We start from the raw sequence: 102,593 nt of genomic DNA on the forward strand, positions 1-102,593 counted from the left end.
CGGTGGTCAGTTTATAAGGAGGCCTTTGCCCAGAAGTGGGACACATGACACAGGCTGCATAAAAAAAAAAAAAAAGATTAAGCTCAATAGGCGGCCTTATCGCTAAAAGGTGAATTAGAAGAAGAAAGAAAAAAACTTTATTTGACACTGACAGCAATACTGATAAAGTGAACTAGGTTCATAAATTATATTTATACATAAATCATTTTCTGTCATCGTCAAAAAGGTGTTCACTCAGCTAATGCAGTCCTATAATTAAATAAATAAAATGATGTCTTGGAATAAATGAGTTTTAGATCAAACTTATTTCACTACGGACCCCTAACCGCAAGGAGTCCAGTCAGTCATCGCATCACAAAGGAGGTTTGTTAAAAATAAATACAAATTCAATAGCTCAAGCAAATAGGTCGCATTATGGCCGCATCACTCATAACCTCATTCTGGGGAGGAAGTATTAGGTGACATTCTTTAAAAAGTTACGATAAGTATGCGTTGTTATTTAAAAAGTTAAAGGCGCTTCAATAGTGTAGAGTGCGACAAACTTATCTGTTCCGGTGAGAACGAACTTAATTGATCCATATCTCATAACTTACCAATGAATTATATATTCATATAGATTAGATGGGTTTATTAAAACCACAAGGGTGAATTACCACTATAGGCAAACGTAAAATCTTACAGAATCAAGAAATATTAGACATTTACGTGAGTTCTCACCGGAACAGATAAGTTTGTGCACAGGCTTTAGTCTCTGTGCGTTTAAAAGAAAGAAGCAAAGTTATTCAAAATTCGAATTAGACATAATTAAAAACATGAACTAGGCACACGAGCTGTTGTGATTTTAATGAGAAGAGTACATAAATATGCATAAATAGTAAGAAAGTATAGAAAATTATATTATTATAAGTAAAAGATTGATGCCCTATCATATATTACACACTTCTTGATAGAAAATATGAACAGCGCCGCAACAAAAATAATTTAATTTTACCGCTTAGCCGAATGAAACTCTACTCTTCAAGTGTATACATTTCTTCAGTAAAAGTATATTATAAATTACCCGAAACATTGAAAAGCAATAATAATACAAAAAATTTCATTTACAAACTAAAAAAATTACTACTACAGAAATCTTACTATTCTATTAACGAGTATTTGGACGATGATGAATTATGATATTAACTAAATTGTGAAGATTTGCTGTAAATTTTATGTATGTAAGTATTTCACGCTATTTACCAATGCAAATTAGAGTGACATTTACGAATAGAATGAATTTAATAAGAGTAAATTAATTAAAATAATAATAATATTAATAAGATAAAATTATTTAATCTAACTAAATTTATTTATGCAAATGCTAAGTCCTCCTCCTTCCTTCTCTTAATAGAAAATTGCTGTGCCCTCCCGGGTCCATAATGATCGCTTGTTTATTATTTTGACACCTTATGTAACACTAATTATGGAATGCAATAAAGATTTGAATTTGAATTTGAATTTGAATTATTAGGAACTAGCTGTTCCCGCGAGCTTCGCTTCGCCTTAAAAAGTTTTCCCGTGGGAATTCCGGGATAAAAAGTAGCCTATGTTCTTTCTCAGGGTCTAGACCCTATGTATACCAAATTTCATTCAAATCCGTTCAGTAGTTTTGGCGTGAAAGAGTAACAGACAGACAGACAGACAGACAGACAGACAGACACAGTTACTTTCGCATTTATAATATTAGTTAGGATAGGCCCTAGTCTCTACATATACCTACCTATTTAAACCAATTCTTTGCTAATTTATTAACCAAAGTGACGCGTGGCTTCTATGTTTTATTAACTTTGATACCTATCTTCATAAACGTTACTATCTGGATATATTATACATACATAAACTGGCGACAAAGCTTGTATAAACCATTTCTACGAGTATAATAATATAATAATAATAAAATCTAAATAAGGCTTACATTACAATAGGTCAAAATCCTACAAATCCCGCTAGCATAAGCGGAATCCACATGCCACCTTTTTTTCATTATCTTTTTTTATCCTCAGTCCATTTTAAACCAGGCGCGTATTCTTAGACCAATAAATATGTCATCGAGATCTATAACCAGCCTATTCTGACCCTTTGTCTAACCCTTTGCAATGACAAATTCAAATGGAAGTTTTATAACGGCATAGGTCAGATGTTTTTGGTCGATATATCGATCGAGAATTCCCAGGAATACAGAGAAGGTTGCCTGCTCTGGAATTAAATAATTGGTAATAGGTACATGGCGTTGCTTGTAGATTGTTTTGTCGGGATCCCGGGTTTGATTCCTGACTGGAGTGGATATTTGTTTGGACAGGACTTGGGTCTTGCCTGTACTTATCGTATTAGTTACCACCCCCGGTAAAACAGTTAGATATTAGCAAGGAACATAATACTCTCTACAGAGTCGTAGGTGAAATGTAGGTGAGATCAAGAACGTTTTAATCGAAAGATACACAAAAATGATAATTATGATTAATCCATAATCCTTATCAATAATCCTCATGTAGTTGGTTGAATATGTAATATAACTAGTTGCAAAAAGTTGACATACTCCCTTTCGATTTCATATAAGTACAGTATGTTGCAATAGTGGTAGGTATTCTTAGCCGAAGGGGGTGACTCAGGGGGTCAATCTGAACACCTTTTGTTCAACGACCTTTTGAAATTAGCAAAAATGTATGGTTTCTCCATAGAAACTTTGTACGTCACGTGACATTTTCAGTATATCAAAAAACTGTAAATTGACAGTTATTTCTATGAATTTGGGGGTATTACTACTAACAGTAATATTAAAAATCGTAAAATATAAGGGACACAAATAAAAGCCAGCCATAACCGGGCGAAATAGAAACTTCTACCGCAACCCAAAGAATACATTAGAGTCCAGTCGGGCAGAACAAAAAAACATAAACAATCTATGTGGCAAATCGTTTGACGTGCGCAATTTATAGCTCAACTAACATTATTTATTAACTCGTCCGGTCCGCTGACAGAAACCGCCCCGTGTGACTCGACACTATAACTGCGCGCGCACACTGACTAGCTTGCGAACGCGTCGCGCCGCGCGCCCGCCCGCTCCACACTAGGCGATAATTCCAAACCAATGACCCACATAATTGATTTCTCGCTCACTGGATATTTTATTCAAATCGTCGATAACTCTTGATGGATGCGGACTCTAATTGTGTTTAATGCACACAGCCGCAGCTTAGCATTGAATTGTAGTAAGAAATCTAGACTTTAGTTATTGACTGGAATTCTTGTTCTGGTTTTGTAGCCGTTGGAGTTTCGACTTTCGAAATGGCGCCACTGTCTACGTGAAATCGAGTGTAGAGGCAGTTTGTTGGTGGTTTCCGAGATTTGTCGCCACTTGGTTGGTGCCAATAAAAGCGGGCTTTTGTCATTGTAATCTTGTTGTGAATGGTTCCGTCTGGCAATTAATCTGAGATTTTACTAACTCTGTGTAACTAACCTGTTATTTAAACTAATCTGGAAGTAACACAATTGTACTATTTTATTTCCTAATCTCTAGTTGTTATTCTGATTCGTGCATTCTATTCTAGTAAGGAATTTAGGTAGTTTGAGGATGTAAATTTTTGTTTTGAGAATCTATCTTTCTAATTCAGTTTCATCTGTTAGCACAATTTATGTTTAGACTATTAAGCTTCGGTTTTGAAAAACAGTAGAGCTAAACTAAGGGTTTTCAACCGTGGTGCATTGTTCAGTCAGATTAGCGTCAGTTGTTGTCTGTCCATAATGCGCCGAACATATACAGGTAGTCAAACTAAACAACGTTTGATCTACGGTTTTTGAAAGAGGTTTAATGATTATCGTCCACCTTTCGCCATCATACGCAACAGATGCATCACATTAAGTATTCTTGTCTATAAATTCACACAAGTGCGTCCACTTCATCGGCATTGCCGACGCCGTTTCTCCACACATTTATGACAAACCTTTTGGGCCGATACGCACATTACTGTCTAGTCTAATAATTGTCTCTTCCATCCAAAGGTTGTCTGGTAGAGATTGCTTTGAGCAATAAGACCGCCTTTTTGTACTATTTTATATATGTAAGTTTTGAAATTGTAATGTTATCTTTAATGGTGCAAAATGAAGAGTATTCTATTCTATTATATTCTACTGCCGCTACCATCGAATGCTGAATATAAAACGACACAGAATACCGCCCCATCCTACGACGCATGTCTGGTTAATTGTGAGCTATTTCCCGTACAAAACTATTTTATTTATAATAAAATGTAGGCGTGAACCTGCCTAGTGAGGTTTTGCTACTGCTCGCTGACTGATGTATTGAATGGCCACTCCTGATGGTAAGGTGTTAATCAAATAACGCGTTTATTCACAGGTTGACTGGTAGAAATTGCTTTTTAGCAATAAGTCCGCCTTTGTGCGCAAATTATTAGCTATGTTTTTAAATGTTTCCATGTAAAAATTCATTTTTGTGTACAATAAAGTGTAAATAAATAAATAAGTGTTGCTAATATTCGAGGGAGAGTTATCTAAAACTTCATTTCATTTCCGCTGGAAACGAAAAAAAAAAGTTTTTAAATTATAAGTAATTTATTTAGGATCTAGGTAGGTATTGGGTATTAGAAGGCAGGTACAAAAAATGCATAACGAACAGATTATCAGTTTTAGAATATACTTGACAGTCGATTCTTTTGATTATTTTTTGTAAGAATTTGATCAACTGACAAGTATGTATTTTAACTGTAGCTAAGAAGTTGTGATTTTTTAAATTAGCGTACCTAACACATTTTTATGGCGAATTGAGTTCTTGATTTAACCAATGAAAACCCGCCGCCATATTGCATACACAATCGGATCTATTAAAAACAAATAAAACTGCTCTGTGATGCACCGCGCCATAAACATGTCACATTCGCTATCTGTGACCATAAACCGTTTGACAGATAGCTACCGGCGCCATATTGTTACGAAGTGTCAAAGTCACACTTTTTTTTATTTAAAATAGGATTCTGCTGGTATTTACCTATAGAGCAAAATGCAGGTAAAATCCTACAATGACAAGCCGTAGAAATTATGTGTTTTTTATTTTATGCATATTTTATCTTCTGTAGACCACAACACAATCACAACACCCTGACCAAACTTAAAATACCTACAACTTTTTTTTTAAATATTGTACCCACTGAATATGAATTTATCTTGTTTTAACACTTATGTTGGTACTTACTGTGTTGAAAAGTGTTTCATAAATAAATTATAAAGATACTTCAGTATGTAAGTATAATCTTATCGAAAGTAAGTATCAAGGAAACACCCTATACATAAGTATTTTAATAAATGAATACCTAGTTTATATTCCATTCATTCTTGTATACTTTTATTCTATACATGGGTATCGCACAGCTTGATAATATAATATAGGTATGTATTATTTCCATAAAAAAATATAATGATTAAAAACCTACTAATTATACAGAACCCAAATTCTATTATAAAACAAATATTAGGTAGGTATGTTAAGTTTTTTTCCGAATCTGACCCTACTTATCACATCATTGTTTAAAAAAAAGCACCATTTGTATACAAACTAATTGAGTAGGCCCATCAATGGGACACTTTTTTTTTGCTCGACCTTTTTTGATGTAACTGACAATACCTGGCTGCTAACAGAATGTAACCTCCTTTTTTAAAGAAGAAAAAGTTAAGCGTTCCAGTTGTTATTAGTCTTAGCTTTCGATTGTTCAATGAAATAAATCGTTCACGTAGTAAAATAGGGGCCACAACTCAAAATAAAGTATTATTAGTGAGTATTTGTAATGCTAGTTCTAAAATTTGTTGGCCGAGGTTGGCCGGAAGAAATAGCTTTTTGACAATAAGCCCTGAAATAATTTTTTTGTAATTATTATGTGCCCACTCCCTATCTTAAAGCTAACTGATCTCTATTTTTTATATTTTATTCTCACCACTTGTTTATAGTTATTTAATAATATCTGTATCAACAAATTTAATTAAGTGGTTTGGTAAAAATAAAATCAATTTTATTACAGTCATAAAATTTTATTTTACAACTCGCGACTCAAGCCTCAATTAAACAAGGCAAATCAAAAGGACTATATTATTTGAACGACTAAGACCTATTTAAGATCTAGGGCTTACGATCTATAAAACCTAGACTTGCACATTTTAATTGGAAATGGTACTTTTAATGGCATGACAAGATGTTTAGTGTTCATTAAAATACCTTTTTAGGGTTCCGTAGCCAAAATGGCAAAAACGGAACCCTTATAGTTTCGTCATGTCCGTCTGTCCGTCTGTCCGTCTGTCCGTCTGTCACAGCCGATTTACTCGGAAACTATAATTACTACAGTGATGAAATTTGATGGGAATATGTGTTGTATGAACCGCTACAAAAATATGACACTAAATAGTAAAAAAAAGAATTGGGGGTGGGGCCCCCCATACATGTAACTGAGGGATGAAATTTTTTTTTTCGATGTACGGTGGCCTGCGCCTAAAAGTATACAGGCGGGGTTTTTAAAATAGCGATCCCTGATGATGAAGGGACCAGCTACATCTGTTATAAATCCGGGGACGTGTTGTGTGTGATGTGTGTAGCAGTGGTGTTTATGTGGATGTGCTTGAGCAGCATGTGAGCTTGAGATCGCTATTTTAAAAACTCCGCCTGTATACTTTTAGGGGCAGGCCACCGTACATACCCGTGTGGGGTATCAATGGAAAGGTCTTTTAAAATGATATAAAGTTTTCTAAAAAACATTTTTCTTAAAGTGAACGGTTTTTGAGATATCAGCTCTCAAAGTCGTAAAAAGTATGTCCCCCCCCCTCTATTTTTATAACTACGGGGTATAAAATTCTAAAAAAAATAGAGGTGATGCATGCTAATTAATTCTTTCAACGATTTTTGGTTTGATCAAAGTATCTCTTATAGTTTTTGAGATAGGTTGATTTAACTGTAATTTTGCTGCTACGGAACCCTTTGTGCGCGAGCCCGACTCGCACTTGGCCGGTTTTTGAAAAGGGGTTTAAACAGCTAAGTGCCAATTTCTCCATAGTGGGTTAGAGCATAACCAGGTATTAGTGGTTGACTTTTGACACATCTGAGAAGAATTTTACATGGAGATGACGTATAATTGATTAACCAATCCCTGTTGGTTAGTTAACCGACTATGGAGAAATTGGGACTAAATCTAATGGTAAGTATTTATTCTGTAAATGTGGGACGCTCTTGGGTCCACTGAGTGATGTTTGGATGAGAAGATAAATGTGATGGATTTTAAAGTATTTGATTCTTCTTTGAAGAGGCCAGAGAGTTGCTAATTATGATGATGAAAAATTAATTACTTTAAATTTAAAAATCGACATCTTATAAATAAATAATGAGACAGATTCTCACCTAACAGACAATACCCAAAATAGTAATAACTTTATTAGTAACAGCTAATAAATTACCTAAATAAGAAGCTTGCTAGATTGCACGTTAGCCTTCAGAGTCTATTAGACACGTCAATTAATTAACATTACAAATATATTACAAAGCTATACAGTATAAAATCAAAATAAATTGAGAGAATACAATGGAAATATATAAATAAATAATTGTAAGATTTGTAAGCAATAAAGTATTATGAGAACAAAATGTAAAGTCAACACAAACTTAAAGATACACTTGCAGTACCAATGTGATCCTTATGGTACAGGAATTAAGAACGCTACTAAGACATATCTAAATTAAAAGAAGTTATAGTCAATATAAATAAACGACATTCCCACATAGTACTTTTACATTATTATATGTAAGCATAATACAAAGGATAATATAAAAGGATACATTATTGATAATAGTGGATTATGTTATTGATTATAAATCACTACTCTACTGGCTTATGTACCTACCTAGCTATATATAATTAATATTTATTTTATACACACATGCACAGGTACAATAACAAGAAGGTACATAACAATTTATAATGTACGGTTTATTAAGGCTAGGGAGGGCTTATAGCTTAAACGCGTGATTTTTTCCAGTCAACCCTGAATATGATTAGACATCTTTAGCTCTCCCATGCTCTACTAAGTACATACCTACCTTTATTACTTTATTAATGTATAATAGGCAGAGGTAACCTCCTGCCCGTTGGACTGACGAGTTTAGGCGGGTGGCGGGTAGTGGTTGGATGAGGAAGGCCGAGGACCGAGTGTTGTGGCGCTCCTTGGGAGAGGCGAATGTCCAGCAGTGGATGATTGGCTGATGATGATAATGAGGCAGAGGTAAAGCTCGTATTAGTCTAGTCGTATTCTAAAGAAAATAATAGTTGTTGTGGAGTGGCTGGAAGAGGAAGGCCGGGGACTGAGTGTTGTGGGACCTCGCTTCTTGGGAGAGGGCTATGCCTAGCAATGGATACATACCGGCTGAGGGTATAGATAGATAGAATATTAATTATTTGTACACACATAAACAAAACTCACATCCTAACTAATATTATAAATATGCAAAAGTAACTGTGTCTGTCTGTCTGTTACTCTTTCACGCCAAAACGACTGAACGGATTTAAATGAAATTAGGTATACATATGGTCTAGAGTAGTTTCGACCCTGAAAAAGAACATAGGCTACTTTTTATCCCGGAATTCCCACTGGGAAAACTATTTAAGGCGAAGCGAAGCTCGCCGGAACAGCTAGTAACTTATATATTCAAAAATGGCGATCTTATTGCTTAATACGATTTTTAAGAAGTATGTGTGTGTTACTATGTTTGTGTGTGTAATTACTCGAGTAAAGGACTACAAATAAATGAGTACACAATATGATTGTAGTGCGGACGTGTTTTGATCATCGGACAATTCATAGTACGGTCGTTACCTGGACTCACTATTAGTGTAGCGTGTCGGAATAAGGTTCTTATTTGGATAAGGCTTTATTTATTTTTATTTTATTCATACTTTATTGCATAATTTACTATAGTAATAATGTACAATTAGGTGGACTTAATGCTAAAAACATTTTCTGCCAGTCAACCTGCAGGAGGTACAAGATCAAAAAGTAAAGGCTTTGATGTGAATTTTTAAAGGTATTTAAAATCTTTTATTTGAAATATGGACCTGACAACAGGTTCACTGTGCTACTGTTATTTAATATTATATCTTTAAAAATATGATGTATATTGTGTTATCTGTGTGAAAAGGCTGTGTAAACGATTAACGATTAACGACCTTAAACATAATTTCGCGATCAATGAAAAAGTTCCAATTCAGTTCCATAGCATAAAATTACTACTAAACCGAAAAGGCTAGCCTAATGACGACGTCTGTAATGTTAGGTACACCCACTTCAAATATATCGGAGGGTTATAAAAAGGTACAAAAGTAAATCTTATGTAATGTAAAATAACTCTTTTATCCACCAACCAAGGTTGGACGGAAGAAATAGCTATTTGACACTAAGCCCTGAAATAAATGTATACTGTGTTTTGTGTGCAATACAGTGTTCTTAAATAAATGAAAACCTTCAGTCGTTTGGGAGCTATGCTGCCACAAACAGATACACGCATGCACAGATACACAGACACGATAAACTTATAACAGCCCTCTTTTTCCGTCGGCGGTTAGAAACGGTAAATAGGTTATACGGGGTTTTTGGTACCGACCCGGCTTACCAATCACCCTGTATATCCAATGATTCTCAATTCCGTGGCGAGCTCTGACAAACAGACACACACACTAATGGGACAGTAATGAGCGGAGCCGCGGGCGAAACATTACTTACACACGCTTATTATGTCAACTCCACGTTGAGAGGGAATATTGTGATAGGAATAGGTGAATAGGGATTGGTGAGAACCGAGTAGATATAAATAAATATAAATTAATATGTGGGGACATCTCACACACGGCCATCCGACCCCAAGCTAGGCAGAACCTGTGTTATGGGTGTCGGACAGCTGATATATCTACACAAATACATAGATAGATAGATACTAAATATAAATATCAACACCCAAGACCCGAGTACAAATATCTGTCTTTAAACAAATATCTGCCCCAGCCGGGAATCGAACCCCATCGAACTACGCGATTCGACCGTCTATTAGATATCTATCGATAGATAGATACGTCTATTATCCAGATATGTAATACAATATAATATAACTTTATTGAAAAACACACAACTTCAAAAAATTAGGTTACAAAATAATAGTAAGCGTAGTATTAGTTGTATCGTTAAAAGCGAACAGCGGACGACCGAATGGCGTAGTGGTTAGTGACCTGACTACTGAGCCGAAGGTCCCGGGTCGATTCCCGGCTGGGGCAGATATTTGTTTAAACACAGATATTTGTTCTGGGGTCTTGGATGTGCCCGTAAAATGGAAATAGGCCCGCCCCCTATTACATTGGGACTAACAGAATATTCTGGCGAAAATTGGGTGCAGCAATGCACCTCTGCCTACCCCGCAAGGGAGTACATTAGTACAAGGCGTGAGTGTGTGTATGCTAAAAGCGAATATAAGCGAAAAATTATGGAGGAAGTACGAGCTAGCTCTCTAGTTTTGGTCACCGGCACTATAATAGGAAGGTTTAAAGCTTTTGTGAGCTTCACTGGCCTAGACTAGTAGGTACTTATTCTTTTTTTTCTCTATGTAAGCTATAGCTTCCTAGCGCCATCTTCATCTATATCTGGAATTTCTATATTGAGTCGTTAGATATCCCCTAACTGACATAACAGTTCGATACGATTTCGTAACATATGAGTTTACCCGAGTATATCGGGTAGACTTTACAGTTGTAGCTAAGAGGGTTACTCTATCTTTACAAAAAAAACTCGTAACGACAGCTCTCACGCAATCAGTAGGTTTTATCAAAGAGATGTCGCCAGCGTGTTAGGAACCCTCCCACAGGGACCAGGCTTAGAAGGTCTGTTCTACATATAGTTTTAGTTATGTACATAGGTTTAGTTTGTATAATATATAGGTAGTTTAGTTTGTAACATTCTTTATTATTAGGCTTAAGTTACTATCTCATAATAATATATTGTAATATTTCCTCTAATTTAAATAAAGTTACTTAAGAGATAGAGTCGTGTTTAGCACAGGAACAAAGTTTTTCGTAAAATAGAGTGACCCCATACTGTACAGGCGGCGTCTGGTTACATAGACACAGCCTCTTTAGTAGCGAGTACGGATAGCAAAACTGTTCAATAAACGAATATATTTTTATTTCCGTCGCAGAAATAACAACAGTCACAAAAAAATACCAATTACTTCGTAGTTTAATTTCCGGATGGCTTATAGATTCCTAAACGTTCGTATCTAAGATAGAATCCTAAATAAATAAATACGTTTATATTATATTTACATACACCTCAAGCATAAAACATCAATTTATGTTATTTGTTTTAAACCGGACCAAAGTATTTAGTTCGAAGTGAGTAAATAATAATAATATATTATTTTACCATGTTAGTCCAAAATGGTTTTCCCAGTGATTTTTTTATCGAAAACTTCCTTAATCTAAAATTTTCTTCATGAAATACATATTTCATAAAAATGTGGTTCAGACGTTAAATACTGAAATACTCATTTATTCATAAATAAATAATTATTAACATGTCCAACAGAGATAAAATACAACAGTCATAACAATACAATACAATACAATCCTCTTTATTTCCACCAAAATAACAGAATCAATACAAAATAAAACTTAAAAATAACAACAGTACAAAAAGGCGGCCTTATTGCTTATAGCAATCTCTACCAGACAACCTTTGGATGGAAGAGACATAACTTTTGTAAGTTCTAAACTTTGCCTACTTTTTTTGCTATCACTACTCCGCCCGATATTAGGGAAAGCTACGGCCTGCGGCTGAAACCGAATCCACAGCTTCTTTGCTAACTGTACCTCGGCTCTGAATAAATGCATGAATCAATTCTAACAACGGAGACTTAGTTCACTAATTGTGATTAGAATTCGTGTAGTAACTGAAAAGAATGTTGGTAGTGAAAGACATAAGAAAGTTTATTATCCTCCTTAAAAGACAGTTGCAAACTGTCATTTTCCATTTAGACCTCAAACATACTCCACGTTTTCGAGAGTCCGATCAGAAAACGCTTATACAAATCCTAACTAATATTATAAATGCGAAAGTAACTGTGTTTGTCTGTCTGTCTGTCTGTTACTCTTTCACGCCAAAACTACTGAACGGATTTGAATGAAATTTGGTATACATATGGTCTAGACACTGAGAAAGAACATAGGCTACTTTTTATCCCGGAATTCCCACGGGAAAACTTTGGCGAAGCGAAGCTCGCGGGAACAGCTAGTTTAATAATAATTAAATTCATTTATTCAAGTAACAAGACTCAGATATTGTTAGTAGACACGATAAGTTAACTTAATGCATTTAGTAATTGATTTTCGGAGGGAAACGCTTTTATTACAATACTCCTTTTTATTACTCTTTGCTAAATTTTCTGGACAGTATGAACTTATTCTCTATAAAATAAATTTATCTTCTCAGTGACTGAGCCCTAAAACTAACAAAAAATCATTATTGTAAATTTTCGTAACATCTGAATTCTAGAGATGAGCCATTGTTATTAGTATACACTTCAACGATTCAATAACATTTTATAATTATATTACAGTGGTGCTAAAATATTAACGTAGTTTCTTGCAACATTTCGTCAGTTGTATGTTTTCCATACAAAAGAATTCAACGGGCGTCCTACCCTTTCAAATAAAATATGTTTCTTTATTATGTACTTTTGTAAATAGTATTTTCAAAATTTTAAAAGGCTGTATTACTTAATACCTTACTCCGGGTTATTTGAGGGCATTTACACCTTCAGGGCATTTTATAATTAAAACATCGATATGGTTTTAACTTCGTTGTTTCGACATATTTATTACAAAAGTCATGTCTTTTATTTAAATTAATAAGTTTGAAAAGTTCATCTGTCGAGTTGTTTTTTTTTTTTACTTTTCGTAAGTTAGCAATTTCTGGTTAAGGTTATTGTCATTTTACTAGGTAATTTAATGAGTAAGTACTCAGGTATAAATAAAATGATTCTGACGAAAATAATTAATTTAATACGGGGGACACATATGTTTATTTACTATTCAATATAATAAATCCTCATTTGCTAATTATTTTCAATAAGTTTGGTTACATAATTTATATAATTTACAATTACAAACTAAACTACCTATATATTATACAAACTAAACCTATGTACATAACTAAAACTAATACTAATCTAACCTGTACCTAGTATCATATCCGTCGGAAGTCCTTATAGCATTACACAAGCACTCATTATAAATAAACTCGAATTGTCTAAAGTGATACCCTCTTGCATTTTTCAATATAAAATCCCCAACACAAATAGATAAGTGTTATAAGTTTATCGTGTCTGTGTGTTTGTTTGTTTGCATCAACTAGACTAAATGAGTTGTAGTTGAGTTAAAAAATACTGTTTTCCCGTCAGTCGCACACACACATGTTTCTTTTTCTCAAAACCAGTTTTAAAATTACATTTTAGTAAACAATAATCAAGTGCGTACTTTCATTTCTCTGTTTCTACTGTTTTTAAATGACTGGAAATATTTGCTAAAGAGCAAGCCTGTAGAGTATGGACAAATATAGAGATATAAATCCTTGAAAATAGAATACTCTTTATTTTGCACCATGACAGTATTTTTTACAATATAACAACTAAAAAAAAAAGAAATTGTGGTAGATTTATTACTCTGGTTTATTATATGTACTCTATAACTCTATTATTTCGTTATTCCTCGTTATAAGTATCAACAAATAATTGTATAATTTTACGTTATTTTTACGATATTAATAAAAATATTCTTTTTCACAGATACTTAAATCAGCACAAACGGTTTTCTATGCAACTTCTTAAACGAAACTACAAACCTAGACACAAATTTATCCTATGCTTGGCACTGTCAAATACCTTTTGCAACTGTAATACTATTACCCCTTACATCATAGGACACAAATACATACATTGCAAGCCTCTTGTAATCCATGCCGAGAAATAAGTGCAAAAAATCATCACCTAATAATTGCGATTTTCATGCGTTTGTAAATAGAAATAGAATTTTTGAGACTGAAAACCACTACATTTTTAACTACACTATAGCACCTGTCTTAACAAAAAATCTGTCCAATGCTGCAATACTTGATATTATAGACATGTAGCGAGGCTGCATGCCTGCAGATACGAGTTTAACGGCCACATGTGTGGACCAACGAACATTGGAAGGTTCTGTAGGTTTATTTATTTTCTATAAAAATATTGTTAAAAATCATGTCCTTATGGCTAACATAAAACATGTTATAAGAAACTATTAGGTAGGAATCATTTAATCAAACTGTAAATATATATGTACACAAAACAATCTAAATAACTTATTCTAAACTTAAGAAAGACTCTTATGACTATAGGTACCTAGCCTAACTATAAACAAAAAAAAACTATGTGTCTTCGCTCCGGAACGCATCCGCCGCAAAGGTCCCTAAGGTAGGTATATTATTTTTTGAGATTTTACGTTTGTTTTTTATTCGTCAAAATTATAATAATATGTATATTATATTCAAATCATTTATTGTAATAAGCCTTTGTGTTTTTTTCACAAAATGAACTATTCACAAAATTAACTCTATCAATGAGTCATTGTGGCGAATAAGGAAAAAAAAAATAAGTTGGTATGCATTCTATAATAATATGTCCATCATCCATTCATTGATTCACTTTCGTTGTCCATAAAATGTATCACATTCATACGGGAACCGGGAAAAAATAAGATTTCAAAATAAGAACATTGGACAATCGACATGAACAAAACATTACTGGCCAGTTGCTTGCGCGTGGCCGGTCTACATAACAATTTGAAATTGGAAGGCAGTGGATGCTGGGAGGTGGTTCGGAACGGACGCTGCGACCCGACCTCGACTTTTACCCGCGAAAATCGAGTTCGTAATTTGAAAATTTCGTTTTCATGTTGGTACGAGATTGTTTTTTCTGTGCAGTTGTGAAGTTTAGTGGCCAGTGATTAGAGTTCAAGTGAATAAAGAAAAGAGGATTTAAAATATTCTTGCAAATATTTTTTTATAATTAATGATGTGTGCATAATTAATTAATAGAGGTATGCTTAATTTTGTAATTAGTTCAGAAGACCAAATTGTGCAGGTTGCAACCCTTTCTTACTGCTAACATGTGCCAGAGAATTTTATAGTGTTTCTTTCGGTATATTAAACATTGGCAAGCAAAGCTCGGGGAAATAGCTTTATACCCTTTTGTAATGTAGGTAGGTATGTATAAAACGAATTTTAAATATATATATATATATTTTAAATAAAATCTGTAAGAGAAAAAAACCGCAAGAAATGGAACTTATCATTTAAAAACATGCAACCACGTTAATTGAATCTTAATGAGTCTTAAACAAATAAAATAACTCATACGAGCAGTTGTCTAACGACCGCTATGAATATATTAACGTAAAACATTTAATTTATTAAAAAAACTGGTTTAAACAGATTTATTTTTGGAAGTGTTTTGCCGCATGTGATTCTTATTGCATCTTTTAATTGCTTCGTATTTGTTTTGAGAATTAGGAAATTGCGAATAAATAATCAATTTAATTATTTAAAAATACATATATTTTTCTTTATTAATGTATATTTTTTTTATTATTAGGCTTAAGTTATTATATTATATAGTATTTCATTAATTTACTTACTTTATAAATAAACGGTTGGGTATTTGTTAAAACAAATAGTAATTATAATACCTAACTGTATAAATACATATAAGGTTTTAATTCACTTTAACACAGGTAGGCAGAAACTATAATACTCCTTACATAATCTAACAAAAGAGGGATATCTCAGCTTCTTAAACAAGAATCGTCACGCCCATCTAACAAAATTATAGGTATAAAGTTTCTTTCATTGATGGATCCCTCTGCTAATATTTAGTCCAACATAATAATTATAATGTAGAGCGGAAATACCTTATAAGTAAAATCTATCTCATCCTAACTAATCCTAATCCTAACTAATATTATAAATGCGAAAGTAACTGTGTCTGTCTGTCTGTCTGTCTGTCTGTCTGTCTGTCTGTTACTCTTTCACGCCAAAACTACTGAACGGATTTGAATGAAATTTGGTATATATACGGTCTAGACCCTGGGAAAGAACATAGGCTACTTTTTATCCCGGAATTCCCACGGGAAAACTTTTTAAGGCGAAGCGAAGCGCGCGGGAACAGCTATTTACAATAATTTCAACGACAGTAAAATTGTAAAGATTAGAGGATTGGTTGTGGTCAACAAACCTATCATTCTTATCATCATGCCATACATAAATTCAAAAAAGTTTTTTTTTGCATGTCTTGTTCTCCTTCTATATTATTATTAACTTTTGAAGATGAATGAAGTTCGCAGGAAAAGCTGTGAAAGCACGTAAATTTTAAATAGAAAAAAATATGTACTTTTAAAAATTTTATTTGAAGTTCTAATGACCTAAGCATTACAATTTTAATTTGATTAACCATACACACTTCAACATCTAATAATAAGTCATAGGTATCTAATATTATAGTCCTCCCAATATAACTCCACTTTTGCTAAAATATTGAAGCACCTACCTACTTAGCTCTACAACTTACTTCAAAGGGGCAGTTAGATATAATGCTTAAGCACTTGACCATTTTGAAATATAATTTTAATAATCTTTTTCTTGAAAATGAACTAAACAAGTCTGGTAATTCTTAACTCTACAACACAAGGTAACCATCACATAATCAGACTAAGTTATTTCTAGCGCATTCTTTAGTTCTACGCTAGTTTTTGCTTCTCTTCAAATTACACCACTTATGTAGCTTATTCACAACTTTATATTAATAAACAACACACACACACACGTACTCACGCCTTGTACTAATGTACTCCCTTGCGGGGTAGGCAGAGGTGGATTGCTGCACCCACTTTTCGCCAGAGTGTATGTTAGTCCCAATGTAATAGGGGGCGGGCCTATTGCCATTTTACGGGCACATCCAAGACCCGAGAACAAATATCTGTGTTTAAACAAATATCTGCCCCAGCCGGGAATCGAACCCGGGACCATCGGCTCAGTAGTCAGGGTCACTAACCACTACGCCATTCGGTCATCATATTAATAAACACAACATAATAATTTAGTACTTACATTAGTTTTGCAGCGTTGCTTTGCTTGGGTTTCAAATTAACAGATATCCAAGATGCATACTAGGTATTATGTGTGAGTTACATATGTTATTACATAATTATTTGAATGTATTATTGTTAGGGATACACCAAAAAGCCTCGTTGAGTAACATGTTACCAGTCCTGACACTCTGGGCAGTCAGCGACTGACGCTAATCTGACAGGCCAATTCTTTCTTGGTGACAAACACTAAAATAAATAAATAAATATGTGGGGACATCTCACACACGGCCATCCGACCCCAAGCTAGGCAGAACCTGTGTTATGGGTGTCGGACAGCTGATATATCTACACAAATACATAGATAGATAGATACTAAATATAAATATCAACACCCAAGACCCGAGTACAAATATCTGTCTTTAAACAAATATCTGCCCCAGCCGGGAACCAAACCCGGGACCTTCGGCATAGCAGTCAGGGCCACTAACCACTACGCCATTCGACCGTCAACGACACTAGCGCCAGAATAGTGTTAACTATACGTCAGTAACGGACTGCCAGGGTGTGTTGGACGTACTATATGTGTAAGGAACAGTTGACAAATCCTTACTATATCCTAACTAATATTATAAATGCGAAAGTAACTGTGTCTGTCTGTCTGTCTGTTACTCTTTCACGCCAAAACTACTGAACGGATTTGAATGAAATTTGGTATACATACGGTCTAGACACTGGGAAAGAACATAGGCTACTTTTTATCCCGGAATTCCTACGGGAAAAGTTTTTAAGGCGAAGCGAAGCGCGCGGGAACAGCTAGTACTACATATATGGCTAAGGGTTGGCTGGAAGAAATTGCTTTTTGGCAATAAGCCCGCCTTTGTGTACTTACAACTGTCTGTGTTCACTTTTTTCAGTGTTTGTTTTTGTTTACAATAAAAAGTAAATAAAATAAATAGCTCGGAAAGAGTATAGTGACTCCACTTCCACTGTAAAGGAGTATTCGTAAAAATCAGTCTTGTGCACCGGTAGCTGGCAAATATTTATATTTATTGATAGACAAAACAGTGCTATATACAAAGCAATACAATAATGACAGGGTTACAGCTTAGTTCTAGTATTATGTACGCATAAGGCAACGCTAACGTGTACTTTTTGAAGTAATGCCAATAATTAACCTATTTTTACAGCCGTGTCTATCTGATTCCTACGTCTATGGCCGCTAAGCGAAACCTCTTTACTCCTAATTGGCTATAAAACCGTTTTGGGTGCCCGCGTAATAGTGCCCAAAAATGTGCATCGTAAAAATGTATTCAATTATATTCTTGTTATTCTGATTGTGACATCGACATCCATCACCGGAGGCGAATAGGAGCAAAAGTAACAATGGAAAGGAAAATAGGGTTGTTATAAGTTTAACGTTTATCTGTCTGCGACAGTGTAGCTCCCAAACGGCTAAACTAATTTTCATTTAGTTTTTTTTTGTATCATAGATAATGTCACCCGGATTCAAGAACAGTCTGGGTGACAATCTTCTATCAAAATCGGCTTAGCTGTTCAAAAGTTACGCGATTTTTAGTGTTGGTTTTTAACGTTTACTAGTTAGTATAATGCAAGTCATGAATATGAACAAAAATTGCGGCATAACATTGTCAATAGACTGACAAAGCAAACTTTGCAATGGTTAAAATATAAGAGATAATGTTGTTATTAGCGTTGTTAGATCTTACAGCTCGTGAGACAAATACAGTAGTTTTTGATTTTGACTGAGAGAAACAATCATAACTCGCGAATAATAAAAACGTTCTATACACAAAATACCAACACAGAATGAACCCTATGATTTCAAAAAAAAAATTAAAACTTTTAACATAATATTTACGTTTTAAGTATGTAATATTCGTATGTGAAATTGAGAATGAGAGCGGTGGTAGCTCAGTCGGGTAAGCGCCCGCTCATGCCAGAGATGCGGGTTCGAATCCCGGCGCTGGCATGTACCAATGAGTTCTTTTAACTTAAATACAATGTATACCATCGCTGTTACGGTGAAGGAAAACATCGTGAGGAAACCTGCATATCTAGATCTAGCACATCTAAATATGTGAACCCACCAACCCGCAGTGGACCAGCGTGGTGGGGAAATGGTCCAAGCTTAGGAAGGCAGTTTAGACCTTGGGGTTATGCACAACGGTTCCATTCGAGAGAGCCAAGTGCAGGTACTTACACCCCTACAGAGAATAGAATAGAATAGAATAGAATAGAGGTGCCTAAAATAGAAATTCATACCCTGTTTTTTCCCCCTTACCCACCCTCGGGGGTGGAATAAAATTCTGAAAAAATGGGACCACCCCTGAGCTCAAACCAATACAACAAAAAAATAATTTTCAAGATCGGTCCATAAATTAAGGAGTAATCGGTGAACATACATAAAAAAACATACATACAGACGAATTGAGAACCTCCTCCTTTTTTCGAAGTCGGTTAAAAACAGAACAAATAGTCATTGACGGGATCATAAAATCAATCATTTCAAATTATCATTTAATAGTTATTTGTCGGAAAATCACAATGGCCTCAAGACATTTTCTGTAGCTTATTATAAGTTATTATTTATGATTCACGGATCCAGCTAGGTAAAACGTATAATTAGGAATACCGGTATGAGTAACGAAAAGTTCTGCGAATGCCTTATTTCCTGGTAGGGAAAATACGTTTTTAAATCTTATTTACGGCTGCAAATTCGAAATCTATCATAAGGTAGAAACTGATAAAAAATATCGATGGGTTTGGAGAATACGAGTTCTACAGACTTCCTTTGGAGATATCAGAGACCTAAGTCCAGCATTAGTTGTCTACGGGCTTCGTTTCGCCTTTATATAGTCTAAACATTATATACAGAAGTCATTTAAATCCACTCCTTATTAAAACATATTTTATTACAATTTACAGTTCACACTTAGCACTGTAAGCTGTTTGTAAAATGATACTCTATGACGCACATAGATAAATGTCTCTTCTGTGCTGATTTATAATCTTTGCAACATCAGGGTCTACTTATACGGGACTGTACTTGTGTAATCGTAAATAGGAACCTAACAAATTCATCATCATCATCATCATCAGCCTATAGCAGTCCACTGCTGGACGTAGGCCTCTCCCAAAGCACAAACAAACACGAACAAATTAATTTATTTTATTTCCAGAAGGGAATTTTTCCTTAAATAACAATTACCTATATGAAATCCTTAATGCTAAGATACATTTCTTAATCTGACTGGTCAAGTCTTTGACCACGGTGTCAAAACCTAGTCTAAGCTCTAGTATTTGTCACCAACACCATAAGATGAAAATAATGTTTAGAAGAATAATATTATTTTAACACCAGATCACTTCCCAAAGAATATAAAACTCTCAGTTTAACCCCCAAATATTGCAAAAACAAATGATTTACAAATGACTTCGAAAAACCGGAGTTTAGACTCTTTGTGTCAGTCAAAAAGAGTTTTAGCAACTCTAAATTTCTGATACCAACATCAATACATGTAAAATTAAGATACTTGCCTATATAGGGTGTTGCAAAAAGAAAACTCAACAGGGGTTTCCATACTAAAGTGAACAGGACTGAAAACCATCACACTTTTTACCTTTAAATTGCGCTATTTTTTTTAGTTTTTCTGTTGAATTTTGTCCGCCTTCTTTGATTGTTTTGGCCATATCTTGGTGATACCTAAATCGATTTGATATTGAAATATCTCATTTAAAAGCTTATAAGTTGACAATGTTTTTAAGCAGAAGTGCACAAAAAATTGTTATATGAAATTCTTTTTTAATTTAACTTATTTGTTTTTAGGTTTTGAATAATTTTAAAAAGGGTTTATCTATTTTAAGGTATTGTGTCTAATTTAAGTCGAATAATGCACATTTGATTATTTTAATAAGTTTATTAAGATGTTACTAATTTAAAACAAACAAAAAAAGTATTGAAATATGGCTAGTTTTTTTTAATTTCGGTTTTAAACATGAAATTTAGGCAAAAATTCAAATAATCTTTAAATATTAAATATCTTAGAAATGGTTAAGTTTCGGATAATGCATTATAGGGTATAATCGACTGGAAATGCCTTCCTCTATTACCTCCTGAAAGGATCAGGTCTACTTACCAATAAGCCTGTATGCTTGTTCTAGACCATATTTACCTTAGTTATTGTGCACAAATGACTGTAGTGATCGCGATCAACGCACTGAGGAAACAGCATTAGGCCTCCAGGGTCACTCTAGCAAGAAAAAAATTAAAGAAAGCTGTCATACGAAGGGTATTGTTTAATAATAATATGTTGGGACATCTCACACACGGCCATCTGACCCCAAGCGAGGCAGAGCCTGTTATATGGGTATAGGACAGCTGACATAATATCTACACAGATACATAATATATAATTATATCATACTGATCCTACTCCTACTAATATTATAAATGCGAAAGTTTGTGAGTATGTATGTGTGTATGTTTGTTACTTCTTCACATCAAAACGGATGAACCGATTTTAATGAAATTTGGTATGGAATTAGCTGTCACCCTGGATTAACACCTAGGCTAGGCGTTTTATCGCAAAATTCGCTTTTAAGGCCAAATGAAGCTCGCGGGAACCGCTAGTGTTATTTAAACGCCCATGAACCGAATACAAAATATCTGTCAAAAATTGGACGCTTACATTTGGAGAATGACCCTCCAGTAATAGTGCTGGATCGAAGCTACTTCTGCCTTTGATTATCTATTGTTGGCAGCAGCCGTTTAGCGAAACTGACTATATTTATCACTATGACTCTTTACAAGACTGACTCTTCGACTTATCTATGCATGATGGAGGTTTAACCCTTTTACCCTATGGGAATATTGATCTTACTTTGATTTTAACTTTTAATACTTCTACAGGGTGTTGGAAAAAATATACTAAGCGGAAACCTACGTGTGCAGCATGCTGTATCTAAGCCGAAAAATGAAATCAGAATGTCAAACTTCGCAAAAATAAAAACTCCATAATGACCAAAGTTTCTATGGAAAATGTTTTTTTTTTTCGATTTACTGATTTCATTTTCGGGCTTAGGCCCGGGTCTCCTATTTACGCCGTAGATCGAGTCAAGCGTCACGCCGGTAGGCCTCGTCACAATGCTCATTATGTCTACGCGCCAACGTCGGCGTGTGAGGGAGACCGCATCAGTACATTTCTATAGTGAGCATCGTGACGCGGCCTACGGCGTGACGCTGGACGCTACCTGCGGCGTAAATAGGAGACCCGGGCCTTAGATATAACATGCTGCACATGTTGGTTTCAGCTTAGTATACCCTTTTTGCAACACGCTGTATACTACATTTAAGCTAATGTCGACCTTAAATATAGTAGACACAGAGGTATGGGTAAATGTTTTTTTATCTTGCAGACCAACGATATTTTAATACGAACAATATGAAGTGTCAGTGCAAAAAAAACGTCTCGACAAATAACACCCCACTTCTAAACACGGAGCTCTTATTTGGGTTAGAAGATTTGTGTCTGTATTCATTGGTACAATGGTTGTCATACGGTTGAACTTAAAACGGTTTGAAAGTGAACAAAATACGGATAGTTTTATGCTTTGTTTTTGTATGTGACACACCATCTTCTTCATACATCGTTAATCTAAGTTACGGACAGTCGCCGCAGAACTGTCTACGATACGTTTACAACTTTAACAACTTGTAAAGTGATTGTCAATCAATACCAATACTAGAAAATACGGTCCGGAGTTGTCAACAATTGGCGCTGGCTGTAAAATACTGTTTGACTTTATTCTATTCTATTCTATTCTCTGTGGGGGTGTAAGTACCTGCACCTGGCTCTTTCGAGTAGAACCTTTGTGCATATCCCCAAGGTCTAAACTGCCTTCCTAAGCTTGGACCATTTCCCACCACGCTGGTCCACTGCGGGTTGGTGGGTTCACATATCTAGATGTGCTAAATCTAGATATGCAGGTTTCCTCACGCTGACCGTAAGAGCGATGGTATACATTGTACTTAAGTTAAAGGAACTCATTGGTACATGTCAGCACCGGGATTCGAACCGCATCTCTTGCTTGAGAAGCGGGCGCTTACCCGACTGAGCTACCACCGCTCTTTACTGTTTAACTCACGTGATGTACCTTAGCACAGCACATTTGACGAGCAAATGCTATGTGTGAGAGGTCCCCACATAATTACTATAAAATTTTCTGTAAGTTTTAAACCTAAGAACGTCAATCTAAGCAGAACTTGAGTATGGAATTCTGAGCCGTGATTGGCTGAACTGAAGCTTCAGAACTTCGAAGCTTCTTCACTTAAGATTTGCTCAAGTGAGAAACGGGGTTTTATTGAAATATACATATTATATTCATAAACCTTAACATTAAAGAATTTTTTTTTATATTTACACCCAAAACGCCAGAATAAACCTGCCGTAAAACGGCAGGTTGTATTTATTTATTGGGTAAAATGTTATTCACCTCTGCTTCCAGAACTACTAAATCACACCTCTAGTTCATAAATCAGTCATATCGTTAACATGGACTTAGACATGGTCTAAATACATTCCCAATTTTTACGGTTGTATTTTGGTACTACGCAATATTCTAAGTGATATTATTATGTGAACCAATGAATATGATTGGTGGATATCAAACGTAACAACGTAGCATAGAATATTTATCTGGTGGATAGACATGCTAAATCTTTCGCGAGGCCCACCTCAGAGGTTTAAAGCAGAAAATGGTTCTGTGTAAGATATATGGCTTTTCTTTCAGTACATAACTTACCATTGCAATAGTAAATTTTACAACACCAAGTGTAGAATTTCCCAATAAATCTACGTATAAAAACCCGGTCCATCTAAGATCTTGTTGTAGCGAACATTTTTATTGTGTCAGTTGAATAGTATTGTAAATTCACTATCGACAGGTTTTGACTAATAAATCTTATCTGCGTGGTAAGTGCGAGTTTTTACTCCGTTCGAGTAGTAGCGAGAAAGGTCCACCTATCGGTACATCATCATCATCATCACGACCCATCACGTCCCTACTGCTGGGGCACGGGTCTCCTTCCAATGAAGGAAGGGTTTTAGGGCTAGTCTGCATCGTACATATCGAAGCAAACGGATTGTCATAAAATGTATGGAGAAACGGCGTCGGCAATGTCGATGAAGTGGATCCCGCATCCTTCAGTGTCGGTGGATGCACATTGTGTAAGAATGTATAATGTATACTGCTTATGTGTGTGTGTGTGTGTATGTGTGTGGTATACTTTCCCAATTATCTGATTGGCAGACGGTCTATAGACTTATTCAATTAGCGGCTTTGCAGCGAAAATAATAGCATTTCAATTACCTCAACCAATTGTTTCATTGAAGCGATGGGATGACCTTTTAAAGAAAGAAATAACAGGTCGTTTTACACATACAACCTTTTTTCGTGAATATATCGTATACAAAAAAACATGTGGAACGTTTTTTTTTATTTGCTTAGGTATATGTATAAATTTTAAGAAAAGTATCAAGCATAATAATAATAATATAAGTTAGTAGAACCTACCAGTGCTTACCTATTTAATTCCCATAAAGTTTTTGTTATCAAAATCGTTAAATCCTGTCCATACATAAATTAAACAAATAGATCTTTAATTAATTACTATTTTATAGTTATGGGTGTTACTCGTTTGCTAGATGTTAAGGCACCGTTCTGTAGAATAAACTATTTTGAAACTTTTCACTACTATTCAGTTCTTTTACAATAATTCATTAAAAGTTATATTTTATATTGTACAAAACTCCCTTTCTAACCCTTAATGAGGCTAGGTAAATATGGATACCTCATTGTTTAAAACCTTTACCCATTGAGTTAAGGGCTAAAAAATTAAAGTAACCCAACCCTATTAAGGGCTAAGCCCATCTGTCCAGCGGAGGGCGTCCCAGCTACGCTGTTCATGGTCTCCACTTAAGAACTTGTTTAACCTATTGACATACATCGGTTCCTCGGCATAAAATTCCAGTCCACTGAAAACATCGAATACGCTTCAAAGCCAAAGTCAAATGTTTTTATTAATCGTATAAATATAAACATTTCTGATGAACGTCAATTTTTACAAACTAGTCTCCGATCGGATAAGGAGGGGCTCTTTCTGTCTTACGAGAAGAAAGGAGGCAAGAAACTCCTAAGCCATCTTTTCAAAAAAAGACTTAAACTAGTTGGTATAGCTTCCCCTTAACAGAGTCCAGTAATAATTGTATGCATCATTTAAATTAATATCTAACAAATATTTACTCTGTGTCATCCCGCCGATGCGCTAATGAACAATTAATGGCGTTTTATTGATTGGGTTTCGAAATATGATGTTGAATGTTGTTTAATGTGGACGATAGGTATTTTAGTAACCGTTAGGAGTTAGGGCTACACACATTCTATAGACCAAACATGCTCAGTGCTCACTTTGCTATAGAAACAATTGCCAACACTAAAATTTGTTTGGGCCAACAATTATTATTCTTTCAAATAGTTTCAGGTCTTTTACAGGTTTGGTAGTCAGTCGGAAACTAGAAAAGTTTACGATTTCTCGCATATAAAGTAAAAATCGGAAACCATCATGATCTATGCAGATGATAGGAGAAAACGTAAATGTTTTTGTTTTCATAAATTGCAAAACCCGCGCTAGAGGCACTGAATCTGACTTGTTAGGACAATACTCTAAATAGTTTATTGCATTTTTCTTCTACATTAATTTAGGGCTAAGTACCATTTAAAGAAAAAACTACCGTCTTTTACGCATTGCAAAGTTAAAAACATGACTCCTATATCAATCAAACATAGTTAAAAATCAAGAATAATTAAGTATAAGTATTTATAATTAATTTAAAATACATACCAATTAAAACAGGTGTGTGAAATGACTACGTATAAATCTGTGTGTTTTCTTGAAATAAGTGGTTGTAGGTATATTTTTTCAATCACCCTTGGTCTAGCCACCATAAATTGGATTTGTCGTGCATTCATTCTAAATCTTGTTCTGTGCTAACCTGTTCTGAATAGCTACTGGATTCAATTCAGATCGACAGCAATACTCAAGTCTATGAATGGCTAGTCTAAATTCTATGCTATATGATATACCTAAATGTCTGATCTAGGGCGGTAGTCATGCCCTACCACGTTCCACGCTTTACAATGCGTGTTGCGTGAATACGTGTTCAAACGTTGTTAGAAAGTATCTCCGTCCGTTTTTTTTTAAACACGCACCATAATTTTTTTATTTATTTATTTACTAATATTGTACAACATCACAGAAGACTAATACGCTATACAAATTAAACTATTGCAGTGACACAGCTCCAAATTAATGCTAAACGGAAAAGCTAGATTAATGACACTGTCTGCATTATTCACAGAACAACGCGGCCACGGGTGTAGTATTGAAGTACATATTAACAGCACATCGGAATATTTTAAACTAAAAAGCGTACATGAACATTGTGTTAAAATTTTAAATTAAATAGTAAAAAAATAGATTATTTAGTGTCGGTATTTTGTAAGTAGATCATTTTCATGGCTATCGAGTGTTACGAGACTCTTCTATGTATAAAATAAATGTATTTCAAGTATAATTTCTTTCTATGTGTATCTAACGTGCGACAAAGTATCTGAATCGGGCATATGATCCGCGGAGTAAAGGGGATCTTAATCGTAGTCCGCACATCGCTAACTGATTCAGTGTCCTCTGCGCGCGGAAGTCACATCGATTTACTATGTCAAGTCTAGATTGAGATATGTCCGATTGAATTTCATCATCATGCACCTGCTCAAAGCACAGGTTTATCCCAATTTCAGGCATTTGGCTGTCATTTATTTTATATAATTTTGTAGAAACCTGAAGAATCTGTCAAATAGTTGTGTAATCACTATTTGTAGCCCAAACAAATAAATCATTCATTCATCGTCATAAACAGCCAAGAATGTAGTCCACTGCTGGACATAGGCCTCTCATAGGTTTCTGCAAATAAATATATACCACATCCAAGCAAAACTAGACATCCGGCAAATGATATATTACTCGGCAAACGGATGGGCCAGTGGGATTAGCCATACCTTTAAAGCCTCCAATGCAGGTAATACTTCAGTGATATCAAGATATTTGTGGTCTCCATTTGCAAAGTCCTTTGCCCTAAACTTCTGCCACCATTCTGGGGCCTATCATGAAGTCAAAACGAACTTTTACGATATCTAATTAGTTTCAAATTCAATACATTTTGAATTCGAAAATGGTTGTAAAAACAAGATCGCGATAGGTACACTGCTTCTTCTTCTTAGCATGTCGATGACAAACGCTCGGCTACTCTAGCATTTTAAAGACTATTCTGCTTAAATATTTAACAACTACCTATTTCTAGCTACCTCATTCTTTTATGCGACAAGATAATTATGGTCGTTGGAAATTGATATCTTAAAGCAAGAGTGACACAATATTTTGAATAGTTTGCGGGCTCCCTAACAGAAATATTTGAGCAATCCAAATACATGGTAGTCCAAAGAGTATTTACACGCTAACATTTAACTTGTTTGTTGAGTGCTCACATAACCCCCGGCCCACTAATTTCTCCGCTAAAGGTCCTAATTGGTAGCCAGCGACATGATGATGCGGTTGGCGACTTGTCGCAACGTCACTGCTGCTTTATAATATGTGTACCTATGGACGTGTGGTCGAGCTGCATATCTCTTTCTGCCAAATGAATCACATAGAAATATAAAAACCAGCATGCTTAGCATGGGGTGCAAGACGCGCATATCAAGACGTGACATACTTTTAAAGCTAGCTCTCGAGGCCTTCCTATGTAAGCGAGCGCGACGCATAATTTTAGCCACATATTGTCGTGCGCGTCTTGCGCCCTGTGCTAGGTATGCAGTAGTGACGTTGCGACACGCCGCCTGCTGCAGCCTCGTGTCGTTCGCCGCCTATTAGCACCTTGACTTAACCGCCAACATTACGTCGACAATACGACACTTTCTTTGCAAAGCGAGCTAACAAAGTAATACTTATACATACACCCCCTTATTATAAAACATAGACTAAAGATAGTTTTGGTTTATAATAGTCAGAACTGTCTTTAGTCTTCGTTTTATATGTAATAAGGGGGATTATGAACCAACTAGTACTTAATAATAAATGTACTTAATGCTTAATAATTTGTGTAGCTATTTCACACACAGCCATCCGACCTCAAACTAGGCCAATATGGATGTCGGAAATCTGAGAATTATACAAAAATACATAGAAACATGCATAACATTTATTTAGATAAAAGACAGGCAGACTCAAATCCGATGCTCATGCTCATCACACTAATGTTTGGGCATGGGCGGGATTCGAACCCGTGGCTCTTCAAACTACCGTCTTATTTACTGTATAATTGTATAAGTAGTAGTCAACCTAAATCCATCCAAGTAGTTCCTCGCAACGATTATCGGTTCATCGGCAGATATAACTCGGCCCAGTACCGCTTCACAAGTTAATATTATAAGACTTTTGTGTTAAACATATGTAATAACAATAAATAGTTTCCACCAACTTACGCATCGATTGCAAAATATTGACTTTCAATAATATTCGTTCACTTTATTTAGTTAACAGTTTGGGTACAGTCCGATACATATTCTAAGTAAATATTGTGATTGCTAAGAGTGCTATTTTACAGGCCTAAGGAAAAGTTTGTGCCGGATATGCTTTTATTATTTAAACGCAACACTATTTTCAATAACACACTTTTATAGATTTCATAGTTTTGATTTTTTTGTGCTTTTCTCTTAGTCACTTTTTACAATGAATTAAAATAGGTTTGATTAGTCACTACTAGATCTGTCATTCTCCTTATTGCAACTTATACTACTTTTATACTAATACTATTTCGTTTTGACTTCTTCTATTATTTCCATACAATTTCAATTCGAAAATCGTTGTCAGTACATGGCACTGATTGTACATTGTCACGATTCTTTTACATCACACCGAAAGTAAATTTGGACAAAACATTATAATAACCTGAGCCAATACACCAATATGCTACAATAGTTTACCGTATCTCTGACTCTGACAAATACAGGGTGAAATTTTATGACTGACATTCTCGTTACTAGGTTCATATTGAGCAACTTTCATTAAGAAACCAACTGTAAAATCGCAAAAATAAAAGTACCTGCTTCATACATTTTTGAAGAGTAGTAGTAGTATTATAGGTATAATAGCAGTTCCCGCGAGCTTCGCTTCGTCTTAAAAAGTTTTCCCGTGGGAATTCCGGGATAAAAAGTAGCCTATGTTCTTTCTCAGGGTCTAGACCATATGTATACCGAATTTCATCCAAATCCGTTCAGTAGTTTTGGCGGGAAAGAGTAACAGACAGACAGAGAGCAGACAGACAGACACAGTTACTTTCGCATTTATAATATTAGTTAGGATAGTTAGGATTAGAATTGAGCAACTTTAATTAAGAAACCAACTGTAAAATCACAAATTAAAAGGAGCTGCTTTATACAGTTGAGTACTTATGTACTTTATATGCTGGTTAGTTTTATATTTTCACTATTTCAAAGTGGTATGCCGAAAGATCATTCATAAAATTTCACCCTGCGTAGTAGTTTGTTAAGTAAGTATTAGCTTCTTCAAGCGTAAATCCATTCTGGGACGCTAGGAGGCCGCAACCTTACATTCTGGTACCATTTAGATAAGAGAGTGTAAGCAAATTGCTACTAAACATAATATTATTATTTCACTTGCATATTACTTTGTGATAATAATATAGAAACGTAATTGGGCTGACTTCAGAATGCAACGGTTTATTTCATCAAATTTAATATTTGTGGCAATATTTGTCGTAAATATTTGTCACAATACATTATGCTTGCAGCTATTTGTGGTATCTTTGATAAATATTCTACTCCTTCAAAACTGAGATATTTTAATCATATCATATGTTTGACAAAACATAGATTTGTTTTTGGGCCTATATGAACAATGATGTCGATTCTGAAGACAGAAATTCTAAATTTAGAGCTGTCAAAACCTTAATTTCTTTGTTTAAAATTCGACTCTATGATTGTTTCCGTAAATGTCATTTTATGCTAGCAATTTTTTTAGTTTGACAGCGTTAAAATTAGAATTTCTGCCTTCAGAATCGACATCAATATACGGACAAGATGGTGTATCACATACAAAAACAAAGCAAAAAAACAATACGCATTTTGTTTACTGTCAAACCGTTTCAAGTTCAACCTAATGACAACCATTGTACCAATGAATGAAGTCACAAATCTTCTAAACGAACTAATTCAAAATATGAGCTCAAGTGGGATGTTGTTTTGTCGAGATGTTTCTTTTGCACTGACACTCCATCTAGTTAGTATTAAAACATCGTGGTTTTTGGGTGCCAAACAGCGTTGCTCTGAAGCGATCCTAAATGCATTCATGTCACTCGAATTAAAATGCAGCGAACTTCGAGACGTTTTCCATGTATTTTTATCTTAAAGTGTAGGGCGAGTCGATTATTCGATTATTTATTCGTAATCGAGACGAGGTCACTCTGATATTGTACAAGGGAATGCTGTTAACTTTATTTACTTACTTGCATTTAAATGAAAAGTAAATATATTTTAATTGAGTATTTAGGAGACCAAGAATAGCAATTAATGTAATTTTATTATGACATGGTAACAAAAGGAGTCTCTAAAAGCAACCAAAGGATAACGATAAAACTTCTATTATTTTTAATTATGCACACATCAGAATAAATTAACTAAACCCCTTCTTTCCAAACACAGAACTTGACAAAACCCGACAACAACAACAAAAAAGCAAGCTAAAGAAAGCAGAAAGTTCCAAACTCAAAATTTGAAAAAAGTGCGTGACAATGGATTTAAAAACGTAACAAGGTCCCAATAACTAGGATGTGAGACAATGTGCGAATGCGTCCGTCAAGCACGCAGGTTGGTGCTCGCGACGCCAGAAAAGAAAAAACTATTTGGTGAAAAGAAAAAAGTATTTAGTGAGAAGCAAAAACTATTTGGTGCTCAAACTGCGTCGGTGCAAGGAGGCTGGCCGGGCGCGGCCTTCTTACTGCTACTGGCCGTTAGCTTTCTGACGAGGTATGTTTTCTTTTTATGTTTTTTCCACTTAGTTAAGTTACAAGACAGGAAATCAAAGCAAGAAAGGTAAGAATCAGTCCTTACGAGTAATCAGTGAGTAAGAAAGGAATATAAATAATTCAACCTTGCACATTTACTCCTATCATTCACTTAGGTACTTTGTGTTTGTATTTTTTTTCATAATAATGAAAATAACATACCTCTACTTAATACATGATTTATTAACTTTTTTAACATAAATTCCAATCCAAAACGAAATGAACAAATGCTGTTTTACCTGTCCTATTACTATCAAATGGATATTCAAGAAAAAAAAAACAATACTCACAGAAATTACCTACCTACTTACGCACAGAGTGTTTTTATACAATATCTCTTTTTATAGTATTTATAATGCACACTCGTGTAAACCCATACACAAAAGCTTAACAAGACCCACTCACAACGAGCTAACCAGCCAATTTCTATTCACTCTACGTTCCACCTAATAAGTTTTGATGTTGGCAGATTTTATCATAATTCCGTATACCTGTTTAAAAAAAACATATTATAATATTTTTTTCGCATTCATTTTTGGAACAAATTGCTCCTAACCACTGGTTTCCCGTATTATGGCATAATGTGATCATGTTTAATGCCATTGTTAGTTTTTTTTTGCCTGATCCGACTTAAATGCCTAATAAGACGTTATGTTGATGGATCGGTTCTGAGATTGATCGGGCGCTTGTATTTGAATTACTGTGTTTCTCAAAGTTCTGATTGATAATATTGAGCATTTTCTTTTTGGCCACCGTTATATGTATAAAAATATAGGTTATAGCCGTTCCCGCGAACTTCACTTCGCCTTAAAGTGTTTTCCCATGCGAATTCCGGGATAAAAAGTAGCCTATGTTCTTTCTCAGGGTCTAAACCATACATATACCAAATTTCATTTAAATCCGTTTAGTAGTTTTGGCGTGAAAGAGTAACAGACAGACAGACAGAAACAGTTACTTTCGCTATTATAATATTAGTCAGGATTTATGCGACAACTTGGAAATAAAGTCTTCAAACTAAGACTTATTTCCAAATTGTCGCATAAATTCCGATGTGAATAGTCAGTTTAATATATCACTTTGACACATAATAAGTGATTTGTTAGGCAAGTAAGTACCTAATTATTTTCTCGAACTCACAAATCCTAACCAGCGGGCAAAATAGTATCCTACTGCAAATACAAACAAATAATTATAATAATTTTGTTTCACCTTTTCTAATTCATAGACGAATTTCATTATTTGAATCCATTAAAATTAGAACAAGGTTGGGAGCCGCTGGCGTGTGCCATCATAAAAATGAATGTGCAATTTGTTCATGATAGGCTACCAACAGTTTAGATATTCGATGAATAACAATGAAAACACATACTTACTGACGTTCAAAATTACTATTCTTAATGTATATACCTATGTACAACTTTATTGATTAGTTCGTAATTAAGTAACGAGCATTGTTTATTACATAATACACTCATGAGAAATGAACATTTTGTACATACGAAATGTCGACACCAAAATCATCATCATGACCCATCACGTCCCCACTGCTGGGGCACGCGTCTCCTTCCAATGAAAGAAGGGTTTAGGCCTAGTCCACCACGCTGGCCTAGTGCGGGTTGGTGGACAAAATTATGACCCCAAATTTTGGAAACATTTACCATTTGAGTTGGTAGCTAAGGTAGCTTTTTCCGTGGAGAAGTAATTTGCTGCTATTGTCACTGAAACTTTTGCTCATTTGCACGCGAGTGTAGTCCTTACTAGTCCTTACTAATATTATAAATGCGAAAGTAACTGTGTCTGTCTGTCTGTCTGTCTGTTACTCTTTCACGCCAAAACTACTGAACGGATTTGAATGAAATTTGGTATACATACGGTCTAGACCCTGGGAAAGAACATAGGCTACTTTTTATCCCGGAATTCCCACGGGAAAACTTTTTATGGCGAAGCGAAGCGCGCGGGAACAGCTAGTAACTCAATAAAACTCGAAATAAACGCGTCGTCTTCCTACAACAGTGATTATTTATATTCACCATTTACTTGACGAGAAGCTAAAATATTGACTAGTACTTTACGAGTGTGGGTATTTCTAGACTAGAAAACCGATTGCTGTGGTACATTAAAACCTCGTTTCTAAATGTAATACTTATAATAATAATGCGTTGTAGTGATGTGCTAATGCTTAACGAATAGCATAACTAAAGATCCGATGTATACAGGGTGTAAGATTGAACGATGCGCTAGAAAAAAAACCACATGATAATCAGGTCATACCGAAAAAAAATATTAATTGAGGTTTTCCGTCGGAAATTTAGTTTTTTATATTCTTACCATAAAAAATTCGACGGTGATAAATTGATAATTTTACCATTCGCTTATCTTAACTCAAAATTTAACCCTGTTGTGTTATTTGTTAGAGAGTGAGAAAACAGTTTAATAGCTAAAACGACCAATAACTTTTGGCATGTATCAAAACTACTTACTTAGGTGCTTATACAATTACAGACAAATTAATGGGATTGGGAGCGGTGGTAGCTCAGTCGGGTAAGCGCCCGCTTCTCACGCAAGAGATGCGGGTTCGAATCCCGGCGCTGACATGTACCAATGAGTTCTTTTCACTTAAGTACAATGTATACCATCGCTAACCTTGAGCTCGTCACGGTTAGACCACCGAGAGCCATATGCTATAATGTTGTCGGAGGAGTATTGACTTGCCGTCAATGCGGTCGCACTTTCGTCAATAAGTTAGGCTATAACAGCCACCAGAGAGCACACGAGAGAAGCTCGCAGTCACACTGACCGAACACGGTCTGGAGAATATATATATATATATATATATATATATACCATCGCTAGCACATCTAGATATGTGAACCCACCAACCCGCAGTGGACCAGCGTGGTGGGAAATGGTCCAAGCTTAGGAAGGCAGTTTAGACCTTGGGGATATGCACAAAGGTTCCACTCGAGAGAGCCAGATGCAGGTACATACTTAAACCCCCACAGAGAATAGAATAATAAGATTAACTAGGCAGGAAATACGACAAACTTATTCAAATAAAATCCTTTTCAGTCAACTTATTAAAACCATAAAAAGTTAAAATTTACAAACCGTCAATTCCCACATTAGTGGTGGTTACTAAGTTTATTTTGACAAAGTACTATTTCCTCGATAACCTACAATTCCCCACACTAGACCGACCCTACCATCATTATGTAATATTTTGAACAAACCCATCTTTAGGCCTTTCAACAACATAGTTTCACACTAAACTACACTCTTTAACCTTACACTTAAAGTTCTGTTTCCATCGACATTGAGTTCCTTTGACAGCCCATCATTTCAAATTTAGTTACCACGCCCCCTAAACCTAACGCCATTCGTGTAGTTATACAGGGTGAGGTTTTATCAGTGATAGTTGAGGAAGGTGAATGTACGCGTCACACTAAGCATCTTTCATTAGGGGAACAACTCTGAAATCACTAATAATAACCTAACCAACGTTAAAAACGGCCCCGACATTCAACACTAATAATGGCTTTACCACAAAAACTTAGACACTATTAAACAGGTGTTTAGCGCTGTCAAACGCCAAAATCTGTCAAATTTAGTTTTAAACACTTGATAAACAGTGTTTAAAGTTTTTTGTGGTAGCGCAGTAAAAGTCGCATAACTAAACCAATTTTGATAATATGTGGCAAAGAACACTCGGGGTAACATTTACCTACGACCCAAATAAAACAAAATAAAAATCGGTTTAGCCGTTTAGCAGCGGATCCTAGCCTACCCATAATGCCACAAGCATAAAACCATCTGTTTTTTTCACGATCTCGGCTATATTACCTGTAAACCTACACTGATAAAACCTCACCCTGTAGAGGAAACGTGCACGTCAACGTATTGGGTTTAGTACTCGTTTATATACAGGGGTAACGATGACTGCGAAACGGTGTTAAGAGTTTATTGATGGGCAGTACTGTACAAGTGGAAAGTGATGAAAAAGATCCACTTAAAAAATCACCAAGTTACTCAAAAACGGAGAAGAATGAAGTCATCTGCAATATTGAAATAAGTACATTTAATATTATCAACTAAATTCGTACATTTGATCAATTTTAATTTCAATGTTTTAAAAAATTGGGCGAGTCATTTCTAATCTATTCTATTTTTTGTGGAGGTGTAACTGGCTCTCTCGAATGGAACTTTTGTGCATATCCCATTGGTCTAAACTGCCTTGAATTGGGCGCATTTTGTAAATCAGACTTTTCCATTGCTCGTGAGTGTACGAAACGCGAAAGACTTTCGTTGAAACACTAGTGGACGCGACTGTACTCAATGATTACAGCTGTCAGTCAATTTCCGCTGATCAGGGGTCACTCTATGATAACTAAAAACAAAGTTTCTGAGCTCTGCTGCGCGAGCCAAGACTCTATCTCGTTGTATTAAACGTGCCGGTTGCACGACAGCTCTCGTTCTTTCGTTTTTCGTCAGTATAGGGCCCTCTTGAACCATCGAGTGTGAAGGATGAAACGATTTTTAACCCCCGACAGAAAATTATGATGTTATAAGTTTGACGGGTGTATTAAGTGTGGGTCTCTTACGGCTATTATTCATATGGTAGAGTGAGCTGAATCGCCATTATTTGGAGTATCTACAATGCAGGTTTGGTAAACAATATGTATGCAATTTTTCGCAATATGTATTGTGTCATGTCATGTCATTGAGTTATGTTGTAGGTATATCGCTTTCGTAGATTTTGTATGGTTTTTAAACAATATGACAATCGTATCAGTTTTAGTCAGAGTATCATGAAGCTGTTTTCATACAAAGGTCACTCGTTTTTTTTCTATGCATACAGATTTTTTCTGTGTGATATTTGTCATGTATTTTATCTCGTTGTATTAAACGTGCCGACTGAACGACATCTCTCGTTTGTTCGTTTTTCGTCATTATAGAGTAACCCTGATCCTTCGGAATAGATTTATAATCAATTTGTAAGTAAACAAAGCTAAATTGCTATTTGTCTAGCGGTATCATATTTCATTCGGCTATAAATTAGTTATTGACATGTAAATAAGTTAGAAATTACCGACTTTGCAAGGATTTTATTGATCAACTGGCTTTACCGGCACGCTTTTTGTATCAAATCCTGATACTAAAATATTAAATAATATAAGATATTATCTTGGTTTACATTATTATTTGTTGTCCCACAAAACTGTTTTTTACGTGTAAATACCATACTGTAAGCTTGAATTGAATCTCTTATACGCTGATATCGTTTACGTCAGTTTTTAGCGTTTTTTACGACTTAACTTCTACATTCTAGGTACAGGGTATTAGGACTACTGGACGGGACTACGCCCTTTCCATAAAAAAAAATGCATGAAAAGGGCGTGAAATTTGCCAATTTTGGGTAAAACGCTTTAAATAAATTGGTGGCGCTGTTTGTCCTTACACTTCACCTTAAATATGCAATATATTGTCAATAAGTATATTCAGTAATTCAAAGCGATGCGTTTTATTTGATCCGGCTAATGCATTTGAGACATTAAGAGTTGCAAGTGTTGCTATTCGCATGTAAACTGCAATTTAATGTTGTGTTTACTGAGCTGTGGCAATTATGTCTGATACCCACTAGGTTTTATTGCATCTTCTTGTCTTATTTCATGTTGAATGTCACTGATAGTTACTATGTGATAAGATTAACGATATTTTAATACTAAACTAGATGGAGTGTCAGTGCAAAAGAAACGTCTCGACAAATAAACCCCTTCTACCACTGAGCTTTTATTTTGATAAATTCAGTTAGAAGATTTACTTAGTTGAAAAAAAAATGAAAAATGAAAAATGAAAAAATATTTATTTAAATTTAAGATTATGATACAAAAAGTATAGGTTGCAGTGTTTGGTAACAATTTAAAGGTGGTGATATAGCAAGGGCTACCACACTAGGGTAGGCCTGTGTCGTGGACAGCCAGTAAACAGTTTAACAATTTGTTTAAATATAGTCAGGTGGCGTAGTTTAACAATTTCAAATTTAAAATGTCTTAGAACGTAAAAAAGTTAATAAAGGAAACAAAAACAAAAATAAAATAAAAACAGTTTCTCAATTTAAGTAAAAATTATCTTAAAAACTATAAAAAGTTTACATAATAGTTAGTTACATAGTTCACATTAACGATACTACACTCATGGACAATGAAAAGGTTCCACTGAGACAATCACCAAATTACTCTTAAACGGAAAACGCTAGCTTAATGAAGCCTTCTGCAACATTGAAGTACAACAGAGCATCAGGATATTACCAAATAAATATACGTTAATATTTTGTTTAAAAAAATCATGAAATGTTTGAAAATATTCGGGTCGTTTGGTGTCGGCATTTTGTGAGTGGAACCTTTTCTTTGGCCCTGAGCGTATATAAGGTGGCCCTGTATTATATGAACCAACCAGTCCATACAAAAATCGCCTTCATCATTTCGCCTTCCAACAACGGGCCATGGACCGAAAATCCCATGTCCGTAATTTAATACCGTCAAATAGTATATGATTACTAGGTAATGAGTGCCACAGACCGGATGGACAGACAGACACACAATGCGACACGGTCTATGGAGTCGGTATAGTGACTTTATTTGATCGCGAGCGGTTTTGTGTTGTCTTTTTGGAGTTATGTGGTTATTTTTATGGGGTTTTTACCCGTTATCAAGGGAATTAAAATGAATAGGAAAGTATATTTTCTGTCATAATTGCTTGTATACTACATATATACATATATATACTACATATATATACACATAATGGACACTGGAAAGATAAAATGTATTAAACTCCTATTCACAATAATATTTAATGATTTTTAAAGCATTTTGATTAATTAAATGCAAATTTCTCAGATTGAAATAGTAGGTATTTTTTAGAAGAAGAAGAAAGAAAGAAAGAAAGAAGAACGATTTTACGATTATTTATTGCTTGAGTTTGAGTTTTGATTTCTGCCTCTTAAGCCGCTCAGAGCTTAAACTTACGGGCCCATTATTCTAAAACGAGTCACGCACTTGACCAGTCCCTAATGTTGTTGACCGAGTCACATTGTCGTCGCTAACTGTAGCTGGCTTATTGTCTTATGGAAATAACTATCACTATCACTTTGAATTTGACCGGTCCTGAAAGGGCTGGCACGGGGTGCAAGACGTGACAATAGTTTTAGGTTTTAAAGCGAATGCGATGGAAATCTTTTGTTACGTCTTAACCCGTGCTAGACTTTCAGACCACTTATAGGGGTCAGGTTTTTTGCCCCAGACTGTTCTAGACATTAAAGTGTGCAATATTTTATGTTAATAAGTCATCTACTGTCAGTTTAAAAGTCATAGAGATACTCGAAAAGGGAATAAGCCTCTTATTTGTTCACTTCCAAACCCGTTTTTGTGTACATAGATTTGCCAAAAAATACCTTGTGTTTGATTCATCAACATTTGTAAGAAGCATTCATATGGGAGAAGTAAAATTATGTTCTTACTCGTACTTACCTACACTCGCGAGCAATGAAAAAGTTCCAGAGACAGTTATTGTCAGTGCTAATAAAATTAATTTACTTTTAAACGGAAAAGGCTAGCTTTATGACGCCGTCTGCAATATTCCAATAAGTATAGTGCCACAAACTTATCTGTTCCGGTGAGAGCGAACTAAATTGGTCCATACCTCATTACTTACTAATGAATTTCATATTGACATGACATAGATTATATGGACCAATTTAGTTCGCTCTCACCGGAACAGATAAGTTTGTGGCACTATACATTTAAACGCATTAAAATATATCCAACAAAAACGTAAATATTTTTTTATTTTAAATTTTCAATTAAATTATTTTTTTAAATTGTGGCTATAGCAGAGCTGCTGTTGGTCCGTTAACCCGCCGGTGCTCGCGTCAAATTTCGTGACACAAACAGTCGCGTGTGGGTCTTTTAGACCCGAAAGTAAATTGCTTTATTTTCTTGAAACAAAAGAGAATTCAGATATTATTGTAAATTAAACGTAAGGTTAGTAATAAAACTATATTCAAATCAACATTATTTATGTATTTATGTATAAAAAAAATGTGTTTTGACAGTTTCAAAAGTAGTATGCTTCATGTTCTTATTTATCTACATAGGAACATAAATAACAGCTTATTTTTATAAATTTTATGGTTATCAATAAAAAAAACTTATTTTTATCAAAATTAATAACCATACTTCTACGTAACCAAAAAAAACAACTTTTTATTTTAAAAAAATTTCAACAATCAGCCTTAAAAGTTAACATAAATTTACATACAAAATTATTTCTTCCTTATATTGATTAAGTATATGATTAGGTATTTTCTTCAGTATTTTCACATATTCCGATTACAATTAATGCATAAAAATGCAGTGTGATCTCTACAACGATGGTTTAAAAGGTTACGTGACATTTCTGAAAGAAAAAAATAATAAAATAAAAAAAATATCATAAAAATAATACTGACACAAACCGCTCTTGGGTCGAAAAGACCCATACTCACTTTGAATGTCCATCCTGTCCAAGTGCCGCGTGCAAACGGGTCGGGGAAGGGAGTGCGGCTAGCTTATATGGTAACTTAAAGGTACTAAGCACGCCAGTTAGTAATATCGAATATTTTAAAAGTTATCGAGGTATAAATAGAGTGCTGGGTCTTTTCGACCCACGCGCGACTATCCGCGGGTTAAAACATCATCAGATTGATTACTTTAATACATCAATAAATACTCCAATAGTCCTTAGAAAAATGAACCAGAACCACTTTTCATTTTCAACACCAGTACTCAGAATAAGCACTCGACTCCGTAGTCTAATTACGGTATAATGGAGAACCAACACTGTGAAGCATAATAATATTTGCTTAACAAACTCGAGGGTTACTCCACCTTGACAAATAACGAACGAACGGGAACTGTCAAAAGTCAAATGTTTTTGAACGTACATTTTTACAAACTTCTCTCCGTTCGGTTAAGGGGGGGCTCTTTCTGTCTTAAGAAAAGAACGGAAGCAAGAAACTCCTGAGCCATCTTTTCAAAAAAAGACTTAAAACTAGTTGGTATACAATACTTATAAGCTTAATAATATTATAATAATATGTATATGAGCAGAACTAACTACTTACATGTAATGCAATCGGTACATTACAAGCAACGAAATAGTGACCTTCTGTTTAGCTTCGAAACTTTTTGAATGTTAGTGACCGCTCTGCTTCTTTTTAATTCACTGGCTGGTAAGAAACGTTTTTGACAAAATAGCTAGGATTTTATGAAATAATTTTACTGGCTTTATAAAATGGAAATAAAATTTTAAAAAATATATAAAACTTACTTTATAATTTTTATATTTTAGCTTTACGCAAATTTTATAGTAACCTTTTATATTTTTGTTGATGACGAATATACATTCGTCAATTAAAGTTATACATAATGGTTACATGTACATAGTTATGAGGATGAGATACCTGCTTACTTACTTACAACTAAGCCTTAAAATAACTAGTACGTAATTTTCTCTAAAACATGTGGGGGTCCAGATACCATTTATATTGATTTGAACTTGTGACCCATCAATTAAAGTGATGTTCCTTTTAGTAGAGAAAGCTGACCTTGGAATGATTTATACATTTTTAATGCTTGACTTGTCCTATTATTATAATATCTTATAGTAGGCAGTACATATTATTATGTTCATAAATTCGTCATAATTATGAAATATGAATTTTCGGCTTCAAAGAAATATTCGTGAGAAAACTTTTGTTCGTTAGTTTGTTTTATGAAATGAAAGGTTACGCCATTTGAGTATGGATGACAGTTTAATTAGAAGCTATTCTTATAATTTTCATAACTAAGCTTTTGTCTCTCTCGATTCTGTAATGTTCCCATATACCTACATTTAAAAAGATTAACCAACTATTTAAATTGCACAAAAACAAAAGTTTTTTGTTTCCTTTTTTTCTTAATTTTTAAGCAAAGGTGATGGCATCAAACAGCCTCCGTCCTGGTGGTCTATATAAAAATACCGATCAGAAATTCTTAAAAAGAATTTGAACAAAGCGTTTTTAAATTTCGAAATAGGTCCATTCGGAAACGCATATGGAACGAAAACACGCGATAAATTATAGCTTAGAATCTACAACACGGAAATAAAGAGATGTGTTTAATTTTGTTACATTACTTACCTGTCAAAGACAGTTCAATAGCTAAAACGTTATCTTTGATTCGATTCGATAGGTAACTTTTTATGAATATGGGGGGGTAAGCCTATAGGACGAACGTGTAAATCCTAACTAATATTATAAATATCAAAGTAACTGTGTCTGTCTGTCTGTCTGTCTGTTACTCTTTCACGCCAAAATTACTGAACGGATTTGAATAAAATTTGGCATACATTCTATGGCATATATTCTAGACTCTGAGAAAGAACATAGATTACTTTTTATCCCGGAATTCCCACGGGAAATTTTTTAAGGCGAAGTGAAGCTCGCGGGAACAGCTAGAATAAAAATGATTTATGTCGCTACCAAATCAAAAACTCCACATTCACATCTTCTTCCCCACTGTTCTGAAGCTCAGAAGATTCATTTTAAATAATCGTATCTCATTAACATAGCGGGAATGATTTAGCTACATTTCGAACGCACTTTACTTGTTAATACAAATTAGATGCCAATGACATGGTATTTGTTGTAATTACGTGGTTATTTGGGAAGTTTCTCCCTAAGGGATTACTGTAATGTTAATAGGATAAAACTAAGTGGATATTAGTTAGAGTAAATTATTATTATTGACGGTAATCTAGGTGCATTTACATAATCTGTTGTTAATGGGTTTACTACTGATAGTGGGATGGTATGTAGGATGGTGTTGCTTTTACTTGAAGTTATAGGGTTTTTGTAGAATGCTTGGGATCCGTATTACCTACCTACACAGGGTTATAACAAAAGTTGTTCAGAATGAAGAGCTCTGTAACATACTTCCGGATATGCACCTATAAAAGACTCATCCTGTATAGGTTCTTACTAAATTGTGATGTTTAAATTTTGATTTAGTTAAGTAGGTACAGTGTATAACAAAGAAACTTCACAGAAGACATTTTCACTCTACAGACTTATCGATGCTTTAATTTTAAAACCCTAAAGAACTTTTAAAAAACCAGTAAATAACATTTTATTACATTTAAATGGTCATAAAATAAAATAACACATGAACTTCAGTGCCACTTAATGCTTGTTTAGTGCAGTAATCTTTAAATTAAAATAAGGATTCCGGATAGTAGTATTTTATCATAAATTAATTCTTCTTCTATCGTGTAAAATGCACTAAGCTAACTTCCTCCAGTGTTTTGCTACTCTTATTGCGAGATCATAAATTAAAGAAAAACTTCAAAGACTTATATGCCAACCGGGTAGTACATTCTGACTGCTATACCAAAGTTCCCACGTTATGTTGGCTCATTTAGGAAAAAAATATTCAACAATTTACCTAATTAAATTCTATTCTACAGCAAAACTATAACACTTTTAATTACAGCGACAGCATGTCTTTTATCCCACAGGTAGCCATTACCCAGACATTGTGAAACAGGCCCTAAACATAAAGCACTGATTTAGCTACAGCAATAATTCTCTACAACTCCTCGTGAGCCTATCGTATAGATAATAATGTCGCGTTTACACTAACATATGTTTGTTATTTACTGTATTCTAAAGATAAGTACCCTGAGAATAATATGTAGCTTCAATAAAGTTCTAAGTTCACGATAAAAGTTTATTAAGTACTTATTATATTTAAAAAAAGTATACAATATGAACAATACATATTTTAATATCGACATCATATTTTAAGTGTTCTGGAGTGGAGACCACGACTGGGCAAACGTAGTGTAGGACGCCTAGATGGAGTGACGACTTGCGAAAGGTGGCTGACAATTATTAGATGCGGAATGCTATAGATTGCGTGGCGTGCTTTGGTCTTCCAAAGAGATTCCTAGCATTCCTAGCATTCCTACTCTCATCTATAGAGGCCTACATCCAACATTGAACTGTTATAGGCTGATGATGATAATATTCAAATTCCATCGTGAATTCGTCGATGGATTTCTTACAGAATCCCTGGGTATCAAATATGTATGTGAAATTTCAGATTAGCATGTATAGGATATTCTATACAATTTAGAATAATCGTCCCATAGTGATTGAGAGTTAAGGACCTAAATCATTATTGACAGATAGATACTGTGTTCGACAAAATTCGAACCCCCTGCAGTTGAGATGCAACATCTCTTGTTATATTATAATATAGGTATATTTATACCGCTAGACCATAGCAAGAAGTATATTAGTCATTATTATAACAACAACAATATTATTATTTAGACAAATGTTTGACTTTCCCCGCACTGTCTGTCTGTCTGTCAGCCATAACTGTAGTCAAAGCAGTGCAAAGTGGCTTCACAATTTCGGCTATCGTACTTTCCTAAGTAGTTCGGCTAAAACGAATTATTTGCTCTATAGTCTTCTTTCTTTTTTTAAAAGAGATACTTATTAACAAAATATATTTTTCATGCTATACAACTACATTATATCGATCCGACGAGTTCTGTCCTTATGTATAACATTATAGTGTATTCTCACAAGCTTGCTTGTGTTGAAGTCTACCAACCCGTAGTAAGCCCACGTGGTGGACTAGGCCTGAAACGCTTCCTTCACTGGAAGGAGACCCATGCCCCAGCAGTGGAGACGTAATGATAATGATGATGATGATTGATCAACATTGCACCCATGCCAAGCCAGTTCAATTCCCAAATGTCCCAAAAAAGCCGAACTCAGCCGAACAACGTACCTCTAGTTTTTCAGCCGCGTAGGCGTAGTGTGAATTGGCCGTTCGTCGCGTCTTGTCGTTAATTACTGAACGTCATTACCGCGGCTGTATTAATGGACGGTGTGACAGGTGTGGACAGTTCGCTTTGTCTGTACACTGTGTACGGTTATTGTACAGTTGACAAAAGAGATACGTATACCCCGCTGTGTCACGAATTTTGAACTGTGACAGTGTTGCTTTAGCGAACTAGTTTTGACAACCATTTTCGGATTCAAAATATATTGACTTTCACAGTAGTTATACTTCGTGAATGTTATTTCGTTCGATAGGCCACCAGCAGGTCTAGTACAGGTTTGATTGTTTGTCGAAAACTGTAAAAGTTTACGTTTTCTCGTATACAAAGTGGCGCCTCTAGCGCAAACTATCATGCAACTTTTGACAGATAATGTATGCAGATGACAGGACAAAACGAAAACTTTTTTAGTTTTCAAAAATAGCAAATCCCGTACTATAGGCTCAGGAATCATCCAAGCTGAAACAAGGTATAGAACATGAGTGATATATATTGATGCACACCCAACCTATTAACAATATAAAACTATCTGAGATTCAAAACTCGGACCCACCGTCAACAATTAATTAACGCATGAGGCAATCCACTAAAATAACATAACCGTAAAATATTCAAAATCAACAAATTAATATTTGACTTCCATTGCCAAGGCCGCCGCTAGATCAATTGATAATTAAACACACATAAACCACACTGATACAAGCTTATAATTAGTAAGTTAATCGAGAACTTTCCAATCGATTAGTTAGTAATTTGTTTTAGTAATCGCCGCGGGATATAAACAACTTCTGCTTAGTGCATGGCCAGTATCTATGAATGTAAATAGAATTTTATTATATTTAACTGTGTTTGAGGAATATCGTCTTCATCATTTCATTTACCGCCCTAATGATATTTATGGTATGATACAAAAATACATACTTAGTTATTTATCATAAAAGCCAACAATGCAATTGTATCCCTAATTCATAAATTATCTTTCTAGTGCACACTATAAGAACAGGCAAACGTAGCGTGGAATTTCCTTTGATAGAAACAAATTTTCCTTAAATAATCATCAATCCATCAATCTCAATCAAAAGTTTTTATAAGAGGATTAATCAGTAAACTTAATACCTATATAAATATGTAGGCTTAGTAAACTGCGGTTCTTATGCAAACATAATAATTTACTCATAATCGCGTACGGCTATCTCTCACTTGCTCTAATCGGCCAGTGCCTGAGCTTCAACCATAGACTAGCTAATGATACAGAGCTTTAGGCTCAAAATAATATCTTCCCTATGATTCTACACATAAAAATCTGCGATTTTTTTGGGCAATTGAATTACTTAAATTCGTTTTAAACCTCGCACACTGCTCCGATAGCCCGGTGCCTGGTGGACAGGCAGCCTAAACATACAAACCTACAGAACCTTCTTTACTAGACATAGAAATTCTCTACATTTCTATATAGACCAACCGGTGCAAGTCAGTCCGTCTGTCTGTCTGTATATCATGATTTATACCGATACAGTATCTGGCCGGGACAGCCGCGACTAATGACTCGCCCTAAGGTATTTGTTTAAGTTGTATCTAATTAAGACAACGGTTGTTTTACTATTTTATTGTCAATTGAAATGGTACAAGAATGTTGTTCAATGAATGTTCTGTTGTCATTGGTTGTGATAATTCCATTATTATGTGTCATTGACTGGATATCAATGCCGATTCTGTAGGCAAAAAATCTAATTTTAGAGCTGTCAAAACCTTAATTTCTTCAATTAAATTAGACTCTATCAGTGATTTATTTATTTACTTAATTATTTATTGCACAAATATAAAAAAGATAATGTACAAAAGGAGGGCTTAATGCTAAGAGCATTTTCTACCAGCCAACTTACAGGAGGTACAGGAAAACTAGTACAAAAGTGTGCAAAAAGAAAAAAAAAAGTGATCCAGTAAATATGATGCTAGCAAACTGCTTTCGGAATTGAACAATTAACCTTACAATAGAACTTCTTTTGACTATATAGGGCTTGTCAGCCAGTCAGTTTATTTGTCAGTAGCTGACCGCCTAGGGTGCACAGGACGTACTTACATCGGGTGTATCGGACGTATTATCGAGTGTTACAAAAGTGTTATCGTGAAATTCATCCATAGACACACCTTGTTTGCTTACTATATACCACTTTTGCAACATCCTGTATTTAGCTGAAGTGATTCGACTTACTACCAATAATGCTCACTTCGGTAGGTATATTCCATTAGGCCGTGTCCACACCGCGGATACTTCGCCGCGCGAATATTTTTTCGGAATTCTGTAAGAGCAAAAGAGCGAATTTCGTGCTGAATTTAATTTCGTACTGAATTCCTCCCCAAATTCTCCCGTGTTGGTACGCGCCTTGTGGACGCAACGGTCGCGCGTAATACGCGCGAGAGAATCGCGGCGAATTCGCCCTTTCTGAGCCAGTTCTAACATATTGAATACTATAGGAGTATCCGCACATGCTGAAAAAAAAATTCGCGAAATAAAATTGCAAGTGCGGATTTGGCTCAGCCCGATCTGCATAGAAGTGTCAAAATTCGCGCGAAGTTTTATTCGCGGTGTGAACAGGCGAACTTCGAACTTCGCGCGGCGAAATATTCGCTGTGCGGACAGAGCCTTATACCTATAAAATGACAACATTGACACCATCGAATCATATTTTATCGAATTCACGACTTCCTTCATTCTTACCAACTCCCTTATTCCGAGAACCGACACTAATTCACGAAAACAAAAGCCAGACTCCCTAACATTTCGCCACCAATAACCTAACCTATAAATAAAGCGAAATGGAACCTTGTTCTTCCATAAATCAACGATTAATTGGTTTCCAGCTATCTTCAGTCCATTCATTATACTTGACCCCTATCTAACCTATATTATTGTAAATATTAATGCCAAAATGTACTCTAATCCTCAGTGTTTAGAGACTAAAGGGTAGTCTTATAGGTCTATGGGCAAGGGACTAGGTAACATCTAGCTATCTCCAGTCGCTAACCGTGGGAGTTTAGGTATGGGCGGCCATTACTTTATTGATCTATTAGGTGCACTTTTCAATTTCGATATTGAATAAATGTGCTTTATTATTGTTCAAATGAGCTGCAAAAATTATACCAATCCTAACTAATATTATAAATGCGAAAGTAACTGTGTCTGTCTTTCTGTCTGTCTGTCTGTCTGTCTGTTACACTTTCACGCCAAAACTACTGAACGGATTTGAATGAAATTTGGTATACAAATGGTCTAGACCCTGAGAAAGAAACCCTTTTTATCCCGGAATTCCCACGGGAATACTATTTAAGGCGAAGCGACGCTCGCGGGATCGGCTAGTATTGAATAAATGTGCTTTATTATTGTTCAAATGAGCTGCAATAGGTATACCAATAATTTATATATTAAATCAAATTTTCATTAAGTGTTTACTTACGGCGTAAGTCTTACGCCATACATTATTCTCCATACAAAAGACATCAACGACTTAGCAAAAGAAAGTTCTGTCGCGCAAATACAGTTATTTTACAATTACGAAATGTTTACATTGATTCAATGAATGCAGATTATTATGATAAAGCTTATGCTACAATACACACAATATTGCAATACCAAGTGGCCGATATAACAATAATTCATCACGGAATGTCCCATTACAATCCATATAAAATTGATACGCTAGCCGCCCTACATTTAACTTAATAGTTACAAACATTAACATACTCCGTAAACGAGTTATGAATTTGTAAATGCTCTATTTACAGTCATAAATTTTGATTGGTAAATACATAGTAGTTATTCCGATTTGAGTTAAAATGTGTTCTAATAAATAAAATTGTCGCAAACCACGCCTCTGCAGGGAATTGACTAAGTTTGAATTATAAGTGCATTTAAATGTAACACATTATATAGTACTAGCTGTGCCCGCGCGCTTCGCTTCGCCTTAAAAAGTTTTCCCGTGGGAATTCCGGGATAAAAAGTAGCCTATGTTCTTTCCCAGGGTCTAGACCCTATGTATACCAAATTTCATTCAAATCCGTTCAGTAGTTTTGGCGTGAAAGAGTAACAGACAGACAGACAGACAGACAGACAGACAGACAGACACAGTTACTTTCGCATTTATAATATTAGTTAGGATTATTATATAGTAGTGCTGTTGCAAAATACTTGAATTAACCTACTAATAAGTATACTCACGAGTAATTAAATAAGTAGTTCCAGTCACAAAAGCACCAAATTACTGCTAAACTGAAAATGACACCGTCTGCAATATTAAAGTACATTTATCTCATTACCAACTGAAGACGTTAATATTGTGATGAAATTGTATTTGTATTTTTTTTCAAAATTTATTAAATAAAACATAATTTTAAATTAAATGTTTTAAAAAAAATTGCCATTTGGTATCGGAATTTGTCAGTGTAAACACTTTTTCACTGCTCGTAAGTGCACCGCACCTATAATATGCCTCAAATTTTATTCTATGACTGTGCGCTGTTATAATTTCTCACAAAACACTCTCTCATCTTCCTCAGAATACCTGCCAGTTCCTGTGTGTCCCTCGGAGCACATCTGGTCTGCAACCGAATACAAGGACTGACGGAGAAGCAGAGAGCCATGTGTCGAGCCAGCCCAGCGTCTATCGCCGCTGTGGGAGACGGACTGAGGTATGTGTTGTTGTCTCTTTCTTGCTAATGGGGTTGAATGTGCTTTGAGAGGGATATAAGCTTTGTCCAGCAGTGGAATGTAATAGAGCAGATACTAGGGGTACAGGAGAAGCAGAGAGCTATGTGGCGAGCCAGCGCAGCTTATTATATGCCTCATTTTATAATGGTTGTTGTTGGTCCACCTGTTTCTCGCAAAATATAGTAACCGAAAGAGAGTGTCTTACCTTCGGTAAGTTCACTGATAACATTTCACCCTGTATAAATAATAATATGTATAATATTTCATTTACGGAGTGCATGTTGGCACCCACTCCAATTTCTCATGCCTAATTAAATACCTATGTGTGTCTGAACTGAGCTAAAATGTATTTCCCACGGTGAAAGATGTTCTAAAGTCAGGCCAAAGTGAATTGTTTGCTAATTAAATTTATATTCTCACGTGCTAATATAAGGATTCGCAATATTTCTGGAAACGAAAAGCCTGAATAGTGATGAGAATATTATTTAAAAATATACAAAATTATGGACCGAAAAGAAACAAATAATCAAGCCGAATTACAAACTTTTTTTCACGAATTTTCAAAACTCATAGAACAATAGTTGTTGTCCAGAGACACGTTTGTATCACCCTGCATACAATTTTTGCAACCCCCTGTAAACCTATCCAACTTTGACTTTCACTTTGAACCCCAAAACATTTCCCACTTTGACTTTCACTTTACCCCCAGGATGGCGTACGAGGAGTGCCGCGCGCAGATGGCGGGCGCTCGCTGGAACTGCTCCGGGGTGGGCGACGGCAACATCTTCGGACATGTCATGCCGCTGGGTGAGTAGTAGAATGTTGTCTATCATACGCCTTTAGGGGTAAAAGTTCGGCGTTGTCGGTTACTTCTCTATCACACGCCTTTAGGGGTAAAAGTGTGATGCGACATCGAAGTCTAAAAAACATAGAGATACAAAAAAATCTACTAACAAAGAAAACAGTACAAAGCTCATAGCATAGCTTATAGCAATTTCTACCAGACAACCTGTGGCTGGCAAAAGTTGGATGCTCATTCTTACACTACTCTCGCAAGTAAAGGTGAGGTACCAACGGAGCCATAGAGCCTTGTTTTGCGTTACGTTAAGAGTGTTAATTGTTCTATCAGCTTATTTTCTTTTGCGGTCATAAGACTTTCTACAACTTATTACATTTAAATTTTAAGTGATAGTAAGAATACCGTCTTGCAATGTACGAACCCAACAATCAGAGACCCTAAAACGGTATCAAAATAGTCATATAAATCCCAGCATTCAAATCTTACAATCCAAATATAACATCATAAAAATCGGTAGCCACAAAACTTTTATAGAACCATACTCCTACTATTATACCACTATTCAGTGAATCTGTCACCTGTAGTAGGGCTAATAAAGTTATACAAAGGTGTACGCAGTTTGTTTTGTCAATTAACACCAGAGTAAACTGTTTAATAGACGAACAAATAAGTGGAGGTTTGGGCGTTAGGACTCTTCTTTGTTGATCCACCATCGGTATTTTTCTTCATTATTTTTTACTATATTTTGAAGTACCTACTTACTTACTCTTACTATATTATTTTCGGCTTTAATGTAAGGTCTAAACTTGTGGGCATTGACTTCTGTAGTATTCAAGGGCAGATAATATATTACTTAGGTATGTATAATAGAAACAAGAATATTAACTTTATTATTGACATTAAAAACTCTTTTAACAATTAAAGTTAAAGTTAAAAATATCAAAATATGTTGGTATCTTTTAATAGCAAGTAAATCTAAATTGGATCGCTTCCTTAGATAGTGTGTCACGGGAACACAGCACGGGAACAACCCATAGACAAACAGATGAAACTCGAGACCATAAACAAACAATGTCAATTAGCCACAAACCATAAATCACCGGAGGGTCACTCTATTACAGGAAAAACGAAATTACGAATTACTGCTGCTCTATCGATGACTCCAGATGTACGTCTGGTTTGGTAATTTGTGGAAAACTATCAAAGTTTACGTTTTCTTACATAATGATGATGATAGTGAAGTGGCGCATCTAGTCTAGCGGAAACTATCATAAAACTTTTGACAGATAATGTATGCAGATGACAGTAGAAAACGTTTCGATTTCTGAAATTTCAAAACTCTCAATAAAAGCCTCTGATTTGTATTAAACGTACCAATGGGAGCTAACGCGTGTGAATTTGCCGCTAGGGGCGCTGGTGTTGACTGAGGTCAAGTGACATTTTACTTTTCATATCATTTGTTTGGCGGGCTTCGTGATAAATTATATTTTCGTTCATTTCCCTGTTGAAAAGTGAATAAAGTGATCTCTTTTCGCGCAATTATCGCAAATATGGATTATTTGTCGATGAATGTGCACGCTTTAAAAGCTGAATTAAGGAAAAGAGGGGCAAAAATAAGCGCTCTCAAAGAGCAGCTAATTCAGAGGTTAGTTTATTACTGTTTGCAAACTTATTTTTACGAAATGTATGCTTGTTTGCTTAGGTAACAGCTATGTTTTTTTTCTTTTTACAGACACCAAGACTATGACCGTAACACAAATAATAGAATACTTAGTATACTATACTACCATTATTTAGTTTCAACTAACAACTCAACCAGCATTCATTGTGTGGATTACTAATGTGTTATATTTTTTTGTATAGCAGTGTGTTTAAACGGAAATGATAAATAAAAGTTAAATTAGTGTGTAATTATTTTATTTTCATGGTATTTATTAAATGCCTAATCCTTATTTACATCATGTTCTTTCTGAAATTGGTTATAATGATTTTCACGAGATTGTCGGATAATAATTATTTCACAAGCCACTGTTTTAGAACAGTTTTATCACTTGGTAACATATGTCCTCCTTTTCTTTCCGAACATAACGGATCTGCACAACATTGCGGCATAGTAACTCGATATGATTATAGTTATTTTATAATTAATTAGCTTATAAGATTCAAGATTTTAAAACTTTATTTCGCGCCAATTTGATAAAGTCGCCTTTGATAAGTTTGACAGCTATGGTACCTCTTGACCTCAGTCGACAGTGGCGCCAACTGGTGAGCAAAAAACGGTAGAGAGCTGTCATGCAATGGTCCCCATTGCATGACAGCTCTCGTTATTTTGTTTTCTATGAAGATAGAGTGACCCATCTAGCTAGTGGGTGTCGCTGTTTATGTCAGTAGAGTATAAGACGTGTCGTGCGATTCTAAGAATAGGGGCTTTTTGAGCTCTAAGAAAATTTTGGTACCGCGAGGATTTGGTTGCAATTGGGCGAATATTTGTTCGCTCAAGTAAAATCCTAAGGCCTACTACTTAAGTATATCTAAAAAGACTGAGAAATTTGATTTTCCAGATTTGACACAGCTTTTAATATGGAGCAAATAGAAACATGAATTTTCAAAATGCGTGCAACTAAAAGTATTATTAGTTATTAGGTTCTTTAAGCCCTTTAAGGTAATTGTCCACTTTTTGGCATCGTACGTGACGGACGCATCGCCTTCAGTATTCTTTGTAAAGAAACTTCATCTTCAACTTCATTATGACAATGCTATTGTCGAAAAAAAAATATTTTACAAAATATAGGTAGGTACAAACCATTGGAGATAAATAGTATGTATTTTCTTCCCGTCAACCTTTAAGTTATACTTAATAATGTTAACGAATTGTATGAAACAATACAATCAATAACAAATGCATTCAATATTCATACAAAGCCAATTAATTGATGACTCACTTACATCCAACTTAATTCAGTACCATTAATCTATCGAACTTATTACTATTAAGAACGCAAATAAAATCAAATAAGTAATACGATATGTTTTACTATAAACAATGGATCGTGAGGGTAACCTCCTACTTTACCATCATAAGTTTAGACTCATTTGACTCTGTTATTGAACCCGGTATAAAATTACCTAGATGTATTTAAAAATAGTAACTTTAAAATCAAATTAATTTGGTGGAAACCATTTGAACAATATCGCCGCCACCGACAAACACGGTGAGTGGTGAGAGCATTAGTGCCAATTTTGCCATAGTGGGTTAGAGCATAACCAGGGATTATTCCTTGACTTTTGACACACATGTCAAGAATTTAATATGGAGATGACGTATAATTTTAATGATCAATCTTTCCCTGGTTACGATCTAACCGACTAAGGAGAAATTGGAGTTTAGTCAGTCACTGGGTAGCTAGTGACGCCTAAGGTATACAGGACTGAGCCAAAAGAGGATAACAATACCCTGTATATAACACAGTTGATACGTGTCTCTAGTAGGCTCATTTCGCGCACCCCTAAAGTTTAGGGCCTAACAACATAATATACAACAGGGGGTTGCAAATACGGTATACTAAACGAAAACTCGCGATATTTTGTTGGTAAAAACTAACGAACTGTCAATCCTCGAAACAATATAATAGGTTTATTAGTTTCACAAGTACAAAATGTATTCGGTCCAACTTCAGTATTACCAAGTTGTTTCAACTGAACTGTACTTAGGTACCTACTAAATAAGTTAAGTAAAGAGTATTAGTCCAAAGCGTAACAACCTACCATTCAAAATCGTGATACCCAACCATCTCGATTGAAAATTAATAATATCGTCTGTAGGGGTTCTAACTTGCAGGATGGAGTAAAACAACTATTTAAGGTTGACGAAGGCGTGCGTCCAGTGGCCGCTATGTAAGTGAGCACGTGTGTGATTAGAAATTTTGGCCTTATATAGACTCGGTGCCATCCCCCCGCACCGCGCGGGACCCTTGTGACGTACCGGTTACCGGTCGCACGCCTTATGAAAAAACGTATGTTTATTAAAATAATGCACGGTTAAATATACATACAAAATTCATACAGTAGGTATCAGTAAGTAGGTAAGACATCCTATTTATATTAAAAGGTACCTAACCATTCTACTTAGGTTTAACTAACTAGGTATTTAAAGTAATCTATTTTATTACACTAAACAATGCGTGTGTGTGTGTGGGGTGACTGGTTGGTAGGTATATATTGTAACGCGTCGCTAACATTCCCCACCCTAGTGCTGAGGCAGCACTCCTAACCTACAGGTATAGTTGCGACGCGGGTCGCGGGGCGTCTCACCAGCCCGGCGCGGGTGCGCTCGTCCACCACCCTCACTCGCTCGTCCTTGCCCGGCAGCACCCAGTATTTTTGTTTCAGCTCGTTGACGACAGTTTCATGATTCCCATGAGCAGCACGGATGTGTAAGTGCTTGACTATAAGGCGAGCGATGTGATGGCGGCCATCGAGGATGACGGGGTGCTTCATGTCTGCGGGCACGTCGCGCGCAGCTTCGATGCGACCTCCAACACGCAGGATCCCGAAGTCGTCCAGGTAAGGTGACAAGGTAAGTAATTTACTTGATTTACTTAATGTGTTTATCTTTTTCAGGTCCTTCAGGTCATCGGGGAAGCTCTGCATCTGCGCATATTTAATTAATAACCTTTCAGCTCTTATCATCATATCTCCGTTAATGACACCGGTGAGTTTCTTAATTTTTATATCAATAAATGATATCATAACACTCGTAGATCTGAGTAGCCGCAACCATGATGAAAATTTCAGCGGGTCAGGAACGAATCTTGTGTCCAACTGGTTTGTTTGTACAACCGTTACGCATTCCAGGTCCAACTCGTTCACTTGAGGAGTAAGTATACCCCGCGGCCATGATGACTCATCGTCGAGGAGGAACGCCGGGCCATGAAACCACTCGTTCTCGAACACCGAAAACTCGCAAGTTTCCCGCGTAGCAACATCGGCGACATTCACACTCGTAGGTACATATCTCCATTCGCTGGTGTGCGTGAGTTCGTCAATCTCTCCTAACCGATGTGCAATAAATGACTTATAATTTCTTGCATCATTTTTTATCCAGTGTAGAACAGTACTAGAATCGCTCCAAAATATCCTTTTGATAGGCTTCATTGTGTGTTCCCTTTCAATGTTATCAGCCAGCCGAGCTCCTAGAAGTGCTGCCTGTAGCTCCAATCGCGGCACCGACATGTGTTTCACAGGAGCAACCCTGCATTTACTCGATACGAATGCGGTTCGAATAACATTAGTTTCCCAGCGCCAGTAAGCCACAGCACACATAGCTTGAGTCGACGCATCGCAAAATATATGTAGCTGTAAGTTTGTATAGCCAGCTGGAGGCGGCGCGTCACTGTTGCTAGGCGAGACCGGCCCGATGTTATTCAGTACATTCAGTACATCTTCTTTCTCGCTCGCACCCATTGGAATTTGATAATAACGGGGCACGCTTAATGAGCCCACGCGCTGTAATAAAGTTATCCATTCAGACCATTTTTCATGAATGCTATCAGTGATGACGTCATCCCATTGTAATCCATTTTTCCAGGTACATTGTAACATAATCTTTCCTTTTATCGTAAATGGTTAAAGAAACCCCAGTATATCGAAGATGGACATTATAACCCGCAGCATTTCCCTTTTCGTGGGTTTCTTAGAACCGTCCCTTATATTTTCAGGAATTTTCTTCAGCGAGACGTCGAAGCTAAGGCAGTCATTCTTCGGATACCAGATAAGGCCAAGAGTTCGTTCACCTTGATTATGTTGGTCCATATTCAAATTAACAGCTGTATTGCCCAGAGATTCTTGAGGCAACCCATCCAAAACAGCTGAGCAGTTGCTTGTCCAATTTCTTATCTCGAAACCACCCTGACTGTGAATGTAAACAATATCCTTCACAAGCTGTATAGCGGTATTTTCGTCGTCTATACTATCTATATAGTCATCTGCGTAGTGTTGTTTACATATAGCGTGGACGGCGGCCGGCATCGTAGACTCGTACCTTAGTGCATTTTTATTCTTCACATACTGTGCGATGAATGGTGAACAGCTGGCGCCAAATATTAGTGACGTCATCACGTAGGTTTTCACAGGTACTTCCGGTTGGTCGCGCCATAGAAATCTCAATGCATCTTGATCCTCAGGATTAATTTTAATCCTAAGAAACATGTCCTTTATGTCTCCTGTCACGGCTATTCTTTTTTCCCTGAAGCGTAACATAATTCCATACAGCGACATAAGTAGGTCAGGACCCGTTAGTAGATAGTCATTGAGACAAAGTCCATCAGTTTTAGCGGCGGCATCGTATACTAATCTCAGTTTTTTCTTATTCGGGTTGTCGACCCCGAAGTGAGGTAGGTACCAAATTCTAGGCGAAGTACGTGTACAGGTCAGCTCCTCGGCGAAGTCATTGTCCAGTAGGTGTTGCACCCGTTCCCTGTACCTAAGGGAAAAACCTTCGTTGACCTTCATCTTCTTCTCCACGTTCTCCAGACGCTTCATAGCGTTAGGTTTCGAGTTCGGCAGGTTAGCATCAGCTGTTTTCCACGGTAAGCCGACGTACCATCTTCCATTCAGCAACACAGAATTCCGGTCCAGATGGTTCACTGCTTGAACGTCCAGCGAGTTTTGCCGCGGTTTCTGCGAGACACCCATGGACTCGATGGTGAAGGAGCGACGCACCTCGTCGTGCATGTCACGCAGGATGCGCTGGCACTCCGACTCTTCCTCCGGTTCCCGGCAGCAGACGAGAAGTGAGGAGTGGCAGGCGGCCCCGGCGGGTGAGTGTGGCACGCAGCCGTGGAGGCACCACCCCAGCGGTGTGAGTGTAGCATACGGTTCATTAACCTTACCCTTAATGACCTGCATAGGTTGCAAAAGATGATAATTATCCTGTCCTATCAGTAATTCCGGTTTAAGTATCCCTTTAATTAATTGATCTTTTATTTTAGCTAAGTGTAAGTATTTAGAGGTTTCAACAGACAATGTATTTTGTCCAGGTAAATTTAATTTATTTACACTACGCGCCTTGATGGTAAACAAGTCCCCATTATTATTACATAAATCCAACTGAACTATCTGACTATCGCATACCATTTCTGTGTCGTTCCACGCACCACACACGCGCATTGTTTGTTTGTGTCCCTGTAAGCCCAACTTATTAGCTAGCCCTGCGCTTATCATTGTAACGGTAGAACCGTCATCTAACAAAGCAATAACATTGTTAATAATACCATTTGGACCATTAATACTTACAGACACAACCTTTAGCAATACTTTAGACATTACGTTAACATTTGTAACAGTTTCTACAATAGGCTCAGACACTAAGGGCTCAGAGGGTGAAAGTTGTGAAATGTTTACACTATTTTGAGATGAGTTATTCATGTTATAATGTAGCAACTTATGGTGCGACTGTCCGCAGTTATCTATATCACAAACAGGTGCGGAGCATTGTTCCTTACTGTGCCGCGAAATTAAACATTTATAACATAAACCATTACGTTTAATGTAACTCCATCTATCTTTGCGCAAAGCCTTTTTAAACCTTTTACATTCTGGCAAGTCATGTTTAGATGTACGACAATAACGACATTTATTATTAGAGTTAACACTTTGCAATAATACAGACTGAGAGTAATTATGATCATTATGTTTACGAAACTTAGGTACGGTCAAAGTAACAGCTGTTTTAGTTATTTTTAATGCTTCCTCACTCAAAAAAGCAGACAATATTTGTAATCTAGATTTCGTACCTTCGTTTATTCGTGAATATCCGTAGTCACTCCACTTAGAAATTAATACAGGTGGTAACTTTGATAGGATAACAGATGCAATGCTCATACCCTGCAAATATTCGTCACGGCCTAATGCTAGCACAGCTGCAACATAGTTCTGAACTTTAACTGAGAAGCTAATAATGTCTTTGTGATAATCGTCACTTACTGCGTGTAGCCGATTTAGATCCTGTATGATCCTGGGCAGGATGACGTCAGGGTTTCCATACTGCAGCTGCAGGGCGCCTATCACCGTCTCGGGCGCGGCGGCCGTCACCAGCAGCGCCGTGACGGAGTCCCGAGCAGGACCACGGAGACACTTCCTCAGCCTCCACATGTTTTCCTTGGGAGTGAAGTGACAGACCTCTGTAGATTCTTCATAGGCCTGCACGAAGTTCAGCCATTCCAGTGGATCGCCGGCGAAGGTAGGTAGATCTCTCGGCGTGGACAGACGGCTCAGCATCTGGGAGTGCGGAGTACTCGTAGCTGCGGCGACGGCGATGTCCTTCATGGCCTGGACCAGCTGCTGCATGTCCGAGGGCGGCTGCGCTGGCGGCGGCGGCGGCGGCGACTGCGCGATATCGCGCACGGTTGAGGGTAGGGCGGCCGCGTCGTGGCGTGGTTCACCGGGCGGTGGCGGTATGGTTGATGGCCGCGGCGGATCGTTAGCGACGTGATGGCTATGTTCTAACCACTGTTCCACCTTTTGTGACACGTTCACTGATGAGTATGACGCGGCACTATTTTTAGAACAGTCTTCTAGTGCGGCGATGTCCGCTTCCAGTTTCTTTTCGATCAGCTTTTTATTGATATTGGCGATCGCTTCTGCTGCTTCCAGCTCCAGCTGTTTCTTCCTCGCCTCAATGGACCGCTTGCTTGATGCCATGGACATCTTCTTGGAGGTGGAAGATTTGTGGCAGCCAATTTCCATCTTCATGCAGCTACCCACTTTTCGTACGGGCGGCTCGCATTCCTTCAGCTCGTTCTTGGTAGTTATTTTCTCAGACGTCGCCACGTTGACGTTGAGACCAGAAGGTCCATCCTGGGTGGATTGTTCTAGAAGCGCCATCTTCTCCCGTTCGTGCGCGCTGCGAGTTTGTACCATCTTGCGCAGCGGCGGTGGCGTGGTGAACATTCCAGGTCGTTCTCCAGCAGTGGTTCTCCAGTAATCCGGCTCGAAGGACCAGCTTGTAGGGGTTCTAACTTGCAGGATGGAGTAAAACAACTATTTAAGGTTGACGAAGGCGTGCGTCCAGTGGCCGCTATGTAAGTGAGCACGTGTGTGATTAGAAATTTTGGCCTTATATAGACTCGGTGCCATCCCCCCGCACCGCGCGGGACCCTTGTGACGTACCGGTTACCGGTCGCACGCCTTATGAAAAAACGTATGTTTATTAAAATAATGCACGGTTAAATATACATACAAAATTCATACAGTAGGTATCAGTAAGTAGGTAAGACATCCTATTTATATTAAAAGGTACCTAACCATTCTACTTAGGTTTAACTAACTAGGTATTTAAAGTAATCTATTTTATTACACTAAACAATGCGTGTGTGTGTGTGGGGTGACTGGTTGGTAGGTATATATTGTAACGCGTCGCTAACATCGTCCAAGATGTTATCCTAGATATTACATTGTTCAGGTCTAGACAATTTGCCTAAGGTCTAGGTTAATGCCTAGGACAGCTAAAGGCTGCTTCGTTCATCCGGTACATTATTATCTTTGGGCGGAGTTAGTAGGTAATATCTGTATTATTATAGATTACAACGTTTAAGTATGGGTGGCCCACTTTACTTGGTGATTCATATAGTTATTATGATTCATAATGTTTGCTCGTGTCAAATTATGGCTAACATTTAACTGAGTACGGAAAATTTGTATGATATTGGGAAGGATTTTGAGGCAATCTAATTTAAATATACCCAACTCTGTACTTAAACTTAATGTTCACACCGACGAGAAAATATGTAAAGTAGGTGAAAATTATTGTCCTAAAAGAGGCATGAAAATAGATTTCCCTAAAAGCAAAGGAATGTGAGTAAGTATTTTAATTAAAAAACCGCCTGATGATATTTTTCTCGTAGTGAAGATGAGCGAATATTGTTATATTAATAATATCTTATATACTTACTTGGAACATGGAAACTGACACCCTATCGCCAAATTGATTTGACATCGATATTCGGTTTCAATATGTATTGAATTTGACAATCATTACTTCGTAGATGTTACTTCATTTTGTTTTCGCGATAGGGGCTCTGAGATTTGTACATACAGGCCATGTAGCACGGGGCGTGCCATTAAGACGTGACAAAAGTTCTCCGTCGCGCTCGCTCTTGAGGCTGCGCGATGTGAGTGAGCGCGATGCAAAACTCTTGTCACGTCTTAAATGCGCCCCGTACTAGCCCTTCAGGTACAGTAACAGACATACTTATAGTCAAAATTGGAACAAAGCATTTAACGTTTTGACATTGCATAGTATTGATGCCATATTTTTCTTTGCTTTAATTTTTAAAATGTCTATGAATATTTCATCAGAGAAGAATTAAGAAGTTCTGAATGTTATTATTGTGTTAGGTACCAACAGGTATTCTCCGAGACGTAGGTAATTAAATAGCTGATTTATGATCTGTATTCTCTTTATGCACCTGCCTCCGTTATTGACAACTGATTGAAATGTTGCCTGCGGCCATTCTTGTATACAGGGTGTTTATTTTTAATTTTTTTACAAAAATAGAAGTTTAGTTTACCACTGCTTGTGTATTGTATTGTTAAATTTACATATTATGTACACAATAAGGGTCACTTTTACCAAACGCTAAATATATGTAAAATTGTATTTAAATCAAATTTTAAATACAGTTTGTACTAACTGACAGACGTTTGACAGGCTACTAAATACGTTTAGCGTTTGGTGAAATTCCTCCTAAATGTGTAAGTAAGTAATAAGCAATAAGTGTGTAAGTGTGCAAACCAAATAATATATACAAATCTGTCAAAAGTTAAAACAGAAAAACGATGTGATTTTTTTATTCCAGTGACAAAGTTAATCTTTACTTAGATAAGTTTGTCCTTACTACTTGTCCTTCATAAAACATAATTGATCATTTGTATTTACATTAAAATGAAAATAATCGTAAAATTATAATTATTTGTGTAGTCATAAATGAACTAGTATTAGTTAGGTAATTGGAACTTAGTTATATTTTAATTTAGTAATTACTTGTTAATGTTCACTAATTATTACTCGTTTAATTGTAAGCTTGAACGTTCGGAATCAACATAGGTATACTAAGTATACAATTTAAATGCTATCAGTATAATAATTAAAAACATATACAAACATTATTATCCAAATAGTATGTCTTATACTACGTAAGTGAAGTAGCCGATAATTATAAGTGAAGATGACTTAAAAATTATGATCACCCTCATTCATATTAGTTTTCTCGCATCTTATTTAGCGCCGCTGGTTCGTAGAAACAAACATTCATTATGGTATCCAACAGCGTTAAATTTAATAAAAATATAAATTACCTACTTAGCTATAAAAACATAATAAGTGTAACAAACATTAAACTAACCATTGTTAAGACTTAACCGTAACATGGTTAGTTAGTTAACATTCGAGAGATAGGCTCTTATAGTTCTCATTTGTGTATTTCTATCTAAGCATAAACCCAATTCATCCAATCACATCGCTGCATTTATATTTAAACTAGCTGTTCCCGCGAGCAGCCGTTTCCCGTGGGAATTCCGGTATAAAAAGTAGCCTATGTTCTTTCTTAGGGGTCTACCAAATTTCACTCAAATCCTTTCAGTAGTTTTGGTGTGAAAGAGTAACAGACAGACAGACACAGTTACTTTTGCATTTATAATTTTAGTTAGGATTATGCTTAACTTTACATTCTCAGTAGAGAAACCGGCAAAGAGAGTGCTGGCTGACAGCTTCCACCTGCAATATGTCAATTAGTCCCATGTCAGAACCCTGATAGTGTTAAACCTAGGGTTATCTTCCACTTGTCTAGACTACCTAAGACTTCACATTGACAGATAGCTAAAACTGAGCTAGATATCTGGACGTAAAGGCTTTACTTTATTAGCATAAAATAATTCATCAAGTGGGTTAATTGTTTCTATAAGACCGCTTATAACAGAGGCTGTCACGATATCTGTCCATTTGTATAGATTGTAAATCGGGATATGCCTGTTGCCCGAGCACAGGATTCGAAACCTCCGTTTACGTTGCGTATCGTCAACTGTCACTGTCAAAATGTAAGGCAAATTTGTTAGTTCCATAAGTGGCATTTGTTTTTTCCATGTTAGGTGGAATTTCACCAAACGCTAAACGTATTTAGTAGCCTGTCATACGTCTGTCAGTTGGTACAAAATGTATTTAAAATTTGATTTAAATACGTATAGCGTTTGGTAAAAGTGACCTTTCGTGTAGATTCGAAAATAGTATCGAAACTTGTGCTCACGACTCTGTTTGTAGTTTATTACCTATGCAACATCGTTATTCTAGCAGCAATGTAAAATACGTTTGATTATTGTAACTACTTATTGAAGTGGGATATACTATCATTGCTACAAACATAAGGAGGAAACCTGCGCATCTAGATTTAGCATATATCTAGATATGTGAGCTGATGCACCAATCTGCGATAGACCATCGTAGTGGGAATCGGTACACGATTAGGAAGGCAGCATGTAACTTTTATTTTTATGAGTAAGAGATTTGCTTTTCTTCAGCAATTTCTAAACGTCTTATCTAGTCCAAAAATTGTTCAGAATATCCCCCTGATTCACACCCGTATGGTTTAATAAACACCTTTTGCAACATTTATTTATTAACTGCGTTCAGAACCATAGCCTAGTGTGAGAGCCCTTATGAAGTAATTTCTATAATCTCGCCCAAATAATTACAAAAACTTACTGAAAACCCATACTGTTATTATTAACTCTTATTTTTCTTTATTGTTGTAATTTTTTTTGGTGAATCCTAACTAATATTATAAATGCGAAAGTAACTGTGTCTGTCTGTCTGTCTGTCTGTCTGTTACTCTTTCACGCCAAAACTACTGAACGGATTTAAATGAAATTTGGTATACATACGGTCTAGACCCTGGGAAAGAACATAGGCTACTTTTTATCCCGGAATTCCCACGGGAAAACTTTTTAAGGCGAAGCGAAGCGCGCGGGAACAGCTAGTATATTATAATTTTTCATATTTTTTCAACCGTATGAATACAAAAATAACCAACACTTCGTCTCCTACCCCAAACAGCTACAAAAGAGGCGGCGTTCACATACGCCATCACGTCGGCGGGCGTGGCGCTGGCGCTGTCCGCGGCCTGCGCGCGCGGCGGCCTGCCCGGCTGCGGCTGCCACCCTGGTAACAGGTCAGTAGTTATTGTATCTAAGTATATCTAGTACTGGTCGCGGGACGTGACAAAAGTTTTGCATTGCACTCGCTCTCAAAGCCACGCGATGTGAGTGATCCCCCGATTGTCATTTATTTATTTCAACTAATCCTTCCCTCTTTTCCGCTTCTTCCTACAGAAGAGGATCCCCGTCATCACCATCAGACCGCTTCCAGTGGGGCGGGTGCGCGTGCACGGCGTACGGGACAGTCTAACCACGATCACCCGATTGCCTTTTGTTTTTTTTCCTGACCGACCACTCCATTCTCGCTACGATCCCCCGATTGTCTTTTGTCTCCTTTCTCACTACGATGCCCTGATTGTCATTTATTTATTTCAACTAACTCTTCTCCCTTTCCTCCCGCAGAAGACGATCACCCTCGTCAGCCTCCGAACGGTTCCAATGGGGCGGGTGCGCGGACACGGCGTACGGGCTGCGCGTGGCGAGACGGCTGTTGGACGCGAGGGAGCTAGAGGCCGATGCCAGGAGTGCTGTGAACCTGCACAATAATAGGGTTGGCCGGAAGGTATGTCTTGTTGTGGAAGGGGTGAGAAGTTAAGGTAAGGTGATGGTATTTTTTTTTGTAAACCCTAGAGAGCCGAGCGAAGTGACTTAACCTTAACCAAACCCAGAGCCGATTAAAGCGAGGCCACATAAATGAATCCCACATTTCCTAAACCTTAAAGAGGTAGGGGATAAGAAAGCGTACGGGCTGCGCGTGGCTCGATGGCTATTGGACGCGAGGGAGCTAGAGGCCGATGCTAGGAGTGCTGTGAACCTGCACAATAATAGGGTTGGGAGGAAGGTGGGTCTTATTGCAAGAGGTTAAATGCTGGAAAGATCCAGTAGTAGTCGGTACCCTAACTCTAAAGAGCCGAGCGAAGCGACGCCGACGTAACGCAAACCAAACCGGTGAACTGTGAACTTGCACAATAATAGGGTTGGGAGGAAGGTAGGTCTTGTTGTGCAAGGGGGTTATAGGTTATCTCTTAGTATCCTCTGCATATCCTGAATCCTAGGGAGCTGAGCGATGCGAGCTAACATAAACCTACCCCGCATTTCTAAACCTAGAGTAGTCATAAGTATTTAAAAGTCTTTGAATTAAAAATGTTTTATACATAGTGGCAGTATGATTTTTATCTCATAAATAACTTCCATCAAGACAGTACGCAGCATCTAGGTATAATCGTAGTTGCAGCATATACCTACCTACTTTTATAATAACCGAATTTAAAATACTTAAGTACCTAAGTAATGAAAAAAATACGTTCACGCACGACGGCCATTAATAGCTCTTATTCACACAGTCATAACAAGAAACGATTAAAAACAATAAAAATAAAATATCTCATAATAATAAAATAAGTGCTTAAGTGAATAATTGCATGTCTACAAATTCTCAACACCTATTTTTAAACTGGCTGGTTGCGTGTTGGCGCGTGAAAAAAAGGAACAATTTAAAAAGTAAATCTTAATATGGCAGGGCTATAATGAAACGGTTAAGAGCTGCTGTCGCGTTATTTGTTTTTTTAAACACATTTAACTCAATATATAATTCAAACTTGTTGCTAGAATTAAATCCTCATTAAATTTTTGGCTAGATAATTATATAAAAATGTAGATACGTACCTATAAAAGCTTTAATAAAAATACACTCACGAGCAAAGAAACAGTTCCACTTACAAAATTCCGACACTTAACCGTCTCAATTTTTTTTAAACATTTAATAGGAAATTTGCACAAAATGTTTATGTTTTTAGGTGGTAGTATTCTGGTGAGCTTTAAAATGCATTTCAATATTGCAGACGGTGTCATTAAGATTTTCCGATCAAGAGTAACTTGGTGCTTTTCTCACTGGAACTTTCATTGCCAGTGAGTGTATGTATGCATGCATGCATGCATACATGTGATTTACTTAAAATAATTTTGCTTTATGGCTCTTACTTTCTTGTCCCCCTAAACCGCAGTATTAACCAAACAAACATTATTTATTTAACAAAATATTAACTAGGTAACTACCTACTTAAGTGCTCAAAAACATTTTATCCATCTTTTGAAGTCTGGAATGATTGAAGCAAACCCAATCCACTAAAAGTAAAAGTAGCCTCTGGTATTTTTATGATTGTTATTTTACATCGTAATCACTCGGCTACCCGTTTTTATTCAAAAATATACCGCAATTTCCTCCCTGCGTGAGTTCTCATACTTAAACTCCGAATATCTCACGACAGGTCCTTTAACCAACCTCTTTAGCTATGAACCTCCAAACCTCGCCATCTTTCTTCAACCATAGAGTTTGTCTTCGCTTGTCACAACCGCAGTGTAATGTTTGCAAGAATGAATTCGCTCGAGGCATAATTGAAGCTTCTGAAGCCGAATGGTCGTTTTATACAATACAGTAATTAGGCCTTTAGGGCCAAGATAGATCTAGAATTGCAGGGAAAAGCTGGGAATATGCCGTAAACACTAGCTTCGACTTATATTACCTAATTGGATAGGTAGGTATTGATTGTTGATTGCGGGCTGCTTGTGCGTTTATCTTATTCTGGGATGCAATCGTTTGCTGCGGATATGGCTAATAGGCAGTTGATAATTAAATGGATTGGAGTTATAAACGTTTTTTAAGAGATATGCATCTGCCGGGTGTTTAGCGCGGGAACTAAGTATTTAGCTACTTAGGTAGTTAAGTATACACAGTATATACAGTAGTACCTACACTTTAGCTCAAGAAATTATGCTGCTTTGTGGGATTTCGTCTCTATAATAATAAGTAATAAGTACCTACTTTATACCACTTATGCAACGTCAGTATACTTATGGTTACACTGAAGCTTCAGGAACTCAATGAATAAGTAATTAACGATCCATCGTTTTCAATCCAACGTATTTCACAGCATTTTTGCCCCGCGGCACGGGCCTGTTATTGACGTTGATAAACCCATTTAAATGCCATATTTATAGCGTATATCGATATAGTGACGACCATTTACGTCGATAACGTACCTGTGCAGTGGAGACTGGCACGATCATCATACACTCACGTGCAATGAAAAAGTTCCACCTGCCTGACGTTCCATATGTCACTTAAACTTTTCCAATGCACGTAAGTGTTAAACGAAAACTTTCACCGTGTCAAACGCCTACCTTCTACCACACCTGAAGACCTAGCATGGGGCGTATTTAATTCGTGACAAAAGCGCTCCGTCGCGTTCTCTCTTGAGGCTGCGCTATGTGAGTGAGAGCCATGCAAAGCTTTTGTCACGTCTTAAATGCGCCCCGTGCTGCTAGCCCTTCAGATAAACATAATAACCACTTCATCTCCCCTCTCCCAGATGGTAAAAGACCTGGTCCGGCTCGAGTGCAAGTGCCACGGCGTGTCTGGCTCCTGCGCGCTCAAGACCTGCTGGCGGGCGTTGCCCAACTTCAAGACTGTGGCGACGGCGCTGAAGGAGAAGTACATGAGGGCGAAGATGGTGGCCAGACACCCGTCGCCGGTGGCGGGGCATGCGCTGGTGGTTGTACGAAGGTGAGGATTAGTTTGTGTAGGTTGGTTGGGTTTAGATGGTTTAGATCTAGAAGCGTTTCGGAAGGATTTTGACAGAAATAGGTGCGTGAGTTATTATTGTTGCGCAAATTCGATGATAAATTTTATAGCTTAATAGGCTTGAACTCCTAATTTGGACATGTATGGTTATACGCTCATCAATATCACACTGGACATAAGCGCCTGTCAAGGTCATACACAACTCGATCTGTCCTCGACCCTCTGTACCAGCTATCTGTCAATTCCCACCGGCTTTGAGACCGGAACTTAAGCGTGCCTTTCCACCAGAGCTATATTATTATGCAGCTATCCTGTGCTATGCAGAAATCCGTCCCTACCAATGAATATGATTGGTGGATATCAAACACATCCATAGCAACGAAGAACACATCTCTCGTGAAGAAGCACCGTTAAGGACTCTGGCTATGCCGACCCTCCACTACCCAGCAGCATAATAAACAAAGCTCTCTGCAACACAGCAGTTTATAATCAACATCATATCCTCAGTTCCAGATCCCGCACCCCCCTCCTCGGCCGGCAGCCTCGCAAGTCGGAGCTGGTGTACCTGCAGCGCTCGCCCTCGTACTGCGAGCCCGACGAGGCTAATGGAGTCTACGGGACGCACGGGCGACACTGCAGCAACAAGTCTCGTGGTAGGGGGTTGTTGTGTTCTTAGTTAGATGTGTTGCTTAAAGACACAACCTAAGTGCTATCAATAGGCTGTCAAAGGACATAAAAATGTGACTTTTGACTAGACAAAATATTGGTGACCCCGACAAGATTAGAACACTCAACCCTCCAATCTAGCAAATAATGGCTGAAAATTCCAAATTTCGGTATGTAAGGAGTAATACTAGGCCGGCGCAAGTCTGAGCTGGTGTACCTGCAGCGCTCGCCCTCGTACTGCGAGCTGGATGAGGCGAACGGAGTGTACGGGACGCGCGGCCGACATTGCAGCAACAAGTCTCGTTGTACGGAGGATTTTGTAGTGGTTGCTTTTCCGCGCGCATTGATTGACAGTGTTGCCTCTAGTAATGAGACTGAATCTGAAGGGCTAGTACGGGGCAGTGCATTTAAGACGTGACAAAAGTTTTGCATCACGCTCACTCACATCGCACTGCCTCAAGAGCTCGCAGCGGAGAACTTTTGTCACGTCTTAGTAGCGCCCCGTGCTACTTACCTACTTAGCCCGTCACGGCCTTATAGTGACGGTCTAAGTAGGTATAGGTAACTACTATCTGTCGGATAAGCAGCTATTTAACTTAGCAATAAAGCAGTTTATATCGAGTTAAATACTTTACTTTACACCTATGTATCTACTAACTACTACCTAACTACCATTATTCAAAGAAAACTTTCCACAACAACCCTCACTAAATGATCCCAGAAAACCACCCCAACATAAACTTTGCTATCCCCCTTTCCGCAGGCGAAAACAGCTGCGAAAAGCTCTGCTGCGGTCGAGGCTACAACACTCTCCGCCACAGCGTCACCACTCAGTGCAACTGCACCTTCGTCTGGTGCTGCAAGGTGGTCTGTGACCGCTGCACCAACGAGACTGAGCTGTTCATCTGCAAGTGAAGAGTGCAACTGGAAGAGAATTCACTGGCTGTATAGATCGAGTTTCCTTTGCCTACTGTGTTTGAAAAATTCACTGGCTGTATAGATCAAGTTTCCATTGCCTACGGTGTTCTTAAATAATGTATAGCACAAATATAGCAATGCATGCAACTGGAACAGAAAGAACTCTCTTGCCTGTTGTAATCATGTTTGTTTTTTTTGTATTTCATCTTTAGAATGAGGAGTCAGAGTTGAATTTGGGACTTTAGTACAGTGAAACTATAAAGTCCTGAAATTAATGTTTGAGCAGGCCTGTGTCACTCCGCGCGTGGGCGGCGCAGGCGCCAGCCTGGCGCCTGCCGCGTCGAGTGGGCAAATCTAGTCGGCTGCCGCAAGCGGAAGACGATACACGCGCGCGCTATTTGTTCCTATTTCGTACTAGTTTATAAATGTCGTATTTAGGTATTTATTAAAATTTATGAATAGAAAAATGGACATAAAAAGAAAAAAAGCAGCAAAAAAATACTGTGCCGTATTTAATTGCTTAAATACGGATCGTGATCCAAATTTAATTTTTTTTAGATTACCAAAAGATGCTGACAGGTAAAACTAAACTAAGTATTTTATTGATTTCTTCTACGTTCCTTATTTGAAATGAAATTAATACGAACTACAAACCCTTTTTTTCCCCATGTTGAACAAAGTCTATTCCAATTTTTTTTTTAAAGTATTAAATTTACAGACACAACTACCTTCAAAATGTATTAATGAATCGATTATAAAATGTGAGCTGAGTGGGATTCGTGCTCAACTAAACTAAAACAGAACATCATGATCAATTTCATCTCAATATTATCACACATTATGAAGAAAAAAATCATTTTTTGACTGAAGTAAATGTTTTACGTAGATATAGGTACCTATCTACCTCTTTCTTTTACTTTTACTTCAAATAATAGATCTATGAATAGGTCTTTAACTATGAAATTGCCGTAGCTTCAACTAGTCATTTCCAATAGAAAATAAGTTTGGAATAGCTTTGTATTCTAAATTCAAATTATTTTGTTTTAATATCATGACATTCTTTTTACAAACTCAGTCCGTTGCTTAGTAAACGTTGAAGTCTGTGGTGCTGAGGCAACCCTAAGGTGGCTTCTTTTTCAATGCGTATAACCACGTATAACTTATTATGCACCGTAGTCCAGTGAAATAAGGCGCATATTCCCTCAAAAATAAATTGGTAGGTAAGTAAATAAAAACGTGTGCGGCTGGAGCGCGATCTAAATTAGATCTTATTGCTTATGGGATGGAGTCATATTTCTTTGATAGCCATTGCGAAGATGGACTTCTGTACCTGGTACTAGTTATTATTCTGTGGTTTGAGGAACTAAAATTTTCAGGAGCCTGGCACCATTAGAAAAGAAACATAAAAGTCATAACAATTGTTTATGTCAATAGGCGGTTGGCTGTTTTTTTGAATTTTCTTATTAATTATAAGGATAATCTAGATAAAAGCAACAATTTACGCTTGGTTGCAATTAGGAAGATGAAGAAAAATATTCGTAGTCAAGCTAGTGAAGTTATTTATCGAGTTTTTATACAATGTTTAGCGGAACATCAAGCTGGACACATTTTGTCGAATTTGGAGGATGTTTACGCTCGTACAGCGTCTATGACGGGTATGTAGCATTGTACAAATTGTAATAACTCATTTTTTATTAGTACCAACGGTTCATTTATCGATAAACCTAGGTTTAGAGCCCAAGTCGAACATTGTTTACATACCACTGATTGTAGGTTTCATCTGGTTTCAGTTGAGTCAAACCTTAACATTTTGATACTTGAAGATATATTTTTTGTTTACTTACTAAATTCACATTGTGTGAATTTGGGGGGGCATTGTGTAACTCAAAAAGAATTTTTATTTTATTTTATAGTTATATCGGACCAGCGTGCCAAAGAAGGCAAAATATGGAATATTTCTAACTCCTAGAAGAAACAGAACTGGCCGTCCAAAAAGAGAAATTGATGTCCTTACTATGTGTACCCTTCGTCAACAGATCCAGTTTTTTTATACAGTTGTAATAACGTTATCTAAATAAATATTTATTGGTTTCACTATTAGCCTTCATATCTAGCTTGTATAAGAGCTTTTTTGTGGATGGTAATTTGTTTTTAAAATACATAAACAGGTAGGAAGTTAACAGGCAAAATTTCAAGTATCAAAGTCAGTTATGTTTCGCTATATAGGGTTGCTACATGAAAGATAGCAGTGCCCTCATTTAATTTCAGGACTTTATAGTTTCACTGTACCATCTGTATACTCTATGCCCGCTTATTTTATAATCCGTGCCAATGTGCCAATAAAGAAACAAATATAAAATGGTAGCAATGATTTACATTAAATTAACCTCTACAAACTTATCTGTTCCGGTGACAGCTCACGTAAATGTGTAATATTTCTTCATTCTATAAGATTTTAAGTTTGCCAGCAGTGGTAATTCGCTCTTGTGGTTTCAATAAACCATCTAATCTATATCAATATATAATTCATTAGTAAATAATGAGATATGGATCAATTTAGTTCGCTCTAACCGAAACAGATAAGTTTGTCGCACTGTAGGTACCACTTTTACGCACTCCATATTATATCACTTATCAAGCATCCCTGTTTCGCATTATATCCAAAAGGCTTATCTTATAGGCATGGAAGTAGAAAAAATCTTTTTTTCTACTTCCATGCTTATAGGTAGTTGCGTTAAAATTAGCTCGTAAGAGGATTTATAAAGACCTCCTAAAAAAAATTAAAATACTTATACTTATGTAAGTTTTTGACTACTATTTTATTGCTATGACTGTTATGAGGTGTAAATAATTATTCTGTAAGTAAGATAACTAAATAAGATAATTTATTAACTTCACTCTCAATTTTTGTTTGTAACGTACTTATAAGAGTAGACATCTTTTCAGACTTTGAACGGTTAACTTAACATTTGTTAAGTACTTAATTAACTACCTACAATTTTAACACAAAGTACTTAAGTAGGCAACTACATCAAGTAATTATTTAATCATTAACGTAACTATCTAAACCATAATATTCTACTAGTTATATAAATTTCTTCATTAAAGTAGGTTATTAAATTTGCATTTAAGACTTGATGGCTTTAAATACATAAAATTATTTTTAAGTTCTTACCATGAATAATTATTAACGATGTAAGTAATACAAAAGTACTTCTTATAAAATTCATAAAATTTAGGTAAATATTGTATGCTTACTAGTACTTACTACCGTACTTACCCATTTAATTAATTATTATTACTTAACTATTTCCGAAATAAAAACGTTTACGTACTTACGTGCGACGATTGAAATTTTCGATTATGTATACAAATATTAGAACATTCATTCCAACATGTAGGTAACTAGTTAAATAAGAAGTAAGTAATTACTTCCTTACTTATGAATAACTAAGTATTTTTATTACTTATTATCATAAGAATAAGTATTAACTAATTAAGTACATAAGTGATCAAAATTAGCACTATACATTACATACTTAAGTCTTAACTTATTTTGTAATTTCTTAACATTCAATTTTAAAATAAATTCTTGAAGTTAAATTATTATTATTTTTATTTCTACTACAATACTAACAGCATATAGCTAATGTAAGTGTTCGTAAGTATCAATGTCTTTGTTTGTAAAAAAAACATAATAGTTAAGTAATTAAGTAAGTAGAGCGATGGAGCGTAGTATTTTGGGAGTAAAGCGAACAGATCGCATTCGCAACACCGACCTGCGCTCCAAAACTCAAATAGCTGACGTGGGTGCCAAGACTGCTAAACTGAAGTGGGACTGGGCGGGGCATGTCTGCCGTATGCAGCCAGAGAGGTGGGCAAAAAAGGCCACCCAATGGATACCCAACAACGGCCGCCGGCGCAGAGGCAGACCAAAAAGGAGATGGCGGGACGACCTGGACAATTTTAGCACGGAATGGTGTGAGCAGGCCCAAGAAAGGGATAAGTGGAAAGTTCTGGGAGAGACCTTTGCCCAGCAGTGGGACACTAGAGGTTAAGGAAAAAAAAAAGTTAAGTAAGTACCTATCGAAAACATGGTTGATGGTTGCTTTGGTAGCTAGAATGGTACTTACAGTCTGCCTAACTGCCGAAGCTAAATACTCTGTAAAAGTTTTCTTAAAAGCATCTTTGAAGAACATTCCATTTTAGTCAGGAAACATGCACAGTGCCTAGTTAAAAGTTTTCCAAATCCCACTCGTTATAAAAGTTTCGGCTTAGCGTAAAAGTCCTCTTTAGAAAATGTCTGGAGAACTTTTTAATTGGCTCGCAACTCTCTTTACTCTCATACGAAATATTTAAGTATAGCATACTTAGTTACCAAGTAGCTAATTCAGTAACTACGAAGTAGCTTAGATAAAGCATTGATAGCATTTTTTCTTCACTATGTAGGAGGCAGTAGGAGCCCACTGCTGGACGTCGGCCTCTCCCAAAGCACGCCACTGGCTGCGATCTATAGCTTTCCGCATCCAATTTTTACGAGCCACCTCTTGCAAGTGGTCACCCCAACTAGCCGGAGGACGTCCTACACTAAGGTTGCCAGTCGTTTACCCCATCAGCAGCAGCATCGACAGATGTGACCAGCCCACTGCCACTACTAACTCGGTGAGCTATGTCGGTGACTTTAGTCCTCTGTCGGATCACTTCGTTGCGCAATCTTTCAGTGACTCCAACCATTGGCAGTATGGGCTTTAGCCCGTAGCCATGCCCGTAGCCATTTCCCTGATAAGACAAAAGAACAACCATGTCATTGTCACACTGACACTCAATGTTGTCAAAAACAGCTGATCTTGACGTATCTCCGTTCAAAAACATAAAAATATAGGTTTAATCAAATAAATTAAATAAGTATTATATTATTAAAAAAACTCATGAGATTTGTCAAAGCCATATCACGCCAAAAAAATATCTACAATGAAATTAATGTGCAAATAAGACAAAAGTATTAGAAACAAAAAAAAAACTTTATTTTTTACGCATATAAATTTAAGATTCAAGTAGGTTTTTGAACGTTTATCATTTGAAGTTATCTAATTATTTTGTTTTGACCGAATTTCGTACAATTTTTTCAATCTTCATCCGAAACTTGTTTATTACATCTTATAAAATTAATTGAAGTGCTACTTTAAAATGAAGAAGAGATTGCCCGATAACTTTGTTAAAGCCCCAAGTTAAATGATTACGTCAACAGCATCCCAGACTGAACATGATCGAAACAATAATACGAAATTACAAATACTAAAAAAACTCCGCAAGTCGTCTAAAATCCACGACATCAGGGTCCAAGATGAGTCTAAAAGGTATAAAACTGGTCACTTTTGATGCCACAAACACACTCTTGAAATTCAAATCACCGCCTTGGGAATACTATGCCTGTATAGCTACAGATTATGGCTTCAAAGGTACAGGGGAAGAGATAAAGTCGTGTATGCTAAGCAGTTACAAAACCACATGGAGTCAGCACCCAAACTTCGGTAGAGATAGCATTGAATGGCCAGAATGGTGGCGAAAAGTTGTAACATTGACACTAAAAGACAAGGTACCAAGTAAGGAACTAAATAACATAGCTAGCAGACTCATACAAGACTTTAAAACCACCAAATGTTGGGAATGCAATAAAGGTGCTAACAAAATATTAAGAAAGATCAAAGAAAAAGGTATCAACATTGGAGTCATATCCAATTTCGACCCGAGACTGCATGAGATCTTACAAAATGTGGATATTCACAAATACTTTGACTTTGTTTTAACATCATACGAAGTTGGATACGCCAAACCTGATGTGAGGATATTTGAGAAAGCTCTAGAAAAATGTGGAGACGGTGTAACACCAGAAGAATCGCTTCACATAGGCGATGATGTGGAGAAGGATTTAGAAGGAGCACAATCAGCCAATTGGAAGGCTGTACTCATTACCAAAGCAACTGAGAAACCACTAGCATGTAAACATGTGTTCAAAACCTTAGATGAGTTAAGCTTAGCTGTAGAGAATGGTCTAACCTTGTTTTGATGATTATTTCTTATTTAGGTAGTTAAGAGTAGACTTAGCAATCAATTTTGTTGTTTATTTAGAGGGAGAAAGGTACTTAAGTTTATTTTGCTATTTATTCTTAATTATATTTCTGGTTTTTACTTAGTTTACTTTGATTTTCCTATCACCTACTTAGCATTGTATTTAATATTAATATTTTAGATAGGTATGTACTAGGTACTTAGTAGGCAATTAATGCTTCCATAGCCAATTTACATCAGTGTCCACTAAATTTGTCACCAAAGTCAAGCCTGTAAACCATTTAGGCCATTGCAATACAAACACGTGTTATCTGGTGGCCATTATAAATCACAGTTAAGGGGAATTTCATGCAAATTTGTCGCAATTTAAATCATAGCCTCTGTACGTGAAATTACAACATTTGTCTCCCACAAACTGGTGTTCTGCATAATGAATAGCTCCAAAAGCTGATTTGACGTAAATAATTGGTTCAGACCACCTGACTCTCTGAAATAGCTTTGATTTTCAATGTTAGGCTGCCTTCCCAGTAGGCAAACAGCGCACTTGCGTTTAATACACAATTTGCATACCAGGAACGCAATCAGATGATAGGTAGCCAATTTTAATATGGTTCTTCCGGTTCTTCACACAGTGCTATGATGAAGAACCTGGAAAAACAGTTTGATAAGAGCTAAATTGAGAACATAGAATTGGATGATTTTTAGGTAGTGAATGGATAGTGAACTGGTAATGTTGATGCTAGGTAGCATAGACTAGAATATTATAACTGGCTGGGTAGCAGCTACTAATCTATTCATCCAAAAATAATAATACCATAGCAATTTTCTAACCTGTCTTTATCTGGATATGGGTCTCCAGAAATGAATTGGTTTTTATGAAAGGGAAAACCACATAAAACACATGAGCCTCATTCCCACCATAGAATCACCAAATTAAACCATCTTTTAACAAACAAGGCAAAACTTTATTACTTACTTAAATTACACACTATGTAAACTCTACACTTAATTTCTATCCTTCGGCTCTAAGCTGGTCCATACAAATCCTTTATACTCATTTGCCTCATTGTGGTCTAGTGGGTATGGTCTGCTGGTAGTCTTGTAATAGTCGCAGGGAGCATGCATCACAAACTCCATTACCTCCAGTTTACGGGGAAGCTCCTCTTCTGGGCCTGAAGTTAGATAAGAATATTTTAAGTTAACAACCAAATAAATAATATAATGGAAATATTTTTTTGGCTTGCCTCATTCAATGTAAAGATAAATTATGCAGCTACCTGTTTAACTGTAACATGAACAGTGAAATATATGGGCTGGCCAATGTGAGCTAAGATCTATTAGCTGAATAAGCAGCTTACAGAGATTTATCTTGCAAAATATTCTGTATACAGCAGTTTAACACACCATTTTGTTAGATTCAGTAAAGTATTTCCATGTCAGTCATTTCTTAATGGTGATTTATGTTTATTGATAACACAAGATCCATAACAGGTAAAATAAACTAACCAATAATATAAGTAGCAGGGTCAAATCTCTGGTCAGGCGGCGGGCTGGCTTTAGTCGGCAGGAGCCAGGTGATGACAGCACTCTTCTCACAGTACTGGTCCGTCATAAAGCCACGGATCTGAGCGTAGTATGTGCCTCCCTCCACGTCTATCATGGACACTATGTCTCCAACTTGCATGTATGTGCCCTGTGAATGAGAATTGGGTGGTAAGTTTCAGATGTTCAATGAAATTGGAATAATTTTTATTGTTTGTAGTAAAAACATATCATTCTTAAATAAAGTCTTAATTCCACATTGGAGAAAGGGTTCTTAATTAAAAGGGGTTTATTAGGATTTAGTTACGAAATAATTAATTATGTAAGTAATATTATATTATAGAGTCCTAAAGTTATTTATCAAGAACACAAACAATGCAATGCAATATCCTAAACACCATTCAGATTAAAGTAGAAACCATTCCTGTAAATACTGATATATTACAATGCTTGCTATTACAATCACTAACCTGATAAAACACAGAATCACTAGTAACAACAGTAGCTGTGGCCGTCGGCGCTTTTAAAGGTGGCCTCTTGAAGAGGCTTCTACGGCCCCTGCCTCGAGGAGCGGGCGTCTTAGGGGCATTATTAGCTGAAGGAGTCTTAGGCTTATATCTTGTAGCTCTAGTACTTTTCCTTGTACCCTTTCCAGTGGCTTTAGCCGGGGTTGTCTCCCCCTCATTTTTCGGCTCAATATCTTCGTCCATCTTTTCCTGACATTCAGTCTTGACCGAAGGAGTTGTTTTTGTCTCTTTCGAGTCTTTTGACGCAGAGTTCGCGAGATGGCATTCGTTGCAAATTTGCCCGCCTTCGGTGTTTCTCCACAGGAACGAGTCGGTACTGTCGCATTTTACGCACGTCGGCTTGGGCATGTTTGCTAAAAATAGACGGGTTTTGTTTGGGTTATTTGGTTTTATTTTGTTGATTTTTGCTAAAAGTTATAAAATGAAAACACAAACAAGCGCGACGCGAAATAAATGTTTTGAGTACGTTCCGTTCTACGTAGCGTTCATTTAAAAAAATTTCTTAATAAAAAAAATGATGTTGGATATAATCAGTAGTTCTAGATTCTGTCAATGATTTCTGATATATTGTGACTTAATAAAAACGTTGTTATTTTTACAAGTTATATTTTTATATATTTTTTCAAATTTACTCAATTATTATACAACAAATGTATTGCGTAGAATGAAATGATAATGTCACACTGACTGATTTCTTAGAATAATAACTCACTTTTCTATTGACTTTTCTAGCAAATAGTCCACGCCTCGTCCACGCGGATTACATTTTTGTTTTATGGCGTTTTGTTTGTGCACTGAGTTTACAAAAATATTAGAAAACGTTTCTAAAATAATAAGAGGATAAATAAAAACGAGAAAGTAAACCGAACGCAACCAATAGCCGGCTTCCGGCTCAGTCTGGCGAAAGACAGTCTGGAAAAAAATAAGTATGGAACGCGTACGAAAAATAATGGCGACCACCGCTCACAGAGTACTTTTTACGCTATCATAGACATCTTTGGCTTTTGTCATCTGTCAGTGTCAGTCAGTCAATCGTTTAGTTTGAAAAATAATTTTAAATCATAAATAAATTAAGATTTAACAGTTATTTATATATTATTATTACTGTGGATAAGTGCAGTGTTTGTGTGGAGGTACCTAACTATTAGTGTTGCTTGATATTATTGATAATAATTATGTTTTATACAACTTGTGAAATATGTGGTTTAAGAGCCGCTAGCCGGTCGTATAGATGGCCAAAAGAGAATTTTCATGGCCAAATTTCCACTGGATGAGGAAAGGTAAGCTACAATTAAAGGATAAAGCATAGGATTTAGATTATTTATATGTATAAAAAAGTTAAAGTCTAATAAAATAACTGGAGGGTCAGCACAACCAACAATAGTGCATGAATGTTTTTTTTATCGATATCGATATTTTTATTTATCATTAGTACGCACAGCTCATCAATCAGAACAACTTTTGTCTACTAGTTTTGGAAATTAGCGAAAATCAAATTCGGATCTCCATACAAAAATTACCAGTGACTTTTATTATTCCTACTTAAATAATATTTAATTGTTTAATAATAATTATAAAAATGTTGTTTGCAGATGTAAACAGTGGGTTAAGATGACCGGTAAGGAGGATCTGGTTTATGTGCCTATTGAAAAGCTACATCAACTTAAACGAATTTGTGGCAATCATTTTCTACCACAACATTTTAAGAACACAATTGAAAAAAAAACAATTCCATGTGTGGGACTTACTGCAGACACTTTATTTTATAATAAATAAATATAATTATATTTTTCCACTTTTATTTTATTTCAACATTAAATCATAGCACTTACGTCAACGGAAAATCTCGAGTTTATTTTATGGATTATATTTTTGTGTTCAATTAGGAACATAACATAACGTTAAACCGAGACTTAACGTTGGTGTCATTGTGTAACACTGAAATCCTATTGTGTAAAACTGAAATTTAATACACTCGCACTTTTTTTTTTACTAGTTATCGATAAAAAATATCCATAAGAAGCACATCACTATTTCAGCGGGGCTATGTTGGCAGTTCTGTGCGTCATAATTTTTGTTTTGTTGGTACCCTCTGTTAGTACGCGTGAATAAAAAAAAATAATACAAGTATTTTTTTCTTTTTTTTCCCTTGTACTCCCATCTCTTAAAACGTAGTGTTCTTTTCTCTATGTTCCGGCTTGTCTTGTCTTGTGTTTGTAAATTTTGTATTTCAAATCAAATTATTTGCGATAAAACCCAGAAATCCCTACTGGCAGGGTCATTTCGAGAGACAAATCTAGTATTTGCAACAACCACTCAAGTTCGTTCCCAACTGTAACTTCCGATAAAAACATTTCATAAACATGAGTCGTAAAGAAGCCCTGTCCTCCTTCATCCAGCAAATCCACGGAAGACCAGTCGTTGTCAAGCTGAACAGCGGGGTCGACTATCGAGGTAAGATAAATAAATGATTTACCTTCAGATACCTATTTTATACGAACATCAAAATTTCGAGGTTATGTCACTTGTTTTGGTAGCAAAAGTTTAAAGAATCTATCCTATTCTGTTAGGGAACGAAGTTCCTGTAGCTCCTATGCAAACTGAGAAAGAATCTAATTATCATGTTTGCAAATTTCAGGTGTCCTGGCCTGTCTTGATGGCTACATGAACATAGCTTTAGAGCAAACTGAGGAGTATGTGAATGGACAACTCAAGAACAAGTACGGGGATGCTTTCATACGAGGAAACAATGTACTCTACATCAGCACACAAAAAAGAAGAATTTAACTTGTAAGTTCTTATTTAATGTATATTTAAGTGTAATTTGATAAGGTTCTTGAAATAAACTTTAAAGGTTAGCCATTTCTTTTATTACTTAAATATAAACTTAAATACTTATGAAAAGAGTTCACTTCTAAATGTTACTGTAGATGATAGTTTTGGTTAAAAGTGTAGTAGAACTTCACATCATTCTGTGCCTGAAAACAGAGAAGAAATTGTTAGTATCTAATAAGAATATATTTTTCTTACCGAGTATTTGTGATAAACAGACACTGGGACTTAACAAGAATCTAGGATTAGCCAGTCAGTGATTATCAGTCACTAACCACCCAATGCCCAGAGTTATATTTAATTTTATATCCATTTTTACCTTCTTATCATAAGTATTCCTTGCACCATATCCATTGCCAAGATCAGCGATCAAATTCTCTCCTCTATAACCGAATTGTCTTTGGTATTCCTCTCTCCCATTTTTGCCTCCATTAGGATCAAACTCAGCATCCACACGGTAGTTTAGAATCCTCGGATTAAACAACGGTGCCCAGAAACTGGAGTAAATGTAAACACTTTCACTGATAAATACCAGTGTTGCTAATGTAAAAAATACTGAAGCCAATAATTTCATTTTGAACAGACTTGGTTTGTCGAGAATAGCTCAAAGACTGATGAAGTAGTTTCTGATGTTAAACAAGGAAATATATGGTTATGTATATAGGTATTTATAAATCTATGTTTATGGCTTAAAGATTCTTGTATTATTGTGTACTTAATGTGTATGCATGACAAATTATTTTTGCCCTTTTAGAACTAATAATCTAAAGTATAAGACTTACAGACATTACAGATAAATAGTATGTGGAACTATAACTGTTGGATAAGCAGACCCTTGCCCCAGCAGTGGGGATGTAGATGTGATTACAGGATACTAATTTCTTGTACCACGGCACTTTTAACTGACATCAGAGGCGACCCCATTTGTAAATCCAAATCTTAGTCAAACTATTTTCTCAAACAGCAGTTAATAAGCCATTTCAAGAATAGCTAACTTTAACTAACTGCTCTTCTACCACTGTATTAAAAGTTAAATTCCAAGTACACAACTGAATGTTTAAGTTGGTCACTTAAGTATGTGATCTAAGGCACTATAGTGTTAGGTTAGTACAGACAATCAAGAACAAACAGACACAAGGTCCCCAGTAACTTATAAACATAAATATACCTATTCATCTTCATTTATGTATGTAATGTTCACACCACACCTAATGTTGTTTGCTATTTTTTTATGAATCTACTAACCTGTCTCTAATATTTAAGTAGTATTATTTCTAGATCTAGCTGATCCATACAATGCTTTAGTATTGCTGAATTGGGCCTGAACGATAAATGAACTACAAAATTCAGCCATTTTCATATACTTCTACAAAGGTAAGTAAAGTAAAAAAATAAGAATTTAGTAGGTATAACAAGTTTATTCTTTGTAAAAAATTTAATAAAAATAACAAAATATTTACAAATCTACCTATCTAAATAAAAGTATCAACTAAAACTCTTTTTTTTTTTTAACTGGAATGTATTCTATTAAAATTAAACTTTTTATGAAAATTTAATTTCATATTTTTCCTTTAATGGATGCCTTCAAGAGGTGAATATGACTTGTATTGGTATAGTTCTGGACCTCCGTAGCCGTACAACAGCTTTCCTTTTCCATTTTCATCATAGTAGGGGTACCGGTATTTGGGTCTGGAAAAAAAAAGGAAGTTAAATGGTAGAGTTTCTAGTTTTGTACAAATGCCGTGTGCTTCAGTCTTTTTTTTTCTCGCGTCGCGTCGGTGACAAACATAAGAGGATTGGCCAGACAGATAAGCGTCAGTCGCAGACTGGCCAGTAGGGCATGCAATACCGCAATACCGGTATCCGTAATACCGGGATCCCGGACAAAATTCCCGCTTTTTTCAATACCGGTATTGAAAGTTAATACCGGTATTGAAGTAATACCGGAAGCGGACTTTTTTAGGCTATAAATAAAGCGATTAAGATTTAGTTAGCCTTGTGTTCCTATATACTGTGAAAGCGCACTTGTTCCCAACCGTTTAATGTAGTTTTCGGCTGCTAGAAATCTACTGTTGACCATGCGTAAACCGACACCGAATGTAAAAAAATAATTAATTCTAAAATTTAAACTCTAAAACTTAATTCTCGTAAAAATCTACAACAAAATACAGAATATGATTGAATTTTCTTGTTTTATTTTGACCTATACGACCTTTAAACACAGTATATGCCATTTATTACAAGGAAGTCTAATACCGGTATTAATACCGGGATCCCGGTATTGAGTTGTAATACCGGAACTCAATACCGGTATTGAAAATTGTTCCGGTATTGCATGCCCTACTGGCCAGGGTCCGCCAACTGTAAGTATATCAGGAAAAGGTGATAGGTCAGAACTTTAGGAGGCTCCCTTCATGCACCCACCGTTAAACCAAAATAATTATTGTCTGGATGGTAAAGATTTTCTGTTTCAGCTTCTAGATGTGCAATTTACAATAAATCAGCGTTCCCAGTCGGCAAACTGCTAAATCGTTGCTCAGGTAACACCGCAAATTGCTTGGGGTGAGCGAGAAACTAGCTAAATACACTACGCATACTACACCGATACGCCGCTAACTCAGTCGGCGGCGAACAGTTTGCATACTAGAAACGCAACCCTTTATAACGCCTCTACCGGATATTTATAGAAACTAGTGTAGGTACTTATATTTATATAACACGCACTCACGCCATGTACTAATGTACTCCCTTGCGGGGTAGGCAGAGGTGCATTGCTGCACCCACTTTTCGCCAGAGTGTTATGTTAGTCCCAATGTAATAGGGGGCGGGCCTATATGTATTTATATGTAAGTAGTTTTACCTTTCAAAGTATTGGAAGTTCGGTGCACGTGGTTGGACTACTGTAGACTCGGCTGCCATCGCGAAACAGAGGATTGCAGCGAGCTGTGGAAAATAATTAACTCAAGTATAATACCGAATCAAAAATTTTATAAAAAACGCATTACAGCGCCATCTATGAGTGAATAGATCAATATAAATAAAACAACGAGCTATATGTAGATGGCGTTATAATTTAATATATTTTTACTGTTTACTGAATCAGAAACATATTAGTAAATACGGTACCTAGTATAATTACTATAGAACACTGTTTACTAATTTCTAGGGTCAGTTCGTAATCGCTTAGCACACACACCCACCATACATATTCACCTCGCACGCTGTTGCACAATTTCAATTATGCAATAACTTACAAAAACTTGAACAAACCATTAAAACCACAGATTGCAGAAGTTTATCCATTTTACAGGATTTTCTAGTCTCCTGCCGCCAAAATAACTGTCAAAGAAAACTTCCAAAAAACGTTCGGAAACACACAACGAATTTCTTTTCCGACGATATCACTGCACGTTCGTCTTTCCATCGAAGAATCACGAAACTGCTGTTAGGATGCGCGTTAAGAAGTGGTGGTGGAAGCGAAAGCCACGAGAATGTTAATGATCCCGTTACCTACTTAGGAAACCTGTCTCGTAAAATAAAAATTACAAGGATGTATGACGTCATGGTCATTGCCTCTACATTTTTATAGGGATGGCCAAAAAGAATGAATGAATACTAAATCGAAGTAGGTATAGTGCCACAAACTTATCTGTTCCGGTGACAGCTCACTTAAATGTGTAATATTTCTTCATTCTATAAGATTTTAAGTTTGCCAGTTGTTGTAATTTGCTCTTGTGGTTTCAATAAACCCATCTAATCTATATCAATATATAATTCATTAGTAAATAATGAGATATGGATCAATTTAGTTCGCTCTCACCGGAACAGATAAGTTTGTCGCACTCTACGGAGTTTGGGGTAAGTTTATTTAATATGTAAGAACTGGTTTGTCGTTGCTGAAACTAACTAATTAAGCGAATAAGAAAGGAAATACCCCGATCCTGTTATGCGTATTTCAATTAATTATATTTTTATCTTTATAGTGTTCGAGGATGAGGTAGGTGACCCAAGAAGTGAAAGTTTTTTCTGGGGTATGTAGGTAGGTACCGTAATTTTGCAGTTAACTCATGCAATAGGAGCGCCTTCTCACATAACTTTTTACTAATGCACTTCTACGTAAGTAGCTTAGTTGATTAGATTTAGCTCTAAGTAGTTAAGCTTCAATCAGCTGGCTCACTGCTTGGACCATTCCTTAAAAAAGCTGACCCACTGTGGGTCGGTGTTCCCACATCCAGATGTGTTAGATCAATCTACCTACTAGATTTGCAGGGTTCATCTCGATAATTATTCTCCTTCATCGTCAGAGTTGTGGTAGGTATCAGAGAGAACTTATGTTTACATGTCACGGCCGGCATTTGAACCCGATTTTTGTGAATCCACCTACCCGCAGTACACCCAGTGTGGTGGGAATAGCTTAGGAAGGTAGTTTAGACCTTTAGACCTTAGGGATATCCCCAAGTGCCTATCCATGTAACTACAAAGGTTCTGATTCTGATGCATCCGTGTCTAAATTTGACAGAATGTGCTGTACTTTCACTATGATTATTATGTCTCAATGATTTTCACTGATTATTGTAAACCAGCTTATTGTGACCACATTCTTTGCAATAAATGATTTTGATTTGATTTGATTTGATTTGATTCCTTCCGAGTGCACTTGAGTGACTTATCTTAACCTACCAACTTGGGTCTCGGACGGAGAATTCACGTTTCTGCAATGTGCATTATAGTTAAGTACGTATTTTGTTTGCTAAGCAGTTTTGCAAACAACATTACAGTCATCATGTTGTTAGAAAACTGAGGAAAAACAAAATAACAACAATATTGTTGTTATCGCTAGTACTCGCGAGTGCATCAGTGTTACGTGGCACAAACTACTGCGATGCCCTTGAAAAGTGCGTTGCTGGTGGGGTTATAAATAACCTTTGTTTATTTTTCAGTCACTTGTTATGACTTTCAGGTGCTTATTGCGTATTAAGCTCATGTTTTTCATGAAAGTATTGCTCACGTGATTTAGTTTTTTATCTCTAGGTAGGTACCTACTTCCACAGACCAAAGCTGTTAGCCCTTAATCAGGTTAGCTCAGCTAGGATAAATTAAATCCATAAGTACCTAGGTCCTATAAACTACCTACCTACATACTCATAAAATAAGTTAAGGTAAGTAGGTATTTTCACACCTACCTTAAGCTATTTTATAAAATACGGTAGGTAGGTTATACTGGCGAAAAGTGGGTGCAGCAATGCACCTCTGCCTACCCCGCAAGGGAGTACATTAGTACAAGGCGTGAGTGCGTGTTTTTTTTTTTTTGTAGGTTATACCTACCTGTGTACTATTACCATGATTGCATAATGCATCTCAACGGGAATGACTAATATAATAATCACGAAGTGTGTAATACGGAAGACATTCTCATTCGCACATTTGGAACAGTTTCAAAAACATCGTACGATGTTTATTTACAAACGTGACCGGTTTTTGGAGGTGTGTCTTGGTGGTGCGCTGCGTAGGAGAACACGCGGTTTTCGCGATTGTGTGCTGATAATCAAAACATGTTTTTGAACATCTATAAAACACATTGAATTCAGGTTCGCCAACCAGTCAGTTCAATACAGTCGTGCAATCAACACACTACCTTACTACCCCAAGCATACACCGGAATAACACACCCGAATAATCTTCATTACTCTTCAAACTTTAATTTCGGGAAGTGAATGAAAGTGAATTTGTGGCGTGAGCGTGACCTATTTTTAGAAAGTTTCCTCTCGTACGGTTGGCTAGACTGATATCGCGCGATTTTACGTCACGAACGTCATCAGCTGTCAGTGTTATTTATATTTTCGTGTTTCTAATCGCTTCGATATTTTGCCAAGGCTCAGTGCAAATACGAGTTTAAACAGTGCAGCGTGTAGATAACACTTCTCCCCTTTATCTAAGGGGCTCTTTAAAGTGCCGTGACAGTTTCCAACAGCGGTTTGTACAAAAATTGCCGCAGTGTGAAAAAACTCATAAATTAATTAAGTTCGACGTATTACTGTACTGTAATGCTCTCGAAGTGATTGTGGACTCGTTTCTGTGCTTCAAGTGATCTTCCTTCGCCCAAGATGTCTTTCAGTGGGCAGTGGCGCGTTATAAGGCATTATCTGTCGACTACAAACTTGAGTTCTGAGGTGGAGAAGTTGGTCCAGAAGCTTCGCCCAGCGACGCCGGAGCAATGGGACAGTGAGTTTAAACCATTGTCACATTAATATTTACTGTAGAAACATGTCGGATTATCTTGTGTGCCTTTGGTATCTGTTGTGACAAAGTGCTGCATGATTTTAGGCCATTGACATCATGAATGTACTAGATGCGGTTAACTTTTCCTTTGTTGCTAATTTAGTTCCTTTGCTATGCTGTTACCCTAGTACAATCTTTCTTGAAATACCCTATGTTGACCATAATAATAAAAATTATACCAATTAAGTATCAATTTATTAAGTAAATTCACAATCTTGCAGATCTAATCCAGAAATTCGAAAAAGCGGTGATTGTCCGTTTCTTCCAAGAAGGCAAAGATGTAGAGAACAAGCAACTGCCGTCAACAACAACAAAAGTTAAAGCGACAACCGTCAACAACGCATCAGCACCAACTAACACCTCAGCACCAACAAACACTGCAGTCACAGACAAAGACAAGCTAGAGGAGAAGTTGAGTCAAGAAGGCTTGAACATTGGATCTGATGTGAAGGAAATTACCATTGAAGGCTTGCTTCAGGGGCTGAAGCTGAAGAAAGACCTGCATTTCGGTAAAATCTCAGAGCCAAGCTGGAAGTCCAACAAGCCTATTGTTAACAAGGTACAGTTCACTTATTTTATTTACTCCAAAGTATAGGTTTTCCCGTGGGAATTCTGCGATAAAAAGTATAGTCTATGTGTTAATCAAGGATGTCAGCTTCCTAAGAACCGAATTTCATGAAAATCAATTCAGTACTTTTACCAAATCTGGTGTTTATAATATGTACTTACTTACTTATTCCCAATCTCCGCTGGGGAGCAAATATAATATTAAATATGTAGTAGGATTTAAAGTGAGAAAAACATGAATCACATTTTTTATATTTAATAATTTGCTACGCCTGAATCATCAATAGCTTATGGTAAAGTTAACAAGAAACATTGACGATACTCCTTATGTAATAAAACTTTATGAAAACAAATACAGATAAGTGAATAACAAGATTACTGATATTGTCATAATAAGGCCATACTTTTTTTCTTATCAAAACTTTTACTTCCTTATAATATACATTATTTAAACGCTGTAAATATTAACCAATCCCATTGGTATTAAGGTCATATTGATTGCGAAGATATATTTAGAATTATTATAAACTGTTAATTCAGATAAGTTTATCAATTCACTATAAACAATATTTTTATTATCATCACATTAAGTTTATTGTTTAAACACAAATAAGATAGCAACAATTTATGTGTTCCACTAATCTGCTATCAAGTCAACCACCTACATTTTCGAGAGAGATTTATAAACAAAAGAAAGTTGTGATGTGACACTTAAGTACTGCTTATCTTTGTCACCCAGTTGACACATGGATTAAGTATGGCTCAGTTTATCAGTTGCGTGATTTTCAGGCTACACAAACACAGTAGGTACATAGTGGTAAACATTAGACTCAAAGTAATTATGAGGTATCTTAATGCCTCTTTCTACTCATATAGGTACTTTCATATTTCATACATAAATACAGTTATTCCTTGTTGAATACTATGAGTTGATTGATTAATTAAAGTGTAGAATAACACCACCTATGCTAAAATTTACTATCATTATCAGCTCATAATCATCCACTGCTGGACATAGCTCACAATAGGACTGCACCACAACACTCTGTCATCGGCATTCCTCATCCAGCCACTAACTCTACTCGAAAAGAAATACAACATTGAGTCTTTGTAACAAGGTTTTTTGGCACCTATTTTGACACTACACCATACATAGAACAATGCGGACTCGATTGTTCATACTCAATGACACCATAGCTCGTTAGTGTAGCAGTCCTATCTATAGACATATATAAATTAAACATACCACGCTCAGGCAGCCGACTCCAAAACAGAAAAACCTTTTATCTTCCGACATGCACCACACTACACGCTCAACACTCCCCTTTATACAGACTCTTAGCGACATACAATAGCGTCCAGGACTCGATTGATATTTTTGGATCCACTGTCTCATCAATTAAGTACCAGTTGAAAAGTTTTATTATGTAATTTATTTATTTATTTATTTTATAATTGTCGGGTCACTAACAGCTATTCATTACACAGTAAAGTATTATAATGATAGAATCAATAAGCCATTTAAAAGAGACCACTGATGGAATACAGAACAATACTATATTTGTTATTGAACAATAATGTATTTGTTTTCGCGTCTACGGGTTGTTTTAGTTAATTAAGTAGGTATTGCAATAACAGCACACAAATATTGTTGTGGTACTGATATTCTTATTTATACTGTAGTATGTAAGCTTGTAAATAATTTGTTTAAGTAAGTAGCATAAGTTGTTCACTTATTAAGTTATTGGAATAGCACTAAGTTCATTTTTGTAAAAATTTAATTCTTATTTTTTATGCATGTTGTGCTCACTTCTAGTAGGGCTTATTAATTGTAAGGTAGTTAGGCAACTGTTTTTGAAAGCTGTAAGAACTAAGCTCAGTTTAGTGAGCCAAATAAAAAAAAAAAAAAAAAAAAAAAAATAGACAATCACAAAATTCTAAATAGCTTCCTTTTTCCACAGACCTCAATCCACTCCCGAACAGCCTACGTGATCTCAGCAATAGTTTCAGCTGAAACGCCAGAATGCCTTCTGAAGAGGATGCAACACTTCATTGACCACCTTCAGCAGTACCCCGAGGCTAGGGACTATGCTATCAAAGAGGGTGGGGTGAGAGCTCTGCTGAGGGTTCAACATAATCTGGTTGTTACCGATGAGGTGACCAAGAATGTTAAGGGGACTGTTAGTGAGGTAGGTTCTTTAGTTGTTGTTTTTAATCCTAGACATTATATTGATACTGTAATGACACATTCTCGTAAACTTTGAATACCACAAATCTGATAGAGATTTAGCCATCTTGTTTTATCTGGTGTTAAAGTATGTAACTTTAACACCAGATAAAACAAGATACTTATATGATATAAGTAGGTAAGTACAGTCAAAGCAAAGAAATATCACAACTTTTATGTAGCATAATCACTTTGGTTTCTTTGCTACAGCCTGTATGGATTTTCCCTATTGTACATAAAATATCAGCTCTTCCTAATCTAACAACAAATTACCTCGTAAAGAATAAGAAATATGCCATAGACATATTAATATTTAGAAGTCCCAAAAACTACAATAAATAATAGACTTGAAAATATATGATACCCATCACATACTAACACAATCCTTTTCCTTCCAGGCCCTAGCTCTCATGGGCTATACAGGCCCAACCAAGGGTCCAGGACCGAACATACTCTCAATAGACGGCGGAGGCATTCGGGGACTCATCGCTATAGAAGTGTTGAAACATCTGGAGAGGCTAACGGGGAAGAAAGTTCAGGATATGTTTGATTATATCATCGGCGTCAGCACTGGTGCTATCATTGCTTCAGTTATTGGTGAGTTTTTGTTTCGGGCTAACTCCAACGTAAAAAAGAGGAATGATATAAGTTTAACCTGTCTGAGTGTCTGTCTGTGAAAATGTAGCTTACAAACAGTGATTTTGATGTTTTGGGAATTGTTAGTAGGTGTCAGCGAATGGTACGGTTGCTATACTGACTAAAGCCAAAGGTTCGATTCCCGACCACGGCAGATTTTTGTTAACAACACATTTTGTTTGACCCAGATATTAGTGTTTGTGTTATGTTATATTATCAAAATAATGACGATTTCATTTGAAATTTGATTGTCTTATTTCTTATAAATGCATGCTTTTATTAAACATATTGATATTATGGATACTCTATGAGGCATCTCAAAATTTTTAAAACTTTTTTTGTTCTAGGTAGCGGAGTGGGAACCCTAGAAACGGCCAATGAAATGTACCTGACACTGTCCAAGAAAATGTTTGGAAACACTTCACTCATAGGAGGTAAGAATCCTATTCATACATACATACATTATCTAATATTCATAACATAACTCTTGTTTCAAATGTCGTAAGTCTTGCAAAACAAAGACTTTTGAATATTATTGACGATGTTGTAACAAAAATATTTGCATTCAAGGTTAAATACTGACTAATGTAGCGAATATATTTAAGTATTTACTTTGGTATCTTGCAACTAATAAATAGCGTTGATTTTCTTATCATAGGTACGTAACTCTGATAACTGGATTAAAATAGACATTTAGATCTAACTTCACACATAAATATCCGTTGCACTTAAAATGTCCTTGAACTTATAATACCTCGTAATTAATTTGTTATAATTACACAAGGGCATTATAATCAGATAACTAAATACTGACCAATTAAAATGCATATAACATTGTTAACGTAACTAAAGCAATTACATTTTTTATGCTAAGGCCAAGATTCTAATAGCATACGATTTAGCATTTCTTTTCTTTACGATAGATATACCTAGTTATTATTATGATAGACATTATTCTAGTGATCACATAAAATGTTTTTTTTGCCAACCTCTGAGGTACATAAATTACTCAAAATTAGCTCATAAACCCTTTATAATAAAGTTCCTTTTCCTCTACAGGTACCTCAAGACTCGTTTGGTCTCATTCTTACTATGACACTGATGCCTGGGAGAAAATGCTTCAAGAGAACTTAGGAGATGTCACCCTTACCGAGTGCAACAGATATAACACGCCTAAAGTTAGTATTTTAACAATTTTTACCTATATTTTCATCACTCATGCTCTGAAGGGCTAGCATGGGGCGCAATTAAGACGTGACAAAAGTTTTGCATCGCGCTCACCCATATCGCGCAGCCTCTAGAGCGAGCGCGACGGAGAACTTTTGTCACGTCTTAAATGCGCCCCGTGCTAGCCCTTCTGAAAGTAGTTGTGTTTTGTCTGAACAGAGGCGTGAAAATAGTTCTTTTCATGTACGAAGAATATGGCTTTCTTGCATTTAAAACGCGATGAATTGGATGCGGAAAGCTATAGATCGCATCGAGTGATGGTCGCGCTTTGGGAGAGGCCTACAGGACTGCTATAGGCTAAGGCTAAATAAAAAGAAATAAAAGAGATTAAAAATAGACCCATATAATTTTTGGGTTAAATCAATTCATATAAATAAAAAGTTTAATAGTTAAATCCATGTGAAATTTTATAATCACTAATAAATTACTATATTTTCCCGCCTAAAAAGTGCTCTATATCCTCTAATCTAAATAAGTATCTAACTTTAGGGCATTAGAATGTAATGAAGTTTACATTTTAATCACAACACCAACAGCTATTGTTTACTATAAGTGATTGCTCGCCTAAATATAATATCGTTGTGTTTATGCCAAAATGGATGACATGTCACATATCTGTGTCAATAACCGGTTTGACTCATTATCACATGATTGTAAATATTAAAACCAGCCGCTACAATTAAACACGCTTAGTTATCTTTAGATTACTCCAATAAATTTTTACTTTTAATCTGACTTCTGAATACTGTCAAAAGTTTAGTGATAGATTCCGCTAGAGACGCCACTTTGTATGCGAGAAAGCGAAAACATCAATAGTATATTCATGCAAACTACCACAGCACGTACGAAGCCGAAGCCACAGTGTACAGTGGGCTGCACAGAAATACGACACCTTCTAAGGGTATTTTTAATAGCGTGCGGATTCCTTCACGCATGCGGTATTACCCCGCACGCGTGACAAGCTCAAGTGTTCTTTTCATACAAGCATTTATTGTAACGCGTGGAATATGCAAGCTGGACGCGGGAAAATGACATGCGGTCTCGCATGCTTATGAAATCCGTACGCTATTAACAACACCCTTATGGCCAGTACTCACTATCGTTATTACTCGATGTCGAGTATAAATCTACGTGTGGACCGCAAAACTCACAGGTCGATGGAATTAAATGAAAGTAATATTATGCCATTGGTATTCTCGATTACTCTATTTACTCGACAGTTTAGCTTGATCGAGTAATACCGTATGTGAGTACAGGCCATTATAGATGGACTGTAAAAGATACTTGTGTTAAATTATTGTTTTTTATCGCTACACTAGTAACATTATTACTAAATAACCCCCTTCTCCCCCCCACAGCTAGCGCTAGTCTCATGCGTGGTGAACGCGGGGTCGCGCCTGTCCCCGTTCCTGTTCCGCTCGTACGCGGTGCCGTTCCGCGTGCGCTCCGTGTTCCCCGGCACGCAGCGGGCGAGGGTGTGGCAGGTGAGGCTTCGTCTTCTTGTTCTGTAGAACTGTAGTTCTGTAGCTGTAGCTAGTAGGTCACGTCGGGGTCACCACTTTTAATTTGATTGAATTAAATAACCAGAAACACCAAGGAATAACGGTTAAATGCTTATAATGTTCAGAACATGTAATTACACGCAATATTTGCATGTGGCAAGGGCAGACGGCAATAAATGAACATCCCAACCGCAGCGGAAATAATTTGATCTTAAGACACGTGATCTCTGAAGATGTTTCATCAATGGCCGACGACTCATGGCCCCAAACATATTTGGCCATTCTCTTCTTGTAAATAAAAATTATACAATAAAATGTATTTGTTAACAGGCGGTGCGCGCATCCGCTGCAGCCCCTACCTACTTCAACGAGTTCCGATTGGACGATCTATTGCATCAGGTGAGAAAAAATGTGTATGAAAACACATTGAAATTATTATATATTTTTAGCACCATTTTGCAAAATTTAGGATTACACGTTTTACATTGATTAGTTATTTGCGTCTCCGATCAAAAATAAGAGTGCTTTAAATTGAATATATGAGTGTCAGAACATTAATTGATCCAAATTACATGTTTGATAAATATTATTATAAAGCGATACCACCATTTTACCTAATTAAGTTGAAATTCCCTAACCGTACTTTATTGGTGTTCCAACATACAACCCTTTACATATTTTCCACAAAAGCTAACCAATCCTAACCCCACCAGGACGGCGGCATAATGGTCAACAATCCAACCGGAGTAGGCCTCCACGAAGCCAAGCTACTATTCGGAGCAGACGCCCTCAGACACGGCTGTGTCATCTCACTGGGCACTGGGAAGGCGTTGAACAAGCATCTAGATTATCAGCTGTTGAGTAAGGGGATGATGACTAAAGAGTCAGCCGGGACCAGTTGGAAAGACAAGTTCAATAAAATATTGGACTCGGCTACGGATACTGAGAGTGAGTTGGGTTTTTAATTAATATTAAAATAGGTTATGAAGTAAAGAAATAACTTTCTTAAGATAACTAACTGCCATTTTCAATAACTCTACCTACCGATGAATGATCGTTATTTTCATACGATTTTGACATGTTGTAACTTTATGTGTCAAAATAGTAAGAAAGTAACTACCAGTCATCGGTAGATAGAGCTATTGAATCTACCAGTAAGTTGGATTGTGTTAGAGTTCGACAGCGCTAACTTTGCAATAGAACATGTACCAATACCATAACACGTTGATTATGGCAACACGAATCTTTGTAATTTCTTACAGTGACTTGGTTCGTCTTTATTTTTCATTAATTTTGCGAAACAATCTTTTGCACATTGCAAAGTACGCGTTGTCGGACTCTATGTACATATGTAGCTGCCAAAATAAAATCACTAATTTAAACCTACACCTTTATTCCAGGTACCCACCAAGTACTAAACGACTTGCTAGCCCCAGGGACCTACTACCGCTTCAACCCACCCCTAATGGAAGAATGCGCTATGGACGAAATTAACCCGGACAAATTAAGAAACCTCGTGCTAGACACTCAAGCCTATATAAGACGGAACCAACACAAGTTTGAGCAAGCAGCCATGATGTTATCCCGAAAACGGTCGGTTGCTCAAAAGGTCTTGGACTATGTCAGTCTTCAGAGCCAAATTATGGGTGTGGTTCAAACGAAATGACGGTTAAGAAATCAGCAGGGGCCCGAACTTGCTGATTGAAATTGAGGACTATGGCTGTTGTTTTAAGGTGGATTTTACGTTGTCGTTGTTATTTTGGTGGCTTAAAAATGCTTAGTTCAGAAAAGGATGAAATCTTCGTAGTAATTATTTGGGCTTAGTGGATTTAAGCCCTTAGATATTATTACATTTGGCAATATTATTCGTAGCGATGCTTGTAGTAGTGTAGTTTTATGTATACTAGGTACATATTTTAATGTGTAGCCTAAAACGCATTTAGTGTGTGAAATAATCACGTTAAAATATATGTTTAGTGACTCTGTTATTCGTAAAATGAAAAGTCAAGTAAGATTGACTCTTCACATTTTATAAATAGGTTATGTTTAAAGAACACTGAAGATTTGCATTTTTATACATTCACACATTACCTGCAGCAGTTTAAGATTCATTTTAAAATATGTTTAAATAATAAATGAATATAATTAAAAATCTTTATAAAAATATAAAAAATAGCGAATGAATATAATTTATGTAAGTGTAGGTAGTTTAAAAAAAAATGTCATGAAAATTTTAAAGTAATTTCAATGTTGCTTAAATAGGCATAGTCTTGCTAGCAAAAATTTAAAAGTTAGCTAATCTAGTCAATTTTGTTATTTCTCATACAAGGGGTTTGTACTTTCACTATCTCATGTCATTTTTGGAACAGCCGTATTGTGTGTACTTGGCTGACTCTGAGAAGGAAAGAAAAACATTCGCCTAATACTACAATATACTCAGAAGTGTATAAACTGTTACCTTGGATTTACATTATATTTAGTTAGAGAAGTAATTATGTATGTAGCAATAAGACATTATAAATATTTAAGTTTACAATTTATGTATAACTGCCTGGGCCAATCGGTCACTATGCTAGTTACTTACATTTATATACTATGCTCACGACTGTAATCCCCGAAGGGGTAGTCAGAGGTGACTAGTAAATGAGTCACCCACTTTTTTGCTCTACATTAGTACTCACGTGATATTAGGCCAAGACTTAACTATCATTTTCGGGGGTTAACTCTTATTTGTCAGATATAGTCTTTGTTTTGGCTATTTCTAGACTTAAAAAAAAATAGTTAGTCCTGACTTAGTATGTCACAGTAGTAGTATGTAAATTACTGTTGTTATAAAAGCAAAATTTAGACAGTTTATTTTAAATGTAGCTTCGCTATGAAACTATTGTGATAATTATAAAAGTAAATAAAGTTATTAAACTATTAAATAAGTTTGTTTTTATTGAAGTATCTATCTAGTCTATCTACCACAAAAATCTAGTACACCTAACTAGAGATATAACGAATAATGGGCCACTCTCGTTATATTCTGCTCTACATTATTTAGGTTTTGCTCTAAGCAAATTTATGTAGAGCAGAATATAACTAATGTAGACAGGAAAGTAACCAATAATGTAGAGCAGAATATAAAAAAAATGTAGAGCAGAAACGAAATAATTAGTAAATCAATATTATGTAGTCTGAGCCTATCTGAAACCTAGTTAAACATTGTGAGATATGGCGTTTCGACTTTCTCCGTGTTCGGCATCATAAGGGTCACATTGACAGTTAAATAAAGTCCATTTTTCTCTCCACCTTTAGTTTGCAAGGTGCGGGTGCCTATATAAATAGAGTGAGTCGCCCGCGCGCCTCAGTTGGTTTTTGATTTTTGAAGTGAACACTTCGGCAAAATGGCTCAATGTAGCCACGGTTCTCGTCGGCTTCGCTCCGACGGGGAAAAATATAATATTGAATTTGCGGAGTCCTCGCTGCCGGGAGCTGTAGCGTGATGCGGACCAGGCGGCGCGGGGCCTGCCGGCTGCTGCGCACGCAGCCATTGCTGAGGATTTCGCAACGAAGGTTTGAGTTGATAAGCCGTGAGTAAAATGCTATTATTTACTGCTTTTAAAAGCTCAGCCACTGGTCATAATGCTCCGGCGCTTGGGGTTTTTATCCCACGTAGTAGGGTCCGATTCAATAGTCGTGGTGATGATTGATCACATATTCCGGTCCTACTAGTGGCGCTTGAGCTAGATACTTACATTAATTACCGCTTTAAGTGCAAGTGTTTTTTTTAAGGCTCTTACGATTTAATGATTCGGGTGTGAAGATCTGCATGTGCATTATTAATTTTGGACAAGTGTAATGTAACTCTGTTTCGTTTAAATTAGTTAAGTAATTAGTAACTTTCTGCCAGTAACACTCGCTGCTACAGATAAACCTAGTGGTTTCCGATAGTGGCTAGATAGAATTAAGTAAAAACATGTAATTGGGATAAATAAATGATTTATAAAAAAAAAAAGTAAAGCATATGTTAATTTTATACAGGAAAAAATAATAAAAATATATTTTTCTACCCTTAATTTCTAATATTTTTAGAAAACAGTTGATAAAAATTTTGCTATTACAATAATGCACTTGATTATAGCTTATGTAAGGCTTTACAAACAGGAGCTTTCCAGGACCGTCATAGGATTTTTTACAGGAAGCACGAGGCTCCGAGTTTCAGTATGTTGGGACATTGTGGCATGTGCGGCGAGTAATGTGATCCGCCGGTACCTACCCGCTGAGGGTAGGCAGGCCGATTCGATGAAATTGAAGTTTCGTGTAACCTGCACCCGGCCCTGTGCTCCTGCGCTGGCCGCCGTCTTGTGGCACCTGCATCGCAGCGTACACCCGGCCCTGCGCTCCTGCCCTGGCCACCGGTTCGTGCCACCTGCATCGCAGCGTACACCCGGTCCTGGCCCTGGCCACCGGTTTGTGGTACGTGCATCGCTGCATAGACCCAGCCATGCACTCCTGCCCTGGCGGCTGTACACCCGGTCCTGGCCCTGGCCACCGTTTTGTGCCACCTGCATCGCAGCGTACACCCGGTCCTGGCCCTGGCCACCGGTTTGTGCTACCTGCATCGCTGCATATACCCAGCCATGCACTCCTGCCCTGGCGGCTGTGTTGTCCCACCTGCATCGCTGCGCACACCTGGCACTCCTGTTCTGGTTGCCAGATCCAAACGCCCCCTGTCTGGGAAGAGATTTTATGCTCAGCGGAACCGCCTGCACTATTGCTAGCACGGTCATCATCATCATCAGCCATCATTATGAGTGACTTATTTAGAAGGTATCGAGTAACGTGCGCTATTCATCAGTGATTTTGGCATATGCAGACGAACGATTACTGCCAAGGTTGGTCATGTTAGCCATACAAGGGCACACCAAGGAAGCCTGAGTAACCATCTGCAGTCGTCGTAGCCGCATCGGCATGGATGACGACAAATCGGGTAACGTGCACCGCTTCTAAAAGTGTTATACTCGTAGTACTTCAATTTGATGCCTCCGCTGAGGTAGGGTATTATATTAAAGCAGCTTTCTTCTGAACTGCCCAAAGTGACCTGTAGACTGCTCCTGGGGATAGTTGTGCAATCAATTTTTTATTTCGATGTCTCTGCTGAAGAAACTGTCTAATGCAGCTTTTGTTCTAAACTGCCTTAAGATCATTGGACTGCTCATGGGAATGGTGACGCACGGTAAGTACAGCCGTTACTCTATACTAGTGATGTAACGAATGTGTGTTTTTGAACATTCGCGAATGCGAATGCGAATGCGAATATCTGATTTCGATATTCGCGAATGCGAATGCGAATGCGAATATTCAGTTGGTGCTCAAATTTGGCGCCATTTGTATGGTTTGCTGTTCTAGGCGCATTCCGAATCAGACTTAGCCAATACAAGACGCAGTTTTTTAAATAAAGTAGTTAAGTACACTTTTTGAAGCGTCCGTAGTCGAGCTAGCTTCAGTGATCGTAACTGATAACTGAGGTTAAGCAACACATGGCACGGTCAGTGATTGGATGGGTGACCGATTTCAAGTGGTTTTTTTTCTGGACGCTTCCTTGCTTCCGACGGCACGTCAAGCCGTGGGTCCCGGTTGCTGCTTCGGCAGCAGTCGTTAAGCCTAGTCAGAGGCCAGCTTGAAAACATCTGACAGTCGGGTTGCCCACTTAGGGTCAACGCCTACTTTCGGCATCGGCAGGCATCAGGAAATATCATAATACATTAACTTCATGGAAATAAAGTTGATTTTGCTATGATAATATGGACACTAACAAAAATACCGCTTCAGCATGAATCATGGAAATTTCTACTTTATTACACCATTTTCCAGGGGCAAAGACATGGGTGACACTTTAAAATTTTCCATTTAACGCATGAATACTATTGCAAAATCTGTCATTTTATTGACAATGACCACAGATAATATATATTTCTAGAGTACGCAATTTGGTAAAATGGAACGTACTAGAGATGCGACACATCAAAGTCGACATTCTGAAATCGGTCGATTAAAATTTATACAATATTAGAATTTTTACAACATTATATTATACAGGTGGCCCTTTTAGCTTACCACTTTTGCAATACCTTGTAGGTATTTTCAAAACTATTATTTTATGGTATGCAGCCAGAAACAATACCGTAAAACGGGGTGAATAGGAATTCAGGGGTCAATAGGGATATTATCGATGAACAAAATTGAAGCAGAAAATCTACTATAAAATTAAATGATAATGGTCAGATTTTTTATGATTTTTAAAGTAGAAAATTGATTTTTGTTGATAGTAACACTTTTTTGACGTGAAGATGGTTACAAGTGAGAAAAAAATACATCTGAAGTTCGCCATTCATAAGGTCGAAATTTTGTTCCTCAGAAACTTTGGAAAAAGAGACGTTAAATGTTATTTTTATTGGATAAATCGTACTAAATTAGAAAAGTAATTTTGTTTTCTATCCAATTTAAATAAGTTACTGCGATTTTATTTATTAATTTTAGTTTAAATTGAAAATTAATAAGGCCTGGTAAATTTCTCTAAAAATGGGGGTAATAGAGACGCCTACAGGATATCATTGGGGCGACTGTGGGGTGAATTGGGACAAGAGTCCCATAAACTAGGGACGTAGTTGTATGAAAAGGGACACTAAAGCACGGATAGGGATAGGGACTGATAGGGTTGTCACTTACCTATATCGCCAGTAAGTATCTGTACTTATACAATAAAATTATTTCTTTATTACATTATAGTGTGTTAATAAATTTTTATACTTAGGAACATCCAAGTAGAAAAAAACTTTTTTCTAGTTCAATGTTTAGGGACATTTAGGTACTTTTTGCAGGTATTTTTTTAAAATATATATCTAATTTTACAAAAACTGATTTTAAAGTTTTAACTAGGAAAGCAATGAAATATGTAGAGGTATAGTGTACATTTTACTACATATTACTGAAAAAATTTATTTAGGGGTTGTGACAACCATGACTATATTTCTCTATTGTTCTCAATGCCGTCCCGATTAACCCCTATACATGTATGAATAGGGACATCATATATTTTATAAATTTACATAAAATTGGCTGACCATCAAAGATTTTCGTATGCATTTTCATAAAATACAGGTCAAGACTAAACTTTTAATATGGTAAACTAAAAGTTGTTAGTACAAAATTCATTAGAAATTGGCACTCAAAGTTGAAAACCATCCCCTTTCACCCCATTTCACGGTACATCACCACCCTTCACTCCTAACAAAATGTTAAAATTGTTGGAAGACGCGTCAACATGTCACTGGCGAACACTGGGCGAAGGTGGTCGGTAGAACAAAAATAATGATACTACAGGACTGTGATCGTTTCGCTCGGATAGATTATTTGCAAGATGAACTGATCATCAATGTCGGTGTTGACTTTGATACATCAGATTCTGAGAGCAATAGCAGTAGTAGCATATACTGGAAGCGGCAATTATAATGTGTTTTCCGAAAATACGAATAAATTCATATTTATATTAATCTATGGAGTATATACAAATCGATAGGTTCTAGTCGATAGGATTTCACTTTCGAATATATCTCTAGAACTGCCAAACTCAGAACGTCCCACATATCATAAGCTCTGAAAAATGGTGTACACGATGTTAATGTATAATACTATTTATCATCAACAATCCTGATGCCTGCCGATGCCGATAATTGGCGCCGACCCTTAGGTATACCCGAAAACTTTCTCAGCACAAGCTTGCTTGTGTTGGGGTCCACAAACCTGCACTAGGACAGCGTGATGGACTAGGCCTAAACCCCTTCCTTCATTGGAAGGAGACCCGTGCCCCAGCAGTGGGGACGTGATGGGTCGTGATGATGATGACACTTTATTTAGCCCCGTAACTGTTAAGACACATTGTGCGGTACGGTTTCTGAGTGTGTAACGGTTCTCACACAATAGAATAATGAGGCTGACAGTGACACTGAACACGATTTCAGTGCGTATCGGAACTGAGTCTCAATTTTGTTCCGAGATTTGCTGAGGGGATACGAACTCATCCGACAGATTTATCATTATAAATAATACCAAAATGATAAAGTAAAGACTGAAAATGTCATTAAGAAGGTTACTTGTAATAAAAAGGTTATAAACGAATGGATTTTGATTTGGTTTACGTACCATTATTTTCAAATAGTTTTTTTCTAATTAATACTGACATTCGCAAAACATTCGCACAAATTTTTGCGAATGCGAATGCGAATGCGAATATCCAAAAATATGCGAATATTCGCGAATGCGAATGCGAATGCGAATATTCGTTACATCACTACTCTATACTGATGAGAAACGAACGAACGAGAGCTGTCGTGCAATCGGCACGTTTAATACATACAAACAGATAGAGCGGCTCGCGCCGCAGTGCACTGAAAGTTCGTTTTTCGTCATATAAAGTGACCCCCCAGACACTATCTTAAGTGTCATTACACATCGGCAGATTCCAGCTTTGAGTCTTTTCTTTTCTCGGCCGTGAGCAAAGTGAATCCCACCGGCGAGTGTTCAACCTAAAAGCACTGAGCTAATTCCTGATTTCGTGAAAGTCGCTGTTGCTATACCATACCGCTTCACAAGTTACCGAATTTATTATGATCCTACTGTCGGGTGATCATGATCGGAGTGTCATCGCGGTTTCTGAGTGGCACCATATTAGCTGTCTTCCTTATGTCCCAGTGGATTGTGAGTGTGTATCCGAGCTCTTTGTTGAAAAATGCGTGAACCTCCTACGCAGCAGCTGTCTACTAGTTGTGTATCGAATAAATCGAGTAACGGTGCTCTTGCACGAGACGACTACCTTTTGGTAAAATTATAACTTCCACTATTCTGGGAACATGCATATACCTACTGTGTACTGTGTATCACATCACTTGTAGCCGCAGCCCTACTCAATGTACGGGGCTAGATAATAAACAATGGCAGTCGTCATTAAATTTCTATGAATTTCGAAGGTATCATTTGGAGCACAATCCAAAGGGTGAAAGTACCTATTCATGCCTAAACGGCTTCTCTAATGAAAATGTATTTTTAATTCGATTCTGGCGCAAACGTTTCATTACTATTTTTCAACACTGTATCTGCTGAAACTACTTAGACTGACTGGTTAAGATGCAGACGTGCCGTTTTCACAATTCCATTTTGAGTAATCCTCAACTGTTTTATGGATCTTTCAGTTAGTTACGTAACTACACTCGCGAGCAACCAAATCGACTCAAGCCTTGACGGCGCAAACATACATTAATACAAGTAAAATTATGAATAGAAATAATAAAAATGATATGTCATTTAAAAGCTTAAGATGTCAGCTTTAATTTGATATCATTATTATTGAAATCCATTCATCATTTTTGAAATAAATGATGTCTGAACGCAATTGTAGGAAAAACGGGAATTTAGGAAAAAAGGGTATGGGTATCGTATTATACAAATTAAACAAAAAATGTTAAGATAAAAATTTATTTATTTAAATCAATACTTTGTATTGCCCCCTCTTGCCCTAATTACAGCCTGCAGCCTGTTTCTCATAGACCTTATCAACTTTTTGACAGTTTCCTGAGGAATGCCGTCCCACTCCTCTAATAAAGCTGTCTTCAGCTCGTCCACGCTTGCAGGGACTGGATTCCTGGCCCGAACTCTTCTTTTGAGCTCGTCCCATAAGTGTTCGATGGGATTCAGGTCAGGACTGAGCGCAGGCCAGTCCATCGTGCGCAATTCCTTCTCTCTCAGAAACTGCCGACTGACTCGTGCCGTGTGGCAGCGGGCATTGTCGTGCATTAGCACGAAGTCTTCACCGACAAATTCTGCATAGGGCACAACATGACCGAGTAGAATGTCGGTGATGTACCGATCAGCTGTTAACCCGCCTCCTCGGCCGCCTCCAGGCACGAAAACAAGTGCGGTTTTTCCCTCTAGAGAAATACCAGCCCACATCATGCAGGAACCGCCGCCATATGCTACTGTTTCAGCGAAACAACATTGGGCAAATCGTTCCCCCGGACGCCGGTAGACCCGGCCTCTCCTGTCACTGCCATGCAGACACACTCTGCACTCATCAGTAAACAGGACCGACCGCCATTGCGCAATGCTCCAATCGAGATGCTCTCGAGCAAACTGAAGACGCGCTTGTCGGTGGCCTGCAGTCAATTTGGGGCCTGATGCAGGTCTTTTTGGTGTCAAGTTGGCTTCCTTCAAGCGTCTTCTCACTGTCCACTCGCTGACAGCCACTTGTCGTACACGTCTCAGTTCTTGCTGCACATCAACGCCCGTAAGGTGTCGATTGCGCAGCGAGGTTGAGACAATGAAGCGGTCGTCTCTCTCTGAAGTGCAGCGGTGGCGGCCCGTTCTTGGTCTTCGATTGAAGGCACCAGTCTCTTGGAACCGTCTGTATACTCGGGATACAGCAGACTGGCTCAAGTGGAGCTGGGCAGCGACTGCTCGCTGACTTAACCCTTGTTGCAGCAAGGCAACAACTTGAGCAGCTTCTTCTGGTGTGGTATCCATGGGTTTGCGAAAACAAGGAATACAATGCAACGAGATGTGTACCGGTCAACTTGCAACAAGCGACTGATAAGGTACACCGGATGTGGAAAGGTTTTATAGCGGGATCAGGTAGCGCAAGGCGTGGATTCCTAATGAGGTAATTAACACTGACGGGCAATTAAAATGCGTCATTAAATCTGCGCTTAGTTTTTTTTTATGGTATTGATCTTAATTGAAAGCCTAATTCTTCAGCTTTCGAATGACATATCACTTTTATATTTACCATTTATCGTTTTAGGAAAATCAATGTATATGTGCGCCGTGAAGGCTTGAGTCGATTTGGTTGCTCGCGAGTGTAGTTACCAAGTAAAAAATTACTTGTG

General features: G+C 36.7%; 7 protein-coding genes and 1 long non-coding RNA gene across 8 annotated transcripts; 5 read left to right on the forward strand and 3 right to left on the reverse strand.

Annotated features, from left to right (window-relative positions):
* The first annotated feature begins 14,934 nt into the window (after positions 1–14,934).
* Positions 14,935–68,505, forward strand: LOC105381123 (protein Wnt-7b). Its single transcript, XM_048631458.1, has 9 exons — positions 14,935–15,197; positions 31,098–31,421; positions 48,944–49,075; positions 49,804–49,901; positions 62,999–63,113; positions 63,502–63,670; positions 66,468–66,661; positions 67,187–67,332; positions 68,109–68,505. The coding sequence occupies exons 2-9, from the start codon at positions 31,234–31,236 to the stop codon at positions 68,258–68,260; spliced, it is 1,194 nt and encodes a 397-aa protein (XP_048487415.1). The 5' UTR covers positions 14,935–15,197; positions 31,098–31,233; the 3' UTR covers positions 68,261–68,505.
* A 4,887-nt stretch (positions 68,506–73,392) lies between these two features.
* Positions 73,393–74,452, forward strand: LOC105382068 (rhythmically expressed gene 2 protein). The gene has a single exon (XM_011551892.3). It carries the CDS (start codon positions 73,608–73,610, stop codon positions 74,328–74,330), a length of 723 nt encoding a protein of 240 aa, XP_011550194.3. The 5' UTR covers positions 73,393–73,607; the 3' UTR covers positions 74,331–74,452.
* Positions 74,453–75,275: 823 nt separating this feature from the next.
* Positions 75,276–76,848, reverse strand: LOC105382067 (GATA zinc finger domain-containing protein 1). Its single transcript, XM_038111103.2, has 3 exons — positions 76,345–76,848; positions 75,839–76,025; positions 75,276–75,504 (listed from the first exon to the last, which is right to left on the reverse strand). Exons 1-3 carry the CDS (start codon positions 76,747–76,749, stop codon positions 75,338–75,340), a joined length of 759 nt encoding a protein of 252 aa, XP_037967031.1. The 5' UTR covers positions 76,750–76,848; the 3' UTR covers positions 75,276–75,337.
* Positions 76,849–77,297: 449 nt separating this feature from the next.
* On the forward strand, positions 77,298–78,194 carry LOC125490936. The gene is made up of 2 exons (XR_007267978.1): positions 77,298–77,681; positions 77,994–78,194. It is a non-coding gene; the product is annotated as an uncharacterized LOC125490936 (long non-coding RNA).
* A 409-nt stretch (positions 78,195–78,603) lies between these two features.
* On the forward strand, positions 78,604–79,259 carry LOC105382066 (U6 snRNA-associated Sm-like protein LSm6). The gene is made up of 2 exons (XM_011551890.3): positions 78,604–78,855; positions 79,040–79,259. The coding sequence occupies exons 1-2, from the start codon at positions 78,765–78,767 to the stop codon at positions 79,186–79,188; spliced, it is 240 nt and encodes a 79-aa protein (XP_011550192.1). The 5' UTR covers positions 78,604–78,764; the 3' UTR covers positions 79,189–79,259.
* Positions 79,226–79,943, reverse strand: LOC119692036. The gene is made up of 2 exons (XM_038111111.2): positions 79,553–79,943; positions 79,226–79,379 (listed from the first exon to the last, which is right to left on the reverse strand). Exons 1-2 carry the CDS (start codon positions 79,805–79,807, stop codon positions 79,323–79,325), a joined length of 312 nt encoding a protein of 103 aa, XP_037967039.2. The 5' UTR covers positions 79,808–79,943; the 3' UTR covers positions 79,226–79,322.
* An 843-nt stretch (positions 79,944–80,786) lies between these two features.
* Positions 80,787–82,757, reverse strand: LOC105382065. The gene is made up of 3 exons (XM_011551889.3): positions 82,504–82,757; positions 82,094–82,176; positions 80,787–80,922 (listed from the first exon to the last, which is right to left on the reverse strand). The coding sequence occupies exons 1-3, from the start codon at positions 82,534–82,536 to the stop codon at positions 80,805–80,807; spliced, it is 234 nt and encodes a 77-aa protein (XP_011550191.1). The 5' UTR covers positions 82,537–82,757; the 3' UTR covers positions 80,787–80,804.
* Positions 82,758–84,931: 2,174 nt separating this feature from the next.
* On the forward strand, positions 84,932–94,367 carry LOC105382064 (calcium-independent phospholipase A2-gamma). The gene is made up of 10 exons (XM_048631451.1): positions 84,932–85,455; positions 85,734–86,071; positions 88,041–88,268; positions 88,705–88,903; positions 89,290–89,376; positions 90,002–90,120; positions 91,528–91,653; positions 92,002–92,070; positions 92,385–92,619; positions 93,072–94,367. Exons 1-10 carry the CDS (start codon positions 85,338–85,340, stop codon positions 93,335–93,337), a joined length of 1,785 nt encoding a protein of 594 aa, XP_048487408.1. The 5' UTR covers positions 84,932–85,337; the 3' UTR covers positions 93,338–94,367.
* Positions 94,368–102,593: the final 8,226 nt, after the last annotated feature.

The sequence above is a fragment of the Plutella xylostella genome, chromosome 28 (assembly GCF_932276165.1).
Source record: "Plutella xylostella chromosome 28, ilPluXylo3.1, whole genome shotgun sequence".
Classification (NCBI taxonomy): Eukaryota; Metazoa; Arthropoda; class Insecta; order Lepidoptera; family Plutellidae; genus Plutella; species Plutella xylostella.

Bases quoted from the DNA above. Each gene is read 5' to 3' on its own strand.
- LOC119692036 (XM_038111111.2), bottom strand. From the start codon at position 79,807: ATGAAATTATTGGCTTCAGTATTTTTTACATTAGCAACACTGGTATTT. The intron at 79,380-79,552 runs GTAAAAATGGAT...CTCTGTTTTCAG, and splicing joins GGAATACTTATGATAAGAAG to GCACAGAATGATGTGAAGTT.
- LOC105382067 (XM_038111103.2), bottom strand. From the start codon at position 76,749: ATGCCCAAGCCGACGTGCGTAAAATGCGACAGTACCGACTCGTTCCTG. The intron at 76,026-76,344 runs GTTAGTGATTGT...TCTCATTCACAG, and splicing joins GTGATTCTGTGTTTTATCAG to GGCACATACATGCAAGTTGG. The intron at 75,505-75,838 runs GTTAGTTTATTT...ATCTAACTTCAG, and splicing joins CCCTGCTACTTATATTATTG to GCCCAGAAGAGGAGCTTCCC.
- LOC105382064 (XM_048631451.1), top strand. From the start codon at position 85,338: ATGTCTTTCAGTGGGCAGTGGCGCGTTATAAGGCATTATCTGTCGACT. The intron at 92,071-92,384 runs GTGAGAAAAAAT...TAACCCCACCAG, and splicing joins TGGACGATCTATTGCATCAG to GACGGCGGCATAATGGTCAA. The intron at 92,620-93,071 runs GTGAGTTGGGTT...CCTTTATTCCAG, and splicing joins CTCGGCTACGGATACTGAGA to GTACCCACCAAGTACTAAAC.
- LOC105382066 (XM_011551890.3), top strand. From the start codon at position 78,765: ATGAGTCGTAAAGAAGCCCTGTCCTCCTTCATCCAGCAAATCCACGGA. The intron at 78,856-79,039 runs GTAAGATAAATA...TGCAAATTTCAG, and splicing joins CAGCGGGGTCGACTATCGAG to GTGTCCTGGCCTGTCTTGAT.
- LOC105381123 (XM_048631458.1), top strand. From the start codon at position 31,234: ATGTGCGAATGCGTCCGTCAAGCACGCAGGTTGGTGCTCGCGACGCCA. The intron at 49,076-49,803 runs GTATGTGTTGTT...CTTTACCCCCAG, and splicing joins GCTGTGGGAGACGGACTGAG to GATGGCGTACGAGGAGTGCC. The intron at 66,662-67,186 runs GTGAGGATTAGT...TCATATCCTCAG, and splicing joins GCGCTGGTGGTTGTACGAAG to TTCCAGATCCCGCACCCCCC.
- LOC105382068 (XM_011551892.3), top strand. From the start codon at position 73,608: ATGAGTCTAAAAGGTATAAAACTGGTCACTTTTGATGCCACAAACACA.
- LOC105382065 (XM_011551889.3), bottom strand. From the start codon at position 82,536: ATGGATAAACTTCTGCAATCTGTGGTTTTAATG. The intron at 82,177-82,503 runs GTTTGTTCAAGT...TATTTTCCACAG, and splicing joins TGCAATCTGTGGTTTTAATG to CTCGCTGCAATCCTCTGTTT. The intron at 80,923-82,093 runs GTAAAACTACTT...TTTTTTTTCCAG, and splicing joins AACTTCCAATACTTTGAAAG to ACCCAAATACCGGTACCCCT.